The sequence below is a fragment of the Labeo rohita genome, chromosome 24 (assembly GCF_022985175.1).
Source record: "Labeo rohita strain BAU-BD-2019 chromosome 24, IGBB_LRoh.1.0, whole genome shotgun sequence".
In the NCBI taxonomy this organism is placed as follows: Eukaryota; Metazoa; Chordata; class Actinopteri; order Cypriniformes; family Cyprinidae; genus Labeo; species Labeo rohita.
In genome coordinates, this window is record NC_066892.1 from 15,551,675 (window position 1) to 15,668,966 (window position 117,292).

Below are 117,292 nucleotides of genomic sequence, written 5' to 3' on the forward strand. Positions count from 1 at the left end.
CGTGAGCATCTGATCTCCTGCGACCAACGAGGAACGAGGAGACAGAAAAGATGTGATAAGATGACGGTACTAATATCAACCCCTGGACAAACAGCCAATCCCAGATCAGGAACTACGACGTCCCGCCCACTGGACAAATGACCAGGCCTTGTACAATAGGATCCAATTATCTAGAACATCATGAGGATGCTGAATATCGCTACTACTATACAAATGCTTGACCTTTGAGATCTTCAAAAGGTCCAGATATATTTCAAAACAGTGTCTTGGCATTATATTAAAAGCTGTTTGAAGAATGACAGAAGGGTTGCATATCAAGCAATGTGATGTGATGTTTCTCAAGTGATTCAGATTTTTGTTTTTTTAAATTTTGTTGCGTTTGCACCGCTAATGGCTAACATTAGCATGAATAACTCCGAAGAAACTAGTTGTACAGAATTCCAGCTTTGTAATATAATCTCACAACACTAGATTTTGTTTCCGGTTCTTTTCGGTTCGTTTCTCGGAAATTTGCTGCACTTGTTTTCTTGATCAAAATGCACTGGAGATTTTTACTTTTGTGATAAATTATTGAACTATGCCATCTTTCCCTCCATAACTGTCCAGCTAGAGATTTCTAATACGATATAAAGTGATTAGTTCGATTTCCTCCATTTTATATATGCTGACACTTTTTTAATTAAATACACCGAGGGCGACTGAGATCCTTCGAAAGGAGAAAACTGGAACTTGAAAACTGAGGGCGAGTTAAATGTGAGCTGCATCTGAATCACTGGTTTGTATCCCTGGCTTCACTCTACGTGTACAAATTTTTAAAAAAAAATTAATATATTTAAAATCTTCTCTTTGGTTTTGGGGGTGGGTTGTATTGTATAGAAATTAATGATAGCTGCGCTTTAAAACTGTCGATGGAATAAGGATGTGAAGCATTCCTGGCTAGTGGGGGTGACTGTAACGGTACAGCCCTGTAAAGTTTTCTATATGGAATAAAATGATCTGTACAACTCTATACGACACTGGTCATCATCACCGCACACATTCTAATCAGGTCATAGGTCAATAAAGTTTTGGAATTGGTGCATTTGCCCTGATGAATTTTGAATTATGAAAGGGACTTCCAATATTCAGCTTTTTCTTCAACGCATAAAGTGAGCCTATGGGTGAGACTTCCTGTTCATTATCCGCTACGAGAAAACGTGCAGTAAACTGTTATAATTAAGATAACACATTAAAATAATATGGTAATGCACATCAATTTGCAATATCAAGCAGCAAAACAAGCTGTTTTGTACAGCTAAAATTAGCTGGACGCAAATGAGACCGGAGGTCACACCCATAAAATTTACAAATGGCCCATTCTTATGCAAAGAAAAATATGGGATAAAAGTCAAAGTTTCTCAAACACTTTTAAAGTCATTTTCATGAGCATTGATGATAATTAGCACTTAAATGTGACCTGCTCCATTATTTTGACTTGGAAACGCATTTTGAGTTTATTAAAGTTAAAACTATCATTTTAAAAATTGAGGTCAGTAAGACATTTTTATAAAAGAAAGTTTTCAGCTGTTTTAACATTTAAGAAAAGAAAAGATTAATGGCTGCTGAAACTTCAGCTTTTGCCATCACAGGAGTAACTTTTTAAGATGTATTACGATAGAAAAACGTAAAATACTGTAACAAAAAAAAAAAAAAAAAAAAAAATATATATATATATATATATATATATATATTGTTTTTAACTCTAATTTTAATCAAATAAACGGATTGTTGGTGAGCCTAAGTATGGAAGCCCGTTTCCACCACTGAATAAAACAGGTTATTGCGACTTTTTTCCTCAGAACTGTAAAATATAAACTCACAATTGCGAGAAACTAAGATTTCCCTGGTGAAAAAAACAGCATATGCTGGTAGGCATGTTTTGGTGCTGGAATGCTGGTTAGGTAGGTTTTGATACTGGTTTATGCGGGTCATGTTGCTGGTCAAGGACCAGCATAAACCAGCACCAAAACATACCTAACCAGCATATGCTGTTTTTTTCACAGGGTTGAGGGATATAAACTCACAGTTCTGACTTTTTTTTACTCAGAATTGCATGATAGTTCGCTACTCTGACTTTATAATTTAATTTCGAGTTTATATCATGCAAATCTGAGAAAAAAAAAGTCAGAATTGTGAGATAAAAAGTGTCAATTGCCTATTTTTTTATTCAGTGGATGAAACGGGAATGAGTTCTCTATACAGTAATAAAAAAAAATCTAACTAACCCCAACTTAAATTAAATTTTAGGTTTTTAAATGGGAAAAAAATATATATATATATATATATATATATATATATATATACGTCACTACTTCCAACGAACATAGTGTGGAGTTACCTTATGTCAAACTTAAAAACATTACACATTAGGTTTATGAAATGATACCTTAAGTTTATCGTTTCGTCAGCTTTTTTCAAAACGAAATAAAGCATCTTGGGTTTGTTTTTCTTCTGTATTTGTCGTAATTGACAGAAACATGTTAACGTGTAGTGACGTGATTGAGTGGAACACACTGAAGTTGGAAGTGGTGTATTTCAACTCGGATGTTCCCACTTCCGACTTTGTCTGGAACGCGGCATAAATGTGACGTCAGGTCCAGTGCTGTTCGCGAGCTCATTTATTGATGTCTTCAGTGGTTGAAAAAAACATAAGAGGTACCACGGTAAGTTGTATTTCTTACCATTCCTTCTGACGTTACTTCCTGTTTACTTCGAGTTATAACTAGACTGGTGGTAATAAACAGAAGGTTGTTAGGTTCGTTAGAGCTCAGTGCTTCCGTTTGAACTGAGGCGGTTACAGCAATGTGAAGTTAAAGGAGAACTTGACTTTCTAAACAACAATTTACAAATAATTTACTCACCCCCTTGTCATCCAAGATGTTCATGTCTTTCTTTCTTCAGTCGTAAAGAAATTGTTTTTTGAAGGAAACATTTCAGCATTTTTCTCCATATAATGGACTGATATGGTGCCCCGAATTTGAACTTCCAAAATGCAGTTTAAATGCAGATTCAAACGATCCCAAATGCGAGAAAGAAGAGTCTTATCTGGCATAACGATGTTGATAAAAATGATACAATTTATATACTTTTTAATGCCAAACACTCCTCCTCTTACTCCACTTGGACTGTTTTTGTTCATGTTCTTGACAGGTAGGGTATGTGGAAAAAAACTCCCATCTCATGTTCTCCCTCAACTTCAAAATCATCCTATATCGCCGTTTTACCTTTTTTGTTAAGGTGTTTGATCTGCTTTGCATGTTCACTTTGCAAAGACTGGGTCTGTACTTCTGCAGTGATGTACGATGATTTTGAAATGATTTTTGAAGTTGAGGGAGAAAATACGATTGGAGTTTTTCCTCCTATCGGTCTTGAGTCAGAATACACAGAGTTCAGGGAGAGAAGGGCAAGACATTTTGGAAGTTCAAAATCGGGGCACCATAGCAGTCCATTATATGGAGAAAAATGCAGAAATGTTTTCCTCAAAAAACAAAATTTCTTTACGACTGAAGACAGAAAGACATGAACATCTTGGATGACAAGGGGGTGAGTACATTATATGTGAATCTTTGTTTTGGAAGTGGACTTCTCTTTTAAAGCATTCACAGTTTAAATTTAATAATAAAAATAAACATAAATGCTGAAACAACATAAGGTGTGACGTTTCACTTATAATAGCTTTTCTTCACAAATGGAGATGTTAAAAATGATGGAACGCAAATGTGCTCAAGTTTAAAATTCATAAAATATTTATTAAAGAGTTAATACACATAACAGTACATACTAATTTACATACATTATTTTTTTCAGTTTGACTGTATAAACTTAATCTTGCATTAGCTCATATTTCTACTTACAGTTCATGTTCTGTAAAACAATCATTAAAAATGAAAAACTAATCACGTTTTACAACACTGGAAGTCCATATGTCTCAAACAGAATTCATGCTTTTACACACTCATAAACGGTCATAGTATAAAGCAAAAGTGAATTTCTTTCAGACTACACTTTCTGACCAGAGGGAACAGACTCTCAGTGCTACAGGAAGTGCAATATTTCATTCACAACAACCGAAAAGTCAGACAGAAACAAAAGAAACTAAAGTGATGAATTATTAATGTTGATCTTTGGCCTCACAGATACAAGTTTATATAAAGCAAAACTAAGAAATCAGAATCCACATATCTTGAATGAGATTTAACCATGGTAAGTGGACGGCCCTTCCCAATTCTGGCCTACGTGGTTTCGGCTGGATGGTCTGCGACCGCCCGTGAATCTTTTCAGCGTTTCAGAGGAGCTAGGACGTAACCAGGGGTCTGTGGCAATGGTGTCAATGGAAAATCGCCGAATGGTTGAAGGAGGAGTCTGTGGCCATAGCTCCTCCCCTTCCTCCGTTGACACTTCCTCTAAACGGCACAAAAAATACACATGTCAGTGTTTCTAATTACATTTACAAAGATGAATGAAGGTATTACAGGTTTGGAATGAAATGAGGGTGAGTATTGACAGAATTTTTATTTTTGGGTGAACTACGAGTGTTCACCAAACTTAACACCCGTAGTCAAATGTGGTCTGGCTGTGCAAGACTAACCAGCTCTAGGTGATTTTTCGTTTGGATTCAGAGCTCCTGACCTGATCTCCAGTCATGTTCTCTCATGTTGTTCAGCGATGTCATCTTGTTCTTTATGCGCTCCCTCAACCGCTCTATTTCGGTGCTGGTAAGCGAATGCAGAGACTGGCTGTCAGGACTGCTGTCAGGTCGACCGTACCTGTTTACTACATCCTACCAACAAAACAAAAGTACAGTCATTCAGCGATTTAGCGTCTATTGACACATACAATTTAAAAAGAACCACTCTTGCTCTGTTCCAAATCCCAACCCGATGGCTTCTAAATAGTAAAGAGACCTTGTTTTGAACAAATTCTAAGGCAGGACACACATATACACTACCAGTCAAAAGAATTTTGAATAAGATTAAGTTTTTTTTTTTTTTTTTTTTTTTTTTTTTAAAGGAATCTTTTGCTCACCAAGCCTGCATTTATTTGATCCAAAGTACAGTAAAATTTAGAAATATTTGTACTATTTTAAATAACTGTTTTTCAGTTGAATACGTTTTAAAATATAATTTATTCCTGTGATTTCAAAGCTGACTTTTTAGCATTATTACTCCAGTCACATGATCCTACAGAAATCATTCTAATATTATGATGTTTAAAAAACATTTATTATTATTATTATTATTATTGAAAATAGTGGAGTAGAATTTCTTCAGGTTTCTTTGATGAATTGAAAGTTCAGAAGAACAGCATTTATTTGAAATAGAATCTTTTGTAACATTATAAATGTCTTTATCATCACTATTGATCAATTTAAAGCATCCTTGCTAAATAAAAATATTAATTTCTAACATTTAAAAAAAAAAAAAAAGATACTGACACCAAGCTTTTGAATGGTATAGTATGTTGTTACAAAAGCTTTATTATTTCAGTAGGGCCCTATGACATCCGTTTTATTTTTTCCCAAATTCCGTTTTATTTTTTTCCAAATTCCATTTTTTCCCCGTTTTAATTTTTCTGGATTCCGTTTTTTTTCCATTTTAATTTTCTCAACTCCTTTTAAATTTTATTAAATCAAAGAGCATGTCTACTTAATTAAAATCATGAAACGTATACAATTTCACATCAATTTTAATAAAGGTTTAACAAAAATGACATGTTTAGGGCCCTATGAAATGTTTTATTTTTTCTCACCATGTTTTATTGTTATCAAATTCTGGGTTTTAGCATGTCTAATTATTTCAATACCTACTTTATTCTAATTTATTTAAAATAGCCTTATGAAAGGTTTTTTTACCCTCAGAAATTCTGTGTTGTGTTTTTAAAATGTTCTGGTTATCAAATGAAGGCAGAAAGAATTAATTTAATTTATCTTTTAATTATTGAAAATTAAGCAAACTTTTGCTTAAAGGGGAATTTACTATTAAAATTTTGAGATTATACCCTAAAAAATAATGTTTGTTTCATTTTAGTTGTAGTAGTGGTAGTAGTAATAGCAGTAATCCGTTTCTGCCACAATGTCTTCACATTGAACCAGACTTTTATTTTGACGGGTTGCCGTATCTACCTTTACATTTCTGTGTGTATATGATATAAGGCTAGTTTTCCTAAAATGGAACGGTCAAATGCTGAAATCACTGTGAGCTTCAGTATGTGTAGTAAACAAAACCGCTCGTCCACTTCATTCATTAAAACAGACACGCAGAACATTTACATCACATTTAAATGGTATTTTTGCGGCGTAATATTCACAGATACTAGTCCATATTGCGGTTTGATGTAAGTGTAACAACCTACTTTTGATTAATTCATTCAGACTTTGACAAATACTGTGACGTTCTACATTATTCAGTAAATTCCGTCAATCATAGGGCCCTATTTCAGATAAATGCTGATCTCTGGATCTTTCTACTCAACTGTTTTAAATATTGCTAATAATAAAAATAATTAAAAATGTTTTCTGAACAACAAATCAGCATATTAGAATGATTTCTGAAGGATCACGTGACACTGAGGACTGGAGTAATGATGCTAAAAATGTAGCTTTGATCACAGAAATAAACTACATTTTAAAATATATTCAAATAGAAAACAGTTATTTTAAACAGTAAAAATATTTCATAATATTACAGCTTTTTGTATATTTTGGATCAAATAAATGCAGGCTTGGTGAGCAGAAGAATCTTATTTAAAAAAATCTTACTGTTCAAAAACTTTTGACTGGAAGTGTACATTGCAAAAAATGCAATCCCATAATGCACTGCAACAACTGGAGTTGCTGCCTGTGTAGAGCGTTCCAAATCAGTCAGTTATGAGGTTTCACTGTGCTTCTAGACAGACATGTTTGACAGCTGCATTCACATCTCATGTCTGTTTCAGAATTTTGCACGACACTGCATTCTAAAAATGCGGTGGTTAAGTTTAAAAGTTCAGCTTTTAAAAAGCATGACTCTCTATCTAGCATTTTTTTCTATTCTACTGACCCACATTCTGTAGGGAGTAGTCAACAAGGCAGCTAGGTTTTTAAAACAGCACTAAAGACTTTGCCTTGGTCAAAAGAGGTTGTAGTTGTGTATAACCGGGAACTCACCTCAGACACGTCTGCCTTCCTAACTGCCGGTCTCGCTCTCTGCTCACGACGGGATTGTAGAAGAAACGAATCGCCGCTGGGGTCTGTGTAGAAACAAATGATTGGTTATTTACAGCCGACAAATGTTCAGCAACAGCAGGCTCTGCAGTCCTTCCTCTCTCTCGAGATTCTCTCCAGCTCCAACATGCACGAGTCAAGCAATCAAAGCTTGGTAATTGAAACGGGGCAAATGAAATGGCATTTAATGGATGCGACTGAGACTGTTTTGGGAACTCATTTACAAGGTGACTGCGGATCTCTCTGGGGTGCCGCTGAGGACAGGCATTATCCTCACCCCAGAATCAATCTCTCTTCTGTCTGGTATTCATAGCTGTCATACTAGCTGTCATCCATCCCTGGTGGCAGTGACAGCAGCTGTCTGATGGTGGTGTCACGCATTGTCTGCTGCTCATACTGACACATACACACCCCTACACTTGCAAAAACATCCAATATATGTGTATTGCTTCCAAATGACGTTAATCGATATGCCCCCACTGTAATGCTACCTCCTTAAAAGAAAAGGTCATACAGGTTTGGAACGACATGAGTACGAGTAAATGACACCTTTAAAGGGTTAGTTCACCCAAAAATGAAAACTCTGTCATTAATTACTCACCCTCATGTCGTTCCAAACCCCTAAGACCTTCGTTCATCTTCAGAACACAAATTAAGATATTTTTGATAAATTCGAGAGCTTTCTGACCCTGAAAAGACACCAAAGCAACTGACACGTTCAAGGCACAGAAAGGTTTTGGAACGACATGAGGTTGAGTAATTAATGACAGAATTTTCACTTTTAGATAAACTATCCCTTCTAAAAGTCTAAACTTTGCATTTGTGAAATACAGACGTTTGTGACTAATACACTTCCCTCCGTTTTTCATGTTAGGGGAACTTACCAATAAAGGCGCTCTCGGAGTCTAACAGCAAGTGTCTGCCTGCATCCTCTGCAGAATTCAGCCTCTGGAGGGATAAACACATCAATAAAGATGTCAAGTCAATAACCAGAACAGTCAGACAGCACTAACAAAGTGCAGAAATTCCCTTTAAGGGCTCAAAAAAATGGGTCATGGAAAGACAGTCAAGATTTGGTGACGTACATGTGAACTAGACTCTACTCACTTGCTCATGATGCCGCTGCCCTGAGGACACCATGTCAAAGTAATCTGCCCAGAGAATACAGGTACTGTATGAGTCTACAGTTTTTAAATGTAATTTCTTGTTATTATGTATTTTATTGATATAGTACAATTCAAAAGGGTTTTCTAATGTTTTCTGAAAGCTCTTAAAGGGATAGTTCACCTAAAAATGAAAATTACCCCATGATTTACTCACCCTCAAGCCATCCTAGGTGTATATGATTTTCTTCTTTCAGACTAATATGATCAGAGTTATATTAAAAAAAATGTCCTGGCTCTTCCAAGCTTTATAATGGCAGTGAATGGGTGTTGAGATTTTGAAGCCCAAAAAGTGCATCCATCCATCATGAAAATACTCCACACAGCTCCAGAAGCTAGAGATTATGCTTTGTAGGGTTTAAATATGAATATTTAAGGCCTTTATTAACCCCCTGGAGCTGTGTGGTGCACTTTTTATGATAGATGGCAGGGCTCTACGCTTACTTTTCTTTTTAGGAGCACTTAAACTTATGAGCACAGTCAAAATTTTAGGAGCACCTTCTAATCAATAATCAAAAACTCTGATCGAAAATGAGCCTTCCCATTACGAGGTGATATTTGACTCAAAGTTATTTACAGGGAAATTTGTTTTTTCCTTTGTAATGGCATTTTTCTAACTTTATTAAAAGTATGTCATCTTTTATGTCAAAATTTAAATAAGTTATATTTAAGCTTTTTTATAAGCTTTTTAAAATGTCTAATTAAAACAACACAATAAGAACAAGATATGTTACCAATCAAATGAAATCAGTATTTACAAAATTAATTTGTACTACAGAGGTGGTACAGAAGAACACAAAAGTGGCTTGTAGGTGTATTTTCATATGTTTAATCAGGCTCAGAGGTGGCATGAGTGCAATCAATTTCATAAATTCATGTTGAGATTAATGTTTTAAATATAACATTTTGAATATAGAAATATTTAATTCACTTCCATTCACTGCCATTATAAATCTTGGAAGAGCCAGGACATTTTTTAATATAACTGACTGCATTTGTCTGAAAAAAAGAAAGTCATATACACCTAGAATGGCTTGAGGGTGAGCTAAATCATGGGGTAACTGTCATTTTTGGGTGAACCATCTCTTTAAGGCCCATTCAGCCCATTTTATCTTTCATCAGCCGAAAAATTTTTTTTTTGAATGCGATTCCAACAATATAGTTTTTTTTTTTTGCCATTATCATTATAGTTATGTTGTATATAACTGTTTTTAAAACTACACTATTATCTTTATAGCGGTCATTCTTGGTCACAAAGGTTGCTTTTATTTAATCAAAAATACCATAAAATCATATTATATTTGGAACTATTACAATTTAAAATAAATCTGTTCTATTTAAAATATGATGGCAAACCATAACTTCAGTCTTCAGTGTCACATGATTCTTAGAAATCATTCTGATATGCTGATTTGGTGCTCAAGAAACATTTCTTCTTTTTAATATCAATGTTAAAAACAGCTGTGCTGCTTAATATTTTTGTGGAAATCATGATGCACTTTTTCTGATTTAATGCATCCTTGATAAATAAAACTATTAATTTACTTTTTTTTGTTTTTTTTAAATCATACTAACCAAATGTATGACATACTATACAAATATGTAAAAAAAACTGCCCATCCTCAATAACAGACTGACCAGCAGCTTTGCCCCTCCTCATGCTGTTGATGGTTCGTTGCTGTTGTCGTAACAGAGCCTGTTGCTGGATATCTAGACTGTGATCATCACTGGGGGGGTCAGGATACGCCTGCCGCACCTCCTCACGAGATGCACCATCTGATAACACACACACACACACACACACACACACATAGATAAGAGTCGTTCTCTCCTCCAGCACTACAGCCTCACTAACAGATAACACCGGGATGCTGAATACATATATTGAGCGGCACACTGACAAACATCAAATCACAGCAAACACTGACTCATATAGCAAATAAGTGTTGTCCATCACATAAGATGGGAGAACAGCAGCTCTGGCACGGCCAAAGCAATTGGCACAGTGATGCAGACAGAGAATCAGAGCTAAAATAAAGAGCATGACAAAGCAAGGGCATGGAGCCAAGCGCTGAGTCACAGTTCACCGAGATGCTACTCATTTCTCTCCTGCTGGGGGGTTTGATGACTGATATGTCCGTTCACCCCATGAGGTGGGCAGATGGAGAGGAAGAGCTGCTGAATCCATCTTATGAGCAGAGAATAAAGTTAAAAGTGTTCATAAGCGAAATTAAATAGACGTTCTTTTAGGAAAACACATTAGCATCTGATACTCTATTAGCATCAGGACACTGGAGATAAAATAATCCTAGTTTCACTCAACCATACTAAAACACTAAATCATTTTATGGCAAGTCAGTCCAGTCGGTAGCCATATTAGCATGTAGTATTTAGCTGAACTCATTTAGCCAAAGGGTTGTACGGCGAAATTTATGTCTCTTACTGTAATTTTTAGTAGAAAACCCATGAAAGATTTATGTTATTTAAAAAATCCAGATTGTTTTATACATATTTTGGACTATGGGAAGTGGCATTATTTTGATGGCGTATATTGCTTGCACTCTGAGTTACTGGCGCTACCTTTAGCTATTTTTACCGCAACGCAGAAAATAAAATACTGCTACAATGTTAGTTGTAATTTTTAGTTAAAGGGCAACAAGAGACGCAATGTAAGTCTTCACTATTTTTCCTAGCGATAAGAAGAGGAGAAAAGAATAGGAAGATGTCGGTGGACTAATAAAACTCCTTAAAGACCAGCATCTTTCTTCTGTCCACTTTAGCCCTGATTGCCTTTGAGGCTTTTAGGTGACCCCAGCTACTGAAAGAGCTTACAAATACAAGAGACGATAGATGCCATCCTGGCAGGATGTAAACATGCCAACGCTTCTTATGATGCTGCAACCACTGAAGGAGTTTCTCAGTGCAGATTTCACACGATATCCAGGGGCGATTAGACTCCCTTTGGGGAAAAATCAATGGTACAGCATTTGGTTTAAGCCTATGCTTATAAACATCGCTACCTGTAAGTGCTTTCAGTAGCTGTGGTCATCATAACAGCATTTTATTTTCCGAGTTGTGTTTTCAGAGTTGTACTGTGGTAAAAATTGGTAGCGCCAGTAGCTCACAGAGTGCAACCATTTGACATCATCAAAATAATGGCGATCCCATAATCCAAAATATATATTAAAACGATGAGGATTCTTTTAAATAATGTAAATCTTTAATGGATTTTCTACTGCATATTTTAGTAAGAGACATCGTTTACGTTATATTAATCCATACAAGTCTTAATACCCAGGGTTCCCTTAGCTTTTTTGTTACACTGAGGCTAACAAAGGATCAGAGCGTTAGTAACAGGAAATGAGTGTGGCTGCTGGTGGATATGTGAAGGTAATAAAGGCTGGTGAATGGGATTTTGGGAGCCATAATAGCTGTGATGAGTCTTCATAAGAGTGAAATTACAGACCCATTGAGGAGCTCTGGAGAGGGTTTTCAAGCAAAAGACAGGAAATTCTGTCTTACATTTACCTCTGTACTTCAGGCGGTTAAACTCCTGCAGGTTCTGCATGTTGATCGCTGCAGTTGTGTGGGAAGCTGGCCTCCTGATGGGGACTTGTTTGCTCAGTCTCGCCACTTCAGAAACATCCTCTGGGAGGTGCTCTCTTGGCCTGTTTAATATATAAGGCATAAGGGTCAGAGGGACAAAATAAAGCTTGCCAGGATGATCAAAAACCCAACACAACACAAAATAATTTATTTTGTAATATCAACCTTTTGACAGTACATTATCCCATATTACATAGCTACTTGGCAAATAAATAGGAAAAATGGTCAGATATGTGACCCTGGACCACAAAACCAGTCCTAAAGGGTTGAAATGAAAATTAGCCCATTGTTTACTCACCCTCCAAGCATCCTAGGTATATATGACTTTCTTCTTTCAGACTAATCCAATCAGAGTTATATAAAAAATTATCCTGGTATTTCCAAGCTTTAGAATGGCATAGGCGAGTGTCACTCTTCATCAGTCCAAAACAAGTCCAATAAAGTGCATCCATCTATAATAAAAAGTGCCTCACACGGCTCTGAGGGGTAAATAAAGGCCTCCTGTAGCAAATCAATGCATTTTTGTAAGAAAAATATCCATATTTTAAACGTAATAATCACTTTAATCTAGTTTGCACCAACTGGTCGTACAAGGAAGTGGGTCAGGGTGGATGATGTAAGATGTCGGCGTTGCGGAACTTTGCTTCCTTTGCTCCTGTAAACAAACATTGGTTTGTGCGAGACTCAACAGCGCATGTGCAACACCAACGTATTACATCATCTGCCCGGAGTTGTTTCCATGTACAACGGTGAGCGCAAGCTAGATTAAAGTGATTCTTACGTTTTAAATATGGATATTTTTCTTACAAAAATGCGTTGATTTGCTACAGGAGGCCTTTATTCACCCCCCCCCCCCCACCCCCACCCCCACCCCATGGAGCCATGTGAGGCACTTTTTATTATGGATGGACGCACTTTATTGGACTTGTTTTGGACTGATGAAGAGAAACACCCATCTATGCCATTCTAAAGATTGGAAGTGCCAGGATAATTTTTTATATAACTCTGATTGGATTAATCTGAATGAAGTCATATACACCTAGGAAATAATGGGCTTTTTCGGTGAACTATCCCTTTAAATTGCATTAGTATATTTGTAGCAATAGCCAATAATGCATTGTATGAGTCAAAATTATTGATTTTTCTTTTATGCCAAAAATCATTAGGATATTAGGTATACGTTCCATGAAGATATTTTGTGAATTTTCTACCGTAAATATATGAAAACAATTTTTTGATTAGTAATATGCATTGCTAAGAGCTTCATTTGGACAACTTTAAAGGTGATTTTCTCAATTTTTTTTTTTTAGCACCCTCAGTTTCTGGAATTTTCAAATAGTTGTATCTTGGCCAAATATAGTCCTATCCTAACAAACCATACATCAATAGAAAGCTTATTTATTCAGCTTTTAGATGTATGAATCTTAATTTAAAAAAAACTGACTCTGTGGTCCAGGATCACATACCGTTTAGCAGTCATTATTCCAGAGAATTTTGATCACTTAGGATGTTTATGAAAGGAAAAGAACTTCATTATAGGTTCTAACAGACCACATGTGTTCTGAACGTGTCTGTGCAGGATGTTTGCTACCTGCTATGAACAGGAGGGGTGTGATCATTTCTGTTAGACTGCATCAGTTCTCCCTCCAGACGTCTCTGTTCGCTCCGCAGCTGCCTACGCAAGGCTGACAACTCCCTGATCACCGTACGCTTTTCTTCTGAAACAAAGTCAGTATACAATTCAGGGATTTGGTCTTTCATAGCTCTGGTGGCTACAGTACGTCATATGCGTTACCTGTGGCCCTGATCTCATTCCTGCGGGCAGGCACTGGGGGTGAATGTGGTGCTGACACTGATCGCATCTGTTTGAATCAATCAAACTGTAATTAGCCAATTTCACTGTAATTCCACTTTGGTGACATTTTTTCATTGGAAGGGTTGATTTTTGTTCTGAATTAACCACTGATGTCACATGGACTATTTTAATGATGTCCTTACGACCTTTCTGGACCTTGAACGTGTCAGTTCCGTTGCCGTCTATACAGGGTCAGCTCTCAGATTTCATCAAAAATATCTTAATTTGTGTTCTAAAGATGAACAAAGGTCTTACGGGTTTGGAATGACATTAGAGTGAGTAATTAATAACAGGATTTTCATTTTGGGTAAACTATCTCTTTAATAGATTAAAGAAAATCAAAGAAAAACCTAAGCATTAGACGGCATATGAAGCAAGAACTAGCTGTGTCACTCACAGAAAGAGTTGCAGAAGAGCGGTGGCTTTCCACCGATGGAGATCTAGGCATCTGTTGACGTAGTTTCTTCTGCAGGGCTGGTAGGGGTGGTGATGGTGCCCTGTGGACCTTTTGGTATTTAAAAAATACGTGTCAGCACACTGTGTGCGGATATGAACAAATGTAACAGACTTGATAATGTGCACTCTTCACCTCCACCAGATGTGTCTGTTTCTCTCTCTCCCGTTTCTCCCTCAGGGCTTCGTTCTCTTTCTCCTCCGCTTCTCTCCTCGTTTTCTCAGCCTCTTTACGGCGCTCTTCGGATTGCTTGATCAGCTCCTCATTTTTGGCCATTTGCTATAAAATAGGTGACAAAGGAAGCACAACGTGTGATTCTGTACCTTTCTTTTAATTCACGCTTTGTCCACTGTCTCACATTTGCAGACAATTTGCAATAGGAATCTACGCAATTTGGTATTGTGCATGATGGTGACAGAATGTCCCCTGCACAGATTTCACATTAGATTTAAGTTAGTCAAGTAAATTCACTGAAATCCATCCAGTTAACCAACAGAAAGCCAGAAATGCCACACTACTGACAATGGACACAGACCTTTTATGGCTATAAATGATTAGTTCAATCCCAGAATAAAAATTTGCTGATAATTTACTCAAACCCATGTCATCCAAGATGTTCATGTCTTTCTTTCCTCAATTAAAAAGAGGTTTTTTGAGGAAAGCATTCCAGGTTTTTTCTCCATATAGTGGACTTCAATGGGGTTGAAGGCCCACATTTCAGTTTTTGGGTTAAAAAGTATATACATTTTCTTTAAATGACCAAATGTTTTACTAGGTAAGATCCTTATTTCTCGGCTCGGATCGTGTAGAGCCCTTTGAAGCTGCATTGATACTGCAATTTGGACCTTCAACCTATGTGGAGAAAAATCCTGGTATGTTTTCCTCAAAAACCTTAATTTCTTTTCTACTTACGAAAGAAAGACATGAAATTTCAAGTTTCGCCAATGTTAGTGGCTGAATCTTTTTCCATCGCCACCTATTCAAAAGTAGCTGCTTGTTAGGGTTTATAAAGGAAAGCTTTTATCGTTTGGCGTTTTTTGTGTCACGCTTGGTTGGGACACTGCATCGAAGCCTTTAGAGGATAGACTATTTCAAGCTTAACACACTCATGTATTAAATCTGGGTCAAGACCAGTGCTTCAAAGTGAATACATCTTCCTCTCGGCAGGCCGTTTTTGGGATTCACATGATATGAGTGCAAAACAAGAAACCTCTTTTTCTTTCTGACGCTTCCGCTCTTGCTCTTCCTCGTACTCCCTTTGGATCCGAGCTCGCTGTTCGGCCAGCCGCCTCTCTTCTTTCTCTTCCTCGAGCTTTTGCCGCTCTCTCTCTTCTGCCTCCTTTCTCCTCTTTTCTTCGATCTGTTTATCCCAAAGGTGATGACAAAATGAGACGGCAGGCCAAAAGCACAGATAGCAGAATTCAAAGGTAACAATGTCCATACCTGTTGTTTCAAACAATCCTTGTACTTTTCCTGATCATGGAGCTGCTGTGGAGTGGGCAGTTCATTAAAAAGGTTACCCCTGACTTGCACAGACGGCTGAGAAGAGCAAAAACCTGCAGGCTCTACGGGGGCAGAAAAGATTTGGATGGATTGCATGCAAAGGTCTTTTATTTTTAGCTTCCAAATGCTAAATGCTGGTTTGATGATAGTATCCACAGTCAAAGTCAGAGGGTTCATATCTATCTATCTATCTATCTATCCATCTGTCAGATAGATGTTTGTGTTTTAAATATAGATATCATCATGGACCAATTTTATGTTTTAAATATACATACCATCATGGACCACTGGCTAATAACCTGCTCTAAGTGCATGTGCAATTCTGTGGCCACAGTACATGATGCATGAGGTAAAGTTTCTGTCACCTGTTCTATAAGTCACTGGAATCCGGGCTACTCTGCCTCCGGAATCATAAGCTTCCACGTTTGTTTTATGCATTTGTTTCAAATCACCTGGAAACACAAAAACATGACATTACTATAATGTATACCAGAAACTTTCAGTAGCAGTTTGATGATTAAAAACAGACTAAATACATTTTTTTATTTTTTTTTTTTGGAAAGAAATTAATATTTTTATGCAGAAATGGTGCATTAAATTGCTTAAAAGGGACTGTAAGGAAGACATTTATAAAATTATTAACAATTAAATTTGAAATAAATGCTATTCTTTTGAAGATAATATTCAAAGAGTTCTGAAAAAAAGAAAAAAAAGGTTTTCACAAAACATTAAGAAACTGTTTTAAACTGATAATAACACTGAGAAATAATTTTTGAGCTTTAAATCAGCACATTAGGATGATTTCTGAAGGATCATGTGACACTGAAAACTGAAGAGTGATGATGCTGAAAATTCAGCTTTGCAACAGCAAATAAATTACATTAAAAAAAAATTATATACACACTACCAGTCAAAAGTTTTTGAACAGTAGGATTTTTTTGATATCTTTAAAGAATTCTCTGCTCACCAAGCCTGCATTTATTTGATCCAAAATACAGCAAAAGCAGTAATATTGTGACATATTTTTACTATTTAAAATCACTGTTTTCTATTTGAATATAATTGAAATAAAATGTAATTTATTCTGTAATTTTGATCATGATCCTTCAGGAATCATTCTAATATGGTGATTTGCTGTTCAAAAAACTATTATTATTATTATTATTATTATTATTATTATTATCATAATCCTCATTATTATTATCATCATCATCAATACTTAAAACAATTGAGTATATTTTTTTTCAGGATTCAGTAGGAAGATCCAAATATCAGCATTTATCTGAAAAAAAAAAGCTTTTGTAACACACACTATACCATTCAAATGCTTGGAGTCAATATTAATTTATTTATATTTATTTAGGGAAAAAATTATAGAAATTAATACTTTTATTTAGCAAGGATGCTTTAAATGTATCAAAAGTGATAAAAACATTTATAATGTTACTAATAATATCTATTTCAGATAAATGCTTTTGAACTTTCTATTCAAAGAAACCTGGAAAAATTCTACTCAGCTGTTTCCAACATAATAATAAATGTTTTTTTGAGCAGCAAATCAGAATATTAGAATGATTTCTGGAGGATCATTTGACTGGAGTAATGATGCTAAAAAAATCAGCATTGAAATCACAGAAATAAATTACATTTTAAAATATATTCAAATAGAAAGCATTTGTTTTAAATAGTAAAAATGTGTCAAAATTGTTCTGTTTTTGCTGTACTTCGGATCAAATAATTGCAGACATGGTGAGCAAAAGAGACTTCTTAAAAAAAAATAATAATTTTTTGACTGGTAGTGTCATTTTAAAAGATCCAAATGTTTCTTAACATTACATAGTACATAGAACATAGTATTTTGGATAAACTTTGGTGGGCATAAGAGACCGCTTTCACATAATTTTGTAAATCCTTTGTATTTGCATTTATCCAATTAGCATTTTAATAAAATGCTTACAGTAGTAACTGCATAACAAGTATTTATGACAATTAGTAGTTTAATTTAAACTACTTTGAGCATTCTGAGACTTTTTTTCTTCACTATCAGAAATCCCATGATTATTCATTGACCTTTTTCTTGATTTCCAAGACCACAGAAACACTAAAACATATACATTTCTGTGTCAAGTGTAAAAAACTCAATCAGGGCTGTACTACCTAAAGTAAATGTAAAAATGCATTAAAATCCATTATTTTAATTGATTAATATCTTGGAGATTTCACAAAGGTTTGCAGATTGCACTACTTAAAGCCTTAAACTGCAGTGATTGCAGCTGACTGTGGACGGAGTTCACTGAGTGAGGTGTGAACTTTTGTATGCGTACTGATGAGGTTTCCATGATCATCTCTAAGAGGGGCTCCTCCTCCTGCTCTTCCCCAGGGCTCGTACGCCTTCATCTCAGCCTCTATTTTAGCATCGTACAGCTCTTTTTCCACCTTCTCGCGATGCCGTCTCTGCTGTCGTTCTTGAATCTGCGCACCACAGTTTAGACAATTAGGCATTGCTCAAACTGCACACCATCTGATTTGTTTTTCAAATCCCAAATGAAAAACAGAAACAAGTTAACAAATCTGAATTATTCATGAGTTCAAACTACAAACAACTAAACAGAAGAAAAAAAAAAAATCTAGCTTGTTTCTGCCTCAATGTCAGAGTATGTATCAAAGTAGTATTACTCAACATGTGGTAATAAGTACACTTAGAGGAGGAAAGTTCAAACTTTAGTTCACCACTTTAAACTAACCCTGATATGCCTTGAGATTCCCTTCACCAAGGGAAATAGCGGATTCCTCTCAGATCTCTTCTTGTCAGACTGCTAAAGTTCTTGGTAAACTCAACGCGGATTAGCATTCAAGGCCATCCGTCTTCAAAACCCTTCACTGCACTATTTTAGACTCAATGATCTTGCAACCAGGCAGTTAAACAAACATCTTTCTAGCTATATATCTTTCAGCATCAAAGTTCCCCTGAGGAAATAGAGAAGGATAAAGCAATTTGTCCTCCCTAAGTCCTTCATCTGTGTCCACAGCCATTACGATATGAAGATATCATCTGACATCCCACTGAGCTGAACCTAAACCTGCAGCCAAATCAAGCAAATCGCTTCATAAAATTAATGCTTTGCAACAGTATATCGCCACTTTCCATTAATAGGGTACATTTTGATGTCCCACTGCATTTTTAAAAGCATTAGAAGCACAAAATGTGTTTGCTTTGCTTTATACAGAAAACTGATACAGTACCATTTAAAAGTTTGGGGTCGATAACTTTTTTTTTTATCCCTTTGTTCGACAAGGATGCATTAAACTAATCAAAAGTGACATTTACAGGGTTCATGCAAGGGCTTGAAGTACTTGAATTTAACTTTTTCAAATTTAAGGCCTGGAAAACCCTTGAAAACAACATTTCTGAAGAGGTACTTGAAAAGTGTTTGAATTATTGAAAGACAATGTATCTATGAAATAAGTGTTTCATTTTTTTCAGTAAACATCTTTTCACAGAAAATTCACCAATTCAAAAAACATACTTTTTTTGCTTATTTTAGTCAATAAAATCAGTAAACTAGTGAGCTAAGCCAGTAGTAGTACTGACAGTGTCGTTTAAACATTGCTAAAGATGCGAAAAAAGGAACAGATGAACCTAATCAATTGAGTGAGTCATTTATGCTGGAACCACTCTGATTGATTCAAACTTGTGACTTTGATCATTTAGTACAAGCGATTCACTAGCCAAAACCAGATCAAATGAAAAGAGCCATTCAATTTTGAATTTCAACATCACTTGTAATGGTTTAAAAAAAGCACATATATGGGTGAAATGGAGCTTTTCGAAACTCAGAATCAGTTCAATTATTGAGTTGCAAAATGATTCACTGTTTCAAAGCACTCCAATCGATTCTCTAATCATTTGATTAAGATCAGGACTTTAGAGCGGGTTCGTGAATCTTTATTCAGTTTGGAACTTCGGAGCACGAACCGTTTCATTCAGATTGGGAATTCGGAGTGCATATCACAAATCATTTGATTTAGAGCGGAACTTCGGAGCGTGTTCGTGAATCATCATTTCAGATCGGAACTTCGGAGCACAAATCGTTTAATTCAGATTGGGAATTCGGAGTACATATCACAAATCATTTGATTTAGATTGGAACTTCTGAGCCGGTTTGCAAATCTTTATTCAGATTGGAACTTCGGAGCACAAATCGTTTGACTCAGATCAGGATTTCAGAGCGCACAGCACAAATCATCTGATTGAGAATGGAACTTTGGAGCGGGTTTGTGAATTATATTGCAAATTGAATGATTCACGATCCGCACTCTGAGTCCTGATCTGAAATGATGGCTCACAAATCATTATTCACAGACGTTATCTATTTATATTTAAAAAATTTGGAAGCCATTATTTGATAAGTTAGATCTCTGTTTGAAGTTCTTGGAGAAAAAAAAAAAAAAAAAAAAAAAAAAAAGTAGTAATGCTGGAAAAGCCCTTTAAAGTCCTGAAATTTCATTTTACAGTGTCTGTACGAATCCTGCATTTATGAGTATAGACATTTGGATGTTACAAAAGATTTCTATTTCAAATAAATGTTATTTTTTTAACTTTCTATTCAAAGACCCTTGAAAAAAGTAATCAACAATATCAAAAATATTAACTGTTTTTAACATTGAAAATAAGAAGAAACACTTGTTTAGCACCAAGAATGGTTTCTAAAGGATCATGTGACACTAAAGACTGATGCAATGCCAGATAAAAACTCAGCTTTGCCATCACACAAAAAACTATATTTTTAATTGCTCTTTAAATGTTAAATTGTGATTAAAATATTTCACAAAAGTAATACATTTTCTGATAAATAAATGCAGCACTGTGAGCATAAGACTTCTTTTAAAAATATCTTGCCAACCTCAAACATTTAAACAGTACTGTACACTCAGTGAACTTTTATATACATAATTTACAATAGCATTAGGCTAAATAATAACACTATAATTTATTTTTTCTGTTTCATTATTCCATTTCATTGAATTAATGAATGTTTCCAAATGTAAAAAATGTAGGATACAGAAAATTTATGAAAGAAAGAAAAAAAAAAAAAAAAAAAAAAAAAAATTATATATATATATATATATATATATATATCCTCATTAAAATAAGCTTAATTTTCTTTCTTTTTTTTCTTGGCTAAATATGAACACAAAATGTTTTTTTAATTGTCATGAAAGTCATTCTACAAAAAAAAATCCCAATGGTCCTAAAAATAATTAACACATCCCTAGATATTTTTGCTTGATTATTATTACTATTATTATTATTATTATTATTATTATTATATAAATATATAATATAATTATATTAGAATTACTATAGGTATTTAAAAAATGTAAGATTTAAATATTAGAAACATCTACAGTATTATTCAATTATTTATTTTTTTATATTAAAAAGTGTCTGGTTTTAATGTGTCTGTATCATCGCTTCTTAAATGATTTCATGAGGTTTTGACACCATAATTCTGACATAATCTATTAATATTCAACTCATTGTAGTAATAAAGCTGTTAATTAAAAATGTTAATTAATACATTTTTGGAGATTAAAACGTAAAGCTGTTACCCTGTTACTGCACCTTTCCATGAATTAAATTAAAGTCATTTACACCCTTTCTACAGCATAATAATTAATCTCATAACACAACTTTATTGTGAGAGTACCTGCTGCTTAAGGGCTTCCTGATAGCTAACAGCACTTTCCTTGGGCTGCTGCAGCCTCTCAGGAGAAAAGAACGCCGGTCCTGGTGGAACACCTCCAGCATGGCTGATCGCTCTATGGAGAAACAGAAATGAACATGATGCTATTTGGTTGTACTCTGAATAAATGTGCCCTCTACTGGTACCTATTGTCATTTCAATATGTATTGTTTTAAATGAGGTGCAACTAAATGACACTTCTGACTCTGACTGAATAAGCCACATGCGAGCGCATTGTAAAATGTGACCGACTCAACTCTGAAATTAAATAACTGTCATTTTGTACGAAAACACATGCTTACTGCATGAGGCTTCCAGAGGGAGGCTGCAGATTGGACCACTGTGCTTCTGGAGGGACGTGTGCCTGCTGACCCACTGTTGGTCCATCTAACACAAACAATAGAAACAAATCACATTAAACATGCAATCAACAGCTACATAATCATAAAACAGTAGCGTGTTAACCATGACATACATTTGATAGTTACAAATGATATACATGGCTACGCTATAGCAAAAATAAGACTACTTACAATAGGCCAGATTGGGGTCTAGAGGATTTCTGGCTCCATAATAGAAATATGCATTATCATAAGGAGTTTGATAGGAGTCAGTAAGGGAGGGACCCAATGGAGGGCGCACACCTGTAATTCTGACATCAGAGAACCAACATATGTCAATAAATATCTATAAAATCCTGTGTATAGTATTATTAAGACATGTTGTTTTAGTATACACGTATAGATTTAAGTATAATTGTTATGTTTGGGCAAAATATACAATCTTGAGAACTCAAAATCTAATATAAACCTCGGGGCAACTATCTCCCCCAGGGTTCTTGAGAGGCTCCTGTGATTGTCTTCAGTATTAGAGGTGGTATCGTTGGCCCCAAACCCTGCTCCAGCCTCCAGTCCAAGACCTGATGTGTTAGCCAGCCGGCTTAAAACAGTGCTGTGGTCTTGAGATGGAGACTGGAAAGCAACACGGGGTCTCTCAGGGGGTGCTGTCTCTTTTTGAGGTCTTTCTTCTTTGAGGCGCCTGGCCGAGTCAGCCCTGAACTCCTCCAGACCCAGGCCTGGGCGGTAGGGTACATCCCTTTTCCTGCCCTCGTGTTCCCGGGTCATGGCACCGAATTGTTTGATTCGGTCTGGCTGTGGGAAACAAGATGAGATGACTGTAAATAGGTAGCACAGCAGGTGTTGCACGGGTATTGCTGCAATGAAAATGCGTGTCAAAGCCCAGGCTACTGGGTCAGTCTCAACAAGCATCTTCTTGTATGCTATATTACAAGTCTTTTAAAGGGATAGCTACCCCAAAAATGAAATTTCTGTCATTAATTACTCACCCTCATGTTTCAAACACAAAAAACCTTTATTCATCTTCGGAACACAAGATCTTTTAGATTTTTTTCTTTGTGCACAAAAAGCAATCTCGTAGCTGCATAAAATTAAGGTTGAACCACTGATGTCACATGAACTTTTTTTATTAATGTTCTTACTACCTTTCTGGGCCTTGAACATGTCAGTTGTGTTGCTGTTTATGCAGGGTTCGAAATCTCTCAGATTTCATAAAAAATATCTTAATTTGTGTTCTGAAGATGAACAAAGATCTTACGGGTTTGGATCTGAATTAAATGATTTGCGAACCTGCACTGAAGTCTGGATTTGAATCAAATGATTTGCAATCCACGCTCCGAAGTGCCGATCTAAATCAAATAATTTACGATACGTGCTTCAAGTCCCGATCTGAATCAAATGATTCGCGATATGCGAAGTTTCAATCTAAATCAAATGATTTACAAAATGTGACCTGATTGGAGTGCTACGAAACAGTGAGTCATTTTGTTCAATCAACACTCTGAAGTCCCGAACTGAATCAAACAATTTGTGAACATGCACCAATCTCTGGATCTGAATCAAATGATTCGCAAACCTACTTCGAAGTCCCAACCTAAATCAAATGATTCGCAAGACGCGATCCAATTGGAGCGCTACAAAGACAGTGAATAATTTTGCACCGAAGTCTCGATCTGAATTAAATGATTCGCGACAAAAAAAGTGAATCATTTTGCACGATCAACGCTCTGAAGTCTTGAACTGAATGAAATGAGTCGCAAACCTGCACTGAAGTCTCGATCTGAATTAAATGATTCACGAACCTGCACCGAAGTCTGGATCTGAATCAAATGATTTGTGAAATCGCCCCGAAGTTTCGATTTAAATCAAATGATTTGCAATACGCGATCTGAAGTCCCGATCTGTATTAAATGATTCACAATACGTGATCCGATTGGAGCGCTACGAAAAAGTAAACCATTATGCGCGCTCAATGCTCTGAAGTGCTCCCGAACTGAATCATGATTCGCAAACCTGCACCGAAGTCTCAATCTGAATGAAATGATTTGCGAACCTGCACCAAAGTCTGGATCAGAATCAAATGGTTTGTGAACTCGCTGTGAAGTTCCAATTTAAATCAAATGATTCACAATACTGAATGAAATGATTCGCAAACCTGCACCGAAGTCTTGATCTGAATTAAATGATTCACTAACTTGCACCGAAATCTGGATCAGAAATCAGAATCAAATGATTTGTGAACTCGCCGTGAAGTTCCAATCTGAATTAAATGATTCACAATACGTGATCCGATTGGAGCGCTACAAAAAAGTAAATCATTTTGCGCGCTCAACACTCTGAAGTCCCGAACTGAATCATATGATTCGCAAACCTGCACCGAAGTTCCGATCTGAATCAAATGATTTGCAATCCGCACTTAAGTTCCAATCTAAATCAAATGATTTGTGGTACGTGATCTAAAGTCCCGAACTAAATAAAATGATTCACAAACCTGCATCTAAGTCTCGATCTGATTTAAATGATTCACGAACCTGCACCGAAGTCTGGATCTGAATCTTTTTTTTTTTTTTTTTTCCAATTTTCATGAAAACGTCACTATTCAAAAAATTCGTAATGTTTAAAAATTAAGCAACACTGTATGTCTGTAGATATTTCTAAAAATTAAATCTTAAATATTAAAAATACAAAAATTCTAAATATATTTTTATAATAATAGAATTAAATATTTTAATATTTAAAATATTAAGATTTTAAGATTGAAATACTAGAGACACCTAGAAATATGATACTTAATTTTTTTTCTTATTCTTTAAATTTAATTTACAAACCATATAATATCTAAATATAAAACCATGAATATTCAAAGACGAAAAACCTAAGAACCTTCACCTTTTTTTCTGGATCAACAGCGCCTGTTGCAGCCACTCTCAACTCTAGCTCCTTCTCTCTGTAAAATTGAGTTTAGATGTTCAAGTTAATATTTGAGCCTTAAAGGTTTTAATTCAAATACCTACAATCAGTATATCAAATTATTAACGTTTCTCACTTCCTTTTGTTCTTCTGTTGTTCGGCTATTTGCTGAAGCAGCTCCAGTCTGTAGAGTTCCTTCTTCCTCTGAGAGGCCTCATCCCCTTCAGACGCACCTAAATAACCAGGCACAGGTCAGAAATTACACGCATTTACACTCTACATACAGTTTGATGTGACCAAACACTCGTTGTCTTACCAATCATGAGTCCGGTAGCAAACTCAGTCATGTTCTGCTCGTTGACAGATCTGCTTTGTGCTGGAGTCGGTGCTTGTAGACTACATCAAAAATCAAACAAAGGAATAAAAAACTCCATCCAGTGTCTTACACTAAACACACCCTGATCTCTGCAGCCCCGGCCAAACTATTACATCACATACACAGTGAATTAAAGAGCCTGGCTGCAGAGCAATCAGAGGCTTTGAGTCTCCCCATCAACACCAATCAATACAATCCCACTGAAAGAATGGACAATAAATCCAGCCGATCCACCAAAATCAGCATTTCCTGTCTCTGTATTGTTAGAAACCCTCAAGTAGACCCTAATAGCAAAATCCTACAAAAGACACGAAATCTTAAAGGTAAAGCGAAAGCTGAAAACCATCACATCTTTCTTTTTTTTCCCACCAAAGGCGGACTCAAAAGGCAGCAAATTGATAGGAGGGTTTATAAATACAGACCTCTTCTGCTAGAGTAATTGCCACTTCAGCTATTTGATTCACTGCAGTTTTATTTTCAGTGAAAGATTGGCTTTAAACCCCAATTACTCTAATTGCAGATCAGTACTTGAGTTGAAGTGCTGTTAGGGTCTGTCTTTTCTCCTGACAGCTGTCTGCATTAACTGTCTCTAGTAGGAAAGACGTCAGACGTCAGAGATTACAGTCTGTGCAACCCTTTTACTTTCTACATTTGCTTATATTTGGCTCTTCATTTCTTCAAGTTATTTTTATTTGAATGTTGCTATGGTGATGATCATTTTTCACAGATATGGTCGGTTTGGTTGAGGTTGTTAATTTCACGTCCTCTACAAGAAGTTGTGAAAAACACCATCTGCAAATGTTGCTTTTTGATATTATTGCAAAAATATATTTAAGCTTTTAAAGCATCTTCTTCCCATTTATACATTATATTGCACTATAATATAATTTTATACATTAAACTTTGGTGTCATTTTTCTTTTTTTTGTTATGGAAAAAAAAGATATTTTTATTTTGGAAAGACGCATTAAATTGACCAAAACTGACAGTAAAGAATGATTTCCAAAGGATTGTGTGACACTGGATTAATGGCTTACAATTCTGACTTTTTTTTTCTCAGAATTACGTGATATAAACTCACAATTGCGAGAAAAAAAGTCAGAACTGCGAGATAAAAACTCACAAACGTGGCTTTTTTTCCTCGCAAATGCGAGTTTGTATCTCATAATTGTGACTTTTTTCTCAAAATAAGTTTAAGTACTGAGTAATATTAATTTTATCTCGCAATTGCATGTTATAAAATCCAGAACTGTGAGCTATAAACCTGCACTTCTGTTGCGACTATTTCTCAGAACTGCAAGTTTGTCTTACAATTCTGATTTTATATACAATATGAGAAAAAAAAAAGTCAGATTTGCAAATTTATATCTCGCAGTTGCATGTTATATAGTCAGAATTGTGATATAAACCTGCAATTCTGAGAAAAAAGTCAGAAGTTTCTCACAATTCTGACTTTCTCAGAATTGTGAGTTGTATTGCAATTCTGACTTTATAACTTTTAATTGCAAGTTTATCACGCAATTCTGAGAAAACAGTACAATTTGCGAGTTTGTATCTCACAATTCTGACTTCATAACTTGCAATTGTGAGTTTATATCATGAAATTCTGAAAAAACGTCAGATTTACGAAATTTTATCTCACAACTGCATGTTATAAAGTCAGACTTGAGAGATATAAACCTGCAATTCTGAGAAAAAAAGTCAAGAATTGTGAGTTTCGACTGAGTTTGAGTTGCAACTATTTCTCAGAACTGCAAGTTTGTCCTGCAATTCTGACTTTATAACTTGCAACTGCAAGTTTATACATGCAATTTGAGAAAAAAAAAATTCAGATTTGCAAACTTATCTCGCAATTGCATGTTATATAGTCAGAATTGTAATATAAACCTGCAATTCTGAGAGAAAAGTCAGAATTGTGATTTTCGCCTGTGAGTTTGTGAGTTGCAACTATTTCTATTTTGTGAGAAAAAAAAGACTTGCAAATTTGTATCTCATAATTTCATGTTATATAGTCAGAATTGTGAGATAAAACCTGCAATTCTGACTAAACCTAAATTATTTTAGGTTACACTTTATTTTAAAGTGTCCTTGTTACAGTGTAACTATACATTTAAGTACTGGGTAATATTAACTAGCTACATGTACTTAATATACGGTTAGGTTTAAGATTAGGGTTTGGCTTAGGGTTACTTGCATGTTATTATGCATAAGTAATTGTTATTGTAACAGTAAGTACACTGCCCTCCAAAAGTTTGGAAACACCCCTGGCAAAGTATGGTTTTAGACGATATCAGCATAAATCCTTATTTTTTGGTGCAAATACATTAAAGTAAGCTGACATTATCATTGAAGACCAGCAATAATAATTTTCATTTTGATTACATAACAATGCCAATATATACATGTCAAAGTCAGACATGCCCCTTTGCCAGCTGTGATGCCTGGTTACTGGTGTAAACTTGGCCCAGGTTTTTTAAAAGATTTTTGGGTCAGCATACCTTAAAAGCTTCAACAACTGATTGCCAATTAAGTTTAGAATACAATGAATTTAGGCCCAGAATTTGCAGAGCTGTAACAGCTGCTAATGGTGGATATTTTGAAGAAAAGTTTTTAAACAGTATAAACTGTTTATGTAATAAACTATGTTTTTGTAGTTTGTGTTGTTCCTTATCAGTGCAAAATTATCACAAATTAAAAAGGATTCATGCCAATATTGTCCAAAACCCCATTTTTCTAGGGCGTTTCCAAACTTTTGGAGGGCAGTGTACATACCATGTGTAACAAGGACACCTTAAAATAAAGTGTTACCTTATTTTACTTTATGGAATCAATGTTAAAACGTTTTCAAAATGCAATTGTATTCCAGCAAATCTAGTCAATGGATATGCATGAGGCTGAATTTCATAGATACATCATTTTGTACATGACATGTACTCATATTGTTTATTTGTTTGTTTGTGTTTAATGCCATGCAAGCTTCTGTAGCTATTTTCATGGTGAGAAAAAATGTGCATCTAAATTATATTAGGTTTTTACTATTTATTTTCACTCAAAAACTGTATTCGGCATAACTCTGGTAAAATTCTGTTTAAATTATTTTAAAAGTTTAACAGTTGTTTTCTGTTTTCTCACAGAATTAAAACCAACACAATCTAATAAAACATGCTTTAGGGATAATGTGTGTTGGCAAAGAAACATGTTGGAGAATCTTCTCCTATTCTGCAGGGACATGTGCTCATAATCCGTGCCAGTCTATAGAGTTTTAATCTAGAGTTCCATATAGGCCTAATTATAACCTATACATTTGACTTGAGACGCAAGTCCCTCAAGAGAATATTATTCTTATTATGTTTCCTCAAATCTGACCATATAAACTACTGAGTGCCACCAAACAAGAACCAATCGAGTGAACACGTATAGAGATGCACCTGTGAGAGCTGTTGTCGTGTTTTCCTCCTCTCTGGGTTTTGCCTGTGTCTTCCTGTACATTTCTGTGCCTCTCCTTTTCCAGGAGCTCTAGCTCCTCATCAGAACTGCTGTGCTCTCGGTGAGGGCCTCCCCAGCGATCTGGCATCTCTACCCAGTGCCTCCGTGGCCTTGATACCTTAGGCACTCCGGAAATGGGCTCTGTTAGAGTAGCAACATCCCTTTTTGAGAACACAGTGTTCTCCGGGCTCTGACTGGCCCTTTGCGCTTGTACCTCTAGAGAACCAGCAGGGTACTTTGGAGTAATAGAGCCAAAACGATCTCTCTCCAGGGCCTGACAGAAACATGAACAACATATGCTGAGGACTCAAGTCTACAGAGTTTTAAAAGAACAGTTCACCCAAAAAAAGTGAAAATTTGCTGAAAATTTCTGGAGGAAGCAATTTTATGGATAGAGACTTAGATTTATTTGTTTCTTAAAAATACACAGCTTCTCATTTCACAAGATGTTAACTGATGGACAGGAGTTGTGTGGATTACTTATGGATTTTTGTGATGTTTTTATCAGCTGTTTGGACTCTGACGGCACCCATTCACTACAGAGGATCCATTAGCGAGCAAGTGACGTAATGCTACATTTCTCCAATTCTGATGAAGAATCAAACTCATCTACATCTTGGATGGTTTGAGGGTTAATTGTCTGCAAATTTCATTTTTGGGTGAACTATTCTATGAAAAAATATCAATAAGGATATTTGTGAAGGTCACTTATTTCTAGTGTTGATGCAAAGGTCATATCAACAAAATGAATGTCGTTTTTCATTCAAACCTGTGGGGTAGCTGAGGTTTTCTCTGTTTTATGTGCTCGTTCTTGCCCTCTGAGAAACATATTATATTCCTTGTTCCTCTCGTCCTGCAGTTTCTCCTGAGTAGAATCATAAAACTATTAATACAACAAAACATAAAACATTTCTATGGTAATACTAAACAGGTATTCATAGCTAAAGACCTCTTTTTGTTTGTGCGAATCTCAAATTTCAAATGTGTACGCAAAACAGATCTGCAGTCCAGCTGTAAACTGGTTGCCACTAGATATCTTATCTAGGCAGAGTAAGCAAATCATTTTTCATGTCACTGAGGGCTTGAGAAAGACTAAAGGGTGGGTCTTGTGCAACGGATTGAACCAGGTCATGGCACGAAATGCGTAATTTGCCCTAATGATGCTTACGTTTACAAATGGACAGCAAACACTTACATACCTTCGCTGATCTCCGTTCTTTTATGGGGAGAGACAGCATGTGGGACTGTGGAAGTGGATCAGCAATAATTTGACTTTTTCTCTAAGGAAGAAATAAAGCTTTCATGAATTTCTTTTATTAAAACAAATAAATTATTGAAAATACACACCGCCAGTCAAAAGTTTTTGAACAGTAAGATTTTTATTGTTTTGTAAAAATGTCTCTACTGCTCAGCAAGCCTGCATTTATTTGATCCAAAGTGTAGCAAAAACAGTCATTTTTAAAAATATTTTTACTGTTTAAAATAACTGCTTTCTATTTTAATATATTTTAAAATGTAATTTATTCCTATGCTTTCAAAGCTGAATTTTAGCATCATTACTCCAGTCACATGATCCTTCAGAAATCATTCTAATATTCTGATTTGCTGCTCAAAAACATTTATTATGTTGAAAACAGCTGAGTAGACTTTTTTCAGGTTTCTTTAATAAAAAGAAAGTTCAGAAGAACAGAATTTATCTGAAATAGAAATATTTTGTAACATTATAAATGTCTTTATCATCACCGTTGATTAATTTAAAGCATCCTTGCTAAATAAAATAATTCATTTCTATAATTTCTTTCCCAAAAAAAGAAAAGAAATAGAAAAATATGAATGGAAAATTACAAATTTTGAATGGTATAGTGTATAATGTTACAAAAGCTTTTTATTTCAGATAAATGCTGATCTTTGGATTTTTCTATTCGTCAAAGAATCCTGAAAAAAAAAAAAAAAAAAAGATTCTCAACTGTTTTAAATATTGATAATAATAATAATAATAATAATAATAATAATTTCTTAAACAGCAAATAAGCATATTAGAAAGATTTCTGAAGGATCATGTGACACTGAAGACTGGAGTAATGATTCTCAAAATGTATCTTTGATCACGGGAATAAATTACATTTTAAAATATATATTAAAATAGAAAACAGTTATTTTAAATAGTAAAAATATTTCACAATTTTACTGTTTTTCCTGTAAACACAAATGCAGGCTTGGTGAGCAGAAGAGACTTCTTTAAAAAAACATTCAAATTTTCTGTTCAAAAACTATTTATTACATTCAAATATTTATTAAAATATAGTATCAGAGGTGCATAGTGTACCTCAGACATAAAGCGGCGATAATCAAGACGTAGTTCTTGCTGTAACTTCTGCTTTTTTCTTTCATATTCCTCTCCAAGAGGTAAACTGAGGCCAAAGCTATCTTCTGTAAACCAGACAACAATATGAAACATCTCCAATGGTATTTTAAATAAGTGAAAAAGAACAAACACTCATTTTAAAGTATAATATTCAATATTAAATATCAAATGTGCCTGTAGTATATTGAAATATAACCTGCCTTTGGTCTGTTTGGGTTGTGAAGGTTGCGTTTTGTTAGCAGGTTTGATGTTCTCCTTGTTACCAAAACTTGTCTATAAAAGAGGGTCAGGTTACTTGGACTTGGAGCATAAATAGACAAACAAATGTACGTTTAAACACCATCAAGCAGCGCTATTTTTTATTAGAAATTAAGCTTACCTTCATTTCCATGTAAGGTGCTTCTTCTGTGTTCGCCTTTCTCTCCTCCATAAAGTTGCTGATGTTGACATTCATATTCTCCCAAACCAGAATCAGCGGTTGATAACAAGCTCTGGACAGGAAAGAATCCCTTATCAGATGAAGCTCTTATCAATAACACAAGACAGAATATGCTGCTCTCTGAGCATGGAAATGAAGAAAGACTTTGTTTAGAGGAGGAGGAGATGGAGAGGATGGGGAGTGCAGACGCTGCAAACGCAGAGGTTGTTAGGCAACAACTCAACACAACATATGCGCCTCAACCTCCCACACTTAAGACAATGGCTCTGTCCCAAAATCTAGTTATTAGCCGATCGAAGACAGCAATTTGAGCTGCATTCTGAATCAATAATAGTAAAACAAATGAAACCGGCGCGACTGAGACCAACCATTTGCCTGTACTTGTTAAAATTCTTGACTGTCCAAGGTTTGAGCCCACTTTAGTTTACCTAATTAAAACTTTTACCTCACCGTCAACCAAACTGGAATGTAACAATATCTTAGCTGCATCTTACGTGGAACTAGTGCCACTAACTAACATAAACCATTCAAAAGTTGTTCTCACAGCTGACTATAATATATGTTTCAAAATAAAAGTCCTGACTGCCCTTTTGTAAATGACAATGGTAACCATAGCTTCCGCTACATAAACATTGATTCGAAAGGAGGAAAAATATCAAACGCTACCCACATATTTTTTGTAGTTTGGTGCATCAAAATCTAAACATTGCTAGACTTTGAATAGATGAGATCCATGCATGTGAACTGCTCATGCACCTAAGCAACAAAAAAGTTTACTTGTGTGTTTAATTAAGTAATGTAATTGCATAACTGCATGGAAGTAATATTCACGCAAGTTCATTAAAATGCTAATTAGAAATTAGTGTACCATATGTGGCCGGAGAGCCTGTACTGAAAATATGCTATGCTTGGTTCAGTCCAGCAGATGGCACAAACAAATGTCTGATTGTGCACAAGCACTAATCAGGTTGCAAGCAGCCACGTGAACATCTATTGATGGCCAAGCAGATGCAAAGAAGTTTCAGTTGAAATGAGTGTGATATGAGATGAAATATCATGTTTGTTTTAATGTTGATGTGTTGATTTGTGTTTATCTTGAATTGTGACATCAAAGTGCTATTAGGATATTTCCTAATACTTGTCCAAAAAATGTTCCAGGTAAAGCTCTAGAACAGGTGTAATTGAAGTGTAACTTAAAAAATCGATTACAGATAGGGCCTAACATTAAAAGAACAATAAACAGACATACAGACAGATATGTTTTTGTTTTCTTTGGAGCTTAGAACAACAAGACAGACAGACAGACAGACAGATAGATAGATAGATAGATAGATAGATAGATAGATAGATAGATAGATAAAAAAATTATATATTTTTTAATATTTTAATAATATTTTAATTATATATATATAGACTGAAATAACTATAATATAATTACTTATAACTATAAGTAATGTTTTTTTACTATAATTATTGTCTTAAAAATAGCATTTAATATAATTTATGTTAAATACATTTAATAATATAAAATAATTTAAATATATTAAATATTTTTGTTTTCTTTGGAGCTTAGAACAACAGACAGACAGATAGATAGATAGATAGATAGATAGATAGATAGAGATAGATTAAAATATACATTTTTTAATTAATCATTTTTTACCTATATATACAGTAGTCAACATTTGAAGTGGATCAAAACCTTTCATCAAAGTTGTCCTAAAACCAAAACAATATCCATTCTTGTCCTAGGACAACTTTAATGAACTTTTGTTGATTCACTTCAAATGTTGACTACTGTGTGTGTGTGTATATATATATATATATATATATATATATACAGTGGGTACGGAAAGTATTCAGACCCCCTTAAATTTTTCACTCTTTGTTATATTGCAGCCATTTGCTAAAATTATTTAAGTTCATTTTTTTTCCTCATTAATGTACACAGCACCCCATATTGACAGAAAAACACAGAACTGTCGACATTTTTGCAGATTTATTAAAAAAGAAAAACTGAAATATCACATGGTCCTAAGTATTCAGACCCTTTGCTGTGACACTCATATATTTAACTCAGGTGCTGTCCATTTCCTCTGATCATCCTTGAGATGGTTCTACACCTTCATTTGAGTCCAGCTGTGTTTGATTATACTGATTGGACTTGATTAGGAAAGCCACACACCTGTCTATATAAGACCTTACAGTGCATGTCAGAGCAAATGAGAATCATGAGGTCAAAGGAACTGCCTGAAGAGCTCAGAGACAAAATTGTGGCAAGGCACAGATCTAGCCAAGGTTACAAAAAAATTTCTGCTGCACTTAAGGTTCCTAAGAGCACAGTGGCCTCCATAATCCTTAAATGGAAGACGTTTGGGACGACTAGAACCCTTCCTAGAGCTGGCTGTCCGGCCAAACTGAGCTATCGGGGGAGAAGAGCCTTGGTGAGACAGGTAAAGAAAAACCCAAAGATCACTGTGGCTGAGCTCCAGAGATGCAGTCGGGAGATGGGAGAAAGTTGTAGAAAGTCAACCATCACTGCAGCCCTCGGGTTCCAGTCGGGGCTTTATGGCAGAGTGGCCCGACGGAAGCCTCTCCTCAGTGCAAGACACATGAAAGCCCGCATGGAGTTTGCTAAAAAACACCTGAAGGACTCCAAGATGGTGAGAAATAAGATTCTCTGGTCTGATGAGACCAAGATAGAACTTTTTGGCCTTAATTCTAAGCGGTATGTGTGGAGAAAACCAGGCACTGCTCATCACCTGTCCAATACAGTCCCAACAGTGAAGCATGGTGGTGGCAGCATCATGCTGTGGGGGTGTTTTTCAGCTGCAGGGACAGGACGACTGGTTGCAATCGAGGGAAAGATGAATGCAGCCAAGTACAGGGATATCCTGGATGAAAACCTTCTCCAGAGTGCTCAGGACCTCAGACTGAGCCGAAGATTTACCTTCCAACAAGACAATGACCCTAAGCACACAGCTAAAATAACAAAGGAGTGGCTTCACAACAACTCCGTGACTGTTCTTGAATGGCCCAGCCAGAGCCCTGACTTAAACCCAATTGAGCATCTCTGGAGAGACCTAAAAATGGCTGTCCACCAACGTTTACCATCCAACCTGACAGAACTGGAGAGGATCTGCAAGGAGGAATGGCAGAGGATCCCCAAATCCAGGTGTGAAAAACTTGTTGCATCTTTCCCAAAAAGACTCATGGCTGTATTAGATCAAAAGGGTGCTTCTACTAAATACTGAGCAAAGGGTCTGAATACTTAGGACCATGTGATATTTCAGTTTTTTTCTTTTTTAATAAATCTGCAAAAATGTCAACAATTCTGTGTTTTTCTGTCAATATGGGGTGCTGTGTGTACATTAATAAGGAAAAAAATGAACTTAAATGATTTTAGCAAATGGCTGCAATATAACAAAGAGTGAAAAATTTAAGGGGGTCTGAATACTTTCTGTACCCACTGTGTATATATATATATATATATATATTATTACTATAACTTTTTGCTTTTTTTTTAACTTTTAATTAATTGTAATGTATATAATTTAATGTTAAGTATATGTAATCATATTAAATAGATTTAAATATATAAAATTATTTGTTTTCTTTGGAGTGTAGAACAACAGACTAAATAGTTTTTTTTTACTATTATTTTTAACTTGTAATGTATATAATATTTATATAATTTAATATGTCAAATATATCTAATCATATAAAATAGATTTAAATAAATTATTTGTTTTTTTTTCTGGAGCGTAAAACGACATACAGAGAGACAGGCAGAGATAGACTAAAATATTTTTGTACTGTAATTTTTGTCTTAAAAATTGTAATGTATATAATTTAATATGTATATTTAATCATATAAAATCTATTTAAATATTTTACATTAGTTTTCTTTGGAGCTCAGAACGTCAGACAGATTGCTAAATATAATTTTGAATATATTAAATGTTAATATAGAGAAGAAATCAGTTTGTATTGCTAGAGATGACGGCTGCCTGGCGTGCGTGCCGTGCTGTACTGTTTTGCGTTTGATAAATAAATCTTAACCTCTTATGTTTTCTCATTGGATCTTTACACGTCCGCTTGGCGGATCCTTGCTACTCGAAGTGCATGACGTCATTTCCGCTCGTGTCTTGGCAGGGAGGAGGCGGGGTGCTGAAATGACATTCGGCCCCACCAACCAAAGCATATTTCCCGAAGTCTCGTTGATTAGGAGCAATAAAGCGCTCTTGACATCCGTCCAGGAAGACGGAGACACATATTAGCCGGATAGCTGGCTGAACACCTTACGGCAAAATGGCGGCGGGTAATGTCAACCCGTTTAACGCGAGTGATTCGGAGGAGGAAGCGGAGCAGAGGCAGGATGGCGCGGACACCGAGCGCAGCCCGAGTGATGAAACGCAAGGCCACAGCCTCGGTCCCTTCTCCCCGCCGGGGTACTCCGAGCCAGCCGTGCTGCTGTCCAGCAACCGAACCAGCCCGAGTGTGGACGGTATACCCGCGTCGGCCGCTGCGGTAGTTGGGATAGGAGGAGGCGGCGCAGAGACAAGGGTGTCGCTGGATGCGATCGCCGCGCAGCTGCTCCGGGATCAGTACATCCTCACGGCCCTGGAGCTGCACACCGAGCTCCTGGAAGCCGGACGCGAGCTGCCTCGCCTGCGGGATTATTTCTCCAATCCAGGCAATTTCGAGCGGCAGAGCGGAACTCCACCCGCATGCAAAGAGCAAGGTGTCGGTCCTGGAGGTCCGCTTAGTAAGTCATCAGATAATATGTTCATACACCTGTAGTAAAGTCTGATCTTTCTGTGTGAGGTAATTCGCGTGTTTCAAAACCTGCTAGACTGCATATCCTACTCAAAAAACATTTAAAACCAGTCTAAATGGGTTTACCGGTCTCCTAATCTGGTTAGGCTGTCTGATTTTAAGGTTTTGGACACCTGTCAGCTGGTCGACGAGCTAAACTAGCTGAACTCCACTTAGCTAAACTAGGCAGGCTGGGAGACCATGTTAGTCTTAGTTCTTACAGCTGGATACCCAGTTACCACCTTAAATTAATGCTCAAAAATGCTTTCTAGGTAGGCAGCTCACTAGGTTTTGGAGTTAAATACCTAGTTAACACCTAAAATTGCTGTCTAGTAATGCTGCTCACTAGAATTTGTAACAGTTAGTACCCAAATTAATGCCCTCAAATGCTGTGTAGATAGTCAGCTCACTAGGTTTTGTAGCAGGATACCTAGTTAGTACCTAAATTAATGCCCAAAAATGCTTTCTAGATAGTCAGCTCACTAGGTTTTGTAGCAGGATACCTAGTTAGTACCTAAATTAATGCTCTCAAATGCTTTCTAGATAGTCAGTTGACTAGGTTTTGTAGCAGCATACCTAGTTAGTACCCAAATTAATGTCCAAAAATGCTTTCTAGATAGTCAGCTCACTAGGTTTTGTAACAGAATACCTAGTTAGTACCCAAATTAATGCCCGAAAATGCTTTCTAGATAGTCAGCTCACTAGGTTTTGAGCAGGATACCTAGTTAGTACCTAAATTAATGGCCAAAAATGCTTTCTAGATGGTCAGCTCACTAGGTTTTAGAGCAGGATACCTAGTAAGACCCAAATTAATGCCCAAAAATGCTTTCTAGATAGTCAGCTCACTAGGTTTTGTAACAGAATACCTGGTTATTACCCAAATTAATGCCCAAAAATGCTGTCTAGGTAGGTAAGACCCAAATTAATGCCCAAAAATGTTTTAGATAGTTCACTAGGTTTTGTAAAGAATACCTGGTTATTACCCAAATTAATGCCCAAATGCTAACATCTTAAATACCTAGTTAACATCTTAACTCATGTATAAAGTTGTTATCTAGTTAGGTTGCTCGCTAGAATTTGTAAAAGGATACCAAGTTGGGCACAAATGAATGCCCTCAAATGCTGTCTAGATAGTCAGCTGACTAGGTTTTGTAGCAGGATACCTAGTTAGTACCCAAATTAATGTCCAAAAATGCTTTCTAGATAGTCAGCTCCCTAGGTTTTAGGGCAGGATACCTAGTTAGTACCCAAATTAATGCCCGAAAATGCTTTCTAGATAGTCAGTTGACTAGGTTTTGTAGCAGGATACCTAGTTAGTACCCAAATTAATGCCCGAAAATGCTTTCTAGATAGTCAGTTGACTAGGTTTTGTAGCAGGATACCTAGTTAGTACCCAAATTAATGCCCGAAAATGCTTTCTAGATAGTCAGTTGACTAGGTTTTGTAACAGAATACCTAGTTAGTACTCAAATTAATGCCCTCAAATGCTGTGTAGATAGTCAGCTCACTAGGTTTTGAGCATGATACCTAGTTAGTACCTAAATTAATGCCCAAAAATGCTTTCTAGATAGTCAGCTCACTAGGTTTTGTAACAGAATACCTGGTTATTACCCAAATTAATGCCCAAATGCTGTCTAGGTAGGCAGGTTTTTAGGTTTTGGGGTTAAATACCTAGTTAACATCTTAACTCATGTATAAAGTTGTTATCTAGTTAGGTTGCTCGCTAGAATTTGTAAAAGGATACCAAGTTGGGCACAAATGAATGCCCTCAAATGCTGTCTAGATAGTCAGCTGACTAGGTTTTGTAGCAGGATACCTAGTTAGTACCCAAATTAATGTCCAAAAATGCTTTCTAGATAGTCAGCTCCCTAGGTTTTAGGGCAGGATACCTAGTTAGTACCCAAATTAATGCTCCAAAATGTTGTCTATAGTCAGCACAATAGGTTTTGTAGCAGGATACCTAGTTAGTACCCAAATGAATGCCCTCAGATGCTGTCTAGATATTCAGCTTGATCGGTTCCCAGGATCCCTAGTTAGTACCTAAATTAATGCTCAAAAATGCTGTCTACATAGTCAGCTGACTTGGTTTTGGAACAAAGCCACTCTTTTCTTTTGCTCTTTAAACAGCAATAAAATACACTTACATAGCTGTTCAAATTAGTACTCTAGTTACCTAGACTACCTGTTAATTTCATATTGCGGTTTACTGTGCTTCAGTCTATTGTATTCAAGCTTGTTAGGGAGGTATTTTTAGGGCTGGATTGTGTCTTTGTTGTGTGATGTGATGTGAAGTCTTCCCACTGACCCCAGCTGCGCAGGTGCAGGATAGAAAGAGGAGAAAAAAAGATGCTCCTATGAGGGGTATGTAAAATCTGACTGTGTGCAGTGATTCATGGGATTGATGTACTTTGTTTGGTGTAATCAGGAATTCTTCTCGTGGTCTGTGTTTCTTATACCTTTGCTCTTAAATGAAGTTTCTTATCTGAGAGCGTGCACTTGTCTGCCCCTTACTATTTGCCTTTCAAAGCATGACGTTTGGATTTGTTTTTCCTGGTTACTAGGTTGCATGTAGTTGCAGTGTGGATTGACAGTGGCAAGATCTTGTATAGTGTTGATAATTACATTGATTTAAAGATTTATTTTGCAGGACAATTGACCCTTTGTTAAAAGAGTCAATTTACGTTACAATTTACAAAAATCAATAATCTAACAGGAAAGTTTATGCCAAAGCTGTGTGGAACACTAAAGAAGATATTTTGAAGAATACTGACAACCAAAACGGTTTGGTTACCATTGACTTCTACTATTTGGACACAAATGACAGTTCTTAAAATAGCTTCTTTTATGTTCTACAAAAGAAAGACTCTCATAATGTTTTGCAATATCAGGGTGAGTAAATGATGACAGAATTTTCTTTTTTTGGGTAAGCTGTCCCTTTAAGCCCCACCTTTAAAAAAATGTTATTGACCAATCCTACCTTAGCAACTGTTGCCATTCTCCATATAATTAGGCAAGCTTTTGTTCTGTGCTGTTGCAAGTGATGTGTTTGGGCAGTTTTAGAATATTGCATAAATTATGGGGTTTAATGCTGTCAACTAGTGACACAGTGTACCTGGGAAGAATTTATTATTTTATTTTATTTTATTTTATTTTATTTTATTTTTTATTGTTTTTAAAAAAACGTTGTGGATTAAAGTTCTGTAACCCTTATTCACAAATTAACATTTATAATATCAATAAATACAAATAAATAATGTTAAATAATCAATGGTTTAATAAATAAATAATGTTAAAAATAAATAATACTTTTAATTAAAATATTTATTAAAAAAAAAAAAATCTGAATCCACCCGACTCGAGTGTTTAAAGTGCCAGACCGTTATCTTTATAGTTATCGCTCTTGTTGTGCTCAAGCCTTTAATCAGTGTTTCACACAAAACTTGTATGATGATAATCTAATGGAAAATATCTCTGTGTTTGCTGGAGCTCATGGAATGACTGCAGGTATTCTACAGTTTGATTGAATGAGGAAATACCGCTCAAATATTAGACTGAATGCTTTCAGTTCTGTCCTAGATGTATCACAATTATTCCTCAGTTTTTATGCAGGGTGTTTTTGCGTGATTACCTGGCATAAGTGCACATCAACTGCACATTTTCTCCGCCTGCTGCTGACTGAACATGTGGGTGGGCATGTTGAAATGGCTTTCATGCAGGCTTATTCACGGTTCAAAACAATAATTAATCCATCTAATCAGCTGCCTATTGCAAAGAGTATTATATCTGAATATTTGTATTGTTTCACATGACAACGACACGACTTTCCTGCATCGAAAAGGCTTAGATCTAATATTATTAGGAAGATCAGTAAAATTGCATGTAGTCCTGCAACCTTTCCACAGTTTGTATGTCTCTTTAAAAGGTTCTTTCTGGAACCATCAATGCCAATAAAGAACCTTTGTTTTTAAGAACGTTGGTCTGAAAGACAGGATGTGACCTCATCAGCCAAGTGCAGTGTCTTAAGTGACACCGCTCTCTAGGGAGAGGGGGATGCTAGTGAAATTAGAGGACTAGACTTGGGATGCCTGTGTTTTTTCATTTGGGTTACTTAGGAATTGGAGACTGAACTGCAAACTTACTGCACTTAAATGCCTCTTAAATGCGTTCCTGATTGCCGCTGACGGCCGTGTATATTGACCTGGCTCTGAGAACACAAAGGTTTCAGGAACCGCAGGGTTTTATTAGCGTTATGGAGCAAACCCCCCTCCCCAAAGGAGGATCTGGCAACCAGCTGAGTGAGAGCAGATGGCTCTCAACCACGCTTCTGTCACGTCATTGCAGGAAGAGACATTATCAACACCTCACGCAGTCTCGCCGATATTTTACCCTTTGCTGGAGAGACATCCGCTTGAAACGTTCCAGGGATGAAAGGGCTTCTGTGTGTTTAGGATGTGAGAGGATTTGAAGCAACGCTGAGTGAATGTTGTGAACTGTATGATGCAGATTTGATTGGATCAGTTTTTGCGAAGCAGCTGTCGGGTTGTCATCAAAGTGCAGTTCGCCGTACAATTGACTGTGCTCCCCACCTCCCCCTCAGCCTATTCATCGAGCTCCGAATGACACACAACAGACAGACCAGAATACACCATTAGGCCTTATGCAGCCTTGTAAATGGATTTCTGATTTTCTACTGATTATACTATACAACATTCTGCAGACCTGCGTTGACCTACTGCCTACATACGCAGTTAAATTACATTATAAAGACTTTAAATTGTCGACAGTATTAAGATTCAGGCCTAAATGCTGTTCTTATGAGCTTTCTGTTCATTAAAGGAGAACCCCAACAATTCACAAATAATGTACTCACCCCCTTGTCATCCAAGATGTTCATGTCTTTCCGTCTTCAGTCGTGAAGAAATGTTTTTTGAGAAAAGCATTTTAAGGATTTTTCTCCATATAATGGACTTCATTGGTGTCCTGATTTTGAACTTCCAAAATGTAGTTTAAATGCAGCTTCAAACGATCCCAAATGCGGTTGTAAATAATACCAGCCGAGGAAGAAGGGTCTTATCTAGCGAAACAATCTGTCATTTTTCGGAAAATAAAAATTAGTACTTTTTAAGCACAAAAGCTTGTGTAGCACAGTTGAATCACATCGAAAGGTCATTCGAAACGTAGGCGGAACCACAGACCCAGTGTTTACAAAGCGAACGCGCAAAGACTAAGAAAGTACAAGTAAAACGCTGTTTTAACATGGAGTTTTTCGACATACTCTACCTTTTTGAGCGGGAGTACACAGACGATGAACTTGTGGTGATTCGAAGACGTGATTCATAGTAGTGATGGGAAGTTCAGATCATTTTACCGACTCTGACCTTTGAGTTTCGTTCTTTTTAGCAAAATCAGCATAACGTGACAACCCCATAAGATGAACGAATGACTTGAAAAACCTGAAGACTCGAAACAGGTGAACCACTTCTAGTACAGAACCTAATAGGATGTTGCGCATGCGCGACTGAACGAATCACTCCCCGAGACAACTCGTTTCTTCCCAAGTCACATTAAAGATTCGTTCAAAATGAACGAATTGTTCAAGAACGACCCATGGACCCACATCCTAGAGCCTGTGCTACATGAGCTTTTGTGCTTAAAAAATATACAAATTTTTATTTTTCGAAACAATGACCAATCGTTTTGCTAGATAAGACCCTTCTTCCTTGGCTGGGATCATTTAGAGCCCTTTGAAGCTGCATTTAAACTACATTTTGGAAGTTCAAACTCGGGGCACCAGTGAAGTCCATTATATGCAGAGAAATCCTGAAATGCTTTCCTCAAAAACCACACTTTCTTTACGACTGAAGACAGAAAGACATGAACATGTTGGATGACAAGGGGGTGAGTAAATTATTTGTATATGGTTGTTCTGGAAGTGGACTTCTCCTTTAATAGTTCACCCAAAAATGAAAATTCTGTCATTAATTACTCACCCTCATGTCGTTCCAAATCTGAAAGACCTTTGTTCATCTTTGAAACACAAATTAAGATATTTTGATAAAATCCATGAGCTTTCTGACCCTGCATAGACAGACGTTCAAGGCCTAGAAAGGTAGTAAGGACATTGATAAAATAGTCCATGTAACATCAGTGGTTCAACCTTTATTTTATGAAGCTATTAGGAGAATGCATGCAGTCAGACAAAAAAATAACTTAATAAATAGTAACTTGTCTCCTTGCCCAGTGGGTTCCTTTCTAAGCCTGTAGGCCTAAACATTTGCTTTTAAAGGAGAAGTCCACTTCCAAAACAAAGATTCACATATAATGTACTCACCCCCTTGTCATCCAAGATGTTCATGTCTTTCTTTCTTCAGTTGTAAAGAAATTGTTTTTTGAGGAAAACATTTCACCATTTTTCAGCACCATCTCATGTTCTCCCTCAACCTCAAAATTGTCCTATATCGCTGTTTCACCTTTTTTGTTAAGGGTGTTTGATCATCTTTGCATGTTCACTTTGCAAAGACTCGGTCGGTACTTCTGCAGTGATGTAGGATGATTTTGAATTGATTTTTGAAGTTGAGGTAGAAAATACGATTGGAGTTTTTCGACATACCCTAACTGTCTTGAGTCAGAATACACCGAGTTCAGGTGGAGCAAGATGAGCGTTTGAGATTAAAAAGTATTTAAATTTTATTTTTTTTAATGAAAATAACCGATCGTTTTGCTAGATTAGACCCTTCTTCCTTGGCTGGGATGGTTTACAAACACATTTGGGATTGTTTGAACCCAAATTTAAACTGCATTTTATATGTGAATCTTTGTTTTGGAAGTGGTCTTCTCCTTTAAGTGGCTCTAAGGGTGTAGCTTTGATTTTTAATTAGTGTGACCGTTTGCTTTGTAGTTAATGCTTAATTTATTGCTTTTGGTAATCTGTTTCTAAGAAGCAATGGCTCCTTTTTGTTTAAACCATAGCTTCGTGTCCTAGCATTAGTGTTTATCACTCCCTCAGATTCCTGAGCTGCTAAAATAACCTGTGATTGCTAATGCAAAACACTTAGTAGAAAATTCTGATAGCAGATGTGAAGTTCTGTGTGCTCACTTATGATAAGCTCCTGCCAGACACAAAAACTCCCTTTGGTTGTCACATATGTTATATACATAACATTAAGTAGTACAGTTGAAGTCAAAAGTTAACATACACCTTGCAGAATCTGCCAAATGTTTATTTTACCAAAGTAAGAGGGATTATACAAAATGCATGCTATTTTTTATTTTATTTTTTATTTTTTTTATTTAGTACTGACCCAAATAAGATATTTCATATTTCAAGTCCAAAAGAGAAAACAATAGTTAAATTTATAAAAATGACCCCACTTCAAAAGTTTACATACACTTGATTCTTAATACTGTGTTGTTACCTGAATGATCCACAGCTGTGTTTTTTGTTTAATGATAGTTGTTCATGAATCCCTTGTTTGTCCTGAACAGTCAAAGTGCCTGCCATTCTTCAGAAAAAATCCTTCAGGTCCCACAAATTCGTTGGTTTTTCAGCATTTGTGTATTGTATTTGAACCATTTTCAGCAATGACTGTATGATTTTGAGATCCATTGTTTTACACTGAGGACAACTGAGGGACTCATATGCAACTATTACAGAAGGTTCAAATGCTCACTGATGCTCCAGAAGGAAAAACGATCCACTAAGAGCCAGGGGGTAAAAACGTTTTGAATATGAAGATCAGGGTACATGTAACTTATTGTCTTCTGGGGAACATGTAAGTATCTTCTGTAGCTACTGGAGGGCTTTACTAAATGGAAAAAGTATGTGTACATTTTTCTTATTTTGCCTAAATATTATCTTCATTCTGTTCAAAAGTTTTCACCCCCTGACTCTTAATGTTTTGTTTTTCCTTCTGATGCATCACTGATGATGAAAACCTTCTGTAATAGTTGCATATGAGTCCCTCAGTTGTCCTCAGTGTAAAGATGGATCTCAAAATCATACAGTCATTGTTAGAAAGGGTTCATATACACAAAAATTCTGAAAAACCAAAGAATTTGTAGAAAAATTTTTCTGAAGAACAGCGGCAGTTTAACTGTTCTGTATCACTAAAAAAAAAAAAAAAAAAAAAAAAAGCTGTGGATCATTCAGGTAACAACACAGTATTAAGAATCAAGCGTATGTAAACTTTTGAACAGGGTCATTTTATTTTCTCTTGCGGACTATATGTAAATGTCTTTTATGTGAAATGTCTTATTCAGACAGTACTAAATAAAAAAAAATAACATGCCTTTTGTATGATCCCTCTTATTCTGGTAAAGAAAAGTAAAATTTTGCAGATTCTGCAAGATGTATGTAAACTTTTGACTTCAACTGTATATCACATACATTCCTTAGAGCAATGTTTTGATTTTACACTATTCATGGAAATTAACTTGCGTTGATTATGTGAACAATTCCACACAGAAGCAACGTGTGCACATTTATTGCTTACTCACGAGTCACATGACTCGCCTGACAAATTGAACAAGAGCCCTTCAATATCATTCGTTGCAGGAAGTATCTTGCGCATAGGTCAAGCTTACATATTGCCTTCGCAGAACCTCCAGCCCCTCCCTGTCAACCAGTTTGACAAGACGTTTATTCAGCACAGCTCCGTGGCACTCTCACATGTCGGAGCTCAGCATTGTCATTCAAGTCACGCCCAGAGAGAGTCACAAAACTGTTCCTTCATCAATACTTCTCTGTCCGAGGGGGTGATAGACAGATCTACTAATTTAACTACGAGAGTGTCATTTGACATTTAACCGACAGCATTTATACAGAATACAAGCTGAAAACTCAAACTAATTGAAGGCTAGTAAAGTTTCTCATTTTTATTGGTGGATGTGATAATGTCCCTCTTCACATGGACAGCTTTGCAGTCACAGGACTGAGCGCATGAGCTTTACTGCCATCATGTGACATGCTCAAGTCATAGTGATAGTTAGCTTGAGTGAAAGAAAATATGGTGCCATAGCTATGAGAGCACAGGCATTTTAAGAGGTCAGATCACTTATTATATTTTATTTGATGTTCTCTATTTATTTCAGTAGAGCTCCGCTTCATGACTATCTAGGGTTTTGTGCCATCAATCATTGAGTTAATTTGCTTTTTAACTATTTTCTAAAAGAAAAAATGTGCTAGATAAGACCCTTCTTTCTCGGTTGGGATCGTTTGAAGCCGCATTTAAACTGCATTTTAAAAAGTTCTAAAAGAAAAAATAGTGTCATAGCCATGACTCTAACTCATGGTTGGCAGGTTTTCACAACAAAACCCACCCAATTGCTACTCAAAGCTAGCTCAAAACTAGCCCAGTCATGTATACCACACATTTTGAGCGGTAAAATACATGTTTTTTTCTGGTAAAATTAGCATTTCCGGGGCTAAATATCACGTTATTGGGGTCGCTTCAACCCACGGACATGAAAAACACCCCGTGGCAACAGTATTTAAGTAGCCCAATTCCACGGGAAAACCACAGACCTGGTATCCCTGCTCTAACTTGAAATGAGAGCACAGGAGATTTATTTATTTGCCAAACAAACTTAAAGGTCTGACTGAAATAATCAGGACTCTTGTTAAAGAAGTCCACTTCCAAAACAAAGATTCACATATAGTGTACTCACCTCCTTGTCATCCATGATGTTCATGTCTTTCTTTCTTCAGTCGTAAAGAAATTATGTTTTTTAAAGAAAACATTTCAGCATTTTTCTCCATATAATGGACTGTAATGTTCCCCCGATTTTGAACTTCCAAAATGCAGTTTAAATGCGGCTTCAAACAATCCCAGACGAGAAAGAAGGGTCTTATCTAGCGAAACCATTGGCTATTTTCATTAAAAAAATACAATTTAAATACTTTTTAATCTAAAATGCTCGTCTTGTCTTGCTCCACCTGAACTCGGTGTATTCTGACTCAAGACAGTTAGGGTATGTCGAAAAACTCCAATCGTATTTTCTTCCTCAACTTCAAAAATCATTTCAAAATCATCCTACATCGCTGCAGAAGTACAGACCCAGTCTTTGCAAAGTGAACATGCAAAGAAGATCAAACACCCTTAACAAAAAAGGTGAAACAGCGATATAGGACGATTTTGAAGTTGAGGGAGAACACGAGATGGGAGTTTTTTGACATACCCTAACTGTCATGAACCGGAAATAAACAGAGTTCAGGCAGAGTAAGACAAGATGAGCATTTGAAATTAAAAAGTATATAAACTGTATTATTTTTATGAAAATAACCAATCGTTATGCTAGATAAGACCCTTCTTTCTCGGTTGGGATCGTTTGAAGCCGCATTTAAACTGCATTTTAAAAAGTTTAAAAGCGGGGCACCATAGCAGTCCATTATATGGAGAAAAATGCTGAAGTGTTTTCCTCAAAAAACAATTTCTTTCCAACTGAAGAAAGAAAGACATGAACATCTTGGATAGTAGCGGGATGAGCAAATGACAGACACAGTGGGTTTGACGTCAGGCCTCGGAGAGGCTTTTATTAAACAGAAATAAACAAAAATGTCCAAAATAAACAGGGGAACTGGTGTCCTTGTAGTACTGGAGGTATCTGTGCAGGAGGGGCAGTGTTTGGAAGGAAAGGGGCAGAGTCTGGCGGCCGCACGAGCTCCCCTCTTAGGACCGTGGCTCTAGGGGCGGAGGCTTCCTTTAGCGACTATGTCCTCTGGCTCACGGCACTTCTGGGGGATTCAGCGGCCAGTCATCCTTGCCCGTCAGCCGTCTAACAGGTGCAGTACTCGTCCGGACCACGGGTCCGGTAGCTCGTTGCTTTTGACGGCGCTCAATCCCCTCACTGCTCCCTTCCTGGACCCACGAGGACACCAGTGTGCATGCACGGGGTAGAGACGGTTTCCCGAGGAGAGGCTTGCTCGGCATTTTAACAGCGGCGGTGATGAGGATTCATTGATGTCAGGTGTGCCTCATCAAACGCCGCCAGACCTGGATGTTTCGTCACCCCCCTCCTCTCTCGCATGCCCACTCCTGTCAGGAGCCTGGTGAAGCGAGATGCTGATAAGTAGGGGGAGGCAGCTGACTTGTCACAAAATTACTGTGAATACACACAATAATTATCAAATAATTTGGCACATTTTATTTAAGGAGCCAGTGCCTCCTTAAGTGTTTTTTTTTTTTTTTGTGTGTGTGTGTGTGTGTCTGGTTGATTTCTATGACCTGGTCCTTTTAAAAATATGCAAATAATGTGGAATCTGTAATTCATAGTTAAGTACTTAAACACTATTATTATATGCTCATTATTCATCTAAAATTACCAAAATAAATAAATGCGGTTTGTTGCTGAATCATGTGTTTCTGTGCCAGTGTACACAACACACTACAATCGTTGGCATGCAGAAATGGGGGAGTTTGTCCATGAGGGGGCTTGACGTTGGCAATACTTTTCTGTCTTCCCTCCAGCAGTGGAGACAGACCGAGAGAGCTGGGCGTCTGAAAAGTTTTGGCCTACATAGAGCCTATTCTCCAAAACTGCTGACTCCTTTAATTTGCTGAAACAAATCAAAATATCACCACTTTACTTTTGGTAAATGATAGATTAGTGTTCTAAAAAGGGTGTTTTGTTGTGGGTAGAAAATGAAACCCTTTAAAATGGGTGGCAACCACTTAAGATTCATTTTTTTGTTTGTTTCCAGATCGAGCTGGCAGCATCAGTACATTGGACTCCTTGGATTTTGCACGGTATTCAGATGATGGCAACAGGGAGTCGGACGAAAGAGTGGCAGGTAAGAAGAATCACATAAAAATTATTTATTTATTTATTTTAAAATGCATCTGGATGGTCAGATCAGATTTTATCACTTGCAAAATTACAAAAATCTTTTCCTCAGCCACAGTGACTGGTCATGTGGTTGGTTTTTTTAACAAACACACTTCCAAATTTGTGTCATACAATACTTTTAATACTAGAAATCTTCAGTTCATTGATTTTTAAACATTTTGCATCCACTTATCATCATATTAGACCACAATTGACAGTAGCTAAATGTTCTCTTCTCTAATGCCCTGCATTTCCAAGAACACAGTTCAGCAGTTACAGTACGTGTCCATTTTTTTAGGCCAAATGCGAAGGAATTGGCTTTACCGGACGTTTTTCTGGAAACTATTAGCGGTTCGGTGGCTTGTGTAAAGCTGTTTTATGAGGGGCGATTTGGTCGGCGTTACCGTATATGACACGAGATTCTTGGCCTTCGTGATTGATGCGAATTCACATGGGTCAAGCAGTACGGTTCACTGAGCGCATTCATCGGCGGTCTCACAGATGAGTGCTCTCCGTAGACGAGTAGGAGGGTTAACTAATAGCCTGGACGCTCAACTTTCCTTTCTGATTGGGCTGTGCTGTCAATAACTATCTTGCTTTCCTATTTCTTTCCAAGCAAAGGGTTTTCTGGCTCTCAAGTTTCCTCTCTTGTCATTTCCCTGTTTTGATACTCGCTTGGCTAGATTGCCGTAATGCTCCTTTAGCTTTTTCCTGCATTAGCTTGAGTCCCTCCTAAGCTTCAGATTCCTACATTATCCTGGCAGATATCGATTTTTTTTATTTATTTATTTTTTCGAAATGTGTTTTTGTTACTAATTATTCCTGTGAAAATTCACATCCCCTATTCTCTCCAAACACACACACAAAAGAAAACCATTTAGAGCTGAGCTCTACACGTATTTATTGGCTACAGGTTAAAAAGGCTATAAATTGTCTACAAGTTTTGTTGTTTCTACTATTCAGTGGTATATTTTGTTTGCGCTCTTTTTAAAATGTTAGCTTTTTCTGAAAGTATTAAGGTCTCTTCACACCAAGACTGCTTTTTTTTTTTAAGCACTGAATTGATTAAAACAATGTTACTCTATATACTGCATTTAATTTAATTTAATTTTATTATTATTTGTATTAAATCTTTTAATTTTGTATTTTTAATTTATTTCTCGTAATTTTTTTTCACTGTAATTTATTTGTATTTATTTTTTTTTATTATAACAGTCTATTTCAGAAAATGAAATTTGTTTTTAAATATTAATTGGTTAAAGTTAATACTTAAATATTAAACAGTAAATTGTTTTTAAATGTGATGCGTCACATCAGACTTGGTGTAAACAGGCACATAGTGTATATTAATAAACAATAAAAGCTAATAAAAAAATATAAATGTGTCTAATTGTTAGTGTTTTTTAAAAAAAAAAAAAGAAAAGAAAGAAATTTATGGCACTCAAAATAATTTGACGCCTGTTTTTGTTTCTTATAGGAGCCAATTAGTAAGTAAGTATTTTTAAATAAGTATTTTATTTGTTATTTATTTAGTCTGGAGTCCTGTTTGTCTCCTTGCAAAAGATCAAGAAAATGTGATTTCTTATGACGTGGTTCATTTAAAATATTTTTTAACATTTAATGTTATTTATTTTTATTTAATCTTTTTATTTATTTTAGCTATTTATTCTTATTTACTGTATTTTTATTTATTTATTAACTATATTTCAAAAATTTGTACTTAATGTTTAAGTAGTTAAAGGTAGCAGTTAAATATTAAATAATTGAATTAATTGTATTTATTTACTTATTTATTCTTGAGCCCTGTTTGTCTCCTTGCAAAAGATCAAGAATATTTTGAAAAATATTTCAAAATATTTTGTTACTTTTTTTTTTTTTTTTTTTTTGTATTTATTTTATTTGTATTTGTTTAATTTATTTTATTTGTTCATTATATTTCAAAAAATGAAAATATCTATTTAAATATTGAGTAGTTAAAGTTAATAGTTAAATATTTGTAAAAATCATAATGTGATTTTTGTCACTTCAAACTTCGTGTAAACAGGAGTGTAGTGTATAATAATAATAATAATAATAATAAAAATAAATAATTATGTATATTATTAATAAACAAGTAAAAATTACTAATATATCTAATTTTTAAAGTGTTTGCAAAAAAAAAAAAGATGTGTTCTGTGGCACTTAAAAAAATTATTTGATGCTGATTTTTGTTTCTTATAGGAGCCAATTGCTCCATATTTATTTATTTATTTATTTATTTATTTATTTATTTATTTATTTATTTATGGTTTGGAGGCGTGTTTGTCTCCTTGCGAAAGATCAAGAAAATAATTGATATCTTATGACCTGGTCTATTTAAAAATAATTTTTAACATTTAATTAATTTTATTTTTATTTTATCTTTTTATTATTTTAGCTTACTATTTTTATTTGTTTCATTTATTTTCTATTTATCCATTATATTTAAAAAATAAAAATGTCTATTTAAATATTAAGTACCTAATGGTTGAATATTAAATAATAAATTGTTAGTAAATGTGTGATTTTGTCACTTCAAACTTGGTGTGAACAGGCCCGTAATGTATATTAATAAATAAAGATAAAACAATGAATCAGATAAAAGCAAATAAAAACTATAAATATATCTAATTGATTTTAGGTAATGGCCATTTTTCATGCGCTTTTTGTTGAAAGCTTATTATGGGTAAGTAAAAGCGTAAGGAACCGTGCAGCAGAATAAGATTGCTCTGTACAAAATGTCACTTTTACACCCCGAATTGGGCATTTCCTCCCAAATCTTGACCCCTTCAGCGATGAGCACAGCCCTGGCTGTCTGACCTGGGGTTTATTGGCTGTCTGATGGGTCTCTATTCCAGTATTTCTCTTTCCAATACTGGACCACAAACCATCCAGGCAAGCACACCTTTGCCATTTGTTTTTTTTTTTTTTTTTTTTTGTTTTTGCTTGTTCTTACATTTTTTTCCATTTGTTAAACTTGCATCCTGTGCTGTGTTGATCAGCAGCATAAGTGCCTTCGTCCCATTTGAGCTCTGCTTTCTCTTAGCTTGATTTCTTTGTTTCTTCCTTTTCCATGTGAATTTCTCTTCTTTCTTTTCTTTCCTCCTCTATCTGGCTCTGTTCGGGTAGATGGTGTTCCAGAGAACATATTAGGAAGCAGAGCTTGTGGGAGTCCCACCTGCTGATCATCAGTGCACAGTCATGCAAAGTGTCCTGTGCTCTCCATGCTTCTGTTTCCCAGTGTCTCTGGATGTGTCTCAATCTGTTCCCTAGATTAGTACACGACCCAGTACACAAATCAGCTGATTTTGTTGTTATTCAATACCAGAATATTGGTCATTACGTTTTATTTTAATGCATAATCTCAGGTAAATAAGTCATCAGTGTCCCAATTGTTAATGGATCTTGAAATGCTTCTGATCCCAAATTCCTGTTTTAGGAAACTAGGGAGCGGAATGAGACACAGCCTGTGTTAGAACTCGCCTAGTAGGTCCACATTAGCAGGATTGCTGCGGGGTTTTGCATACACTGGTAAATCTCTTACCAGTCAAACCACTTGTACAACCAAGATTAAATGCAAACAATAGGTGGATTTAGGTTTTTGTGTGTTTAGGATTTGCGTCTGTATGCATTTGGGATTGTATAACAATGAATAACAATCGTACTAAATCCTGTGAGGTGCTAGGATTTTCATGATAAGAAAAGCATGAATTTTAAATAAGGGCTTCTTGTTAGTTTTATTTCAACTGAAGTGTGTAATTTTTTTTTTTTTTTTTTTTTTGTTAAGTGACTACTCATATTCCAGCTTGGTATGCAGAGACAGTTGTAAGTAAGCCATTCAAAGATTAATTTCCCTGAAAAATACCTGTGGTGCTGTCAAAACATTTCTCTGCACCCCGAATGATCTGACACGACAGTGTTGGTCGTGCCAGTGTCGTGAGTTTGGAGTGGGACTACCTGTTTTATTTTTAAGCCCGTCCCAAATAGCACGGTTTGCACTTTGTTGTAATACTGGGTAAGAGTCCGACGTGAAGACGTCGCCCATACCAGTGTAGACTTAAATGGATAGTTCACCCAAAAATGAAACTTCTTCCATGTATTACTCACCCTCATGTCGTTCCAAACCAAATTTATTTAATGAATAAAACATGATTTTTTTCATTAATAAAATTTAATTTAAGCATTAAAAAGGATTCCAAAAAAATTAAAACAAACAAACGAAAAAATACGGAATCCAGTAAAATTAAAACTTAAAAAATTTAATTTGGGAAAAGAAAAAAAAAAAATGGAATTTGGGAAGAAATAAAATGAACTTCATAGGGCCCTACATTAATTAATCGCCCTCATGTCATTCCAAACTTGTAAGACCTTCATTCATCTTCACAACACAAATTAAGATATTTTTGATGAAATCCGAGAGCTTTCTGACCCTGTATAGACAGCAACACAACTGACATGTTTAAGGCCCTGAAAGGTAGTAATGACATTGTTAAAATAGTCCATGTGACTTCAGTGGTTCAACCATAATTTTATAAAGCTGTGAGATTTTGTAAAGCTTTTTGTGCGCAAAGAACACAAAAATAACAACTTTATTCAACAGTTTCTTTGCTTCCATGTCAGAAAGCCTTCGGATTTCATCAAAAATATCTTAATTTATGTTCTGAAAATGAATGAAGGTCTTACAAGTTTGGGATGACTTGAGGGTGAGTAATTAATGTAGGGCCCTATGAAATTCATTTTATTTCTTCCCAATTTCCTTTTTTTCCAAATTCAGTTTTTAGGTTTTAATTTTACTGGATTCCGTATTTGTTCATTTAATTTTTTTCTGGAATCCTTTTTAATGCTTAAATTAAATTTTATTAATAAAAAAAAAAAAAATCATGTTTTATTTATTAAAATTATAAAACTTTAAATTTAACCCCAATTTATTAAAAGTTGAACAAAAATTACATTTAGGGCCCCATAAAATGTTTTATTTTTTCCCACCTTATGTTTTGTTGTTACCAAATTCACTGTTTTAGCATGTCTAATTGTTTGCATGCATAAAAAAAAGTTTTTATTTATTCTTAAAATAGCGTTATGAAATGGTTTTTTTTTTTTTTTTTTTTTTTTTTAAATAAACAGGGTTTAACATTACAATAAAAATGTTGAAGAAATATTATGATTACTCCTTAAATAAGGTTTTAATAATTTTACATATTTAATAATTACATAAATTTTTGCTGAACGACAGCATTAAATTTCTGCCACAATATTTTAAGGTTAAAGGTCATCGGATGCCAACTTTCTACAAGTAGATATGATTCTTTAGGGTAGAGTTGTCAAAAGGTACCGGGTTCGGTACTTTTTAGTACTGAAATTTTAAAATGTCCATTTCCCACTCACATTTGAGCGCTGTTGAGCCGATTTTTAAACATTGCTGATTGGCGGATCCATCTATGTGCAGGTGTATCAGGGATCCGCTGACACAAGCGGCTTTAAAACGCTCCCGTTGTGCTTATGTGTGAGCGCTTGGTGAGGAGCGTGAAGCACTTATCATTGTAGCCAATCGCAGTCATGTCTGAGCGCGTGAACATTATGGCCCATCAGCGATGTTAAAAAAAAAAAAACAGCTCAACAGCGCTCAAATGTGAGCGGGAAATGGACGTTTTTAAAATTTCAGTACCGAAAGTACCGAACCCGGTACCTTTTGACAACTCTACTTTAGGGTCTCAATGAAAAGTCTATTACATACTTTAGTTAAAATTTCTCAATGGTAGTGCAAAACAACACCCTTTTTACCTTGTCAAAATCAGCTCTTTTCATAGCAACCCGTTTTGATGCATGTGCCTTTAAATGCTAATGAGCTCTGCTCACCCCGCCCCTTTCTTCTGTGGGGTGTTGAGCCATCCTGTTTACCTTTGCCGCATTTAGCCGCAAAACTTGCTAACTAGCACATAATTAGAAAAGGCGATTTGCTAAGATTCATAAAAAACCCTTATACTCACTTCTTCTGTAGGTGAAGCTGGATCACGAATGATTCGCGTGAACATAGATGCCTTTAGGTGAGGTCGGGAGGCACATTCCCTTTAAAAACGAAAGTAATCCACTGTGTCTTCAACAACTCAGATGTCAGGAGTAAATGATGACCGCTATGATCATTATTACATCCAACAACAGAACACCTCATTCGCTTAGGAGACATTCTTGTCTACGTGCTCCGGTGTCGAAACAATGGCAGACAGTTCACAACTCACTCAGGGTGAATTTAAGGTAAAACGCTAATGTCAATCAGCTATCGTGGAAGGTCTGTGTGACATCACAGACAAGAAGCTGCGAATGACTTGAAAAAGGGGATATTATTTATAGGGATCCACTGGGTGGATTTTTATCATTATAAGGTGGTTATGTACACACACTGCAAACACACATTTATGTTCAAACAGCATGTAAAAGTGAGTTTTGCATCCGATGACCCCTTTCAATCAAACTTTTATTTTGACTTTTCTTTTAAACATTTAGGTTTCTGTTTGTATATGATATGCCGATTTCTCACAAGAAACGGTAAAATTCTGTCTGCGTTTTCCACATGACGGAAATCATAATCATAGGGCCCATTAATGACAGAATTTTCATTTTTGGGTGAACTATCCTTTTAAGGTTGGTGCACCATTCTGCTACCAAGTGACCAATGGGACTCCCTGTGGTCATGTGAACTTTATGGACAACACATGCAAGCAATTACCACTAGATGGCAAATGAACTTAAAGTGCGCTATTTAGGACAGGACAATATTTTGGCAACTCTGCTTGATGGCACAGAAATTACACACTTCAGTTTTAAAAAGTCAAACGGAATTTTTAAAAATTTGCGAAGGATTTTTATTTATTTTTTTAACCTTTCATCTAAAACAAACAAACAGACATTGCTTTGCTCTAAATCCCTGGTCAGACAGCAGCTAGAGAATTGTGAAAGAAAATCAAACATAAATGTGTAAATATTTTCATGATCTGGCAGCTCCTCCAGCAACCTCTGCTGCATGTGTTCATTAGATCCATAGTGTGCATGTCCCTGTTTTGGTTCTGCCTCAGCTTCTTACGAAAGTTGTCGTTTTTTCTTTTCTTTCTTTTTTTTTTTTTTTTTTTTTTTTGATTTTGTTTTTTCATGGCCATCCTTTTGTTCTTTTTTCCCCCTCTTTTGTTTTGTTTCTTTGTTCCCCTTCTCTTGGTTGGATGCCTGTTTGTGTGTGACCCACTTCCCCCTGGTCCAGTTCTGGAGTTTGAACTGCGGAAAGCCAAGGAGACCATTCAGGCTCTTCGTGCCAACTTGACTCAGGCTGCAGGTGGCGTACTTTCAACTTTTACACACTTCAGTCCTTTCTGCTATAGGAGCTGCTCTCATTCCTGAAGGCAGTTTGTAATGTCCACAATAAATCAAATTCCAGCTCAGTGGTTTTTCTTTCTTTCTTTCTTTCTCTCTCTCTCTCTCTGTCATTCTTTCTTTTTTCTCTCTCTCTGTAGAATGTGAGATTCCCTCTCAAGAGAGAAAAAACTACAAATCCAGTCCTGAAATTCAGGTTATCTTGGGTTTCATTTTTTTATGATGATATTTTAATCCTAAATATAGTAGATTTCTTTAATAAGCTCAATCAAAATACATTAACTTAATTATTTTTCCAATTATTTTTTTCTAGGAACCTATCCGCCCTCTTGAAAAGAGAGCCTTAAATTTTTTAGTTAATGAATATTTATTGAAAAATGAATACAAGTTGACGGCCATCACATTCTCAGATGAAAATGATGATCAGGTATATTCCTTTTGTGCATTCATTTTTATAGAATTATATTTTCTAGTATTTTGTTTCTTTCTGTTATTCATGATATTTTGTTTCTGCAGGATTTTGAGTTGTGGGATGATGTGGGTCTAAACATTCCCAAACCTCCAGACCTATTGCAACTGTACAGGAACTGTGGGCACAGCCTGCCATTGCATCGGGATACTGTGGATGTGGCGGTCAATGTTGACCCAGATGACTTGCCGGGAGATTATTTTACCCAGGAACCTGTGCAGCAAACTGAGGCTATACAGGTATGTATAGGAAGAACTGTTGGTATTGCAGTCAGAGAACGTGTTTACTTCAGCTTAGTTTTCTGATTAAGGTCCATAATCTGGCTAACCCTTTATTGTGAAATAAAATTCGGATTAATGGCATATTTTAATCACTTTCCTAGAAACTGGAATATTATCTTAAGTCATATTAAGGCTATTAGGTTAATGCATTTACATAATTGGAATATGGCCAAATTCTAGTTATCCCATGTCAAATATCTATTCAAAAGGGAATTTTGATTAAACATGCTGCTCTAGGGTTTAGGGTCTTCTGGTTATGCCTTTATTCTGAAATTCTGATTAATGACATTATAGGCATTTTAATCACTTTCCTAGGAACTGGAATATTGGTTTAATCAGATTAAGGAGATCAGGTTAATGCATTTACATAATCAGAATATGGCCAAATCCTAATAATCCCATGCCAAATATCTATTCAAAAGGGAATTTTGATTAAACATGCAGCTTTAGAGTCTTCTGGTTAAACCTTTACTTTAAAGTAAAATTCTGATTAATGGCATATTATAGTCATTTTAGTCACTTTCATAGAAACTGGAATATTGTCTTAATCAGATTAGAGATATCAGGTTAATGCATTTACATCATCAGAATATGGCCAGATCCTAATAATCTCATGTCAGATATCTATTCAAAAGGGATTTTTGATTAAACATGCTGCTCTGTGGTCTAGGGTCTTCTGGGTAAAACTTTATTCTGAAATAAAATTCTGATTAATGACATATTATAGTCATTTTAGTCACTTTTCTAGAGACTGGAATATTGGCATAGTCACTTTTTTTCTAAAAACTGGAATATTGTCTTAATCAGATTAAAGATATCAGGTTAATGCATTTACATATTCAGAATATGGCCAAATCATAATAATCCCATGTCAAATATCTATTCAAAAGGGATTTTTGATTAAACATGCTGCTCTGTGGTCTAGGGTCTTCTGGGTAAAACTTTATTCTGAAATAAAATTCTGATTAATGACATATTATAGTCATTTTAGTCACTTTTCTAGAGACTGGAATATTGGCATAGTCACTTTTTTTCTAAAAACTGGAATATTGTCTTAATCAGATTAAAGATATCAGGTTAATGCATTTACATCATCAGAATATGGCCAGATCCTAATAATCTCATGTCAGATATCTATTCAAAAGGGAGTTTTGATTAAACATGCTGCTCTGTGGTCTAGGGTCTTCTGGGTAAAACTTTATTCTGAAATAAAATTCTGATTAATGACATATTATAGTCATTTTAGTCACTTTTCTAGAGACTGGAATATTGGCATAGTCACTTTTTTTCTAAAAACTGGAATATTGTCTTAATCAGATTAAAGATATCAGGTTAATGCATTTACATATTCAGAATATGGCCAAATCATAATAATCCCATGTCAAATATCTATTCAAAAGGGAATTTTGATTAAGCATGCTGCTCTATGGTCTAGGGTCTTCTGGTTAAAACTTTATTCGGAAATAAAATTCGGATTAATGGCATATTATAGTCATTTTAGTCACTTTCCTAGAGACTGAAATATTGTCTTAATCAGATTAAGGCAATTAGGTTAAGCATTTACATAATCAGAATATGGCCAAATCCTAGTAATGCCATGTCGAATATCTATTCAAAAGGGAGTTTTGATTAAACATGCTGCTCTGTGGTCTAGGGTCTTCTGGGTAAAACTTTATTCTGAAATAAAATTCTGATTAATGACATATTATAGTCATTTTAGTCACTTTTCTAGAGACTGGAATATTGGCATAGTCACTTTTTTTCTAAAAACTGGAATATTGTCTTAATCAGATTAAAGATATCAGGTTAATGCATTTACATATTCAGAATATGGCCAAATCATAATAATCCCATGTCAAATATCTATTCAAAAGGGAATTTTGATTAAGCATGCTGCTCTATGGTCTAGGGTCTTCTGGTTAAAACTTTATTCGGAAATAAAATTCGGATTAATGGCATATTATAGTCATTTTAGTCACTTTCCTAGAGACTGGAATATTGTCTTAATCAGATTAAGGCAATTAGGTTAAGCATTTACATAATCAGAATATGGCCAAATCCTAGTAATGCCATGTCGAATATCTATTCAAAAGGGAGTTTTGATTAAACGTGCTGCTCTATGGTCTAGGGTTTTCTGGTTAAGCCTTTAACCTGAAATAAAATTCTGATTAATGGCATATTATAACCATTTTAGTCACTTTCCTAGAAACTGGAATATTGGCTTAATCAGATTGAAGATATCAGGTTAATGCATTTAAATAATCAGAATATGACCAAATTCTAGTAATCCCATGTCAAATATCTATTCAAAAGGGATTTTTGATTAAACATGCTGCTCTAGGGCCGAAAACGTGATTTATAATGGTCTTGGGTTTCTCTAGTCTAAAATATGCCAATTAATTTATGTAATTTCGATGTTATCCACAGCAGCAGCGGGAAGTGGTTCAGGAGTTGGAATATCAGATCAGCCTGCTGAACAGCGAGAAACAGAGTCTGGCTGAACAGATTAAAAAGCTCCAAAGGTAAGAGTCATCACATGCTGCCTGTGAGCCAAATTCAATCAAAACCATTAGAGACCTGCCACATGAGCCGTATAATCAGCGCTCAGAGCAGCAACCTGTGATTACTGTCATAATTAATTACTGCTCTCAGTGGATGGTCTGATCTCATCAGCTCATGTTTATAAAAACCATATTTCTTGTGGAAAAATATTTAGCTGTAACTTTTCACAGTCACGATTCCCAACGTTTTTTACGCTGATCAGTTAACCCTTTAAAGCTGAACTGTATTTTGATATAATTGTATGTGAGTAACATGCACTGGATATTATACCATATAATGATAATATCATATTTAATTATTTGGAAACACTTTACAATCAGGTTCATTAGTTAACTACATTAGTTAACATGAATTAAGAATGAACAATACTTATACAGCATTTAATAATTTTAGTTAATGATAATTTCAGCATTTACTAATGCATTAATAAAACCTCAAGTTGTGTTTGTTAACATTAGTTAATGCACTGTGAACTAACATAAACTATGAACAAATGTAATTTTATCATCTGATATTAACAAAGATGAATAAATAGTGTAATAAATGTATTGTTCATTGTTCGTTCATGTTAGTTAATACATTAACTAATGTTAACAAATGACACCTTATTGTAAAGTGTTACCCACTTTAGAATACTGATCCAAATAATTAATAATTCCTTCTGAAGTATTTGGTCATTCTTGAATCATTACTAGTGGGTTACCATGATCTTTACTTTAGAATTAATTATACATTTTGCCTCATTCACATTAATTATGAACCTGTATATAGTAGTTCTCCAGGAAATATGAAAAAATAGTACTGTTACTGATTAGCTAATAGTGAACTACCACGTGCTATTACTTGCTTATTTGTTAATCAGACTTTCTTGTTACTTAATAGCAGTTACTACAATGTTAATAGCGCATTAGTCATTTGATTCTGTATAGTTAATCATTAATGATGGAGCGGTTTTCTAAAGTGTTACCGAATTTTTGAATAAATACAAAGTTCAAAAGAGCAATACTATTTAAAATTAAATTTTATTGTGACATTATAGATAATATAAACGGTCACTTTTGATCTATTAATTGCATTCTTGCTAAATAATAATAATAATAATAATAATTCAAATAATTTACTGACCCCAGACCTTTGAATGGTAGTGAATTATATATAGTGAAACTATATATTATGGTATGTTCAGTATATAGTGTATATAATATTCATACTCATCCAGAGTCTTTTATGACTCCAGTACTTTAATGCTGTGCTTTCAAGCGCTCAAAACTACCCTCTCCCTCTGGCTCAGTGGACTCATCATTATGACCTTCTGCTCTCTGACATTTTTCAGCATGACATTTACGTTTCCTAGCAAGAGATGAGCTCTACATATCTTTTTTTTTTTTTTTTTTTTTTTTTTTTTTAACTAGTTTTGCCTCCACTTCATATTTCATCTTCTCTCTCTTTCTTTCCCATTCTGTTAATTTGCCACAACACTACTGTATATTTACATCTATACTTGCATTTCAGTATTTTAGTACATTTCGCAGTTTTTGCACATGGCTAAATGTAACAAATGTACCTTTGTAAATCCAGTGATATCCAGGCACTTCAAAGGAATGTTTCATCAGAGCCCACATCTGCAGTTAAGTCGACTCAGTCTAAAGAAGACACTCCATGTGGTAAACCTCCCCTAGACAATGGACAGTATTTGGACATACGAGGAGTCACAGAAACAGACAGCTCCTCGGACGCCAACACTACAAAGACCTCAACCACTACTACTGCTACTACTGACTGCACTGATAGCACCACTACTGCTACACAACCTCACAGCAAACCGAAGTCTCAGAGTCAGCAGGGTAAAACCTCTGTGCAATTTGACCAGCCCAACAGGTGAGACCTGCACGTCCTTATTCAAGGACACTCTTATGACAAGTATTAAAAAAAAATCATAAGTTTGACCTGAAACAGTTAGCGTTTTAATGAAGTTTTAAATGATGCCCGTGAAAAGTATTTCATATCAGCAGTGTTCGGGTTATGCAAGTTACATAATCAGATTACTTTTTTCAAGTAACTAGTAAAGTAATGCATTACTTCTTAATTTACAAAAATATATATGAGTTACTTTTTCAAAAAAGTAACGCCAGTTACTTTGTTTTACCATTTATTTACTGACAAGTCTCCTTGAGAAATGTGTGTGTTGTGTAAACATGATGTTACTATAGTTCTAGACTAAATGTGAACATGCATTAATTCATCTCACTCAGAAAAAAACAGATTCAGTACTCATCAAAATGAACTAAAACACTGAAATGAAAACCTGTAACAATATGTTAAATAACACAAATTTCCTTTATGTATTTAATGTATATGTGTGTGTATGTATGTGTGTGTGTGTGTATATATATACGTATATGTGTATATATATATGTGTATATATATATATATGTATATATATATATATATATATATATATATATATGTATGTATATATATATGCGTGTGTGTGTGTGTATGTATGTATGTATATATATATATATATATATATATATATATATATATATATATATATATATATATATATATATATATATATATATATATATATATATGTATATGTATATGTATATGTATATATGTATATGTATATGTATATGTATATGTATATATGTTTATAAAAACAAGCAAGCCCTGTCTAGATAAAAAAGTAATGTGAATGTAACTCGAACGGAACGTAACGCATTACTTTCCATATAAAGTAACTAACGTAATTAGTTACTTTTTAGGGAGTAACACAATATTGTAATGCGTTACTTTTAAAAGTAACTTTCCCCAACACTTCATATCAGCCTTTTTTTTTTTTTTTTTTTTTTTTTTAGGAGAAGTCCACTTCCAAAACAAAAATTTAGACATGTACTCACCCCCTTGTCATCCAAGATGTTCATGTCTTTTTTTCTTCAGTCGTAAAGAAATTGTTTTTTGAGAAAAACATTTCTGAGTTTTTTTCCATATAATGGACTGCTATGGTGCCCCAAATTGAACTTCCAAAATGTAGTTTAAATGCGGCTTAAAACGATCCAAAATGTGGTTGTAAACGATCCCAGCCGAGAAAGAAGGGTCTTATCTAGCGTAACGATCGGTTATTTTAATAAAAATAATACAGTTTATATACTTTTCAATGCCAAACGCTCTTCTTGTCTTACTCTGTCATTTTTAAGGTTGAGGGAGAAAATACGATTGGAGTTTTTCGACATACCCTAACTGTCTTAGTCAGAATACACAGCGTTTAGGGAGAGAAAGGCAAGATGAGCGTTTGAGATTAATTTTTTTTATTTATTTCAATATTTTTTTTTTTTTTTTTTTTTTTTTTTTAATGAAAATAACCGATTGTTTCGCTAGATAAGACACTTCTTCCTCGGATGGGATCATTTACAACCGCGTTTGGGATTGTTTGGAGCAGCATTTAAACTGCTTTTTGGAAGTTCAAAATCAGGGCACCATATCAGTCCATTATATGGAGAAAAATGCAGAAATGTTTTTCTCAAAAAACATAATTTCTTTACAACTGAAGAAAAAAAAACATGAACATCTTGGATGACAAGGGGGTGAGTACATGTCTAAATCTTTGTTTTGGAAGTGGACTTCTCCTTTAAGAGTCATTAACCTATCTCAGTAGGTTTTGGCACGGAGCTGTTATGGCCACTAGATGTCAGCACTGCATTAAGCACCATTGCAGTCCTCGTCCAAGTCTTACTGCAGTGCTGACTGGCACCATATATTTCATTCATCATCATTTTGCACATCTGCTCCGGATGGACTTTTACCCCACGAGGCTGATTCAGACAAATTGCACTTTCCTTGTTATGACTGTTCCTATATCAGCGTTTTGTTCTGCGCTGTGGAAAGCTGGTCTAATATGTGGAGTTATTGGTAACCGGAGGTGGAGGTGGCTTGTTAAATCATGTTTTGTTTGCTTGTGCAGAAAGCTGTCTCCGGCCTTCCACCAAGCACTTTTGTCCTTCTGTCGAATGTCTGCTGACAGTCGACTGGGCTCAGAGGTGAGTGGGATCGGGTAGCATGCAGGTACAAAAGCACAAGCACATGTAAAGTCTGCCTGTTAGACAGATAGTTCATCTATAATTGAAAAGTCAGTCATTATTTACTCACCCTCATGTGGTTTCAAACCAGTATTTTTTTTAACTTTTGAATTGGCAGTGCAGTAGAGTGAATATGACCTGCAGCTTTTAAGGTTAAAAAGGTTGAAAAAGCACCATAAAGGTTTTAATAAAGGGTTAGTGCAACCAAAATTAAATGTCATTCCAAACTCACAAATTAATATTTTGATGAAATCTGAGAGCTTTCTGACCCTGCATAGACAGCAACACAGCTGACACATTCAAGGCCCAGAAAGGTAGTAAGAACATTGATAAAATAGTCAGTGACATCAGTGGTTCAACCTTTCTGGGCCTTGAACGTGTTAGTACCGTTGCTGTCTATGCAGGGTCAGAAAGCTCGTGGATTTCATCAGAAATATCTTAAATTGTGTTCTGATGATGAACAAAGGTCTTACAGGTTCGGAAAAACATGAGGGTGAGTAATTAATGACAGAATTTTTTATTTTTGGGTGGACTCTCCCTTTAAAAATGCTTTATATGACTCATGCACTGTATTGTAACAAAACATTTTCTCTCTTTGTTAAAATGCAGTTTGACATTTGCATTTTAACAGCTAAAAATCACTTGTTTTTAAATCGCAATGCTTAAAAACACATGCAAACGATACGTTTTTGTGGCCACGTAGCACAGCGGTGTCACATGAGCGTGTAACCACGATAGAGGCGACACCCCAAAATCTCTACCAGTTGACATTTCTAAATTTCACTTGGAACAAGTCATATGCACCACTTTTATGGTGCTTTTAATTTGTTAGGAAAGTCAAAAAGGTTTGGAACAAACATAGGAGTGAGTAAATGCCGACAATTGTAGTTTTTTTAGTGAACTCTTCTTTTAAACTATTATGACTGGTCATTAGAAAAGAAAGAAGTGCGCTGGAAGCAGTTCACTTGCTTTCAGAATCAGCAGGAATGCATTAATAGGCACGTTTGAGAGTTCACAGCGTTCACAGTGTCTAGAATACAAAAGCAGAAAAGGTTCTCTGGTTACAGCTATGCAGTAATTTTTAGGCACGTGTCATTAAATAAGATGTCTGACATGTTTGCCTCTGCTGGTCTTTATGTGGCGACATTTTTGTGCCTAATTCCCGTGTCCTCGGTTCTCAGGTGTCTCGAATCGCTGACAGCGAGCAGAGCGTTATGCTCATGCTGGGCCGCTGTTTGCCACACATCGTACCCAACGTCCTGCTGGCCAAGCGAGAGGTAACCGATGACCTTTTGACCCAACAGCCCCACCTCATCTTCCATCAGCCACTGCGGCTTCCATGTCCACTGCGGCTGGCTTCTTCCTCTCATTCTATTCTTAATTCAACGTTGAAACGACTTATTTTTTTCCATTGCAGTTGTGTCTCTCTCTGTCTCTCTGTCTATACCCCCAACCCAGTCCATTTCTCTCTCTTTTGTTCTGTTCACTCATTTCTTCTCTTGCTTTTGTGCATGCATCTCACTGCTCCGATAGAGAATGGTTGTGCACCTCTGTCAGGTGAGTGAAACACATCGGCACGTTCTCGCATCAGCCCTGCTTTCTTCACCATGCGTGTGACCTTTGACCTTTCAGTTGGCTTGGCATTTCATCAGCTTTCTTAGTTTTCAGTGACTCAAATGCGTTTACATTTATCAAGTTCTGTTTTTTATTAATGAGCTAAGCTTCTGATTTTTTTTTTTTTTTTTACTTTAAAAAGTAAAGTTTTGGCTTGTACTGAACATTTAAACTGATGAACCTCTAAATGTAATTTTTTTTTTTTAGACTAACAAAGTATTATTAAACAAATCCACAGCATCTGTAATGACAACAATAATAATTTTATTATTATTATTATTATTATTATTATTTTTGTAATAATATTATTATTAGTAGTAGTAGTAGTAGTAGTGGTAGTAGTGTATTTTAATGGTTAATAATTATAAATAAAAAATAAAGTTTTATTATTTAATGCTTTTTTTAATCTTATGAACATTTGTTGTCATATTTATGATAAAGTCAGTACGGCAAAATATGCAATACATACATGACTAAACTAAAAAAAAAAATAAAGTAGTAGTAATAGTTTATTATTGACCCCCATTAAATTATTTTTAGATTTTAATTTCTTTCAACCTTGACATAAATGTATTTTTAAATGTCTTTCTCTTCCTGGAAAACATAACAGAAAAATATTGATGGCTCTTGCATTCAGGTGTATTTAAAATTTTGATGCAAAACAGCTATTGACAATGAAATTAGGGAAAACCCTGTGATATTTCCCGACCCAGCTTCCTTTTTCACGGAAAGTAAGTCTGTAAGCTGTGATTTGACTACTCTTGAAGAGTATTCATAGGCATGACGTAAAGTGGCGTGCCCTAAAAATCAATAACTGTGGTAAAGCTTTAAGTACCACGGGGCGGTGCTATACTTTTCGTTCCAGTGCTGTCAAAAGTTTTTTTTTTTTTTTTTTTTTTTTTTTTTTTTTTTTATCATTATGTGAAGATTGATATGTCACAGCTTAACCTCTTAGCTGATTTAAAAGGATGCAAACGCGGCCTTTTAACCAGGTTTGCAGCGTTGCAGGAAAAAAATAGACTTTGTATTTTTACATTGTTTGATTTATCTTTATTTGTTAATTATTTGATGAATTTGTTTTTTAAAAAAGTCACCACAAAGGGTGATGTCATGTCTCACCCATGAGATCATAACTTGTCTGCGGTGTGGCTGCCCTTGAATTTTCTTATTATTACTGGGGGGAAAAAAAACAATTGTCTTATTTAGTGTTTTTGTCTTGTTTTCCAGCACAAATATGTAAACATTCTTGAATCAAGATACACTTACTTGAAGAAAAAATTACTGAAGAAAAAATCTAAAAAAAAAAAATCAAAATCAAAATGTGCAGTTGAGGTCAAAAGTTTACATACACCTTTGCAGAATCTGCAAAATGTTCATTATTTTACCAAAATAATAAGGATCATACAAAATGTGTTATTTTTTATTTAGTACTGACCTGAATAAGATATTTCAAAATAATAGTTGAATTTATAAAAATGACCCAGTTCAAAAATTTACATACGCTTGATTCTTAATACTATGTTTGGTGCCTGAAAGATTCCCCAGCTGTTTGTTTTTTTTGTTTTTTTTTTTGTTTAGTGATAGTTATTCACGAGTCCCTTGTTTGTCCTGAACAGTTAAACTGCCTGCTGTTCTACATAAAAATTCATCAGGTCCCACAAATTCTTTGGTTTTTCAGCATTTTTGTGTATTTGAACCCTTTCCAACAATGACTATGATTTTGAGATCCATCTTTTCACACTGAGGACAACTGAGGGACTCATATGCAACTATTACAGAAGGTTCAAACACTCACTGATGCTTCAGAAGGAAACATGAGAAATTCAGAGCCAGGGGGTGAAAACTTTTGAACAGAATAAAGATGTGTACATTTTTCTTATTTTGCTTAAATATCTTATTTTTCTCATTTAGTACCACCCTTCAAAAGCTACAGAAGTTTCCCAGAAGTCAAAATAAGTTCAATTTACCCTGATCTTCAAATTCCAAAAGTTTTCACCCCCCAGCTCTTAATGCATTGTGTGTCTTTCTGGAGCATTAGTGAGCGTTTGAACCTTCTGTAATAGTTGTCCTCAGTGTGAAAAGTTGGATCTCAAAATCATACAGTCATTTTTGGAAAGGGTTCAAATACACAAAAATGCTGGAAAACCAACAAATTTGTGGGACATGAAGGATTTTTCTGACGAACAACAGGCAGTTTAACTGTTCAGGACAAACTCAACTATCTCTAAAAAAAAAAAAAAGAGATAGTTGATAGGACAAACTCAACTATCTCTAAAAAAAAAAAAAAAGCAAAAAAAAACTGCTGTGGATCATTCAGGTAACAACAGTATTAAGAATAAACCGTATGTAAACTTTTGAACAGGGTCATTTTTATAAATTCAACTATTATTTTCTCTTGTAGACTATATGTTAACATCCTTTATGTTGAACATCTTATTCAGGTCAGTACTGTATAAAAAAATAACATGCGTTTTGTATGATCCCCTCTTATTTTGGTAAAATAATTAAGATTTTGCAGATTCTGCAAGGTGTATGTAAAATTATGACCTCAACTGTATACGTTCATTTTTGTTTAAAATTAAATATCTAAATTAAAATTACAATTAAATAAATATATTTAAATATCTTAAAGTAAAGACAAGATTATTTTTAATGGCCCACTGGCCATATTTTTTTCATCATTTTAAGCAAAACTTAATTTTGATGCATTTCAGAAACTTAATATCTTATGTCATTTCAAGCATTCAATGATTTTCAAGTAAGAATGTTTAAATATTTGTAAGAGAAAACAATACAAAAATACTAAGTAAGAAGTGCATTTTTTCCAGTGTTCCGTTCATAAAACGGTGGCAACCGCAACGTAAATTGCAGCATTGTTCAATGAATATATAGTTACATTTTTAGTTTACTAAATTAGTTTGTTAGCTTAATAAAATTGTTAATAGTCAAAATATACAACTTTTTTATTGCAAATAAATATAGTTAATTAGTCCAACTGCTAGCCGTTTACAGCTGCTGTTCCAGGTGCAGTGTTGCCAGGCAGATGATTTCCAATCCAAAAGCTCACCAAAACCTGCCCAATCCAACAAAATGCCCAAAACTATCAAAATATGACAGAATTTAGTTAATAAGAACCATTTTTAACTCCATAAAGATGACAAACGACTAAAAAAAGTTAAATTTCCCACAAAAACAGATCAAATCTGGGCATTAAAGAGAACTAGGAATGTCCAGGTAGACACCAGCCTATGTCAAAACGGCATTTAAGAATTGTTTTTAGTGTCAACAGTCGGAATAAGCCAAAGAAGTCTTTCATGAAATACATCGTAGAACATAATACAGAACTTTGCACAGTCCAAACTAATCATATCCACAAGCTTTCTGATGCAGGACAGGATCGTATAGTCCGATATTCAGTTTCGAATTAGATTAAATTATTTACCTGTGCTCTGATTTCGGTTACCTTCACGTCATCTCCTTCCACAGGTGTAATTCACATTGTGAGACTTATATTTAGGCCACTCTGGCATTATGAATGCTTAAATATAGGGCTATGCTTTCAAAATCCAGTCCTTACTGCGCTAAAAACCAGTCACTCATGAAAAATCACGTCTGTCTGCTGAGCGTGATTGGCTAAAAATGCGTCAGGCGACGTCAGCATCAGCATCGACTCTGCAAACGGTGTGTGTTCAGTAACATCATGGTGACTGATTGGATGCTGTAGATGCATACTTAGGTTTAGTTTTTTAACCAATTAGCCTATACAGTTTAGATGTTTTAATAAACCCCCCCAAACCAACCCAAATTTTGTCCATCCGCCTAAACCATGATCAAATTCGAAAACGCCCAATCTGGCAACCCTGCACAGGTGTGCAAATATATATTTTACAACATCTTAAAACACAGCCTGTCCTGTACATGGCTCATAAATATCGAGAAGCGAAATTTTTGTAACGAATATCTAAATGGCAGTTTCAGATGAATAACTCTTAAGTTAAACTTTGACAGCCAAGCCAATGGAACGTTTCCCTGCCTTGATATGTTTTGTTTTGTTTTTGTTTTTTTTGTGCTTCAGGCTGCACTAAAACAGCCTGGCTTTCAGCTGCTGGCAAAACTGAGTCTGAGTTTAAATAGTTTTCTTTGCCTCCCTATTACAGAGCTGATTTGGTTTGAATGACTGAACTTGAGGTACATGCACACATTTGACATCTGTTGAGAGCAGACCCAAAGGTGTGTACCATTCCAAGCAGGTTTCACAGCATTTCCCTGGTCGGGCCCCTCTGATTTGCATAGGGCAGTTCTGTTTTACGGGAGCCAGGTGACAGTTTAAGATGGATTGGATGCTTTCCAGGCTGAAGTTGGGTGAAAACAAACACCACGCGAGGAGTTGAGATCTCTATGCTGTCGTGAAAACTGGACTTTGAGCTTTGCCTGTTAATTCGGTTGGCTTCGTGACCTTCTTCCTTGAATTCAGATTCTCTGACACACCCTGAGTTTTTCCCCCTCATCTTCTGCAGAACAATTACTAATCTGCTGGAACACCTGCCTCGCAATATAATTCTGGTCATCAGGAACGTTATTGTAAAGATAAAGTCTTTCGGAATTAAAGGCCATTCAGGTTATTGATTACCATGTAAAACTGATAAGACATCAGATAGACCGTGTGTTTGCAACAGTCCAAAACTCCCCGACTTCTTGCAGAATTGCAGTCTGGTGTGTTTTTTTCGTGTTTGGGTATGTGGGTGTTTTTGTGATTGGGACTCTTTGCTTTCTGCTGGTAATTATCTTGATATGTAGCAGTTGATTTTCTTTGTGTTCAAGGAATGAGTCAATGCAGGCTGATGGTATAACTGAAAATTTGCATATAAATATGAGTTTTCATGGGAAACACTTTGGAGTGACTTGGAATCCAAACTTGCAAGTTCTTGGGTGGTTTTTTTTTTTTTTTTTTTTCCTTTTTTTTAGAGACTGAGTGAGAGTTCAGTACAGATTTTGTTGTTTGCGTTTTTGTAGCGTTGTTGGCCACAAACAAATGTCATTGCATTGGATTCAAAAATATCAAACAAACTGCCATTTATTATAAATAGTGAAAGTGTTTTTGTCAAGCAAAAGTCATTATTCAAAACATCATTCATTATTATAACAAGTCGAAAATTATTTTTCAAAATTTCCCCAAAAAATAATAATTTCATGGTAATTTCATGGAAAGAAGCCTCTAGAACCATTTTTTTTTTTTTTTTTTTTTTAATTATTTTTTATTATTGTTATTATTATTATTATTATTTGTTTTATTTTACTTTATAGTTTAAATAGGGCCTAAATACAATTATAAATACATTTTTGAGCAAAATGCATCACAAAAAAACATTATATTCATAATTTATTTTTTTTTTTAATATATAAACTACAAAACAATAGACACTGTTATAGCAACAATATATAATATATATATTTAATATATCTAATGCATTGACGTTATTATTTTATTTTATCATAAAAATGTGTTTTTTCTTGGAAATTCTCTGTAGTTTAAACGGGTCCCAAAAATGATTAGTGAGATTTTTATTTTATTTTATTTTATTTTATTTTATTTTATTTTATTTTATTTTAAATGCTGTTTCTCTTGGAAATCCTCTGTAATTTAAACAGGGCCCCAAAATTATTCATTTTATTTTATTTTATCATAAAAATGCTGTTTTTATTTTGGAAATCTGCTGTAGTTTAAACAGGCCCAAAAACGATTTTATTTCATTTCATTTTATTTTTATTTTATTTTATTTTATTTTTTTTATATTTGTTTATCATAAATGTTGTTTTTCTTGGAAATCCTCTTTTCCTCTTGGAAATTTAAACAGGGCCCAAAAACAATTAGGTATTTTATTTTATTTTTTTTATTTTATTTTATTTTATTTTTCATTTCATCAAAAAAAAAAAAAAAAAAAAAAAAAGGCTGATTTTATTTTGGAAATCTGCTGTGGTTTAAACGGGGGCCCAGAAACGATTTTATTTTATTTTTGTTTATCATAAAAATGCTGTTTTTCTTGGAAGTCCTCTGCCTCAGGGCCCAAAAACGATTAGTGTGTGCATTTGTTTATTGGACAAGTCTCAAAGCTCTTCCCATTCTTAATGCCTGCTTCCAATAGTTAATCATTTTCCAGTAGCTCTTCCACAAAGGTTCCATTTCAACTCACACATTTCCGCACTTTCACTTTGGCCCAGAGCCAAATAAAATATTTCATAAATGTGCCTCTGTTGAAAACTGTCCTCCAGGTGCAAGAGACGCTGCACACCGCTGCCTCATAACCCCCCACTCTCACACAAAGTCACTACTGATGAAACGGCTCATTGCCATCTCCAACAGACCAACCATTAGTTTCATAACATCTCTGACATACGATTAAAATTATGGTTTTAACTCTTGGCAGGTGACTTTCCCCCCCAAAAGCGGGTGTATTGAAAGAGCCGTCCAAACAAACAAGCACGGCGTCAAATAGCCTGCAGTCTTGCCGCGTGTTTGCTTAACTATCTTTCACTTTAAAGTGTCCGTTTGAGGCTGAGGTCTACCCACAGTCACGTCTCAAGATGAGATAAATCTAGAGAAAATAAACACGTCTGTGTCAAATCTTCATGTGAATCCTGATCTGTTGTTCCTATTTCGGATCTTTGTGGAAAACAGGGCTAGTAACCGCTGTTTGGCCATGAGACGTGTACCAAGGGCATGCTGCCTGTTCTGTGATGTGATATCAGTCTTGCTGGTGAGGTTTTCTTTTGTAACAGCGTCTCACTGTTACGGTAAACAACCATGGATTTACATGGCTAAATGGCTTTGTAAATACTTCAGTGAATGTCACATTTGTACATATCCGCATACACACCTGATGATACAGATATGCGCTTCAATACGTCTTTGTGCTAGGACTGGGCAGTATATATCAATATTTTTGAGCCTTTTGTCTGTCTTTAATTGTTGTAAAAAGTTGAGTTTTTTAATTATTATTATTGTTGTTGTTATTTATTTAAACCAAACCTTCATTATATCCCGTAATGTCCCATAAAATAATAATTAAGTCTTTAAATTATGAAGTATAATAATTTATAATTAATTAAATTTCATATATGCACCGATATACAGTGTTTCCATAGACCTGGAAATATCAGAGAACTTTAAATGTGTTCTTTCCAGGCCTAAAAAAAATTAGTCTTAAATGTCATAGGAATGTCATGCAAATGTATAAAAACTTTAAATGTCTTGTTCCGAAGAGTAAATGGAAAAGTCATATATAATATAATATAATATAATATATAATATATATTATTAAGTGACATTTCAGTATATTTTATTTTCAAAATAAAATAGCAAATATATTTCTGTAATATTATGTCATATTTGTAAACATTGTATTTTAACCTAATAAAAATGTCAACTTAAAAAATGTAATATATTTCTATAATGCTGTTATATTGTAAACCTGTTTAGAATTTTTTTTTTTACTTAATAAAAATGCCATGCAACTTGAAGAAAAAAATCAAATCAAGTCAAATAAAAACCCAAATATATTTCTAAAATATTATATTTGTAAGTATGTTTGGTAATGTACTTAAAAATGCCATGCAACGTAAAAAAAAAAATGCAAATGTATTTCTGTAATATTGTTATATTTATACCATGTTTAGACGTGTATTTTTACTTGATAAAAATGGCATGCAACTTAAAAAAAAAATAATAAAAAAATCAAATAAAGTAAAAAAGCAAATATATTTCTAAAATATTAAATTTGGTAATGTATTTGTACTTAATAAAAATGCCATGCAACTTAAAAATCCAATAAAATAAAAATATATTTCTGTAATATTTTATATTTGTTAGCATATTTGGAAATGTATTTATACTTAGTAAAAAAGACATGCAACTTAAAGTCAAATAAAATAAAAATGCAAATATATATTCTATAATATTGTTATATTTGTAAACGTGTTTGGAAATGTATTTTTACTTAAATGTTGTACAACTTAAAAAAATTTAATAAAATAGAATGCAAATATATTTCTATAGTATTTTTTTGCATTCATAAGCATGTTTGAAAATGTGTTTATACTTAAGAAAAATGCAGTGCAACTTAAAGTCAAATCAAATAAAAATGCAGATATATTTGTATAATATTGTTATATTTGTAAAACGGTTTGGAAGTTAATTTTAGTAATTTTTAAAAATACTATAAAATAAAAATGCAAATATATTTTTGTAATATTTTTATATTTGTAAACATGTTTGGTAATGTATTTTTGCTTAAAAAAATACCATGCAACTACAAAAAAAAATCAAATCAAATAAAAACGCTAAAATATTTCTATAATATTATTTTATGTTTCTTAGCATATTTGGAAATGTATTTATACTTAATAAAAATGCCATGCAACTTAAAGTCAAATAAAATAAAAATGCAAATGTATTTCTTTAATATTATGTTATATTTGTAAACTTGTTTGGAAATGTATTTTTACTTAAGAAAAATGGCATTCAACTTATAACTTATTAGTTGTAAATAAATAGAAAATAAAAAATGCATATATATTTCTATAATAAAAAATAAATAAATAAAATAAAAATGCAAAGTGACAAGCTAATCACCGAAATAGTTTTTAATTCAGTGATTTTACTGACTCTTGCATTATTTTTAAAGTTTAAACCCGCAAGTTTTGTGAGATCATGAGAATCGACTGTTTTTAGGAAACAGTAACAGTATTTCTAAATATTATAGCACCAACAATGTAGTTGCAAACATGCTGTAAATATCGGATATATCGCCCAGCCCTAGTTGGTGCTGTGATTTAGTGGCTTGTAGACTCTCTCCTTTGTGGTGAAGGTGTTTCTTTAATAGAGTAGCTTTCCCCATATCCTCAAATACCTGCTTGCAGAAGTTCCCCGTCCGAGCCCTTTGGGACGTGTCTCAGCGGATGCATGTGTGTGTTTATTTCCATGTACAGAGCGTATTATTTGACCCGCGTTCATGTGTGTGTCCACAGGAGTTGATTCCTCTCATTCTGTGTACGGCCTGCCTGCATCCCGAGCCCAAAGAAAGAGACCAGCTACTGCACATCCTCTTCAATCTTATCAAGAGACCCGATGATGAGCAGAGGTGTGTGTGCTTTTGGGCATCTGCGCATGTGTAAACTGACTAAAAAAATCAGTTTTGTGAGTTGGATAACGCCCTGCTGTGATCTTCCACTCCAGGCAGATGATTCTGACCGGGTGTGTGGCATTCGCCCGCCATGTGGGTCCCACTCGGGTGGAAGCCGAACTCCTGCCACAGTGCTGGGAACAGGTTAGTTCTGTACTCATACATACATTTAACACACAAAAACCAGGTAAATGTATAGGCGAGATGTCATGTACACAAACTTAATGGTCAAAACAATAGGTTTGTTACATTATGTACATCCTATGATCTTTCTTATCAATACATCTGTAATAGTTTTCATATGTGAAAAGGTTAGCCAGTCAAAGCACAGCTGATTTGCATATAGAAGATGCAGTGGCAAAATAAGCTACTGTTTGTTAGGGTTAGAGGAAGTGTAAAAATGTCATGGAAAACTACATTTAGAATTATTTTTGGCGTCAAAAAAACATTTACTAACATTATAAATGGGGTGGGATAAAAGTACGGAAGTGTAGAATATCGTGCATAAAATATAAGACTTTTTTTCTTTTAAGACTCTTTTTGTTATTAAATAGATGCCAAAAAATGCATAGTAATTTAATATTTATGTCTTATTTTTAATTTACAAAATTACAAAAATCTGTTACAAAAATATAAAATCTGTTTAATTTTTTTCAAATTCTACTTTTTTTCCCGCGTTTACATTTTTTTTAAAATGTTTTTTTTTTTTTTTTTTTTAAGTTTAAATAAAAATAAAATAACCAAAAAGCATGTCTGTTTATTCATGAATTTAAGGCCCTATAAAATATGTTTTAATTTTTTCCAATTTTTTTAATGTTTCATGTTTAATGGTTTCATTAAATTTTAATAATCAAAAGCATTTATAATTAATTAATTTTATAAAAAATAATTTATCTTATTTATTTGTAAAAATTTGGAAATGTATTTTACTTAATAAAAATGTCATGCAACTTTTAAAAAATCTAATGAAATAAAAACGTAAATATATTTCTATAATATTATTATATAATATTATTTTTTACTTAAGAAAATTGCCATGCAGCTTTTAAAAAATAATAATAATAAAATAAAAACGCATCTATATTTCTGTCATATTATATTCATTTGTCAGCATGTTTTTACTTATTAAAAATGCCATGCAACTTTCAAAAATCTCTTTTTTTTTCCCCCAAATTCCATTTTTTCCCCTCCATTTTAATGTTTTTTAGACTCTGTTTTAATGGTTAAAATAAAAAATATTAACCAAAAAGTTTGCCTAATTAATTGAAATCATACTTACACAATTTAACAGCAATTTATTGAAAGTTTAACAAAAAAAAATATTTTTAAGGCCCTATGAAATCAGTTTTACTTGTTTCCTCAAATTATTATTATTTTTTTTTTATCATATTCTGTTTTCCACAAATTTTCTGCATTCTTTTTTTAATGGTTTCATTAAACTGTAATAATCAAAAGCATTTCTAATTAATTGATTTTTATAAGATATTTTATTAAATAATTAATATATATAAAATATAACTTTTTTTTTTTTTTTTCAGAAATACTGTGTATTTATTATTCTTATTTTCTGGTTTAAAAAAATCTGGTTAATAAATTTCTGCTCAACATTCCTTACAAAAATAATGTTTTAATATATTTCTGTCACAGTTTCTTCAAGTTAAACCAAACTTTTATTTTGACAGCTTGCTCTGAAGACCGTTAAGTTTCTGTTTTTTTGTTATTACAATAGTTTTTCTCAAAATAAATGGTAAAATGTTTTTTTGCAGCTTAATATTCACAGACACCACTTTTGATATATACTACTTTCGCTTTATTCATCCAAAATTCCGCATTATACAGTAAATTCCATGTTTTCCTTATTACGGAAATCATAGGGCCCTAATTGTGTATTTGTGAATACTCTATCATTTATACAGTGACACTTAGACATAAAGTGTGATTTTAAAATGTCCAAAAACATGTTTATTGCCGCTGTAGATCACACTCAATCCATGGCTTAGAACACTTCCCCATGTTTACTGTTAGTTTTAAGTGAACTCTCAAAAGTACAGTACATTCGCAACTTACCACATGAAAACCAATTTCCGCTGAGGAAATAACCTAAACAATTTGAGCGTTTAACACTGAAAAATATGAGCTAATGTGGTTTACAGAGGGTACGGTTGGGTATGCAGTCCTGCGGTCAGAGCTGGAACTGACGCTGCCATGTTGTGTCTTGCGCTGTCTGTGTACGTCTGTGTTGCATGTGTGTTTCTCTCGCTCAGATCAACCACAAGTATCCAGAGAGAAGACTTCTGGTGGCGGAAGCATGTGGAGCCCTGGCCCCTTATTTACCCGTAAGAGACTCCATTTCTCCAAATATAAATGCAGTCTAACTGGGACACATTAATCATGTTCACCTTTCAACAACGTCACAGTTAGTGATCGCTAAAACACTAGACGTCCAAGATCACGCTAGCCAAACTGCGGTGAGTGGTAGTCGAGCAAGAGCATGCTGAAATAATCAAATAATAATTATCAAATAATCAAACCGACGAATACCAGCGTAGCGCAAAATCTGTTCGCATTTGTGCCCACTTTGATCGTGTGTGTGCGTTGCTATGGAGGAATGTTGTTTGTTTACAGTGGCTGTACATCATAGACGTATGGTCAGAGCTCTCATTAGGCTGTTCATCTAGTGCTGTGAAACAGCCTTAGAACTGAATCTTTAGACTGAATTTTTGAATCCTTTTTGCATTTTATTTTACATATTTATTTTTTAATATTTTTAATAAAATATTACATAATTTTTTTTTTTTTTTATTCAAATGATCTTTTATATTTGATTTTTTGGGGGTTTACCATTTAGAATGGAGTCTTTGAGTCTATTTAGAATAGAAACAGTTGAGTGTTTTGTGAATATTTGGAATCTAATTTTCAAGTGTTATATTTGAATCTAGATAATGTCAAGAAGTCTTTCAATCTTCTCTAAGTTGCATATTTATTTAGAATAACATTTTCCAGTGACTTTATTGGTTTGGAGTCAGTAAGATATTTATTTTTTTTTTTTTTAAACTATTTAAACTATTTTTTTTTTTCCATTCTAAATACTTACAGGCAGTTTTTTCTATTAAAACAACCTTAGAAACATTTTAGAACTGGATCTTCTGATTAGAATCCTTTTTGCATTTTTCATCTTTACAATAGAATCTTTTGAATCTTTTAAAATTTTATTTTTTTTAATATTTGATTATTTATTATTTTTTTTTTTTTTTTATAATTTTTTAGACTCAAATGATCAACTCTATTTGATATTTTATTTTATTTTTTAGATTTTCATATTATTTGAATGTAAACACTTAGGCAGTTCATCTATTAAAACAGTGTTAGATACAATTGAATCTTTAGACTAGAATCTTTGAATCCTTTTTGCATTTAATCTTTACAGTAGAATCTTTTGAATCTTTTAAAATGTATATTTAGATTAAAGTGATCTTTTATATTTGACTCTTTTAGATAGACTCTTTTGAATCTTTTTTGTTAGAATAGAATCAATAAAACATTTTATAATTGAATATTTAGAATCTGATTTTCAAATTTATTATCTGTGACTTTTCTACTGACTTTTCTGAATTGCGTGTTTATTAAAAAATAAAATGTTCCACTCTTTTACACTACTGTTCAACATTTTAGAGTCAGTTTTTTTATATATATATATATTTTTTAAGGAAATGAGTTTTATTCAGCAAAGATGTGAAATTGATCTAAAAAACATTTGTTTTTAGAATGAAATTTTTGACTCTCTATTTAAAATCTATTAAAACAGACTTGGAAACACTTTAGTAGGAGTGGGAATCTTTAGGTACCTGACGATTCGATTCAAAACGATTCTTGGTGTCACGATTCGATTTAAAGTCGATTCACCATTTGTTATAATTATATGAACTAGAAAAGAATCGATGCGAATTGTTAGAAGATCTTCAGACTAGAATCTTTGATTCCTTTTTGCATTTAATCTTTACAGTAGAATCTTTTGAATCTTTTAAAATTTATATTTATTTTTTTTTAATGTTGTGTTTAAAATAAAATCTTATACTCAAATGACCAAATCTTTTAGATTTGACTTTTAGGTGGAATCTTTAGAATCTTTTTTTTTTTATTATTTATTTTTTTTAAATGTTATGTTTAAAATAAAATCTTTCGAATGAATTATTTAAATCTTTTTAGAATATTTTTTTTCCCCTATTCTAAACACTTAGCAGGCAGTTCATCTTTTAAAATAGACTTTGAAACAATTTATAACAATTTGTAATTTACTATATATGACTCTTGAGATTGAAGTCTTTCAGTCTTTTCTGAATTACTTATTTATTAAGAATAAATTTCCAGTCTTTTACACCACTCTACAACAGTTTGGGTCAGTATTTTTATGCTTTTACTCAAGGACATGGTAAACTGATCAAAAAGAGACCATTTGGTTTTAGAATGGAATCTTTGAATTCATTTAGAATGGATTTTTCCTCCATTCTAAATGCTTAGCAGGCAGTTCATCTTTTAAAACAGCTTTAGAAACAATTTAGAACTGGATGTTTTGACTAGAATTTTTGAAATCGTTTTGCATTTAATCTTTACAATAGATTCTTTTGAATTTTTTACCATTTATATTTCGAGTCAAATGATCAATTCTTTTACATTTGACTGTTTTAGATGGAATCTTTTTTTTTTTTTTACTTTATTTATTTATTTGTTTATTTATTTTTAGAAATGTATATTTAGAATGAAATCTTTGAATCCATTTAGAATAGAATCATTTGAACATTTGGTAACACTTCAGTTTAGGGAACGGTTTTTACTATTAACTAGTTGCTTTTTAGCATGCCTATTCATAACATATTGGCTATTTATTAGTACTAAAAAGTACAAATTCTGCATGACCATATTCTACATCTCTAATCCTACCCAATACCTGAACTTAACAATTATCTTACTAACTACTAATAAGCAGCAAATATGTAGTTTATTGAGCCCAAAGTTATAGTTAATGGTTTGTTAAAGGAGAAGTCCACTTCCAGAACAACAATTCACGAATAATCTACTCACCCCCTTGTCATCCAAGATGTTCATGTCTTTCTGTCTTCAGTCGTGAAGAAATTATGGTTTTTGAGGAAAACATTTCAAGATTTTTCTCAATATAGTGGACTTCATTGGTGCCCCGATTTTGAACTTCCAAAATATAGTTTAAATGCAGCTTCAAAGGGCTCTAAACGATCTCAGCCGAGGAAGAAGGGTCTTATCTAGCGAAACGAGTGGTCATTTTTTTTTCGGAAAATAAAAAGTTTTAGACTTAAGCACAAAAGCTTGTGTAGCACAGGCTCTGGGATGCGCGTTCACAACGCTACGTACTACTGAATCACGTCGAAAGGTCACGCGGAACTACAGACCCAGTGTTTACAAAGCGAACGCGCTAAGACTAAGAAAGTGCAAGTAAGTTTGTAAACGCTGTTTACAAAAAAAAGGTACAAAGATGTCCACCTCTCAAGTTGTAGGAGAAAATAAGATGAGTTTTTCGCCATACTCAGTACACAGATGATGAACTTACACGTGATTCGTGGTAGTGATGGGAAGTTCGGATCATTTTACCGACTCTGACCTTTGAGTCTCGTTCAGCAAAATGAACAAATCTTTTTTCGAGTCATTTCATTCATTTTAGCAAAATATAATTAAAATGTTACGTGTTACTTCCCTAACACATCTACTGCTTACACAAACACTGATCACACTACAAAGCACAAAACAAGACAAAACTATAATGCTATAAGAAACAAAAGATTCATTGTTTACCTGGGTCTTTAGTCTATGATTAGCTCACCTCACCTCTTATCTGACAAGTTTTCGGGTTTGAGTTGTTCGTTCATCATGTGACAGCCCCATGAGATGAACAAACTACTCAAAAACCCAAAGACTCGAAACAGGTGAACTAATTCTAGTACAGAACCGAATAGGATGTTGAACAAATCACTCCCCCGAGACAACTCGTTATTCACGAGTCACATTAAAGATTTGTTCAAAATGAAGGAATCGTTTAAGAACGACCCATCACTAAATCGTAGCATTGTGAACGCGCATCCCAGAGCCTGTGCTACATGAGCTTTTGTACTTAAAAAGTATACAAATTTTTATTTTTGTTGAAAAAAATGACCGATCGTTTAGCTAGATAAGACCTTTCTTCCTCGGCTGGGATGGTTTAGAGCCCTTTGAAGCCGCATTTAAACTACAAAATCGGGCATCAATCAAGTCCATTATATGGAGAAAAATCCTGAAATGTTTTTCTCAAAAAACATAATTTCTTTACGACTGAAGACAGAAAGACATGAACATCTTGGATGACAAGTGGTAAGTAAATTATTTGTAAATTGTTGTTCTGGAAGTGGACTTCTCCTTTAATAGAGAGAATTGGACCTTATATAAATAAAGTGTGATGGAACATTTTTATTTTCATTTCATTTTTATAATTGACTATTTAGAACCTAATTTTCAAATCTGTTATATATGAATTTTGAGAATGAAGTCTTTCAGTTTTTTCTGAATTATATATTTATTATATATATTTGTTTATTTCTACACTACTGTTCAACAGTTTGGGGTCAGTATGTTTACATTTTTAAGGAAATGTATAATTTTTTACCCACATTAAGGCATATTAAATTGGTTAAAAATATGACTTTTACATTCTTACAAATCATTACAGTTGTAGGGCTCAGTGGGCTGCTCATTTATTAATGCTATGTAGCATTGGCTTGTTTACATCTAACTGATTTGGCTCAAACAATGCTCTAATTGTTGGCTTTGTGCCTTTTTTTGTATGCTCCGGTCTATAATGGCGTGTCTGCTGTTTACTCACTTCCTCATGAGTATGAACATTTAATCATTTAACCAAACACAGCAGAATACAAAAAAGATGTTGTGCAGGGAATTCAGAACTGGCATGGGAATACAAGTATGTGTGTGTCTGTCTGCAGAAGGAGATCCGAAGCTCTCTGGTTCTGTCCATGCTCCAGCAAATGCTGGCGGAAGATAAAGCCGATATGGTTCGAGAGGCCGTGGTGAAAAGTTTAGGCATTATAATGGGCTACATCGACGACCCAGACAAATATTCCCAGGTGTGTGCATGTTTCCAGTGGTTTTACACTTTTTACACTTACTTGACTAGTTTTTCATATGTATGTCTGCTTTTTGTATGTGGATATGTAACAGGGCTTTGAGCTGATGCTGTTGTCTCTGGGCGACCCGTCTGAGAGGGTGGTCAGTGCCACCCACCAAGTGTTCATTCCTGCCTTCGCTGCCTGGTGTACAGAACTGGGCAATTTGCAGGCCCAGCTCATTCCCTCCCTCCTCACACGCATCGAGAAGCTGCTCAAGGTGAAAACCAGCTTGTACACACACACTAACTTATAGCCTTGTGAGGACCCTTATTCCACATTTTACTTTTAGATTTCACCTGACCCATTTTGAATCTACAGTGATGATCAGAAGTTTGGGATCAGTATGATTTTTTTTCATGTTTTTTTTTTTTTTTTTTTTTTTTTTTTTTTTTAAGTTTCTTATGTTCATCAAAGCTGCATTTATTTGATCAAAAATACAGAAAAAACTGTCATTTTGTGAAATATTATTGCAATTTAAAATAACAGTTTTCTGTTTTAATATACTTTAATATATAATTTATTCCTGTGATTAAATCAGGATTTTCAGCATCATTACTCCAGTCTTCAGTGTCACATGTTTCTTCAGAAATCACTCAAATATGCTGATTTATCATCAATGTTGAAAACCATTGTGCTGATTAATATTTTTTTGAAACCTGTGATGCTTTTTTCAGGATTCTTTGATAAATAAAAAGTTAAAAAAAAAAAACTGTGTTACAATATACAGTACTGGGTAAAAGTTTAGGGTTAGTACTTTTTTTTTTTTTTTTTTTTTTTTTTTTTTTTTTTTTTTTTTTGGAGTCGAAGATGTGTTAAATGGATATGTAACAGGGCTTTGAGCTGATGCTGTTGTCTCTGGGCGACCCGTCTGAGAGGGTGGTCAGTGCCACCCACCAAGTGTTCATTCCTGCCTTCGCTGCCTGGTGTACAGAACTGGGCAATTTGCAGTCCCAGCTTTTTTTTTAAGTTTCTTATGTTCATCAAAGCTGCATTTATTTGATCAAAAATACAGAAAAAACTGTCATTTTGTGAAATATTATTGCAATTTAAAATAACAGTTTTCTGTTTTAATATACTTTAATATATAATTTATTCCTGTGATTAAATCAGGATTTTCAGCATCATTACTCCAGTCTTCAGTGTCACATGTTTCTTCAGAAATCACTCAAATATGCTGATTTATCATCAATGTTGAAAACCATTGTGCTGATTAATATTTTTTTGAAACCTGTGATGCTTTTTTCAGGATTCTTTGATAAATAAAAAGTTTAAAAAAAAAACTGTGTTACAATATACAGTACTGGGTAAAAGTTTAGGGTTAGTACTTTTTTTTTTTTTTTTTTTTTTTTTTTTTTTGAGTCGAAGATGTGTTAAATGGATAAAAAGTGATAATAAAGACTTATATTGTTAGAAAAGATTTCTATCTTGAATAAATGCAGTTTTTTTTTTTTTTTTACCTTTTATTCATCAAAAAATCAAAGAAAAAAGTATCACAGATTCTAAAAAAATATTAAACAGCACAACAGTTTCAACACTGATAATAAATCAGCATATTAGAATAATTTTTAAAGGATCATGTGACACTGAAGACTGGAGTAACGGCTGCTGATAAATTCAGTGCTGCGTCACATTGTATTTGTTTCTCTAAGATGCAGTCTTTAATTTCTGAATTGCATATTTATTTAGAGTAAAATTGTTCACACTACCATTTAAAAGTATGGTGTTTACACATTTTGTTGTTGTTGTTGTTTTTTTGTTTTTGTTTTTTTAAAGAAATTAAAACTTTTGTTCAGCAAGGACATTACTTTTTTTTTTTTTTTTTTTTTTTTTTTTTTTTTTTTAAATGACTAAATTTTTTTTTTATTCCTTTATATTATCAAACAGCATCACAACTGTTTTTAAAATTTGATAATAACAGGAAATATTTTTAATAAATATTAAAGACTCAAATAATCAAATACTTTATATTATCTTTCAAAGGGAATCTTTTAAATCGTCTTTTTAGAATTTAATATTTAGAATGGAATCTTTGAATCTATTTAGAGTAGATCTAATGTATAATTGAATATTTTAAGAATTTCGAACTTCAAGATTTTAGCACGTTTGGCAGTTCGTTTCAGGACAAAATAACATATCCATCACTACAGACACGCTCTTTTTAGCTTTCAGTTATTTAACTCCTAAATTCCTTTCTTTTTGTCCTGCAGGGTGAATATGGTCTAGATGAACACAAGCTACATATGTATCTGTCAGCGCTTCAGTCCCTCATCCCGTCTCTGTTTGCGGTGCTGCTTCAGAACGCCCCCTTCACGAGCCGAGCCAAACTGCAGGGCGACGTGCCTCCAATCGAGGGTGAGGGTCGGCCAACGTCAACACGCACGCGCACGGCGTTTTTCGCTAACGTTCTCAGTCAGGCCACGTTTAGCGACGCAGACCTGGCGCCTGACTCAGTCTAACTGTAGGGTTCCTGCCATGTTGAGGTTGCTCTCTGGTTTTGGGCTCACTATCAAAGTGCTCTTTCATTTACGCACTGCGGCCACGTTAGATGATTTGCGCAGTTATGCTTTTTTGGTGTGTTCCTGGGTTTAAAATTTGCTCCTGTGTTGTGTGTGTGTGCGCGTGACCTCACAGTGACCCGCTTCCCGCGGCCGGCCTCCCCGTTGCAGGACGTGGCCACCATCGTGGGCAGCCGAGAGCAGTTGGCAGTTCTGCTGCAGTTATATGATCATCAGCTCCAGCATGAAGGAACTACAGGATGGGACAGTTTGCTCTGGGTGGTCAACCAGTTGTAAGTTAATGTCTCACGCACACTCTTCTCCCTTTTGACCTTTGGTTTTTGGCCTCTTTGGCCATTTTTATTGAAGGTGGAGACAGGAACTTGGGTCACCCACTTATGTTGGAGCACCAGGCCACACCTCAGACATTCTAGAGCGTTAAATGGCATGCATATGTGTGCATAAAAAAGGAAATGGGTCATTACACTTTTCTTGATCTTTTGATATACTGTTAGAATTCGTAATCCAAAGATTTCTCTTTATCCCACCCAAGTTATTTATAAAAAGGAAAAACTAAGGGTCAGAAAGTGTAAGATGACATCATAACAAAGAGCTCATTTACTTTTGGAATAACTTTTGGCCTCTTCAGACAAACGCACATTTTTTTTCTAAAGGGCTAAAGATAAGCGCAGTTAATTCTTATTAAAATGAAAATTAATATTGTGTGTGTGTGTGTGTGTGTACTTGTTTTTGCTACATTGTGGGGACCAAATGTCCCCACAAGGATAGTAAAACCTGAAATTTTTGACATTGTGAGGACCGGCTAAAAAATTATTAAAAATAGTAAATGATGTTTATCTGTAAGTGCAAACATGTTTTCTGTGAGGGCTAGGTTTAGGATTAGGGTTGGGTTAGGGGATAGACAATATTGTTTGGTCAGTATAAAATCTATAGAAGTCTATGGAAAGTCCCCACAATTCACAAAAACAAACGTGTGTGTGTGTGTGTACATATGTTTTTGGAAACGTGTGTATGTTATATGTATATGTATATGTGTGTAAGTGTGTATATATATATGTATGTATGTGTATATGTTTGTTTGTGTGTGTATATGTGTATATATATATATGTGTATATATATATATGTATGTGTATGTATGTATGTGTGTGTGTATATGTATGTGTGTGTGTATATGTATGTATGTGTGTGTGTGTGTGTGTATATATATATATATATATATATATATATATATATATATATATATAGTAGCAGACACTTACACACACATACATATATATACATACATACCCACATATATACATATATGATAAAATACACTTTTTGATATTTAGAAAAATATATTTAAAAATATGTATACGTATATATAGGCTGAACATATAAGTGCCAGCTAATGCTTATTAAAATGAAAATTAACAAAAATTGTAAGTACAAATATTTAGATTTGAGTTTTTTTAAATTGTGTGTGTGTGTGTGTGTGTGTGTATAAAATACAAATTTTCCTATTTATAAAAATGTATAGAAAATATATATATATATATATATATAAAAAACATATTTTATCCACACATGAAAAAATACCTGTTTTCCCATTTATAAAATCTATATAATTTTTTTTTTTTTGTAAAAATACACACACGTCACATAAATGTAACATTTTTACTTTTTACTTTTTTTTTTTTTTTACTTTGTTTTATTTCTATAATTTATTTGATAATACTTTTGTAATTTTATTATATCATTTTTAGTATATATATATATATATATACTTTTTTATATATAGAAGTATTTTTGGCCAGAAAAATACAAAAAGTTACAATGTAAAAAGTACAAGAGTACAATTGGATACAATTTGAGATGCAATGTGTTTGAAATCCTTTTAGTGACTGTATTCTTTCTATGTCTCTCAGTTCATATGTTGCACATAAATGGTTTGGTTTATCTACCTTTGCATTGCACCTGATTCTGTTTTCTTCTCCACAGTTTACCACAGCTTATAGAGATTGTAGGACGCATCAACGTCACCTCATCCACCTGTGTGCACGAGTTCTCCAGGTTCTTCTGGAGATTATGTCGAACGTTTGGAAAAATCTTTACCAACACTAAGGTAGGACAGGTCAAAGACATTTGCCATACAGTCTCTCTGTAACACCTTTTTTTTCTTTATTTGGCCAAGTGAGGTAGCTAAATAGAGCTTGTGCTGCAAATAGCCTGTCTCAGATACACCGTTCAGCACTTCCAGTTTAATTTAGGTGTTGTTTTCCCCTCCTTTTAAAGGTAAAACCTCAATTCCAAGAAATCCTGCGGCTATCTGAGGAGAATGTGGGTGAGTGACTGTTCGCTTAACCAAGAATAATACTCCCGCTGTCAGAAGGAGGGGCTGGGAAAAAAACACACACACGCGCGCACACACACTCGCCGTCTCTATATCTCTTTCCCATGCTGGAGACTTGTGTGTCAAATATGTGTTTTCACTCTTCATGGGATTTGGAAATGGAGCTTTTTCTTTCATTCTTCAAATGTTTGCTGAGTTAAAAAAAAAAAAAAAAAGTCTATGGTTAAAGCATCTGCCAATAAAACATTTTAATGGTTTGAATATTGCTAAATTATTACCAGATGACTTCAACTAATTCTTTTATGTGTGACTGAACTGAATATCCAGTTTATAAGTTTAGAGATTGCAACCGTGATTGTTTCCTGCAGACGCCTCCGCAGGAAACGGCATCCTTACAAAGGCTACGGTGCCGATCTATGCAACCGGTGTCTTGACGTGCTACAATCAGGTAGGAGCTTCATTGTATGCCTGCTGTGTGATGGTTTAATCAGAAAAGCCTCTGTCTGATGAAGCTGTTTCATTTCAGGAGGAGGACCGTAAACTCTTGGTTGGCTTTCTTGAGGATGTCATGACCACGTTGTCTCTCTCCCATGCTCCCCTTGACAGTCTAAAGGCTTCGTTTGTAGAGCTGGGGTGAGTGTCTGTCAGCACTGTTAAATCTGCAGCCGGGATGCATTTCTGCATGAGCTCATCTGAGGCTGCAATAGCTTTAAGCTGATGTAAAATTACTTGCTCATGAGTGTCTTGACCCCAGTGTTGAGAGTACCCGTCAGTTTCTGTGCACCAAAGCTTTATTAATTTATCCATTTGAAAGGAGTAGTTCACACAAATGTGAAAATTGTCATTTGCTCACCCTCGTACTATTCCAAAGCCATATGATTTGATTTTATTGGAACACAAAGCAGATGTTTAACTAGCTCTAAAAAAAAATAAATAAATGCAATTAAAAATGAGATCTCAAAGATGCTTTGCAGGGCAAGATTTATTACTGTAAATATATATGTATAACTTTTAGATGTATCATTTATAATTGTAGAATTTCTTTACACATTAAAAATTTTTACATTTTATAATTGTATTTTAATAAGGATTTTAAGTTGTAAAATATTGTTGTCAAATGATTAATCACTATTAATCATATCGCATCGCATCCAACCGATTAATCTCGATTAATCGCATCCCAAATAAAAATGTAGTAAAACGGTAAACGTTTATATAATGTGTGTGTGCGTGTGCTGTGTATATTATTATATTATGTATTTATGTATACACCCATATTATGTAAACTGTTTTACTCTTTAAGTAAACTTTTGTTTTGGATGCAATTAATCGCAATTAATCGTTTGACAGTACTAATATAAAGAAATATAATTACACCCTTTTTACACATTTTTATATTAATTTTACATTTATAATTGTATTTTAATGAGGATTTCATAGTTTTAAAATAGTGTTTTCAAACGATTAATCGACTGGATGTGATTAATCGCGATTTAATAATTTTAAAACTATGAAATCTTAATTAAAATACAATTATGAAAGTAAAGTTAATATTAATTACATCTGTAATAAAAGTTTAGTAAACAAGTAAAACAGATTACATAATATGTGTGTACTATGTATATTATAATATTATGTATATATAAATACACACACGTGTGTATATATGTAAGAAAAAAAAAAAAAGAAACAATGTACTGTTTTTTTTTTTTTTTTTCTTTTATTTATTTATTTATTTTTCATATATTAGTGTTTGTTTTTATATATACATAATATACACAGTACACCCATGCACATTATGTAAACTCAAACTTTTATTTTGGATGAGATTAATTGCAATTAATTAGGTTACAGAGGTTACAGAAATATATGTGTACAGTTTATATTTATTATGTACATACAAATAATGTAAAATATTATAAAATGTAAAAATTAATATATTTTTTTTATATATATTGTGTGTGTATGTATATATATATGTGTGTGTGTGTGTGTATGTGTGTGTATATGTGTATGTATGTGTGTGTATATATATATATATATATATATATATATATATATATATATATATATATATATATATATATATATATATATATATATATATATATATATATATATATATAAGAAAAAGATGTTATATTTATATATATTTTTATATTTCATTTTTACATTTTATAATATTTTAGATTATTTGTATGTACATAATAAATATAAACCGTACACGCATATGTTTCTGTAACCTCAAACTTTTATTCTAAATTTTATTTTATGCTTTTGCAAAACCAAACCTCCAAGAGCAGTAAATAAAACTTACTGCAAAACAATATAAATTGGTTTGTGATGTTTTTTTTTTTTAAATTGTTGTGATTTTGAGTTTCATCTTTTTTTTTTTTTAGCCAGTTAGATAATATTGCGTAATATTAAATATTTTTTAAGTTTAGTTAAAAGTAAAAAAAAAAAATAAATAAATAGTTACGTTTAAAAGGTTGACAAGCAGAATTCTAAAAAGAAAATGACACAAAACCAAATATTTACATTACACTGGCCCGAGGCCAGTACGCCAACCTTGAAGTTGAGTCCTGCATAAACCAGCAATAATGGTTTAAGCAACAAAAATAACAGGTCCCAATTTGTTAGACTCCCATATCCTGATGAACCAATGCCCCAGACGTTTCATGCTAATGGCAGTGAAACTGACTAGAAGAACAGGTTCAGTAGGATCATCAACTGTCATTTTGTGATTACCCACTAAAACCGTTACTTCCTGTCTCCAGGGCAAACCCAGCGTATCACGAGCTTCTCCTGACGGTGCTTTGGTATGGAGTGGTCCATACATCTGCGCTTGTGCGCTGCACCGCCGCACGCATGTTCGAGGTAAGCCCTTTCCTCCAAGAAAATCACACTTCAAATATTTACATGCATAATTTTAAGCCATAAAGTTAATAAATACTTCCAATGTCCTTAAGTTTATGTTTAAAGACGTGTATCATCCTCCAGGCCAGTGAAATGATTAGTTGTATTATCTAATGTTTTATGTTAAATGCAAATTAGCTGTAATATGATGTTTTACAAATGTTAATGGTTGGTGTGAGGTGGTAAATATGTATTTTCAGAACTCTCCACACTCCCTCTAGGGCCCCCTTGTGCCTTGTCATCCCTGTTACCTGTCAAATCACTGAATGTTTACTTGTATTTGAAGTCGTTGCAGCTTTAAAGCATCCGTACGTCTTTTGCACCACAGCACGCTTGCTATTGCCATTCAGAAATGACGTAACAAACCCCCACATTTCATCCCCCACCCCGTTGTAAGTCCGTAACGAAGGTTCGAGGAGTGTAAAGAAACTCTTCCATGTGAGAAACCCCCTTCTCCTCATCTGTGGTCGTAGCTTTAGTTAAATTTGCCTGGCCTCTTTAGTCCTCGATTTGATTTAATTTATCTGTGTAGCGCCTCCTCGGGCTTCTGTCATGTTTTTCGTTGTATGTCTGCGCTGTTTTTTTAGTTTGTTACCGTTGTTTCTGTTTTGTGTTCTTTTGTTTCTCTCTCTCTTTCTCTCTGCGGTGTTCCATGACACTGTGCTCGCTCTTTCCATGCATCCTGTGTGACATCACCCCTGCTCTGACCAATCAGCTGTTGGTGAAGGGGGTGAATGAAACTCTAGTAGCTCAGAGAGTTGTTCCAGCACTTATCACTCTCTCCAGTGATCCTGAAATGTAAGTCTCCTCCTGCCTCCTTCATCCATGCACCTCCCTCCGCCTTGGTTCTCTCAGGAGGCCACGACTTTTTTGGCCACTCCACCTGAGCCAAGATTTATGGATTTCACATTATTTGTGTTCAAAGAAATGAATGGCAGGATGATATCACTTAGAAATATTGCTGTTTTATTGAAACGATGAAATGCCGGGGTCACATTTCACCTTTAAAAAAAAAAAAAAAAAAAAAAAAACTATATATAGATTTTACCTAAAAAAAAAAAAAAAAAAAAAAAAAAAAATCAAGAATACTTGTGCAGTATGATTTTATAATTTTCATCACATTGAAATAAGTCCTCATTACCGTAATGTAAAAAAACCTCATTCTAATTACTATACATTTTTTAACAAGAACAACAAAAAAACTAAATATAACTAATACTACCATGATGTATACCTAAAAATGGAAGATTTTATTTTATTTTATTATTTTATTTATTTTATTTTTAATTTTAATTTAATTTAATTTTATTTTATTTTATTATATCATTTTGCTTTAATTTTATTTCAGTTAATTTTATTGTATTTTATTTTATTTCATTTTATTTTCTAATTGATTTAATTTAATTGTATTTCCTTTTCATTTTTATTGCGTTATTTTCTTTTCATTTTATTTTACTTTATTTTTATTTCATTTTAATTTCATTTAATTTTATTTCTTTTTCAGTTTTTATTTCATTTCAATTAGTTTTTATTTTATTTTATGTTATTTTTGAATTTATTTTATTTTATTTTATTTTTTCATTTCATGTTGTTTTATTTCATTTTATTTTCTGCTTCATTTTATTTGTTTTTTTTTTTTTTTTTTTCATGTTATTTCATTTTATTTTGTTTTGTATTTCCTTTTATTATTTTTATTTTATTTTACTTTATTATTTTATTTCATTTTATGTTTACTTCATTTTTTTCATTTTATTTCTTTTTATTTTCTAATTCAATTTAATTCTATTTCCTTTTTATTTCCTTTTGTTATTTTCATTTTGTTTTATTTTGCTTTATTTGTATTCGTTTCATTTTATTTCTTTTTTCACTTTTTATTTCCTTTCTTTTAATTTTTATTTTATTTTTGAATTCATTTTATTTTTTAATTTTATGTTATTTTATTTCATTTTATTGTATTTTTCATTGTATTTTCTACTTCATTTTATTTATTTTAGTTTAATTTTTTTTCCATTTCATTTTATTTTATTTCATTTTTTCATTTTCTGTTTCATTTTATTTTTCATTTCCTTTTTTTATTTTTATTTTATTTTACTTTATTTCATTTCATTTTTTTTTATTTTAATTTTAAGTTGTTTTTTTTTCAATTATTTCATTTTATTTATTCATATCATCTTACATTATTCAATATTTAAATTTTATTTTATTTTTTTTTAATTTTAAGTTTTTTTTCAATTATTTCATTTTATTTATTCATATCATCTTACATTATTCAATATTTAAATTTTATTTAATTTTATTTTTTACAATTTTATTTCATTTTTATTTGATTTCATTTCATTTACTTTATATGATTTCATTTTGCATTATTTAATTTCATTATTTCATTATTATTTAGCATTATAATAGGTTTCTGACACAGTGTGCTTCATTGCGATGAAAATAGTGTCATAATGCAAAAAAATGTAATGGGGAGGATATTCTTTATTTTATATTTATTTTATTTTGAATTTGGAATATGGCCCAGGCATTATCTATACATTTTGTATATCATTACAAGAATGTGCTGAATTGCTACAAAAATAATGTCATAATACAAATAAATCAAATAGTCTTTATTATTTCATATAATTATAAAATGATAGATTATAATTATTTTAATCTCTTTTTTTTTATTCTTCATTTTGAGGTTGCAGTATGGCCCATATATACATATTTATTGTTTAAAATAAACCATCATTTTATCTGTTGTTAATTATTCCTCGTATGTACATGATTTGTAATTCATGCTGATATGATGTCAGTGTCAAAGTATATATCTGGCTCTCCTGATGAAACCAAGGCTCGAGGGACAGTGCTTATTTTGTTAATGTCTCATGTGCTCGATGTACTAACATCCTTCGTTCAGGCTACACTAATCGCTGCACGCTTGGAGAAGCTGCTTGCTTTCCACAATCCATTCATCCCCTCATTCAGCCCATTTGTCCATCCATGTAGCATGTTTGGCTGCCAGTCACTCTCTCCCAAGGCCCCCTAGCACTACAGTCTCCTCTACCACCCCCCTTCCCTGCTAGATTCTTGGCCATTTGTGTTTGACCCCCCCGTCTCTCTTTTGCATCTGACTGGTTTGCAGCTGGTTCTTCGAGGCATGAGCGAAGCCTTAATTGACAAGCGAGTAGCTCCGGCCCTTATTACCTTGTGCAGTGGTCCTGAATTGTGAGTTAACCGCAGCTATGAGACATTTTAAAAACCAAATATCCTCTCCTCTCCGCATTCTCTTGGTTGGATATTTTTATTTTTAATTTTCTGGGGGGGGGTTGGATATTTGTCTGTTTGTTTCTGTTTTGGTTTTCATACTGACATGGGAATGATCATGTGACATTAATCATCTTGCTTACCACATATTCCACCAAGTGATTGGCATCTCATGGTTCTGTTCCATTCATGCATATTTTATCATTTTAGTGGGGAATTGAATGGTTTCTGTTGGATGTGTAGTGACGGATTTTCTGCTTTCAGCTCTGTGAGGATATCAACAATACCTGCCTTCGGAACAATTATGGAAACCGTAACGCAAAAAGAGGTACAAGTCTTCCGTTTTACAGATCCCAACATAACCCACATGTATTTGTTTATTTTAAGTACCTAAAGCTCTAGATAATTGAAAAATTGATATGTTTGGTTATTGTTATGTAACATCTTATGTAATATCTTATGTAATATACAAAAAATAAAAATAAAAAATAAATAAATCCCAACAAAGTTCTGGGCTGAATTACAAGAAACAAATAATATAAATCATATAAGCCAATCATATATAAAATATATATATATTACAGAAAAAAAAAACAAACATTAAATCCCGAAGTTCTGGGCTAAATTACAACAACAATTTTTATATACACTACCGTTCAAAAGTTTGGGGTCAGTAAGACTTGTAATAGTCTTTAAAGAAGTCTCTTATGCTCATCAAGGCTGCATTTATTTGATTAAAAATATAGAAAAAAAACAGTAATATTGCAAAATGTTTTTACAATATAAAATAATGTTTTTTATTTTAACATACTTTAAAATAGAATTTATTCCTGTGATGAAAAGCTGAATTTTTATCAGCTGTTACTCAAGTGTCACATGATCCTTCAGAAATCATTCTAATATGCGGATTTATTATTAGAATGATCAGTGTTGGATAATGTGTTGGAAAACAGTTGTGCTGCCAAATATTTTTTGGAACCTGTGTTTTTTTTTTTTTTTTTTTTTTTTTTTTCAGGATTCTTTCATGAATAACAAGTTTAAAAAGCACAGTGTTTATTCAAAATATAAATATTTTATAACAATGTAAATTATTTATTATTAACTTTTAATAATTAATTAATTCACTTAATACAACCTTGGTGAATAAAAGTATTAATTTCTTAAAAAAAAAAAAAAAAAAAAAAAAAAAAAGAAACAATAAAAATGTACTGACCCCAAACTTTTGAACGGTAGTGTTTATATGTGTGTGTGTGTGTGTGTGTGTGTATATATATATATATATATATATATATATATATATATATATATATATATATATATATATATATATATATATATATATATATATATATATATATATATATATATATATATATATATATATATATATATATATATATATATATATATATATATATATATATATATACACACACACACACACACACACACACACACACACACACACACATACATATATATATATAAATATAAAAAAGTATATATATATATATATATATATATATATATAATACATTTATTTACTTTCAAATTGTACATTTTATTTCTTTTTTTAATTTATTTCCCTTTATTATTTTCATTTTATTTTACTTTGTTTTATTTTATTTTATTTTTTACTTAATTTTATTTTTTTAAAGTATTATTGAAGTATTATTTAATTTTACTTTATTTTACTTTATTTTATTTCATTTGTTCAGTTATTTTATTTTGTATTTATTTCATTTTATTTTTTCATTTCATTTTACTTTATTATTTTATCTTATTTCATTTCATTTTTTATATAATTTAATTTTTCATATTTCATTTCATTTTTTAAAATAAAATATATATAATATTCTAAATTATATTAATATAAATTGGGACTATCTTACTTGTTTTTTGTGTCATATGTTTGTGTTTATTAGTTGCTAGAGCGAGTGAAAATGCAGCTGGCCTCTTTTCTGGAAGACCCCCAGTATCAAGACCAGCATTCTTTGCACATGGAAATCATCAAAACATTCGGAAGAGTAGGACCCAATGCTGAGCCCCGCTTCAGAGATGAATGTGAGCGTCATCACTAAATGTTCACTTGCTTATGCAAAGTTTGTCACTATTTGCACAAAGAAAAAAAAAAACACCATAGCATGTTTGTAATGTGGTGATAACCGTACCGTCATGCTTCTGTGACTGTTTGCCCTTTAATGCACATACATTAGTGTGGCAGAAGTGTTTTCTGTTTCTCTCATGTCCTGTTCTCTGTCTGTTTTTTTCCACAGTTGTTCTTCCTCATTTGCACAAACTGGCGCTGTGCAACAACCAGCAGACAGTGGAGAGTAAAAGAATTGACATTGCCACTCAACTGTTTGAGGCGTACAGCGCCTTATCCTGCTGTTGTATCCTTTATAGTTACATAAGAGAGATATCTTTTCTGTTTGACTTGTAATTTTGTGTCTTTAGAAATACCTTTCAACTTGTCTGATATAGCAAGGAAAGGAATAGTTCATCCAAAACTGAAAGGCTGTCAGTTTAACACGTTAACTAACTTAGTTATGAAAAAATAATGTGATTTAAATAATGTGATTTAACGCAGTTAACACACTGGCCCCGCCCCCAGACCTGAATGTCATTTTATATTTCATATAGTTGACTGTTGACAATTATGCTGCAGGGCAACAACTCCACAAATGCAGTTATGCCCTAAAATTCAAGATATTGGTGCAAAAAATCCCATGTGTTTTGTCTCATATGTTATATATATATATATATATATACACATACGCATACACATACACATACATATACATATACATATATATATCACACTGGCAGCAAGAGCAATATGACACGAGTGCTGATTTTGTCCCGATCTATCACAAGGTTAAATGTGATTTCATACAACAGTTCAGTAAGTATGAAGATATTGTGTTATATTATTTTAAACACTATAATGTGTTTTTGCTCAATTTTGCGGAGAACATATTACCTTTGAAGCAATGGCAGAATTGTTGCAACACAGCAGTGTTTAGTTTCTGAATGAATCCACGTTTTGAACGAATCATGTGAATCAATGATTCAAAGGCCCCTTCATAAAGAGAGCCATTTACTTCATTCCTGAATGAATCAGCCGTTTGACAAATCGAATGAATAAGTGAATGACTTTTAGACATTTACTACCACTATTACAAAGCTTGGAAAAGCCAGGACTTTTTTATTATGTAGCTAAAGATTACAGTTTATTAAGTTTTAAATATGGATATTTTTCTAGCACAAACGCATTAATTTGCTTCAGAAGGCCGTTATTTACCCCCGGAGCCATGTAGAGTACTTTAAATGATGGATGGATGCTCTTTATAAGACTTCTCAAGTCTCAACAGCCATTCACTGGCATTATAAAGCTTGGAAGAGCCAGGACTTTTATATGACGTAGCTAAAGATTACAGTTTATTAAGTTTTAAATATGGACATTTTTCTTACACAAACGCTTTGATTTGCTTCACAAGGCCTATATTTACCCCTGGAGCCATGTGGAGTACTTTTTATGATGGATGGATGCACTTTATTGGACTTCAGAGTCTCAACAGCCATTCACTGGCATTATAAAGCTTGAAAGAGCCAGGACTTTTTTATGATGTAGCTAAAGATTAGTTTATTAAGTTTTAAATATGGAATTTTTTCTTACACAAACGCTTTGATTTGCTTCACAAGGCCTATATTTACCCCTGGAGCCATGTAGAGTACTTTTAATGATGGATGGATGCACTTTATTGGACTTCAAAGTCTCAACAGCCATTCACTGGCATTATAAAGCTTGGAAGAGCCAGGACTTTTTTTTTAATCATGTAGCTAGAGATTACGATTTATTAAGTTTCAACTATGGATGTTTTGTCTTACACAAACATCGATTTGCTTCAGAAGGGCTTTATTAACCCCCTGGAGCCATGTGGAGTACTTTTTATGATAGATGGATGCACTTTATTGGACTTCAAAGTCTCAACAGCCATTCATTGGCATTATAAAGCTTGAAAGAGCCAGGACTTTTTTTTATGACGTAGCTAAAGATTACAGTTCATTAAGTTTTAAATATGGATATTTTTCTTGCACAAATGCATTGATTTGCTTCAGAAGGCCTTTATTAACCCCCTGGAGCCATGTGAAGTACTTTTTATGATGGATGGATGCACTTTATTGGACTTCAAAGTCTCAACAGCCATTCACTGCCATTATAAAGCTTGGAAGAGCCAGGACTTTTTATGACGTAGCTAAAGATTACAGTTTATTAAGTTTTAAATATGGATATTTTTCTTCATTTCTTTATATTTTCAAATGCATTGATTTGCTTCAGAAGGCCTTTATTAACCCCTAGTGCCATGTGGAGTACTTTTTATGATGGATGCACTTTATTGGACTTCAAAGTCTCAACAGCCATTAACTGCCATTATAAAGCTTGCAAGAGCCAGGACTTCTTTATGACGTAGCTAGAGATTACGGTTTATTAAGTTTTAAATATAGATGTTTTTTTACACAAACCCATCATTTCAGAAGGTCTTTATTAACCCTCACACAGCTGTGTGTAGAATGATTGGTGGATGCACTGTATTGGACTTCAAAGTCTCAACAGCCATTCGCTGCCATTATAAAGCTCAAAAGAGGGCAGATCATTCTTTAATATAACTGTGATTGTATTCGTCTGAAAGAAGAAAGTCCTATACACCTAGGATAGTTTAAGGGGGAGAATAAATCATGGGGTAATTATCATTTTGGGGTGAACTATCCCTTTAAATCCATCACTTCTGGTGAAAATAGTCTTGTGAAAAAGTTGTCTATACGTATTAGTTTTGTTAACCGTGTTTATAAATGTCATTGTAACTGTTTGGCTAAATCAGCATATGTTTCTCAATTTAAAAACTTGACATTTGCGTAAACCAATCAGCCAATCAGATTGTAGCTTGCCACTTTGCCAAGCTTTTGCTATTTTGGGGTCTAGTATACATCACACAGTCCATGAACAGGCTGAGGGAAATTGTTTGGCTGACCATTTGAGGCTTTTTCAACGATTCAATCAAGCATTTTTATTGTTTTTGTTAGGTTTGCATTTCCAAAATTTCCAGAAGTTGATTTTTCTTTAAGAGGGAACATTTTGACTGCAAATTGAAAACAGATAGACAGTGGTATTGAACTGTACACCTCCACTGCTTATGTTTGGAAGCAGAAGCCATCTTTCACTGGTTTCTCTACTGATTTTGTGGCCTATGGCAGCTTGCATAGTATAACCACAGTTTTACCTCCAGTTTCAACTTAATAACAGATACTGTCTGTGTGGCCACTTTCTCCCAGTGCTTTTTGAGTTTTTGAGCGATGGTCAACTATTTAAGCTGGACGTGAGTCTCCATAGTTGGATTTGCATTCTCACTCTTTTTTTTTTCTTCCTTTTCCTCTAAGAGCTTCATCGTTGCGAAAATGTTTGCATATCCCGCTGGCAGGGAAAGAAAGAAAATAAACCTCAGCCATTTTTGTACACTAAATTGCAGGGTGGATGGCAGAATTTGTCGTTAAATGCTCTGTGATGTTGTTCGTTTGAGCGAAGAGAGCCTAGCCCAGCCCTATGGTCAGGATTCCCAGCATACAGCCTTTGCAGATGCTCTTTTGTGTTGTTCTTCTCCAATCTTTCTCTGTTTCATTTTATTTTTGTCCGCTGTGTCACAGTTCAGACCCCCCTGTAGCAGTGGCTTGCCCCCCAGGCAGTTTTGTAAAACCTCGTCCTGTCTGTATTTTGAGGTTTTGCAGTATGATCGATGAGCTTGGGTCTGAATCGTTGGACTGTATACTGGTGTGTATTTACTGTAAAAGTGCAAGTCATTATGGAAAGGCAATAGGAGTTTAACAGTGCAAATTTATATGGAGTTTTATGGTGGACATGGTTATTCTTGAAAATCAAAATTTATACACATTTTAAATTATTGCTTATGTTTTCGGAGGCATTGGCATTGACGTTGCTATGCTACGTGGTCACGAAAACATAAAGCTTGCATGCATTTTAAGGATTGCGGTTTAAAAACGTGATTTTAAGCCATTAAATCGCAATCAGCAGTGAAAGAGAACTCATTTCGCTATATGCACACACTGTTTCTGAGCGCTGTCAGAGAGCCGCACACACGTGAACAGTGCTTGTAGAGCGTAGCTGTAATGAACAGTGTTATTTTTTCCGCTTTATAGGCCTTTAAAGGTTAAATACACACATTTGTATGTGGTCCCGACGTTGCAAATATCTTTGTATATACTGCAATTTAGGTCTTGAGTGAAAACAAACAGATGAGAAAGGAAACGCATGTGTAACAGTATATTGGATCCAGGCAGCTCTTAAAGTGACAGCAGTCTAATAGTCCTGCTGTCTGTCATTCATGTTAATCAAACAACAAAGTAGAAAATCTCATACTGCTTTTGACTAAATCACTTTTATAATAATAAGACATATAAATTTACACTGTGAAGAACATGCAGTGTTTTATACATTTCATTACTTTATAATATTTATAGCATTTCATATATGTGACCCTGGATCACCAGTCGTAAGGGTCATTTTTTAAAAATTGAGATTTATACATCATATGAAAGCTGAATAAATAAGATTTTTGTTGATGTATTGTTTATTATTTGTAATTTTAATATTTGGCCGAGATACAACTATTTAAAAATCAGGAATCTGAGGGTGCAAAAGAATCAAAATATTGGGAAAATCACCTTTAAAATTCTTCAAATAATGTTCTTAATGTATATTACTAATCAAAAATTAAGTTTTCATACATTTACAGTAGGAATTTTATGAAATATCTTAATGGAACTTGATCTTTACTTAATTTCCTAATGATCTTTGCCATGAAAGAAAAAACAATAATTTTGACCTATACAATGTATTTTTGACTATTGCTACAAATAAACCCCAGCGACTTAAGACTAGTTTTGTGGTCCAGGGTCACATATATATTTTTTTGTCTTATTGCTTGTAATTAGTTTCTTCTTTTTTTTTTTTAATTGCTGACTGTTCACTTGTCTTCAGTGGGCTTGAGGTTTTGTTTTTTTTTTAAATAAATTTAGGCTAGTAGTTTTTTGTAATATTGACACTGTAAACAAGAATTATGAAATTTCTGTGCAAAAAAAAATGTGGTGTCATAAGACCTTATTTAAAGCGAAAATAACTATATTGTGATATATAGCGTATACAGTAATGTTACATTAAAATAAAATTACTCGTGTAATGATTATAAAATTTTGGTCATATCGCCCACCCTTATTGTGAGCAGAGCTGTCAATTACATGTTAATTTAGTAAAAATTAAATTTTTTACTGTATTAAGGATATGATTTCTTTTTTTTTACAGCAAATATTGGTGTTTGTGGTCTAATTGTCATTTATTTAAAAGAATTAATTAATTGGTATATCATGTAATTATTTGGTACCTCATTATTAATTATTTCATTAAAGAGCAGGTCATATGGTCCTAATATTGTGTTGGAGTCCCCGAGGTTTAAATGCATCTAAGGTCAGAAAACATTGTAATTTTCTCAGAATATACATTTATACATGGAGTCATTTGTCAATGATTTCAAAACCATTAGTGCGAATTAGTTTTGAGCGTAATGTCTGTAAACCCCTCCCTTCCATAAGCCTACTCTGCTCTGATTGGTCATCTGGACAAGCCTGTTGTGATTGGCACAGAGAAGAGTTCTTGAGCAAGTTAGCGAGTGCTGCCATCTGTGCTGCCAAAGTCTGTGGTTGTTTTTGATGTTGCGGGTTGAAGCGACCCCAATAACGTCATATTTAGACCCTGGAATGCAAATTTACCAGAGGAACCCCAACAAAAAGTGTGTAATTGACACCCCAGAATGCGTTTTTTTTTTTTTAAACGGGGGACCGATTGGGCTAGGTAGCAATTGGGCAGGGTTTTTGTGAAAACCTGGCAACCCTGAGCATGCATCTTTACATAAAACAATAATGTAGTGCTTCAATCCGCTCTTGAAATAATGACATAAAAACATTTGGTTTAACACTTACACAGGCGAATTTGTAAACCAAAAATGTTACATTGATATTAAACAAAGTAATTAGGAAAACAACAGTTTACATTAACCAACACATTCTTAGGAAACAGTGGGTTCACAGCGAATTATTAAAACTATTTCAGTAAGACAGTAATATCATGGTTTACCTGGAAAGCTAAAGCTACACTAGGCATACATCACATATTAGCACAAAAAAATAGATCTTTCACTCGCTTGAAAATGTACACATAACATATCAATCGTACTAACAGGATGTGTTTCGGAGATGTTTGTTAGTCCAAATAAAGAAGCCAAAGAAGATAAAAGCCAAGATTAGAGAAGCAGTCCTCGATAAAATGACAAGCACACAACAAAAGGTTCAAATTGTTTTGCTGTGGTATCATGGAAAAAAAATGAATCTTTTGGGACACTAAAAACAAAACAAAGTTGCTTTCACAGAGCAGAACACAGCATCTACTTGACATGATGTAAACACACTAACTAGCAGAAGTGTTTGTATTTCACAAGTAGGCGTTACCCAGTGACATAGATCGGTAACAGGCAGAGGATTCGAAAATATGACGACTCTTTAAGGCGATTCTGAGTCGACGACTCATTTTGAGAGACAGTATCTTTTTGCATAATACACTTTTTTGATTAACAACTTTGCAGGATGTTTACAATGAAGGATAGCCATGTTATAAAATGCAAAAAGAATATTTTTCGAAACCCATATGACCTGCTCTTTAAAGACTAACAGTCCTTATTGTAGGTTTATTATAGTTTAAAGTTTTTAAATACTTAAACTTTTTGTTTTCACTCAATGCTAGTTTTAGTGTATTTAGTTTACATTTCAGCTTATGTAATGAAACTATTATAGATTAACAGTGCTAAATATAGGTTCATTTATAGTTTTAAATGATTTTTTATTTTGCCTGCATTTGTTGTTGAATTAGTTTTTTGTTATTGTTTTGTAGTTTCAGTTTATTACATTTTTTTTATTGTAGACTAAAATTGCATTTTGGGTTTATTTTCAAAGTTTTAAATCATTTCAGTTATCTTTTAAATGATTTGCATACTGAAGCATGGGTGGCTAGACGTATGTGTGTATTTCACAGGTATGTTTGCCATAGTCTTTTCTTAACTCTGGGGCTTAAGTTATTTCTGAAGAACTAATGGTGAATCATTTCCTCCCTGGACTGAGATGTTTGAGAACAGATATGGAGCAGCTCTCTCCGGAGCATGAGGTATTAAATCAACATTTGCCCAAATTGTTTCTTTTTCATGTCCGTATGACATAACTGCAACAGCCACCCATAACTCTTAATCAAATACAGACCCATAACGCCAACTCCTTTTCCTACGCCTGGTCCAGTCTCGTCGTCTTAACGTTTTATCACGCTGCATGTCATATATAACCCAATTTCTATTTATTTAATTTCCTTGTCTAGTAATGTCCAGCTGATGTGCGTGTGTCTGCGTGCCTGTCAGACTTCCCAGCAGTGCTCTAAGAATACTCCCTCTCCTTTTCCCGTTTGTCTTTCAGGTTATTCTCAGTTCCATGATAAAGGAGTGTGAAATAAAGGTGGAGAACAAAGGCATTGGAGAGGCACAAGGGTGAGAAGAAATACTCTTCATTTGACTCATACAGTCACCAGGTTTTGCTTTCTTATTTACTGCAAATGGAGCTTACATGCAAGAGGAAAATCTAGTCTGCATCACCCGTTTTAGTTCAAATAATTCTCTGACCACGAAAAAAAAACAAGTGCTCATTCAGTAGCGGAGTAAAAATAAATAATTTCTCATGTACACGTACTTGAGTACTGAGGAAGGCTTTTCGCAGGCTAATTTCCTCAACGATTTATCTGTTTGAGTTCAGCTTGGGTTTGACTCAATCTCTCTACTGCTAGGATAGTTCCCATCAGGCATTGCAGGCCACTGGTTTAGCCACATGATTATTGCAAAGCCGCTTCATTTGGGCTGTGCCTGTAGGCCAAAGGCAAAGCTGCTTCATATTACAATCCAATCCAAATTAAAGTGTTATTTATTATATAAAAAATAATGTAATATGCACAAAAACACTTTTAATTTGCTGAACTATGCATTTTTCAAGAGTTGAATGACTTGGTGAAGAAGTGAGAAGGCATGTACAGTCCATTTTTTTTTTTTTTTTTTTTTTTTTTTTTTGCTAAGGACTCGTTTTCGAAACGTACGCAGCTTGTGAACACGTGTGGCACGCTTTAAAAACTTGAACTTAAAGATGTGGCTTGGTTATAAATGGAACTTGTCTTTTGAATTTCACAGTTGGTATCGTAGCAATGCTTCCAGTGGTTTTGTTCCATGCTTCTGAGATATTTATAAATGCTCGAACTTTATAACTGCAGTGAAGTCTGTCATTGTACAAGTCATGATACATCAGTTCAGTCTGGCTCTCACAAATGGTGTGGGTTGTTCTGCCGTGGGTTATCCGGGATCTTTTTATATTTTTTAATTAGTTGGGCGGGTGACATTTTTAAGCATGGAACAAGTTTGAGAGAGCAAGACATAAAAAAGATACAAAAGACAAAGTCATTTATTGAATTTATGATGTTTTTAACCATAAAATAGAGATGGTGGGAAAATCTTCACTCAAAAATGATTGTTCATCATGTAACTATGTGTTATGCATGACCTTGCAATTATATTCACACCCAAACTGTGTGAAATGGTAAAGGCACACAGGGTTCATGTCATAAAACTAGCGAGCTAACTAGTAGTACTACTGACAGTGTTCTGTAAACGTGACAAAAGACAAAAAGAGGAATAGAATCATTTGATTTGGATCAGGACTTCAAATCGTGTATTGTGAATTATTTGATTTAGATCGTAACGTCGGAGCGAGTTTGCAGTCTTTTGATTCAGATCGGGACTTCGGAGAGCGTATCGCGAATCATTTGATTTAGATCGGAACTTGGAGCAAGTTTGCAAATCATTATTCAGATAGGAACTTTTTAACTGTTTCGAAATGCCCCGAAAGAATCGCGTATCATTTGATTCAGATCGGGACATCAAATCACGTATCGTGAATCATTTGATTTAGAGCAGGTCTTCAAATTTTGTATCATGAATCATTTGATTTAGATCGTTACATTGGAGCAAATTTGCGAATCTTTTGATTCAGATTGGGACTTCGGTGAGCATATCGTGAATCATTTGATTTAGATCAGAACTTCAGAGCAAATCATTATTCAGATAGGAACTTTTTAAACTGTCAAAACGCTCCAAACGAATCGTGGATGATTTGATTCAGATCGGGACATCAAATCGCGGATCACAAATCATTTGATTCAGATCGGGGGTTCACAAATTATTCAGATCTGAACTTCGGAGCACAGATCGTTTGATTCAGAATGGGACTTCAAAGCACATATCGCAAATCATTTGATTTAGATTGGAACTACGGAGCTGGCTTGCAAATCTTTTGATTCAAATCAGGACTTTGGAGCTCATATCGCAAATCTTTTCATTTAGATTGGAACTTCAGAGTAGGTTCGCAAATCATTACTCAGGTCGGAACTTTTTATCGCGAGTCATTTGATTCCGATTGGGACATAAAATCACGCATCGCAAATAATTTTATTTAGAGCAGGAAAATGAATCTGATTTTAATAACACTGGAGCTGGTCTGCGAATGTTTGGATTTAGATCGGAACTTCAGAGCAGGTTCATGAATCATTATTCAGATCGGAACTTTTTAACTGTTTGGAAGCACTCCAATTGAATCGTGTATTGCAAATCATTTGATTCAGACCAGGATTTCAAATCGCGTATTGTGAATCATTTTATTTAGATCAGGACTTTGAAGCAGGTTCACGAATCATTTGATTTACAGTAGATCATGACTTTAAATCGCGTATTGTGAATCATTTTATTTAGAGCAGGACTTCAAATCGCATATTGTGAATCATTTAAATCATAGCATTGGAGCAGGTTTGCGAATCTTTTGATTTAGATTGAATCTTCAGAGCAGGTTAATGAATCATTAATCAGATCTAAGCTTTTTAACTGTTTGGAAGCACTCCAATTGAACCGTGTATTGCAAATCATTTGATTCAGATCAGGATTTCAATCGTGTATTGTGAATCATTTGATCGGAACTCTGGGGCGGGTTTGCAAATCATTTGCTTTACAGTAGATCAGGACTTTAAATCACGTAACATGGATCATTTGAATTGGATCAGAACTTCAGAGCGAGTTTGTGAATCATTTGATTCAGATCGGGACTTCAGAGCATGTATTGCAAATCATTTAATTTAGATTGGAACTTTGATGCAGGTTCCCAGATCATTCAGATTGGAACTCCGGAGCATGGAGCATGCATCACAAATTCAGATCTGGACTTGAGCATGTATCGCAAATCATTTGATTTAGATCGGAACTTCGAAGCAGGTTCGCAAATTATTCAGAACGGAACTTCGGAGCACAGATTGTATGATTCAGATCGGGACTTCTGAGAGCGTATCGCAAATCATTTCATTCAGATCGGAACTTCGGAGCGGGTTCGGAAATCATTATTCAGATTGTAACTTCGGAATGCAGATCGTCTGATTCAGATTTCTTTTTTTCATAGCATTTTTTCTTAATGACAGTGGCACACAGAGAGTGACAATGAATTAGCTGAATGTTGAATTAGAATCAGTTAATTGAAATGGACAGTTTGAACTTATTTCCAGAAATGAATCAAACTGCCATAAAGTATCATCTTTGCCAGTTTGGTCCTGTCAGCAGCCGGTGCTTATACGACTCTTAAGGCCTGTGTGGATTCTGACACATTAATGCTGTGCTGTCCATTTTCAGGTCCATCTCTATTGCAGCGAGTCTGGTGGGTGAGGATGCGAAGACCAAGTTTCTAAGCAAGATGGGCCAGCTGACCACCTCAGGTGCCATGCTGGCCAATGTTTTCCAGAGAAAGAAATGAGAACTGCTTGGGCTGTTTCCCACGAACCCTCCACATTCTGGGATCTCCTACTTGAAGTCAATCGTCTGCCTTTCTTTTGTTCGTCTTTGATTTGACAGGCTATATTTTTAACATATTTATGTCTTAAATTTTTTCCAGTCTCCAAAGAAATTTGCACTCATGTTTCAATGTTTTCTTTTTTTTTATTATTATGATTTTATTTCAGAGGCTTATTTGCATCACTACACCTTTGTTGGTTTGTTTTTTGGACAATGTGAACTTTATGAAATCAAAACAATGATTCCTTCCTCGTCTTGTTGTCTTTTATGTGTTGCTGCTGTGTCTTTGGAGAATATTTTCTATAAGTGTGTAAAACTGTCCAGGGTTTTGTTTCTCTTATTTTGGATATGCTCCAACAGTAAATAACTGTAAAATACAGTGACTGGAGAGAACAGTACCCAATATCATGTATATTTGAAAATTCGTGTCATAAGATAATAAAAAGCAAAGACCACTTGTGTACTTACATACTTCTCAGTATGTTGTCTCTTCAACTCTCTCATCTACATTAATCCAGTCATTTTTAAAATGGCTTTTTTTTTTAACACCCGCCGTCCACACTAGTGTTTTTCTAAAGTTCATCATCCACAATGTTACATCGGAAAATGTTAAATTCACCCTACTGCGCATGTGTAAAACCTCATAAAAGCTTGCAGGGCTGATGCAGACGGAACAGGCGTAAATTTTCATGCAATTCTTCTGGCAGGATTTACGTAAATATCTCATTCACTGACGTGTCCAAGTCGCGCTCACTCAGCATGATATGTTTGATCTGAAACGCAACTGCTCTCATGTTTTGCCGCAGGACAGCACCTGTGAGTAATTTTTCTGTCATCTTTTTAGGACTGTAATATGAAAAGTGTACAAAGTAAATATCTTTAGCAATAGTGTGGAAGTGCATAGCACATAACAGGCACAATCACCTATGTAAACATAGATGTCTATTGGCAGAATGTGCGTCATCGTTTTCAAAAGCCTCCATTTTAACAGTCCACGTGAAAACGGACCTTTTTTTTGAGATGTATTCAGTTTGGAGAGCGTTTTCAAAAAGCTTTGTTTTCATTAACCAAAACGCAGTCACAGGTTATGTTTACACTAGTGCATTTTTGATTTAAAACGCATTAACTTTAGCTACGGTTACTCCTGTCGTTTACACTACTCTGACGGTTTTGCTCGTCGAAAACGCTGCAGACCCCGTTTTAGGCTACGTTAGGGGCCGTTCACATATCACGTCTTTTGCGCTCTGAAGTTCGTTATTTCAAATGTAGACACGCGGCAGCCGCGCTCATAACGGAAGCGACGCGCCGCATCGAGTTGAAAACATCTCAACTTTTCAGAATGCCGCAAGCGCACCGCGGATCATGTGACAAGATTCAACCAATTAGCTTCATCATTTCCCGTAACAACATTGAAAGCTCAGCCAACATGGAGAAACAGCTGATCATAGCTGTACATTTTTAAATAAATTTGGTAGCAGAGCTACGGCAAGTGATTTTTAGTGCTGGAAATCCGTTTGTCCTTGGATGAAACTTCCGCATCTTGATTGAGAGTGCGGGTCATGTTTGCTTAGCAACGACAGACGCCACGGTAGCGCAAGCTACAGAGGGCTTTTGGAAAGGAGGGAAAATCGGCGCGCCTAGCGTTTTCCACGCGTTTTTAGGCGCGATATGTGAACGGCCCCTTAGACGACAACAATATAGTAAAAAAACGGAAAAGTTTTTCTTTTGCGTTTTTAAAAAGTTCCATGTATACACAATGTTTTCAAAACGATTTGCGATTACACATATCCACTGAAAACTATGTCAGGTCAGTATGTTCCATGATTCGTTAAATGTTTTATGATTGGTTGTTTATAATCTGTTCACTGATTGGTTAAAGCCGACGCGGCTGCCGCTGCCGCTCAAAACAAGATAAAATATTTTATCTTTGATTTCACTGCTTGCCGCAAAGATAAAAATATTTTTCTTTTCGCCGCAGCCGCGTCAGTTGAATAGAACATTTAGGGGCCGTTCACATATCGCGTCTTTTGCGCGCTCAAGTTCGTTGTCTTAAATGTAGAGGCGCGGCAGCCGCGCTCATAACGAAAGCGACGCGCTCAGTTTTTTCAGGCGCGTCTGCGCCGCATCGAGTTGAAAACATCTCAGCTTTTCAGAATGCCGTACGTTCGACTTCATCTACAGCTACAGACGGCGATCAACGAGAGTAGCCGAGAGTAGCCGAGAGCAGTCGCGGGCGGAGTTTCAGGCGCATGCTCTATCACAGATGAAGTGAATTAAATGCAATATTCATCAATTACACCGACTTTTCAAAAGCATTTTCATGAGCAAACATCTCAGCTTTTCACGCGTTCATATAATCTAGCACATTTTTTAGCCAAGCATTCAAATAATGCATCTCATAAACTTTTTCTGCAGCTATATCTGATCAAATGTTCATTTTAATCTTTTAGCTCTGGTTTATATGATAATTATGTTCCTATTTGTTCTCTGTTTTTGCCATGGGATTGACATCCCATGGTAACTAGGAATTCACAAGCTCCAGTGTGGATCCAGAACACTTAAGAAAAGATGATGCCAACCCTTCAGAGGACTTCAGATGATGCCAACCCTGATGCCAACCCTGAAAACATACAGCACTACCAAATTCTGCTACAAATTTATAGTGTTCTTTGTCTGTTTGATTACGTCATTAATTGATCTTTACCAGACATCTCTACCATATGTACATCAAGCTACTACTACATATATAGTAAAAATGTCAATTTGGTGTAAAGCTGCTTTGCAACGATATGTATCGTGAAAAGCGCTATACAAATAAATTTGAATTGAATTGAATTGAATACTGCTTAATACAGCGCCATCTGAACAAGAATAATGATAAACATAAACATATACTATTTAAATACTAATAAAGTGGGGTTATATATGCTTTTATCAGTGTTTTATGATAGATCTGACTCAATATAACATTGCGACTACAGTAAAAACACTTTTATTGTTCTAAAAACAGATTTGTCAGCATTATCGGACTTGAGGATGTTAGAATAAGCCCAAAACACACGTGATCGTTGTCATGCGATGAATCTGGCCAATCGTGAAACAGCCATGTGGTCATCAGAGCTCCTGCAGCCGCTCTGAAGAAACTGCGCCGGCTGAGTCAGTCGGCTGCTCTCGAATCGCTATCGCGTTACTTTGATGCCACACGTGACACACGTCGGTGCCGCCTCAAGTCGGACAAAATTTCTAACCAGCATGCACTGCTTCAAGTCAGAATTTGATCGAGCTGCGCAGCGCTGCGTTAAGTCGAACACACTTATTATTGAAAGCTCAGCCAAGATGGAGAAACAGCTGATCATGAGCTTCCAATGTTGTTATGGGAAAGGATGAAGCTAATTGGTTGAATCTTGTCACATGACCCGCGGTGCGCTTGCGGTATTCTAGAAAAGTTGAGATGTTTTCAACTCGATGCGGCGCGGACGCGCCTGAGGGGCCGTTCACATATCGCGCCTAAATACGCGTGGAAAACGCTAGGCGCGCCGATTTCTCCTCCTTTGCAAAGCGCTATGTACCTTGCGCTCCCGTGGCGTCTGCCGTTGCTAAGCAACCATGACCCCCACTGTCAATGAAGACGCGGAAGTTTCATCAAAGGACAAACGGATTTCCAGCACTAAAAAATCACTTGCCGTAGCTCTGCTACTAAATTTATTTAAAAATGTACAGCTTTGATCAGCTGTTTCCTCCATCTTGGCTGAGCTTTCAGTGTTGTTACGGGAAAGGATGAAGCTAATTGGTAGAATCTTGTCACATGACCCACGGTGCGCTTGCGGCATTTTGAAAAGTTGAGATGTTTTCATCTCGATGCGTGATCGTGACCGCGTCGCTTCCGTTATGAGCGCGGCTGCCGCGCGTCTACATTTGAAATAACGAACTTGAGCACGCAAAAGACGCGATATGTGAACGGCCCCTGAAAAAACCGAGCGTGTCGCACAGCGTCCGCATCGCTTCCGTTATGAGCGCGGCTGCCGCGCGTCTACATTTGAAATAACGAACTAGAGGGCGCAAAAGACGCGATATGTGAGCGGCCCCTAACTTAACTTATAACGGACAGTTGAACATGGAGAAGATTTTTTTATGCTCTTAAGGCGGTTCTTTAAAAACAACTCCACTTGTGCCAAACGAAAAAATAATAATGATAACCATTAATGACAGGATGACACAAACACAATTTTCCGTTACATTTTATTTAGTTTGACCTTGACAATTGTAACTATGGCAACATCTGCCCCTAGACCGCGTCGCGAACGCCGCCTCAAGGCCACAAAACGCTTTTACTACAAGAGAAGGCGGCAGCCACGCGGTGTGAAAGGGCCTTTAGCCTACGTTTACACTAGTGAATTTTTTGTTTAAAAACATAACTCTTGCTATGGTTACACCTGTTGTTTACACTACTCCGCGTTTTTGCCCCTTAAAAACGCCACAGACCCTGTTTTAGGGTGTTTTCACACCTGCCTCATTTAGTTCAGACTAGAGTTCGTTTTCCCTCTTGGTGCGGTTCGTTTGGTCAAGTGTGAATGTAGCAATCGCACCAAAAGCGGACCAAAGAAGCGTACCGAGACCTCCTTGAAGAGGCGGCTTTATCACACTGTATAATGGGTAATTACAGTTCCATGAACAGCAGTAGCTTTGTTGTTTTGCTAACACAGCTTAAAATGAACCTGTGTCTGTCTGCGCCATTCAAAATCAAAGCGCGCCTTTTTATTTTATAATGCGTCTTATTGCTCTGTTTGTAGGAGGTGTGTTTTAAAAATGTTTTCCTGACGAATCCTGGACTCCTGCTCAGAATTATAAATTAATATAACGATACCTTAAAAAAAAAAATAATAAAACAATAAGCCCGCAAAGCTGTCGTTGTTCCATCCTGACGGATGACAGCTGAGCGGAATCCCGGAAAAAAAACGTGGAACTTTGACCAATGAGAGGACAGTTTATTCGCATAAACACATTTGGTCCGTTTAGAAACTTTGCTGTGTGAAAGCGAACCGCACCATGAATAAAAAACAACATTGTAATAATGTTAACCCCTGTTTCGAAACAAAGCAATCGATCTACAGGTGTGAAAGCACCCTTAAGTTTGAAAACTCCCTAGTCGCATTTCAGTGTAAACGGACCAAAACTGAGACTTTTGAAAACGATGGCATGGCTGCCCACATGCGCTCTGCGTATCCTTGACAACAGTGTAAACAATAACATCATGCTCATATTGAATGGTCATGTGACATGCATATTCGGTTGTGTAGTGTGGATGGAGATCACTTCTGAAATGCAGTGAAAACACCAGTGTAGACGAGGATCGTTTTTACACTAGGTTAACAGGGCCTAAGACGTTTTTTTTTCTTTAGTGATCTGGCTTGATAGCATTCATAATAAATCTGCACTTAACTACTTCTGATACAGTAGCACATTGTTTGTGGCTCATGCTATCTGGCTCTGAGGTTCATATCAGTTAATATATACACTATATACTGTCTCTAATGCAACTGAATTGTGCCGCGTATTTTACCCTCCGGCAGGTGTTACTGCAATAAACGCTTGGCCTTGGAAAACAACGACAAATCTTGAGAACTTCAAAGACGTGGTTTGTTATTCCTTTGCGTTTGGAGAAAAGGTTTCAAAGTTCAAGGGCCCCTCGATCACATGGTCAGCAGTTGGCGGGAGGAAATACTGGCACGGTTCTACAGAAGTCTTTGTGTTGGATCATTTATTGACTGAAGGAGAGTGAAATTTGCATATGAATTTTAATCTTTAACTTTTGTGTTTACCTCATCGCTAGTATGAACTTTTTATGCAATTCATGATAAAATAACAAAAGAGCTCATATTTGCATAAAATATTTTCTGTAGCATGAGGTGACCTGCACATGATTTGGAGCTGATCTACGGTAGTATGTGGAAATTTCATCAGCAGGGATAAGTTACTCATGAGCGCAGGGCAAGAGTTGAAGACGACTGTGAGTCAGATGCCAGGAACATTTCCAAACCCGGAGAGAGGAGAGAGCGGCCGCAGAAAACCACGGGAACATTCTGGCTCTCTGTGTTTTTATTCTTGTTGCGTTGTGGATTGAGTGCATAACAAGACAGTAAACAGGAACTGAAAAACATTGAGTTCTGGCCAATATGCGAACACTTTGATTGCTAATTATATAGGGTTGTTTTTAAAGAGTGCCAGGTTCAGTCCGGGTTCCTTTCTCCTAAAACTTGACAGTGTGAGCAAAAACATTATACAGGCTGGAAGAGATATATTCATAATTATGAGATTAGTCAAACTAGGAGATACTATATCATATTTGAGATAAGTTAAAATGCCATAGCTATAACCATGAGATAAAAAGTTGCCATTAAGTCATAATAATTATTACATAAAAGCCAAAACTATGAGTCTAAATGTGATACTAAGCCATAATTATGAGATAAAAAGTGATCAAATGTCTACATTATGAAAAAAAAGATAAAATGATGGGAAGTCATAAGTATGACATAAAAGCCAAAAATATGACGGCTGAAATTGAGAGAAAAAAAAAGAATTTAAAATTAAAGGTAAAATGTCATAATTATGATTGTCATAATTATGTAATTATTGTATTAATATTAATATAAGTAATCATTATTGTGACCTTATCTCATGATTCTGGCTTAATATGCCTTATTTTGACTCATCTCATGATTTTGACTCAATTTTAGATAAATGTGTGTGTGTGTGTGTTTATTTACTTTATTCACGATTTTTTTTTATCAGAGTTTTGAATATTTTATGTTATATATATATTTTTTTACATGATTATGACTTGTCATGTTTTGACTATTTCATGATTCTGACTTATCTCATATGACTCAATTTCAGCTAAATATGTTGTGTGCGTGTGTTTTTACTTTTTTATTTCACGATTTTGACTTATCACATGATTCATACAATGTCTTATTTTGACTTCTCTCATAATCATGACTAATTTTCAGCTAAATATTTGAAATGTGTGTTATTTTATTTTTTTTTACTTTTTATTTCATGATTTTGACATCACATAATTGCGAACATTTTAAGTCATAATTTCAATTTTTATACTGACCTAATGTCTTTATTTTGACTCAGTTTCAGCTAAATATTTTAAATGTGTGTGTGTTTTATTTATTTTTTATTTCACGATTTTCATTTTGTCATAATTTAAAATTTTTACATGATTATGGCTTAGTATGTCATATTTAGACTTGTAAAAAGTTTAAAAAGTGTAAAAAGTTACACATTTTCTGTAAAAGTAAAATATATATATATATATATATATATATATTATGTCACATTTTTGTCTTATCACATAATTTTGATCATTTGTAAGTCATAATTTACTTTTTTTTATATATAGATGATTATGGCACAGTATATCATATTTAGACTTGTTATCACATAATTTTGATCATCTTATGTCATAATGTCATATAATTTCATCATATCTGGACTTTAAATCATGATTCTGACTTAATGTCTTATTTTGACTTATCTCATAGTTATGACTCAATTTCAGCTAAATATGATTTATATATATATATAGATATAGATAGATAGATAGATAGATATAGATATATAGATATAGATAGATAGATAAAAATATACATACACGTTTTGTTTTTCATCTCATAATTATGACTCAATTTCATCTAAGTAGTTTATGTTTGTGTGTGTGTTATTTATTTTTTATCTTTTTTACTTTTTGTCATAATTTTGTTTAATCACATAATTTCAATCATTTTTTGTCCTAATTTCAATTTTCTTACATGCTTATGGCTTAGTATGTCATATTTAGACTTATCTCATATTTTAGACATTTATCTCATTTTGATTATTTTTGCTTATAATTTTGATATAGATAGATATAGATATGTGCGTATGTTTTATTTTTACTTTTTATGTCATGATTTTGTTTTTTTATCACAATTTTGATAATTTATTTTCATAAATTCAATTTTTATTTCATGATTATGACTTAGTATGTCATATTTCACCTTTTTATTGAATTATTATTTAGTTAATCTTAGTTAATTATTACTTAATTATTACAAATTATTATTTAATTCAATCAGTCAATAATTATCACTTTTTATGTCAGCTGTGGTTGGCGTGTCGACATGTAGCGCCATTGTGATGCGAGTGTCCGAGTTCGAATCCTGGCTCGTGGACCTTTCCTGATCCCACCCCCTTCTCTCTCTCTCCCACTTCACTTCCTGTCCATCTACACTGTCCTATCCAAATAAATGCATAAAAACGCCTAATAATTATCACTTTTTATCTCTTAATATGCATTTTGCCACATAAAAATGCAGCATTTTCTAATATTTTATAAGACGTTAACACACAATCGTCAGTGTCCAGTGATGCCCTCTCTATGATGTCATTTCCTGTTCCATGTTTTTAATGTTGGTTACACTACACAACTTTGATTTGGCAGACAAATTTTTTGACCTTTGACCCTTTATACGTTTTTGTTGTTTTCTCATGGGGTTGCTTTACCTTGACGTTTTTACACCCTCCTCCACAAACACATTACAAAGAATTTAATCATAACATGAAATCATAACATTTCCCTGTAGGTTGGGTTGGTTCAATGTTGTTTTTTAATGCTAGAACAATCAGCCTATTGTGACATCTCTACATTTGCCTGACATAGCAGGTCTGAAAGGCCTCCAGGAATTGAGGACACCATGTACACCTGATTTGCATGTGGGGTGGTGTGGTAGATGCATGAAAGAGAGCGCATGGGTTCCAAAACATGCCCTTCAGCTTTACTGATGACTGTTATTCAAAGCAGGCAGCGGTAGCTTAAAGGAACAGACACGCCATCTTTGTGCTTGAAAGCGAGAGGAGGGTGAATTAGTGAAACTTCTGGCAATGTTTCAAACACCCCACCTACATCCCGAAAGCATCGCTATCTGCCCCATTTACCCACTAAGACAGATGCCAAGTGAGCAATTATGAGCTGACAGTTAAGCAAGATAAGAATTACAGGCAAACAACTTGCAGTTTAACATTACTTAGAATGACCTTCTTTTAGAGCGGCCACACACCAGTGAACCATTACTTTAATCTGATTATAAAACATTATTATATGTTATTCTTCTAAAACTATGTAAGATCCAGGACCACAAAACCAATTTGAGGAAAAATTGCAGTTTCCTTATCAGTTGAGGTTATTTTGCAGGAGAAATTAGGGTTTATGTGCTGATAGGTATAGGCCTGCAAAAAATGTAAGATGCTGAAGTGCAGGGTTATGTCATCAAAATCATTAAAGTTCACTTTTACATGTTGTATGAACATTAATGTGTGTTGGGAGTGTATGTACAAATCTACCCTACAATGATAAAAATCCATGCAGTGGTTTTTAATTAATCTGTAAAAATAATATTCCTTTTTTCAAATCGAGCCATTCTCAGATGCCTGTCAGTGTGGCATCACACTGACAGAGGCCGCTCCCACAATAGTTGATTGACATGAGTGTTTTACTTCAGATCAGCTGTAACAGTCCGCCCTCTTTGGTTTTTAGTGCCAGAGTAGGAATGTAAGTTAGACAAGAATATCTCCGATTGAGCGATTGAGGTGTTGTGTTGCTGGATGTAATAATGAACATAGTGGTCATCATTTACTCCTGACATCTGAGCCGCTGAAGATGCAGTAGATCACGTTTGTTTGTGAAGGGAATGCGCCTCCTGATCTACATAAATGCGTCTATGTTCACGCGAATCATTCATGATCCAGCTTCACTTACAGCAGAAGTGAGTATAGGGGTTTTTTTTATGAATCTTTGTGATCGCCTTTCCTAATAATGTTTAAACATGGCTAAATGCGGCTAAAGTAAACGGACTCTTCTCTCCACAGAGAGAAGAGAGGAGCGGGGCAAGCAGAGCTAATTTGCATTTAAAGCAGCCTCAACCAGAATGAGATGAGTTTTGCAGAGCTTATTTTGGCAAGATAAAAAGGGTGTTGTTTTACACAACCATTGAGAATTTTTAACCAAAGTATATTAGAGACTTTTCATTAAGACCCTGAAGAATCATATGAACTTGTGGAAAATGGGCATCCAATGACCCCTTTAAAAGAAACTCCGGGTATTAAGACTTGTATGGCTTAATATAATGTAAATGATGTCTCCTATTAAAATATGTAGTAGAAAACCCATGAAAGATTTACATTATTTAAAAAGTAAACATCGTTTAATACATCATTTGGACTATGGGGGGCGCCATTATTTCGATGACGTGAAATGGTCGTATTTGATAAACTACTGGGGCCGGTTGCATAAAGGGGTTAGACCAGTCTTAAAAAGTAAGTCAGCCAAATTTTTCTTTATGTCTGGTCCTAATGTTTTATATTCAGTTACAGAAAAATGTAGATTAGTCCAAGCTGGATCCAAAAAATAAGACTGATTACTCTTTGGTTAACTGCTAGTTTATCAGACTAGTACTTAAGACGCTGTCTTAACATAGAGGCTAAGTTTATGCAACTGGCCCCTGGAGCTACCTGTTGCTATATTTACCACAACACAAATCTGAATACTTAACTCGGAAAATATAACTACTGAAACGATGCTACATTCGACTAATTTTCAGTCGAAGGGCAACAAGAGAAGCAATGTAAGTCTGCTTTTCCTAGCGATAAGAAAAGGAGAAAAGAATAAGAAGATGCCTGTGGATGAATAAAACTAACTGAAGACCCACGTCTTTGTTCTCTCCTCTTTAGCCCTGATTGCCTTTGAGGCTTTTAGTTGACCACAGCTACTAAAAGAGATTACAAATGGCAGAGACAAGAAACGCTAGATGCCATCCTTGTCACGATGCCGCGGCCACTGAAGGAGTTTCTCAGCACGTTTCACTTGATATCCGAGGGCATTTAGACTCCTTGTGGGGAAAAATCAATGGTACGGCATTTGGTTTAAGACTACGCTTTATCCATCGCCACCTGTAAGCTCTTTCAGTAGCTGTCATTATATCAGTATTTTATTTTCATAGCTGTGTTGTGGTAAAAATAGCAACAGGTAGCGCCAGTAGCTCACTGAGTGCAACCATTTCACGTCAACAAAATAATAGCACCCTCCATAGTCCAAAATATGTATAAAACGTCTATTTTTTAAATAATGTAAATCCTTAATGGGTTTTCGACTACATATTTCAATAAGAGACATCATTTAGGTTATATTAGTTCATACAAGTCATAATACCGGGGGTTCCCTTTAAGAACTGTACATTTTGAATGCGTATATATTGTGAATGCACATTTTGTCATTGTTTTGGCGCACACTGGCTTATAGATAACCTTAAGGCTAACATTTTTATTGTAAAAGCCAAATTTTGAATTCATAGGGACTTCAAAGGCACAATATGTAAGTTTTCCCCACTTGAGGGCGCATATTCAAAACAAACATAGAACCAAAGGCATAGTTTGATGACACCGTGTTTGAGTGTGAAGTCATAGGAGTTGTAGTTGAGCTAATGTATTAAAGACTTATTAAGGTCACTGTAGTATGAAGCAGGGTGGGGCTGAAAGTCGTGGAAGCGAAACGAGGATGCTGGAGCGATTGCTAACGAAGTGTCTTTGGGGTTTCCATGTTTTCTACCAAATAAAACCAGAAAATCAAGGGTGTATGACATCATTGGCTGGCGACGCAAGGAAATTTCTCTGGATTTAAACATTCTCGGAAACATTTGGGATAATGTAAGTACACATGTCAGCAAAATATGTAACACTGTTCTAGTGTTTTTTATATATTTTATTTAAAAAATTGGTCACACTTTATATTAGGTGGACTTAACTACTATGTACAATGTACTAATTGTTGTCATAGTGTATTGCAAAATAAATTTGCTTCTATTAATGTGGGATACGGGTAAGGTTAGGGACAGGTTTGGTGGTATTGGTAGGTTTAAGTGTGGGTTAAGGTGTAAGGGATGGGTCAACAGTGTATAAATTTAATTACAAATGTAATAGTACAATGAAAAAACATGTATGTACACAATATGTGCATTGTACCAAATGATTAATTTAAATGTAAGTACATAGTAGTTAAGGCCACCTAATAAAAAAGTACTACCACAATTTTTTTTTTTTTACATATTGTGCCTTTAAATATTTAGCTACTCACGACAACAATTTAATAATAAAACAGTTATCAAATATGACTGGATGAGCCATGTCTAAAGCATTGTAAAATAGCCACACTTCTGTACATCATTTAAGCTGTGCCAAGATACAAGGTTGCATAGCATAAACAACCTAGCATTTGATTGGACGAAAACCTGTGTAGTGCAGGATGAATCATCTTATAT

General features: G+C 34.5%; 3 protein-coding genes across 20 annotated transcripts in view; 2 read left to right on the forward strand and 1 right to left on the reverse strand.

The window, feature by feature from the left end:
• Window positions 1-1,009, forward strand: part of arfgef1 (ADP-ribosylation factor guanine nucleotide-exchange factor 1 (brefeldin A-inhibited)) — an 86,707-nt gene extending 85,698 nt beyond the window's left edge. For all 3 annotated transcript variants that reach the window (XM_051098441.1, XM_051098443.1, XM_051098444.1), the window contains one exon: window positions 1-1,009. This exon is cut by the window's left edge and continues 259 nt beyond it. The gene's annotated coding sequence lies outside the window, so the exon portion shown is untranslated.
• A 2,793-nt stretch (window positions 1,010-3,802) lies between these two features.
• Window positions 3,803-35,681, reverse strand: LOC127155885 (centrosome and spindle pole-associated protein 1). 7 transcript variants are annotated; one of them, XM_051098459.1, is made up of 29 exons: window positions 35,562-35,681; window positions 31,440-31,551; window positions 31,261-31,333; window positions 31,022-31,125; window positions 29,895-29,975; window positions 29,465-29,560; window positions 28,638-28,969; window positions 25,151-25,230; window positions 24,971-25,067; window positions 24,814-24,871; window positions 22,379-22,719; window positions 22,102-22,220; window positions 21,871-21,955; window positions 21,533-21,644; window positions 18,146-18,293; window positions 16,187-16,273; window positions 15,762-15,883; window positions 15,529-15,678; window positions 14,454-14,597; window positions 14,262-14,369; window positions 13,805-13,871; window positions 13,601-13,727; window positions 11,932-12,071; window positions 10,042-10,179; window positions 8,348-8,391; window positions 8,125-8,188; window positions 7,184-7,266; window positions 4,669-4,819; window positions 3,803-4,442 (listed from the first exon to the last, which is right to left on the reverse strand). In XM_051098459.1, exons 1-29 carry the CDS (start codon window positions 35,576-35,578, stop codon window positions 4,234-4,236), a joined length of 3,489 nt encoding a protein of 1,162 aa, XP_050954416.1. In that variant the 5' UTR covers window positions 35,579-35,681; the 3' UTR covers window positions 3,803-4,233. The 7 variants fall into 7 exon arrangements, with proteins under 7 accessions (XP_050954416.1, XP_050954415.1, XP_050954418.1 ...); XM_051098458.1 differs by lacking the exon at window positions 35,562-35,681 and adding an exon at window positions 32,170-32,207; XM_051098461.1 differs by lacking the exon at window positions 35,562-35,681 and adding an exon at window positions 31,928-32,067.
• A 32-nt stretch (window positions 35,682-35,713) lies between these two features.
• relch (RAB11 binding and LisH domain, coiled-coil and HEAT repeat containing) lies at window positions 35,714-105,400 on the forward strand. Of its 10 annotated transcripts, none has more exons than XM_051098453.1 (31): window positions 35,714-36,267; window positions 38,628-38,678; window positions 48,016-48,105; window positions 55,408-55,479; window positions 55,658-55,713; window positions 55,831-55,944; window positions 56,034-56,225; window positions 58,695-58,789; window positions 60,408-60,707; window positions 62,797-62,872; window positions 64,093-64,188; window positions 64,445-64,468; window positions 73,550-73,662; window positions 73,758-73,848; window positions 75,969-76,040; window positions 80,703-80,843; window positions 80,938-81,102; window positions 83,093-83,237; window positions 83,517-83,673; window positions 85,383-85,506; window positions 85,677-85,725; window positions 86,103-86,182; window positions 86,261-86,367; window positions 88,512-88,611; window positions 89,366-89,448; window positions 92,167-92,230; window positions 93,828-93,966; window positions 94,179-94,295; window positions 101,097-101,185; window positions 101,485-101,555; window positions 104,775-105,400. In XM_051098453.1, exons 1-31 carry the CDS (start codon window positions 35,811-35,813, stop codon window positions 104,893-104,895), a joined length of 3,651 nt encoding a protein of 1,216 aa, XP_050954410.1. In that variant the 5' UTR covers window positions 35,714-35,810; the 3' UTR covers window positions 104,896-105,400. The 10 variants fall into 10 exon arrangements, 9 of the variants coding, with proteins under 9 accessions (XP_050954410.1, XP_050954403.1, XP_050954404.1 ...); XM_051098446.1 differs by lacking the exon at window positions 38,628-38,678 and adding an exon at window positions 76,122-76,172; XM_051098447.1 differs by lacking the exons at window positions 38,628-38,678; window positions 89,366-89,448 and adding exons at window positions 76,122-76,172; window positions 91,781-91,863.
• The last annotated feature ends 11,892 nt before the right edge of the window (window positions 105,401-117,292 follow it).

Excerpts from the sequence above, each read along its gene's own strand:
- LOC127155885 (XM_051098456.1), bottom strand. The coding sequence starts at position 31,988 with ATGCAGCTAAGATATTGTTACATTCCAGTTTGGTTGACGGTGAG. Across the intron at positions 28,970-29,464 it reads AAACCTCAGCTACCCCACAG|GCCCTGGAGAGAGATCGTTT; the intron begins GTTTGAATGAAA and ends TGTTTCTGTCAG. Across the intron at positions 8,392-10,041 it reads GAGGAGGGGCAAAGCTGCTG|ATTACTTTGACATGGTGTCC; the intron begins GTCAGTCTGTTA and ends TTCTCTGGGCAG.
- relch (XM_051098453.1), top strand. The coding sequence starts at position 35,811 with ATGGCGGCGGGTAATGTCAACCCGTTTAACGCGAGTGATTCGGAGGAG. Across the intron at positions 76,041-80,702 it reads CCCTGGCCCCTTATTTACCC|AAGGAGATCCGAAGCTCTCT; the intron begins GTAAGAGACTCC and ends GTCTGTCTGCAG. Across the intron at positions 85,507-85,676 it reads AAATCTTTACCAACACTAAG|GTAAAACCTCAATTCCAAGA; the intron begins GTAGGACAGGTC and ends CTCCTTTTAAAG.